General features: G+C 44.7%; 15 protein-coding genes across 23 annotated transcripts in view; 8 read left to right on the top strand and 7 right to left on the bottom strand.

The window, feature by feature from the left end:
- Positions 1-2,520, top strand: part of LOC139343071 (leucine-rich repeat LGI family member 2-like) — a 5,511-nt gene extending 2,991 nt beyond the window's left edge. Inside the window, exons 7-8 of the mRNA XM_070980475.1 lie at positions 1-110; positions 311-2,520. The exon at positions 1-110 is cut by the window's left edge and continues 55 nt beyond it. Of these exons, the coding sequence (XP_070836576.1) occupies positions 1-110; positions 311-1,146 (946 nt within the window). The 3' untranslated portion in view covers positions 1,147-2,520. The remainder of the gene's footprint in view (positions 111-310) is intronic.
- Positions 2,521-3,526: 1,006 nt separating this feature from the next.
- LOC139348198 (coiled-coil domain-containing protein 149-like) lies at positions 3,527-10,414 on the top strand. 3 transcript variants are annotated; one of them, XM_070988181.1, is made up of 13 exons: positions 3,527-3,740; positions 4,571-4,732; positions 4,844-4,882; positions 5,646-5,753; positions 5,879-5,995; positions 7,069-7,241; positions 7,347-7,419; positions 7,508-7,592; positions 7,696-7,843; positions 7,998-8,074; positions 8,185-8,220; positions 8,375-8,440; positions 8,539-10,414. In XM_070988181.1, the coding sequence occupies exons 1-13, from the start codon at positions 3,690-3,692 to the stop codon at positions 9,054-9,056; spliced, it is 1,653 nt and encodes a 550-aa protein (XP_070844282.1). In that variant the 5' UTR covers positions 3,527-3,689; the 3' UTR covers positions 9,057-10,414. The 3 variants fall into 3 exon arrangements, with proteins under 3 accessions (XP_070844282.1, XP_070844274.1, XP_070844289.1); XM_070988173.1 differs by having other exon boundaries at positions 8,524-10,414; XM_070988188.1 differs by lacking the exon at positions 8,185-8,220.
- Positions 10,415-10,777: 363 nt separating this feature from the next.
- LOC139342684 (extracellular superoxide dismutase [Cu-Zn]-like) lies at positions 10,778-13,424 on the bottom strand. The gene is made up of 2 exons (XM_070979916.1): positions 13,328-13,424; positions 10,778-12,306 (listed from the first exon to the last, which is right to left on the bottom strand). The coding sequence occupies exons 1-2, from the start codon at positions 13,339-13,341 to the stop codon at positions 11,673-11,675; spliced, it is 648 nt and encodes a 215-aa protein (XP_070836017.1). The 5' UTR covers positions 13,342-13,424; the 3' UTR covers positions 10,778-11,672.
- Positions 13,425-17,343: 3,919 nt separating this feature from the next.
- Positions 17,344-24,963, top strand: LOC139341177 (ATP-dependent RNA helicase DHX15). The gene is made up of 14 exons (XM_070977554.1): positions 17,344-17,525; positions 19,151-19,490; positions 19,606-19,799; positions 19,891-20,050; positions 20,514-20,732; positions 21,148-21,315; positions 21,441-21,527; positions 21,620-21,769; positions 21,862-21,970; positions 22,062-22,253; positions 23,347-23,469; positions 23,969-24,159; positions 24,264-24,433; positions 24,514-24,963. The coding sequence occupies exons 1-14, from the start codon at positions 17,464-17,466 to the stop codon at positions 24,629-24,631; spliced, it is 2,283 nt and encodes a 760-aa protein (XP_070833655.1). The 5' UTR covers positions 17,344-17,463; the 3' UTR covers positions 24,632-24,963.
- A 631-nt stretch (positions 24,964-25,594) lies between these two features.
- Positions 25,595-36,268, bottom strand: LOC139349880 (solute carrier family 22 member 7-like). The gene is made up of 17 exons (XM_070990923.1): positions 35,888-36,268; positions 35,693-35,796; positions 35,004-35,158; positions 34,754-34,919; positions 34,511-34,582; positions 33,816-34,030; positions 30,460-30,575; positions 30,027-30,060; positions 28,200-28,612; positions 27,983-28,086; positions 27,736-27,890; positions 27,441-27,609; positions 27,025-27,148; positions 26,528-26,637; positions 26,238-26,452; positions 25,989-26,097; positions 25,595-25,808 (listed from the first exon to the last, which is right to left on the bottom strand). Exons 1-17 carry the CDS (start codon positions 36,266-36,268, stop codon positions 25,595-25,597), a joined length of 2,856 nt encoding a protein of 951 aa, XP_070847024.1.
- A 2,294-nt stretch (positions 36,269-38,562) lies between these two features.
- Positions 38,563-46,514, bottom strand: LOC139342097 (solute carrier family 22 member 7-like). Of its 3 annotated transcripts, XM_070979013.1 has the most exons (10): positions 46,134-46,514; positions 45,795-45,898; positions 44,270-44,424; positions 44,006-44,174; positions 43,791-43,914; positions 41,117-41,226; positions 39,635-39,849; positions 39,430-39,538; positions 39,136-39,342; positions 38,563-38,850 (listed from the first exon to the last, which is right to left on the bottom strand). In XM_070979013.1, exons 1-10 carry the CDS (start codon positions 46,512-46,514, stop codon positions 38,817-38,819), a joined length of 1,608 nt encoding a protein of 535 aa, XP_070835114.1. In that variant the 3' UTR covers positions 38,563-38,816. The 3 variants fall into 3 exon arrangements, with proteins under 3 accessions (XP_070835114.1, XP_070835104.1, XP_070835123.1); XM_070979003.1 differs by having other exon boundaries at positions 39,430-39,849; XM_070979022.1 differs by lacking the exon at positions 38,563-38,850 and having other exon boundaries at positions 39,302-39,342; positions 39,455-39,849.
- A 2,083-nt stretch (positions 46,515-48,597) lies between these two features.
- Positions 48,598-59,789, top strand: synpo2b (synaptopodin 2b). Of its 3 annotated transcripts, none has more exons than XM_070983259.1 (3): positions 48,598-48,695; positions 51,757-52,493; positions 53,383-55,742. In XM_070983259.1, exons 2-3 carry the CDS (start codon positions 51,800-51,802, stop codon positions 55,740-55,742), a joined length of 3,054 nt encoding a protein of 1,017 aa, XP_070839360.1. In that variant the 5' UTR covers positions 48,598-48,695; positions 51,757-51,799. The 3 variants fall into 3 exon arrangements, with proteins under 3 accessions (XP_070839360.1, XP_070839352.1, XP_070839368.1); XM_070983251.1 differs by having other exon boundaries at positions 48,618-48,700; XM_070983267.1 differs by lacking the exons at positions 48,598-48,695; positions 51,757-52,493 and adding an exon at positions 58,894-59,789 and having other exon boundaries at positions 53,611-54,707.
- Positions 59,790-61,969: 2,180 nt separating this feature from the next.
- On the top strand, positions 61,970-65,794 carry myoz2b (myozenin 2b). Its single transcript, XM_070985536.1, has 5 exons — positions 61,970-62,061; positions 64,067-64,233; positions 64,663-64,750; positions 65,350-65,494; positions 65,569-65,794. Exons 2-5 carry the CDS (start codon positions 64,075-64,077, stop codon positions 65,792-65,794), a joined length of 618 nt encoding a protein of 205 aa, XP_070841637.1. The 5' UTR covers positions 61,970-62,061; positions 64,067-64,074.
- A 4,550-nt stretch (positions 65,795-70,344) lies between these two features.
- On the top strand, positions 70,345-84,355 carry usp53b (ubiquitin specific peptidase 53b). Its single transcript, XM_070988426.1, has 16 exons — positions 70,345-70,532; positions 70,830-70,990; positions 71,774-71,866; positions 71,981-72,115; positions 72,474-72,587; positions 72,732-72,814; positions 73,925-74,030; positions 75,073-75,219; positions 75,476-75,625; positions 75,722-75,890; positions 78,443-78,565; positions 78,702-79,419; positions 79,861-79,922; positions 81,369-81,447; positions 81,573-82,399; positions 82,691-84,355. Exons 1-16 carry the CDS (start codon positions 70,439-70,441, stop codon positions 82,765-82,767), a joined length of 3,138 nt encoding a protein of 1,045 aa, XP_070844527.1. The 5' UTR covers positions 70,345-70,438; the 3' UTR covers positions 82,768-84,355.
- A 1,878-nt stretch (positions 84,356-86,233) lies between these two features.
- fabp2 (fatty acid binding protein 2, intestinal) lies at positions 86,234-88,283 on the bottom strand. Its single transcript, XM_070982025.1, has 4 exons — positions 87,978-88,283; positions 87,208-87,380; positions 86,891-86,998; positions 86,234-86,445 (listed from the first exon to the last, which is right to left on the bottom strand). Exons 1-4 carry the CDS (start codon positions 88,042-88,044, stop codon positions 86,395-86,397), a joined length of 399 nt encoding a protein of 132 aa, XP_070838126.1. The 5' UTR covers positions 88,045-88,283; the 3' UTR covers positions 86,234-86,394.
- Positions 88,284-91,817: 3,534 nt separating this feature from the next.
- On the bottom strand, positions 91,818-104,365 carry gucy1b1 (guanylate cyclase 1 soluble subunit beta 1). Its single transcript, XM_070977144.1, has 13 exons — positions 104,241-104,365; positions 103,885-103,958; positions 102,045-102,145; positions 101,790-101,908; positions 100,911-101,108; positions 99,792-100,022; positions 99,553-99,669; positions 98,779-98,912; positions 97,650-97,847; positions 95,597-95,834; positions 94,808-94,948; positions 93,234-93,388; positions 91,818-93,102 (listed from the first exon to the last, which is right to left on the bottom strand). Exons 1-13 carry the CDS (start codon positions 104,241-104,243, stop codon positions 92,955-92,957), a joined length of 1,857 nt encoding a protein of 618 aa, XP_070833245.1. The 5' UTR covers positions 104,244-104,365; the 3' UTR covers positions 91,818-92,954.
- A 941-nt stretch (positions 104,366-105,306) lies between these two features.
- On the bottom strand, positions 105,307-113,565 carry gucy1a1 (guanylate cyclase 1 soluble subunit alpha 1). Its single transcript, XM_070977131.1, has 8 exons — positions 113,146-113,565; positions 112,859-112,926; positions 112,387-112,475; positions 111,564-112,279; positions 109,613-110,098; positions 108,183-108,326; positions 106,792-106,946; positions 105,307-106,539 (listed from the first exon to the last, which is right to left on the bottom strand). The coding sequence occupies exons 1-8, from the start codon at positions 113,383-113,385 to the stop codon at positions 106,401-106,403; spliced, it is 2,037 nt and encodes a 678-aa protein (XP_070833232.1). The 5' UTR covers positions 113,386-113,565; the 3' UTR covers positions 105,307-106,400.
- A 5,680-nt stretch (positions 113,566-119,245) lies between these two features.
- On the top strand, positions 119,246-125,287 carry ufsp2 (ufm1-specific peptidase 2). Its single transcript, XM_070981065.1, has 12 exons — positions 119,246-119,370; positions 119,578-119,668; positions 120,112-120,295; positions 120,382-120,448; positions 121,175-121,329; positions 121,420-121,612; positions 121,899-122,045; positions 122,146-122,310; positions 122,415-122,539; positions 122,622-122,698; positions 123,468-123,592; positions 123,666-125,287. Exons 1-12 carry the CDS (start codon positions 119,368-119,370, stop codon positions 123,750-123,752), a joined length of 1,419 nt encoding a protein of 472 aa, XP_070837166.1. The 5' UTR covers positions 119,246-119,367; the 3' UTR covers positions 123,753-125,287.
- Positions 125,288-125,573: 286 nt separating this feature from the next.
- On the top strand, positions 125,574-131,622 carry cfap97 (cilia and flagella associated protein 97). 3 transcript variants are annotated; one of them, XM_070971529.1, is made up of 5 exons: positions 125,574-125,773; positions 126,533-127,515; positions 127,719-127,999; positions 130,154-130,316; positions 131,174-131,622. In XM_070971529.1, the coding sequence occupies exons 2-5, from the start codon at positions 126,558-126,560 to the stop codon at positions 131,293-131,295; spliced, it is 1,524 nt and encodes a 507-aa protein (XP_070827630.1). In that variant the 5' UTR covers positions 125,574-125,773; positions 126,533-126,557; the 3' UTR covers positions 131,296-131,622. The 3 variants fall into 3 exon arrangements, with proteins under 3 accessions (XP_070827630.1, XP_070827639.1, XP_070827648.1); XM_070971538.1 differs by having other exon boundaries at positions 125,578-125,773; positions 131,177-131,622; XM_070971547.1 differs by having other exon boundaries at positions 125,635-125,773; positions 130,154-130,320; positions 131,193-131,383.
- A 374-nt stretch (positions 131,623-131,996) lies between these two features.
- On the bottom strand, positions 131,997-134,209 carry slc25a4 (solute carrier family 25 member 4). The gene is made up of 4 exons (XM_070978573.1): positions 134,011-134,209; positions 132,866-133,352; positions 132,634-132,774; positions 131,997-132,521 (listed from the first exon to the last, which is right to left on the bottom strand). Exons 1-4 carry the CDS (start codon positions 134,119-134,121, stop codon positions 132,364-132,366), a joined length of 897 nt encoding a protein of 298 aa, XP_070834674.1. The 5' UTR covers positions 134,122-134,209; the 3' UTR covers positions 131,997-132,363.
- Positions 134,210-136,541: the final 2,332 nt, after the last annotated feature.

Here is a 136,541-nt window from a genome sequence, read left to right as displayed (position 1 = left end):
CTTCAAGGAGGACATATACGTGGCGATGGCCGCCCCCAACTCCAACAGCTGTGTGGTCATGGAGTGGGACCACATTGAAATGAACTTCAGGAAGTTTGATAATATAACAGGTCTGAAGTCTTTTTCTGTGTTTTCTTAGAGTCAGAAGACTTCATGAAAAGACTAAAACCAACAAACACATGCAGCTTATTTCCTTTGTCGAGTGTCATCGCCCTTGTCTAATCTAAGAAAACTAAACATAATGAAATGATTATCAGAGTCACTTCATGATGATCTGAAATGTGATTTTGTGTGTTCTTCATCCTCACAGGGAAGTCTGTTGTGGGCTGCAGGTCCGTTCTGATCGAAAACCACGTCCTGATAATCGTCACTCAGCTCTTCGGTGGCTCCCATATTTACAAGTTTGACGATCAGCAGAACAAGTTCACAAAGTTTCAAACCATCGAGGTGTTCAACATCTCCAAGCCGAACGACATCGAGGTCTTCCAGATGGACGGCGATTGGTACTTTGTGATCGTGGACAGCTCCAAGGCAGGTTTGTCCACTCTGTACAAGTGGACCGACCAACCGGACCGCAATGAAACCGGTTTCTACTCCTACCAGTTTCTCCACGAGTGGTTCCGCGATACAGATGCTGAGTTCGTGGAGGTGGACGGGAAGTCCTACCTCATCCTGGCCAGCCGCTCTCAGGCGCCTGTCATGTACCTGTGGAATAAGAGCAGCCTGAAGTTCCTCCTTCACGGCGAAATCCCCCATGTGGACGACGTGGTGGCCGTCAAAGCGTTCCGGGAGGAGAACGAGCTGTATCTGGCCATGACCTGCTACATCGGCGACTCCAAAGTCCTGAAGTGGGCCAATAAGCAGTTCTCTGAGGTGCAGGCGCTGCCCTCTCGAGGAGCCATGATCCTGCAGCCTTTCACCTTCACAGACAGGCACTACCTCGCTCTTGGCAGCGATTACTCCTTCACACAGATCTACCTCTGGGATGTGGAGACCAAAACGTTTCACAAGTTCAAGGACATTTACGTGCAGTCGCCTCGCTCCTTCACAGCCGTGACCACCGACCGGAGGAACTTCATCTTCTCCTCCAGCTTCAAGGGCAAATCGATGGTTTTTGAGCATATTATTGTAGATTTAAGCTTATAAATGCCTCGCAAATTAATGACTAGTCAAGTATGAGCTGGTCACTCAGATCACTTTTGCCTGTGTGCTACAAAGGAGTCTCAGATGCTGTTCATCGCCCTTATGCAACTAGATTTATCTTTCTTGGTTTGAGACAAACTTCTTTGGCAAGTTTCTGCAACTTATATGCATTTCTAGCAATTATGGAGGATTAACGATAGACTGAAGCTAAAACACTGGCAACAGCATGAAGATAATACTAGATGTTATCATGAAAAAAAGGTTTTGGCTTTGATTGTAATTTTGTCACCACTGGCCGAGCTGAAGGTTGTCCATTCTGGCCACCGTAGACCGCAGCCTGGGTTAAAATATAAATACCAGTACATATGATTCCTGATGATGCGCCTGCGGCTGTGCATGACATTTGTAGAACCACGGTGAACGCTGAAGGTGTCACGATGCTCCAAAATAAACTGCTTTGGTTCAGATCAGGTGCGTAGGTAAAAGGCCACACCTGAAGGCGGCGTGGCTGGAAGTTGTTCGAGGGTGTTTCAATGGGCTGCACACAGAGTGACAAAGAGGGAGCTCAAACCCTTCTGACTTTCACTGTGGAGACGAGGTTGTCAGTTGTAGGTCTGGCTAAGGTGTGTGTGTGTGTTTTGGGGGTTGGTTTCAGACGATGAGTGGCGTCACTGCTGCAAGCAAAACATCTAAAGTTTCCGTAAATGCTCTGAAATGGGAAACGATTTGTTTTGAGACAGCTGACTTTTCTTTTTCTGAATCCTCATCGCAGTAACTGTCACGCCCGATGATTTAAATGTGCATGAAACAGAAGTTTTCTTCAAACTCTTTTCACAGCAGAATGTATTAACCTGACATTATGAGCTTAAAGCTAACTCCTAAGTTGCTCCTGTATGAGCAGAGTGCCTGATTAGTGGCAGAACAAAACATAATTTACTCCTGATCCCTATGCAAAATGTGTAACACTGAATGTTCTTCTGAATTACAATCACAAGGTCGACTGTGTGCTGCTGTGTGACCTGAAATAACACACACATTAAAACACATGCTCTGTTCTTCACTGATCTTTTGATATTTTTCATGTGTTGTACAGATTTCATGATTCAGTCTGTTAAATCTTTTTCACACACACAGAAACAGCATGATGTGCAGATAAACAGCTAAAAGTCACAGAATGCTAACAACGACTAGCTTTAGCAATATCATTATCATTACCGTCTGTCTGTTCTAATGTCCCACCTAACAGTGATGTGTAAATATCTTTTTCACTGTATTACCTGAAACGACTAACAGCTGATCTTTTACAAACAGGCCTCATCGACGACCTTCAGTCTGCTGTAAGAAAGAGTTTGTGTGAAAAGCATTAAAGGACATTTAACCACACGTTTGTGTCCCTCTGTTTTTCTCTCCGTCCATTCTTGGCAGGTGCACAGACTGTGAAACGTGGCCGTGAAGCAAAGTGCCTCAGACAGCATGTTTGAAACTGGTTGTGCTCCAGGATTCAGCGTCTGAGGCAGCGTTTTCCTGCAGCTGCAGCAGCAGACGTAATTATAAGCTCTGAAAGGCCTGCTGTCCTGTGTGCCTGTTAGAGACCATGATTATGTCTAAACCACACGTCCACTGTGCAGGCGAGACTCACAGAGCATCATCATCATCATCATCATCATCATCATCATCGTCATCATCAGTGTGTGTGTGTGTGTGTGTCTGGTGCAGACAGAATTAATGGATTGTGCGAAAATGAATGTCAGGAAACATCTGAATGTTACAGCCTCTTGTGTAAACTATGAGACAAACCAGACAAACAAATTGTGTGTGAGAGGACGCACGGTGAACCACATGATGCAGGAAAACGCTGCTGTTTACCGAAGGGTCAAACAAATAGATCGACTTCCCAAACCTCCGGCCCATCACATTTATTGTTTTCAAAGCTGTTCATTCAGAGGAAATTAAATGGAAAATAAAACTAAGATGAACTCATTTTAACTGCTGTTTGTCTGAGCATTGCTGCAGATTAAAGCAGCCAACAGGATGTAAAGTAGTTCAAATGAGCTGAAACACTGACAGGGACACTTTGCTGCTCCAGGAGGAGTTTTAATACTTCAAGAACAGGTAATACATGCATACTTTTACTGCTGCGTTTATAAAGTAAAGAATCTGAAAACTTGTGTCCACCTGTGATTAAATTGTCTTATCCTTCTCTTTTTCATGGTAATACTAATAATTTCAGGTTATTTTACAAACGGTTAAGGTCACTTGTTGACCTTGGAAACAGTTTGTTGTATTTATTCATATTATATGTTGTTTTTAACAAATCGAGCTTCCGCGCAGAGAGTTGTCCCTTTGACGAGGGTCCCCAAACGCGTCGTAACGCTCTGACGTCAGGGCGGCCGGAAGTGATGCAGATTGTGCGCCTCAGTCGACTAATCCGTGTTAATGATGCAAAATGTCAGTGGATGTGATCTCCAGAGCCAACGCGGAGACGTTGCTGTGAAACTGACCCTGCGTTGGTCTTTTTAAGCTGTTTTCTGTCTTTTTGGACAGACATGGACTCTTCCCGGAGGAGCGAGAGCGACTGGCAGGGGCTCGTGAACGAGGTGAGACCGAGAGGAGGTGAAGAGGAGAGCATCACCTCTGCCTCCTCCTCTGAGGCTGAGCAGAGACCTGCTGTCACGGATCACACTCTGTGGCTTAAAGTGTTTATGGGATGCGGATCAGGAAGTAGATTTCCTCTGTTTTTCCTCGTGAGATCAACATGCAGCGCACCGCCGCAGGTGTCCTCTGCTTCATGATGCTGCTCATTGTCTCCATCTGCGTGTCCTCAAATATTACTGTGTGTTTCAGCAGCAGTCTGTATTTACTACTGCAAGCTGCAGAGGTTTGTGGTAAAAACTCAAATTTAAAGTCATTCTTCCACCAGAATGACTCTAAAAGAAAAAAGAAAGAAGTGAAGGTCTCAAATGATTCATCGATTAGTGGATCAAAAGAAAACTCATTGACACCGGCCCTGATAATTGATCATTTCATTAATTTAAGGAGCAAAACAGGCAAAGGTTCACTTTGTTTCAGCTTCTCAAAGTGAGGATCTGCTGTTTTTTCACTGTGTTGGTCGTTTTTTTTCTGTCTTCAACATTTTAAAAGCTGAGAAATGAATCAAAAACGTGATTTACAGATTAATCAGTAATGAAAATCTTCAGTAGCCGTAGTCACACACAGGAAACATGATAAATATGAGCTTCAGAAGAAGGTCTAACGTGGTGACTGTGGCTTCAGTTTTTCTCCATGTCGGCCACGTTCAGCTTTGTTTTCTTTTATGTTAAAATAACTGGATGTTTCTGATGCTTCCTGTCAGCGTCAGACAGTATTCCCACAGCGGTGCCTTTAACTTTTCATCTCTGTCTGATCAAACGTTCATTCCTGCCTGCAGTTCCTGATCTGTAAGCGGAAGCTGGAGAGTAAGAAGGAAGCTCTCCTCATTCTGTCCAAAGAGCTGGACACCTGCCAGCAGGAGAGGGACCAGTTCAAGCTGATGGCCAACCAGCTCCGCGAGCGCCACCAGGGCCTCAAGAAGAAGTACAGAGAGCTCATTGTAAGCCACCCGAGCGTCCGGCGGGCAGCGGCGAGGACAGTAACACCTCAAACTGTCCACGTTACATTCAGGAGATGTTGCATTCAATGACTGTCTGTTTCTGTCTGACAGGATGGAGATCCCTCTCTGCCCCCGGAGAAAAGGAACCAAGTGAGTGGATTTTAGCCTGCAGATGGCAGACTTAGACTTCTTTAATGTCCATCAAACTTAACATAAAATGAAAATTTGTCTTTGACAGTGGCATAAAAACACACACATCACAGACAACACTATGCAAAATAAATCGATATAAATAGGAATATACAGGTAAAAACTATGAAATCAGTCCAGTTTGCTAAGTAATCCTAAGTCATCCTGTCTAACAAGAGTTCATCCTGTGCTTTTATAATACATTAGAAAGATTTGAGGTAAGACAAGATAAGATAAGATAAGATAAGATAAGATAAGATAAGATAAGATAAGATAAGATAATACTTTATTAACCCCCTGTAGGGGAAATTAGGTTGTTACAGGCAGCAGCAAAAGTTTCAGGAACATAAACCGAGACGTGAAAGGGAATAATATCTATCATCAACTACACGCACATGCACACGCGCACGCACACGCACACACACACACACACACACACACACACACACACACACACACACACACACACACACACACACACGCACACACACACACATATATATACACACACTCTGTATGTGGGGGGTTCACATGGTTTAAGTAGTGTTTTTCAGTATTGCACATTAGATAAAAAGATATGTAACAGAGTATAAAGAATAATAAGAGTATAAAGAAAAATATGACAATGCACAAAAAGACAAAAAGATAAGTATGTGATATTGAAGAAAACATGGAGTATTGCACAAGAGTTAAACAGCTGAACTCACCTGTGTGTCCTGCTCAGGTGAATCTAGCCCAGCTGCTCATAGACTCCAGAGAAAGAAGCAGCCAACTTGCTGAGGAGGTGAAGGAGCTGAAGCAGCGACTGATGGAGGCTCAGGGTGACAACAAGGTGAGGTCATAATCTGTCCTGTGTCTTTTTATTCCTGAAAGCGTCTCCAACACCTGCCGCTTATCAACCGGTTTATCTGATTTAAAGTTCAAGAAATGATTTGATTGGCTCTCTCTGTCCGGCAGCTTCTGCGAATGACCATCACCAAACAGAGGCTGGGAGACGAGGAGGTCGGCGCTCGACACTTTCCCGCACACGAGCGAGAGGATCTGGTCAAACAGCTGGAGAGAGCTGGAGAACAGGTGAGAGCAGGAGATCAGGTTAGACCATGAGATCAGGTGAGAGCAGGAGAACAGGTGAGAGCTGGAGAACAGGTGAGAGCACGAGAAAAGGTGAGAGCTGGAGAACAGGTGAGAACAGGATAACAGGTGAGAGCAGGAGAACAGGTGAGAGCAGAAGAACAGGTGAGAACAGGATAACAGGTGAGAGCACAAGAAAAGGTGAGAGCAGGAGAACAGGTGAGAGCTGGAGAACAGGTGAGAGCAGGTGAGAGCAGGAGAACAGGTGAGAGCTGGAGAACAGGTGAGAGCAGGAGAACAGGTGAGAACAGGAGAACAGGTGAGAGCACAAGAAAATGTGAGAGCAGGAGAACAGGTGAGAGCTGGAGAGCAGGTGAGAGCTGGAGAACAGGTGAGAGCAGGAGAACAGGTGAGAACAGGAGAACAGGTGAGAGCACAAGAAAATGTGAGAGCAGGAGAACAGGTGAGAGCTGGAGAGCAGGTGAGACAGGAGAACAGGTGAGAGCAGGAGAACAGGTGAGAGCGTGAGAGCAGAAGAACAGGTGAGAACAGGAGAACAAGTGAGAGCTGGAGAACAGGTGAGAGCAGGAGAACAGGTGAGAACAGGTGAGAGCAGGAGAACAGGTGAGAACAGGTGAGAGCTGGAGACAGGTGAGAGCAGGAGAACAGGTGAGAGCAGGAGAACAGGTGAGAGCGTGAGAGCAGAAGAACAGGTGAGAACAGGAGAACAGGTGAGAGCTGGAGAACAGGTGAGAGCAGGAGAACAGGTGAGAACAGGTGAGAGCTGGAGAACAGGTGAGAGCGTGAGAGCAGAAGAACAGGTGAGAACAGGAGAACAGGTGAGAGCAGGAGAACAGGTGAGAGCAGGAGAACAGGTGAGAACAGGATAACAGGTGAGAGCAGGAGAACAGGTGAGAGCAGGAGAACAGGTGAGAGCAGGATAACAGGTGAGATAAGGAGATCAGGTGATAACAGGTGAGAGCTGGAGAACAGGTGAGAAAGTGGGGAACGTGCTTCAGGTATCAGAAGTGAAATGACAGTAAAAAATAATGAAGGTAAATGTTTCGTGTCTGTAGAACGACGTCCTGCAGCACAGCGTGAAGTCGCTCACAGACGAGCTTCAGGACGTCCGGGCCGAGCGAGACGTCTTCCAGCAGAAGGCTCATCGCCTCAACGTGGAAATGAACCACATCGTGGGAAACGACGACGTTCGCGTCCTAGACATCGACGCCCTCTGCATGGAGAACAGGTGGCCGCACTTCAAAGATCAGAACGTGGTGGTTTTCAGATTTACCTGAGTCATACCTGCGAAGGTGAGCCGACTGATGATCTACGGTCAATCGTCTGTTTTCAGGTATTTGCATCAGCGCTTCAGTCAGCTGCAGGAAGAAGTCGGCTTACTGAAAACAAACCTGCTGAAGTACAAGGTATCTGGTTTCTGTCCACACGTCTGTCCACCAGCCCATGAAAACTCTCAGTGTGGATAAAGAGACTAATGTCCTTGGCTGCTTTCAGAGCGCTCTGGAGTGCAGGAAGAACTCCAAGATCTGCGGGAAGGCCACCAGCAGCGCCCTGACGGGGGTGCTGTCCGCCAAGCAAGGTCAGGGGGAAAACTTCAGTCTGTGATGAAGGCAGAGGATGTGCAGAAACCCTTAATCTGAGGGTGTGTGTGTCTGTGTGTGTGTGTGTGCGTGCGCGTGCAGTGAAGGAGCTGCTGCTGTCGGAGGAGAACGGCTGCAGTTTGCCGGTGACTCCTCAGTCCATCTCAGACCTCAAGTCTTTGGCCACAGCTCTGCTGGAAACCATCCACGAGAAGAACATGGTGATTCAGCACCAACGGCAGATCAACAAGTACTCCACCTCACACTTCACTGTGTGTGTGTGTGTGTGTGTGTGTGTGTGTGTGTGTGTGTGGGTGTGGGTGTGTGGGTGCGTTTGTGCATGCGCGCGTGTGTACGCTCCTATCATCATCTTCTGGACAGAACAGGCTGTTTGGTGTTTGCAGGATTCTGGGCGGTCGCGTGGCAGAGCTGGAGAAGAAGCTGAAGACGCTGGAGGTGTCTGGACTGTGGAGTCTTCCAGGTGAACAGAAGCTCGCTGATTGGCTGAAGCTTTTTGCTCTCCAGATGTTCACAGTGATTTACCTTCCTGACCTTCTCTTCTTCTGTCCCTTTGCTTCCTGCCGCCTGGAGGCCTGACTTACAATGTGTCTCTGGGACTGTATGGAAGTATGTTCCCCTCGTCACCTCCCTGACCTTTGAACTTCATCACTCCTCATCACTCCTCAGATTTACTCATTTCTCTCCGGTCTGGCGGCTTTAAGTCGACACGTTTCTGCTGCTTTTCTGAAGGTTTGTTCTGGTTCATGTTTTGTCTCCACAGGAGGGAAAGACGCCATCATCCTGCAGACTCAGCAGCAGGAGTCGGCACAGTCTGCTGGACAGGAAGGTGGGTTTCCATCCTCTTGTTGTGCCGTGGAAACAGATTCATGAAGCTGAGCTAACGTAGCTAACGTGGCTAACGTCTGTCAGCGCCCATCCTTACAGGTGATGAAGTTGATCAGCAGAGCTCCAGAGAAGTCCCAAACCAAGCGAGTGGACCGCCAGCTGCGTCCGGCGGTCCAGACGAACTTCAGGAGGAGGAGGAGGAGGAGGAGTGGGAGCCGTCCGGCGAGGAGACGTTCCAGCAGAGCTCCTCGCTCCAGTCAGCTGAGGAGGAGCCGGACACATCAGGCGGCGGTGGTTCACAGATCACCATCGATTTAAGGGCTTTAACGAATCACCAGTCAGAAGAGGAGGAGCGTCTCAGTGATTCGTCTCCCACAGAGCCGGACATGAGTGGACAGCAGCTGACAGACGTCTCACAGCAAACTGCAGAGGACGAGTCAGGTGGACGCTCTGAACGGCTCGAAGCTGCTGAGACGGAGTTTATTATAACAGAGGAGAACATCAGCATTGCTACGTCCACCGCCGCTGCTGAGGAGGACCAGGAGGAGGACGTCCAGTCCAACCAGGAGACGCAGCTGTCGGCTGAGACAGATGTTTGTGTCTGTCAGGAAATCTAATGACAGCAGAGACTGATGCATTTCTATCACAACGCTGCTTCATTCATTATCATCCAGCAGGACAGTCACACAGAGGACAGTCACCCAGCGGACAGTCACCCAGAGGACAGTCACACAGTTCTGGCCAAAATCTCTAAGTCCAAGAAACACAACAACACTCGACATGAAGGATTTCCTCCTGAAGAGTGACTCCACACACAGAAACATCTGAAAGGTCAAACGCTGATCATCAAACTTCTGCTTTCAGTTGGTCTCATCACATGGACAAAAGTGTGTGGATGCCAGAACACAGCACCCGTGAATGTGAAGGTTAAACTCTGCTGCGAGTGTCACTCAGATGCCTGCGAGGGTCGCTGAGACGTCTGTGAGGGTCGCTGAGACGTCTGTGAGGGTCACTGAGACGTCTGTGAGGGTCGGTCAGACGTCTGCGAGGGTCGCTCAGGCTCCTCCAAAACAAACTGAGGAAGAAAACTGTGGATCTGTTTTGTGCATGTTGCCATGTGGAAACAGGAAGTGACTCTTGTTGCACTGTGGGCAGTTAAACACTGTGTATGCCAGAGGTGGAAAAGCAGTCATTAAAAAAACAGCGGGGGGGGGGGGGGTGCAAGGAATGAGGTGATGTCACGTTTTCCGTCTTTCATCAGAAACTTTCAGTCTTCCGCCATTTTGTCCAGATTCAGCCTCTCAGTCCGAGCTTGAAGCTCCTCAAACAGAGCGTGAGAATGATGTTTGTGCTGTTTGCTGCAACGTCAGACGTCTTCCAGGTGGACTCAGGCTGAAGGACAGAGCACAGCTGCTGCTGTCAGTCGAGCGTGAGGACAAAGACGCTGCTCAGACGCGTTCTCTTATTCTACCTCTGTTCACGCTTTGAAGCAACCAGCCACACCTGACTGCACTGATCACCTCACCGACACACGGGCATCAGCTGACGTGAACACATGAGCAGGTTCAAGTGTTCACAGACTTTTATCATCCTGCTGTTCTGCTGCCATGTTCTGTCCACGTCCTCACAGAGTTTTTATGCTGAGTCACAGTATTATCACAGATATATGAAGCCTGCATGACTGTACGTTACTGATTGCAAACGATTGTTCGTTCTTTTTCGATGCTTTTATTCAATTCCTTGAAGCAAACAAATATTTGATGAATGACAAATATCTGAGAGCTTCGTTAAGAATACTTTTACAGGAGTAATCTGTAACTGGAGTACCAGCACCGACGTCTTCATCGTGTTTTTGTGCTAAAACATCAGAACTCACCAGATAGAATCACATAGAGCTGTGTGTGTGTGTTGAACATGTGTATGGATTTATGGATTAATGGATTTATTTCTGCAAAATAAATGATTTTCAAGACTGCTTTGTTGTGACTGTCGGTGTCTAACGTGAGCTGGATCGCGTCCATCAGGAGCTTCGAACTGTCTGTAAGCTAAATGCTAACGGATGGATTCCTGCATCAATGAGGTGAAGATGTGAGCTGAGCGTTTGCTTAATGTGTCAGCAAACAGGGTCAACAAGGAATTCATTTGCACAGCTCTACGTAGAAATACTACAAAGCTTGATGCTGTTTTTGAGGAAGATGAGTGATGATTTATCTGTGGTTCATTTATCACGCAGCATGAACACAACTGGAAGAGAGTTTCCTGCTGGACTTGATGAAAAATGGTGAAAAAAATATCTTGTTTAAAACAGAATTAGGAACACATTCAGATGAAGCACAAGGAGAGGAGTCAAACGTCTTTATTTGCATGTTTGACAACAGGAATCCGTCCTCAGGCCCTCCAAGTTGACAGATTCAGAAAGACACAGGAGGAGCGAGCTACGCTAATCAGGAGACATTTAAAAAGAAAGAGTCACATTTTCTTCTGAATCGTCCTTTTTCCGATGAATGAAGAATATTTTTCAAATTAAAATGTTCAAATTGCAGAACTGGTTTGGGGCTCAGACAATGGCGGAGTGAACGGCTGGTTTCTGTCTTGTTATTTGTGCAGTGACAGTGCAAACGTGCTAAAGCAAACAGGCGTAACGTTTACCATGTAAATCATCCCAGTCTAGCCTGTTAGCATGCTAACATTTGTTAATTGGCACCAGCAGAGCCTGAAGGCAATGTCACTTATGCAAGTAGAAATTCAAATTTTGACCTGGTGGTGGCACTAGAGGAACAGCCAGAGAGTCACCCTGCACAAACCCTTAATGTCAGCTCCAAACTTTGTGCCTGTCCATCCAGGAGGTGGCGAACGGGCCGATCAGCCCAGCGTTTAGCGCGGCTGAAACATACCTACAGTAATCCATCCATCCATCCATTATCTATACCGCCTATCCCTTTCGGGGTTGCGGGGGGCTGGAGCCTATCCCAGCTACAATGGGCGAGAGGCGGGGTACACCCTGAACCAGTCGCCAGCCGATTGCAGGGCTACCTACAGTAATATCTACTTTATTATCTTTTATTCTTAAGTTTCTGCTGCATTTCAAAAGCCACAGTTGAATGTTGGGAGAATGAAGATGTGACTGAATCAGTGATTTCTCTAGAAAAATCTATATCTTTCAGGAAGATGTAATGAATGAATATAAGGGAAAATCTGTCAGCTGAGCCACAGTAAACTCCAGCGCTGACACACTAATTACCCCTGAACCACCTGTTGAACTGCTTGTATTGCGTGTTCCAGAGATCAGGGGTGGAAAGGCCGATGATGCAGCAGCCGAGCCTCCCCCCAGCGTTTCCGTTCAGCAGGCTCCCAGCGTCTCCACCGAGCCCCAGGTCATCCATCTTTTCATGGACCACCACGGCTCTTCCAATCGCAGACACCGCTCCAAACAGCGTGGCCTCGGTTTCTATCAGGGCGTTGATTTTCCCCTGCTGGGACTCGAAGTTCCCAAAGTCTCCAGGGTGGTTGGGGTGATCTTCATTGTAAGGATTGTAGTGGCCACCGGTGGATTCACACCCTTTGCTCAGGTCTCCGAACTGATGGATGTGCACCGCTCTGGGCTGCGGATCAGCGCTTACTGGGAAGCCACTGATCCGAAGAAGCACTTGGAGCTTCCCCTGAGGGTAATCCTGCTTGAACAGCACCTGACCGTAGACTCTGGGCATACCCGCAGCCAGCTGGGTGTTGGGTCTCATTCTGCAGGCTGCATACAGGGTGCTATTGTACAGAGAGACCTCCGGTGGAGCCAACGTGCCACTATTAGCTGAGACACATTGTTGACAGCCTGCCAGCAGAACCAGCAGAGCTCCCAACATACCCATTGACCTGAAAGACAGGAAAACGATCAGGACGAGGCCTCACGTGTGTTTTCATTTCAGTGAAAACAGCAACAGCACAGCATAAAATAAATCACTACAGGTAAAAGTCCTGCTTTTCTTAATGCAGATTACTGCCAGAAAAATGCAGTTAAGTATCAAAAAAGTACTTCTTATGCAGAATAACTCCTTTCAGGGTGTTATTATGGGATTACTTCAAGTAATCATCAACATGTAAGAAGTATTTGGTAAGAACAGTTGGTATGAACAGTTGGATTAGATGGTGGAGCTGAGGGATTTAATCTGTCCAGATTCTCCTAATTTACATCATCATTTATTCTGTGAGATCTTAATCTGAAAGTAGAGCTGTAAAGAGTATTACAGTTTGTGACGCAGCAGAAAAACAAAGTATTTCCATTGAATACACAAGTATTAGAATAGTTTAATAATGCCTGAGTGGTCACGTGCAGCTGCTCCCGTTGTCCAACAGCGATAAAGCAGACAAAGGAATGAGAAATGTCTAGAGCATATGTTAAAAATATATTTAAAAAATGTGTGAAAATACGTACGCTATTCAATGCAAAGCAGTCGTGAATCATAAACATTATGAAATATGTAAATGAGCATGTGTAAGCTGATCTGTCTGTTGTGCAACATCAGGTCAAATAAACTGACAGTAAATGCACTCAGAGACTCTCCTCCACAGTAAACGTTGCTGAGTAAAAAGTACAATATTTCCCTGAAGTAAAAGTACAGTAGCGCAAACGTTCAGTACTGTGAGCTGGGAAGAGACCACAGCTCCCAGTGCTCTTCATCCTGACCACCAGCCTCCCTCCACACGCGCCCTGAGCTGAATGCGCACGAGCTCACAGCGCCTGTCCGGGGTCCCTGATCTGACTCTGGGCCTCGTGAGGGGCGCAGGCTGCTCCGTCAGCACGCAGATGTGTCGCAGTGTTTCTGCCGCACATGAGCTTCAGTAAAGAGCGCAAACACAAACATCAGGTTCCGCTAAAGGAGCTAAGCGCACTCACCCGTGAAGACGCATGATGGGCAGAGACAGACTCAGGATCGACGTGTGCTCGTCTGACGGCTGGAGATGCAGTGTTTCATAAAGTCACTCAGTGGGCGTCGTTGTCTGAGGGTGGAGCTGAAGTCCTCAGAGACACACGGACCATGTCAGCGTGTCCTCACGCTTCAGGACGCGTTTAAGATGCTGAGAACTTTTCATGACTGAGCAGCTGAGTTTGTGTTTTCAGCTCGTGCTGCTCAACAAGCGCGATTTTCTTTCTCTTTTTCTTTTTTTTTTAAATAAGCCTAAAATCTTGCAGAATTGCAGATTTTCTGTTATGAATCGCCTGCAGACAGAAACTCCCCCTTCGTCTCCTTAAGTAACCACCATCGACTCAGCGTTACTTAACAAGCTCATGTTTACACTCTGTTATTCATATTTTAACGTTCGCTCATGTCCTTAACATCTGTGCAAACATCTTGTGCAGTATTACATATTTTTACTGTGTTATGTATTTTTCATTGTGCAATAGTACAAAAAAACAACTGTATTTTATTATTCATATCTGACTCATGTACATTCTTCTCAAGGCAATAGTATTTATACTCTTGTATATATTTTACATACATATAGTTGATTTTATTGCGTGTCCTTTTTGTCTTTTTTGTTCTTTTTATGTCGCTCTTTTATTATTTGCTGTCTGTGATAACTTAATTTCCCTGGTGTGGGATCAAAAAGTTTTATCTTACTTCCAGTGTCTGGACAAGTCAAGTAGCAGTATCCTACTACGCTGTAAAAAAAAAAGAAAAAGTAAAACATAAAATAGTTTACTAAATGTACATTATGAAGACCCTTATAGAACTTTTATTGATCATGTTATTTATATGCTCATTACAGTTTTTAAAGTAACAGTGATTTGCATGTAAACGTGAGGGAGGAAGTGCAGTTTTTCCCTCTGAAATGTATAATAGCTTAACTTTTAAATACTTCAGTAAAGTTTAGATCAGGATAGAATAAATAAGCTGCTGGATAAACTTTGCGGCACTGATCAGAATCAGAATCAGAAAAAGCTTTATTGACAAGTATGATTTTTCACATACGAGGAATTTGCTTTGGTGAGGTTGGTGCGTGACACATCTACTAAAAAAAGCTATTAAAGAAAGAGTAAAAAATATAGCAATATATTTATATTGCAATAATTTTTTTTAAACTTTTTTTTATATTTAAATATGTATATATCCACAGGTCTGTTTTTTTCAGGAGCAAAGTCTGTTTTTCTGAACCACAGTCTGTTTTTTCAGAAAGAAATCCAAGCAGAGCGTTAATGTGACGCATAAAGGTTATGGCAATGTCAGTGAGACCAGTAGAGGCAGAGGTGAAGTGTGAAGAGTGTCGGGGGCTTTCTTGATGAGGGAGCTGATGTTCGGCTCCCACTTGATGTCCTGGGAGATGATAATTCCCAGGAAGCAGAAAGACTTGAGTAGGAGACGTGTTTCCTCAGCTTCACGCACTGTTTCCTGTCCAACAAGAAGTCTGTAATCCACCTGCAGGTGGAGTCAGGTACGCTCAGCTGGGAGAGCTTCTCCTGAAGCAGAGATGGGATGATGGTATTAAAGGCAGAACTGAAGTCCACAAACAGGATCCTGGCGTAGGTTCCTGCAGAGTCCAGGTGCTGGAGGATGAGGTGGAGGGCCAAGTTGGCTGCATTGTCTGTTACGGAAAACATCTTGTTTTGTTCAACACTCTGGTACACAAAAACATCTTGTCACTGTGATAGAAGACCTGACTCTTAGCCCTGAGTCATAAATATCAGGTCTCCAGAGACAATCAGTAGTGATAAACAAGATGCCCATGGCACCTCTCCTCCGTATTTATGACGTATGTAATATTATCCTCACGCCTGACGACAACACACATACACACATATAGATTACTTATCACATGGTTAGAGGCTAGTACTTGAAGATGTCTAGAATGTCCTGAACTGATTAATGTACTGGGCTGGTCAATCCCAACTCCTTAAATATGAACCATTGTCTGACAATGGTGCTCATTCTGGCTGAGATCCTGAGGGAGCTCTGTCAGTCTGAGACCAGCGCTGCATTGCTTTACCTGTGACCTACAATAAATACTTTGACTGTGAACTGAAGACTTCTCCGGACCGTTCTTGAGCTTCCAATAAAGAACCGAGCTTCAAAGCTAACAGACTCCACAGTGTCAATGGTGGAGTCACAGAGGGTGATGGGGGCAGGTGAGGCTGAGTTCTTCCTGTACTCCATTACCATCACCACTGTCTTTGAGCTCTAGGTTGTTCTGGTTGCACCAGGTCACCAGCTGGTCAACCTCCCACCTGTAGGCGGACTCTTCACCATCAGAGATGAGTCCGATGAGGGTGGTGTCGTCCGCAAACTTCAGGAGCTTGACAGACTGATGACTGGAGGTGCAGCTGTTCGTGTACAGGGAGATGAGCAGCGGAGAAAGAACGCAGCCCTGAGGGGATCTGGTGCTGATGGTCCAGCTTCATGCACTATTTCCTGTCCGACAGGAAGTCTGTAATCCACCTGCAGATGGAGTCAGGCACGCTCAGCTGGGAGAGCTTCTCCTGAAGCAGAGTTGGGATGATGGTATTAAAGGCAGAACTGAAGTCCACAAACAGGATCCTGGCATAGGTTCCTGCAGAGTCCAGGTGCTGGAGGATGAAGTGGAGGGCCAGGTTGACTGCATCGTCTACAGACCTGTTGGCTCTGTAGGCAAACTGCAGGGGGTCCAGGAGAGGGTCGGTGATGTCTTTGAGGTGTCAGAGCACAAAGCGCTCAAAGGACTTCATGACCACAGAGGTCCGGGCGACGGGTCTGAAATCGTTAAGTCCTGTGGTCCTTGGCTTCTTGGGAACTGGGATGATGGTTGAAGACTGGAAGCAGGCTGGCACGTGACATGTCTCCAGTGAGGTGTTAAAAATGTCTGTGAACACTGGAGATAGCTGATCAGCCCAGTGCTTCAAGGAGGATGGGAAGACAGAATCCGGTCCAGCTGCTTTCCGGGGGTTCTGTCCCCTGAAAAGGGGGGGAGTCCTTTAAGGTGGGCATTGGTGGAGGTGACTGGAGCTGGAGCTGTTGGGAGGTATCGTGAGGGATGGTTGCTGGACTGTCCCTTTGTCTTTCAAAGCGGCAGTAGAAGTCGTTCAGGTCGTTGGCTAGGCGTCGGTCGTTGATGAAGTGGGGGGCTTCAGGCTTGTAGTTGGTGATCTGCCTGAGCCCTTTCCAGACAGACACAGAGTCGTTAGCTGAGAACTGGTGTTGGAGCTTCTCAGAGTACAGTCTGCTTTCAGTGACGATGTGGTCCAATGTTGCCTGTTTTCTGACAAAATCACTCCTTAAAAGAGGAAATAGTATTTTTTCCTCACATAGTTTGGGTTTTATGTGGATATCCCTCATGGTAGAGAGGCACTGAGGGACAGATCCGTCCCTGTGTTGCGCCCATCTGTGCTATGAGGGGGTCCAGGGCAAAAATGAGTTGCCTGGCCTTTCCTCCCACCCCCTCTGCAATTTGGGAAGTATGTTACTAAAAATAAAACATATAAAAACATATCTGACATGTGGAAAGTGTGTCCAATTCATTCTGTATTGTAAGCCTACATGCTGTGATGATTTGTGAGTATATTTACAAAAAATTGTTAAAGAAAACCAAGAAATATGGTCTACAAATACTAAAATATTTGAACTGGCTGATGAGTTTTCACGTGTTTAAGTTTGTTAACAGGGCCTGAAAAAAGAGAACAATGGATGATGTAAGTATAGAATTACATAGTTTTGTCAGTGATTTAGGAATTGTACCATGGACATGAAGGTTAGAAAAGTGCATTGTAAAATGATTTAATTGGTTCTCTCTTTTTTTGGAAATGTACTCTAGATCTTCATTGATTCATGTAAGCACAAAACTGAAGTAAAGAAGGTCTTTGCTCAGGTGGTAATCCAGCCGTGCCTGCGGGTGGAAGCTCCAGTTCACCCTCCAGGCCAGCAGGCGGCGCTGATGTGATTCGCACAGCCGCTGTAAAAGACATTCGAAAGGAGGAAAAGGAACCTGGACACCAAGTTAGTTCCATATTGCCCGGTAGAATTGTGGTGGCGTTTATACATTAAAGTTACATTTTTCCTCAAGATGTCCAAAAGACACCGTCTGGATTTGGGTGATGACTACGCCAGTAAGAAGCGATCTGAAGGGTAGGTGAAGGTCCGGAGTGAACATCTCTGCTGTAACCAGTTGGATAGCCTGCAAGCTAACTGTTAGCTGATGCTAGTTAATTTGGCTAATAGCCACCATGGATGCATAACAAGAACTGAAAATTCATAACCTGAGTTTGTTAATGTTGTGGTTCTAGTCGTAGCCACAGCTCTGGGGTGACGCCTCAATGATCCTGTGATACATGACCGTAAATGTTTGGCGCTGAGCCACATTGTGCTGATAACCTCATGTAGCTCTTAAGGACGACTCTGGCTAACCAACGGAGGATGTAGCTACGTTAACATAACGTTAGCCTCACCTCTGAGGCACGTGTGTGTGTGTGTGTGTGTGTGTGTGTGTGTGTGTGTGTGTGTGTGTGTGTGTGTGTGTGTGTGTGTGTGTGTGTGTGTGTGTGTGTGTGTGTGTGTGTAATGTTAACTTAGCCAGATGCTAACAACCTTTGCTTGCTAGCTAAAGATGATTTAGCTGATTGGACTGATTTAGTTTTTAAAATAACGACCTGCTGTTTGAATGTTGAGCTCCCATCAAACCTTGTTGTTTCCATCGCGCTCACCTAAACTTTGAGGGCTCCTGTTAACTCACCTCTTCATGCCGAGCTGTTGTTAACTCACCTCTTCATGCTGGGTTGTCGTATTAGGCTGCATTAACTTATCTGTAGCTAGCTGCGGTTCATCAGTTGACAGCTGAGTGCTCATTTTAGCCAGTGTTAGCGTCGCAGACATGTCAGTGTCTGTTTGTGTTGGTCAGTCGGTGTCAGTCAGTCTACAGTACTTAAGTACTTTTTATGGCAGTTGGATTCTCTGGCATTTACTAATTTTTCAGAATCTGTACAAATGTACATAAACATAGTTGTTTTTTCTATTCTGTATCTTGTTTACTTCTATATTTTTATTTTGACCTCTTTATGCCAATGTGCCTGCTTTTTGTAACTTGCTGACTGTAACGACTACATTTCCGTTGTGGGATCAATAAAGTCCTATCTTATCTTATCTTATCTTATCTTATCTTATCTTATCTTACAAACAAACGTGTCAGTGCATCCCAGTCACAGATTTAAGGGTTCCTTTTATTTATTTATTTTAATTCTGTATTTTTTTTTAGAAAGAAAAACTCTGTAGGTTGATTCATTGATGCTGGGATTTTTCAGAACTGTGAAATATCAGTAGCAGATTTCTTCAAAATCTATTGTCAGTGGGCCAAAGTGGATATAAGGGCAATTTAATACACTGTTTATGCCATTTAAGACTCACTATGGTTATTAGTTTTAAACAGAGTTCACATCAACATCCAAGTCTTAGAACAGCACATCTCTGACAAGTTGCTGCTTCATGATATGAATCAAACAAACAAACATGGACGCTTCACTTTAGCATCATCTGTCATTCAACCTAATTCAACCCAAACTGAATGAATAGTTTACTATGTTTTCGTTGCACAGTGTATTTAACCTTCACAAGATAAATTCTGCTGTCTTCAGTTGTCTCGAAAACGCTTGAAAGACATATCCACTGATGCTGTGAGACTGAAAACACAAAACACCTTCACAGTGAATTCTGTTACGTTGGAAACATTGACGTGTGATGCTCTGCTCTGATGCTGACAGGAGAGACCGGGACCGTGACAGAGACCGCGAGGACCGTTCCAGGGACAGGGACCGAGATCGGGACCGGGACAGGGACCGAGACCGGGACAGAGACCCGAAGCCCTCCAGTGCCTCCAACAGCACGGTGCCCATGCCGTGCATGCCGGCCATCAAGCAGATGGCCATGCACCAGCAGATCAACCCGTTCACCAACCTGCCGCACACGCCGCGCTACTACGAGATCCTGAAGAAGAGGTTACAGCTTCCAGTGTGGGAGTACAAGGAAAACTTCAGCGAAATCATCACGCGCCACCAGAGCTTTGTCCTTGTGGGAGAGACTGGTTCTGGAAAGACAACACAGGTGTGAAATGCAGTCAGTCAGCTGGTCTCTTCTGAGCTGCACTCAGTACCATCATGTTCACTGTGCTTAAAATCTCTGAATCTGATCTAACTGCAACCTTTGCTTCAATGTCCAGATCCCACAGTGGTGCGTGGACATGGTGCGGGGCCTGCCTGGTCCGAAGCGGGCGGTCGCCTGTACTCAGCCCCGCAGAGTGGCAGCTATGAGTGTGGCTCAAAGGGTGGCAGACGAAATGGACGTCATGCTTGGGCAGGAAGTCGGCTACTCCATCCGATTCGAGGACTGCAGCTCTGCTAAGACTATACTCAAGTAAGTGATTGAGGTCTGCTAATGCACAGTGACTCCTTTTTATAGGCCCAGAGCGTCTCGAAGCAACTAAGCACGTCTGCAATTTCTTTAGATACATGACAGATGGTATGTTACTAAGAGAGGCCATGAACGACCCGCTGCTGGAGCGCTACGGTGTGATCATTCTGGATGAGGCCCACGAGCGAACTCTGGCCACAGACATCCTGATGGGAGTGCTCAAGGAGGTGGTGCGTCAAAGACCGGATCTGAAGGTACTGCTTCGTTTTGTGATAACAGTGATGGATTATTAGCTTGCTTCTGTCGTGGCGTAGAGAATATTTAAGGCCATTAAAGACTTTATCTTTGTTCAGAAAACACACAGATGCTGAGTCCAAACATCTGGAGCAGTGGTTTTTCCTCCATGGGATGTCACTGCATGTTTTTCTTCTGGCCATTAGCAGCTGATTATTATTCATATTGAACTTGTGAAACAGATTGTGGTAGTTTAAACAGACTGACACAGAAAATGCCTGTAAGCACGACTTTGTCAGAGCAGAGGACTTTAGAAACATCATTCCGATCAGTAAATGTCCTTAAAATATCTGCCAAAGCTGTTTTATTTATTGATCTGAGTAAAAGCCATCTGGAGCTGGAGCTCATCTCAAAATAGCTGAGTTTTGGTGTTCAAACAGAACAAATCTGAGCTGGAGAAACACGTTTTTCCTTCACGTACAGGTGATCGTCATGAGCGCCACGCTAGATGCCGGTAAGTTCCAGGTTTACTTCGACAACTGTCCTCTGCTGACCATCCCTGGACGCACGCACCCTGTGGAGATTTTCTACACCCCCGAGCCAGAGCGGGACTACCTGGAGGCGGCGATACGCACTGTCATCCAGATTCACATGTGTGAGGAGGATGAAGGTGACTGCCTTCTCTTTCTCACAGGTCAGGAGGTAAGAGTCAGTGATGGATGGATGACGGCTGATGATGAAGATTTGGGTTTTCTGTCCGTTTGTGCTGAAAAACATTTGAAGCTTCAGATTCAGCAAACACAGCGACATCTGCTGGTGTGTAAACTTACAGCAGCGACTCAAGACGAGGCCTCAGCACACCTCACTGATGTGAACCGTTTTAGTCTTCAGTCAAAGACGCCTGCATGTTCTTAAGTCTGAATTCTTTTGTTCAGAGTGCTGCTGCTTAACATTTAGATATTACTGTGAAATGTGTCCTAAAAGCCGAGATTATTATTGCTGACGCAGTGCTAATGCACCTTGTAGGCATCGCTTAGTGTCACTGCGAGCTGAAGTTTTTAAACTTCATGTTTAATGTTTCACGATCACAGAAGTGAAATCTTTTTCTCTCCCTCAGGAAATTGATGAGGCCTGCAAGCGGATCAAGCGAGAGGTCGATGACCTCGGACCTGAAGTCGGAGACATCAAAATCATTCCACTGTATTCCACGTTGCCGCCACAGCAGCAGCAAAGGATCTTTGAGCCTCCCCCTCCAAGAAAGCCCAATGGAGCAATAGGAAGAAAGGTCTGTTCAGCAGAACAGAACTGATTGTTTTGTTGTGTTTAAATGAAGCATCTGATCAGTGGATAGCTCCACACCATGAGTCCATTTGTTGCTGGATATCTGACAGCCTGCTGCTTCCTCCTCAGGTTGTGGTTTCGACAAACATCGCTGAGACCTCCCTGACGATCGACGGGGTGGTGTTTGTCATCGATCCTGGATTTGCAAAGCAAAAGGTGGGAAAAGCTCCACTCGTAGAGTTTTTATTGCATTTAATCTTGTGTGTAATACAGCAATGACTTAAACACGCTCTCAACTGTGCGTCCAGGTTTACAATCCTCGCATCAGAGTCGAGTCTTTGCTCGTCACGGCCATCAGCAAAGCGTCCGCCCAGCAGAGGGCGGGCCGAGCCGGCAGGACACGTCCAGGGAAGTGTTTCCGCCTCTACACTGAGAAGGCCTACAAAACAGAGATGCAGGTGAGTGCAAACAGTTTGACTTTCACTTCAGCCTCTTCTGAGAATGAATGTCTTGGTTTTTTGTTGATTACTGACACTGGAATCACCTCCAGGATAACACATACCCTGAGATTCTCCGATCCAACCTGGGATCTGTTGTGCTGCAGCTGAAGAAGCTGGGTATCGATGACCTTGTGCACTTTGACTTCATGGATCCACCAGGTGAGTTCGCCTTTAGGCTGATCGAGCGGTCGAACAGTAATCTCCACAGGTGCAGGTGTCTGACCTGTCCGCCTGTGTCCTCCCTCTGCAGCTCCAGAGACGCTGATGAGGGCCCTGGAGCTGCTGAATTACCTGGCAGCTCTGAACGATGACGGCGACCTGACAGAGCTGGGCTCCATGATGGCAGAGTTCCCTCTGGACCCCCAGCTGGCTAAGATGGTCATTGCCAGCTGCGAGTTTAACTGCTCTAACGAGATCCTTTCCATTACTGCCATGCTGTCAGGTAATGCCCAGGACTGGGCTGACCTCTTCCTTGCCTTCTGTGGGCCAAGTCTGTGGGGTATAAACACACTTGTACTCACTGGTGGAACTGGGACCAAAGAGTCCGCCGAGCCAATGGCCATTAACATGTTTCTGACCTGAATTCTGGTGTTTTTGTGTAAATCTGTGCAGATTGTCCACCAAGCTTTTACAGATACCAAGTTAACATCTGAACCGTAGTTACATCCAGATGTTTGAGTGTTTCTCTCTGTGAGGCGCAGACCAGAGCAGAAATGTAGATTAAGATGTAAAAAACTCAACGTGCTGTTTTATTCTTTAAACCTTTCGGTCGATCTTTACCTTCATCACGTGGATCAGAGGCTGTTCAGGGAACAAAGCGTTTAGTTCTTTCCTGTGGAAACCTAGTGCAGGGAGTTTAATATATGCACTGTATCATTATGTTATCGTATTGAGCGACATAATCTGCATGTCATTACTTCATAGTCACACAGCCCCGACATGACCTCACCCGTCACCCTGAAAACGTCAATAATCCACAGATGTGGTTTTGGTTGGATGGACACTGAAGCGGCTTCGCTTCAGTGTGAAAGCTTCAGTTTTAGGTTTAAACTTCAGGCCGTGGTGTGTTCTGTGTTCTGAGCCTCAGGTGGATAGGGCAGGCACCACTTAAACTTCACATTCATCACATTTATCAGTTTTGTGTTCACTGAAAGAAGACATTGTGGATTCTGAGGACGCTCTTCATCTCTTGTATTTTAACGACATGCTCTCGTAAAGGCTCAGCCACCATGTGTCAGTACCAAACATCTTGCAAAGTTCAAACATTTCTGGTGTCCCTAACACTTTGTAGTTGTGTGAAAACTCTTGTTTTACAGATGTGGTTAAATGACCCCCCTCTCTACGAGCTAATAGCCATTACAGTTGGGAATGACCCTGAGAAAAGACTGCAGCCCCCTTTGATAGAGCTTGTGGTCCTGCCCTGTCCCAGCGCAGTGTCGAGTGCCCTAGCATCATAGGCTTTGCTCCATTTTTCTCTGAATGTTTGACTCATCCCTATGGGCGGCTTTGTTGGGGCCCATACCAACCTTGTTTAGTCCCGCAGTGTTTTGTCCGCCCCACGGAGGCTAAGAAGGCAGCAGACGAGTCCAAGATGAGGTTTGCTCACATCGACGGAGACCACTTGACGCTGCTCAACGTCTATCACGCCTTCAAACAAAGTGAGTATCCGTCTGAAAGGTCCTCTAGACACTCGTTTAAGTTTTTAGGTCCGGTCACGGCGACCAGTCGAGTCAGAGCGACAGAAATGTTCCTCCTTCAGCAGATGAGAGTCTGCTGGTGTCAAACTGTGCACATTCATCATTCTGCAGGGCAGAGCTCAGATATGCAATGAGCAGTTTATTTCGACCAGAGGGGCCTTAAAGTTCTGCTCCATCCCTCCTCATCATCATGCTGCAGCATGAAATGCTGTCATCCTGGATGCTCCAGTGTTCACAAGCTAGATGCTAATTTAGTGTATCTGTAGTTCACTGCAGGCAGGCAGAGTATAAAGGTTTATATAAGTATAAAGTCATAGTATAAAAGTTTATATTAGAGTGAAGCTGGAGGCTGTAAAACCAAAACTTGTGTTTGCTCATTTGGTTGTTAATTGTCTTTGGCTTTGTCATGATGACGATGATGATTCCATCTGAATCCTTGTTTTTCCTTTTTTTTTCTCAGACCACGAGTCGAACCAGTGGTGCTATGACAACTTTGTCAACTACCGTTCGCTGATGTCTGCTGACAACGTACGGCAGCAGCTGTCCAGGATCATGGACCGCTTCAACCTGCCCCGCCGGAGCACCGAGTTCACCAGCAGAGATTACTACATCAACATCCGCCGAGCGCTCTGCACCGGCTTCTTCATGCAGGTGAGCGCAGGAGTAAATGTTTGACTAGTCCTCTGGTCAGGCTGCAATCCAACACTGTGCACGAACCCCCTCTGTACACTCACAGTGTTTTTATTCTCCTCCAGGTGGCTCATTTGGAGCGCACGGGTCATTACCTCACAGTCAAAGACAACCAAGTGGTCCAGCTGCACCCATCCACAGTCCTGGACCACAAGCCCGAGTGGGTCCTCTACAACGAATTTGTCCTCACCACCAAAAACTACATCCGCACTTGCACAGACATCAAACCAGAGTGGTACGTGAGCAGAGACCTCAAACTCCATCCGCAGCTGATCTCCTGACAGACGTGTTCACGCTCTTCTTCTTGTGTTTCAGGCTGGTGAAGATTGCACCCCAGTACTATGAAATGAGTAACTTCCCACAATGTGAAGCTAAACGACAGCTGGAGCGAATCATTGCCAAACTCGAGAGCAAGGAGTATTCCCAGTACTGAACAACGGCCAAGAAGTGTCCTGGAAAACAACTGCGTACTATAGTTTTAGATCTTTCTGTATCTTAATGTTTCACATTTGGCATTTTTGATTTTTATATTTTGTTTCCTTTTTGTTTGTTTTTTTTTCTTTTTTCCCATCAATGTTAATTCTGTGACTAAGTGTTATGTCAGATGAAATATCAGCAGTAAATATTAGACCCGGCTATAAGGATTTTTAAAGGAATATCAGAAACATGTCATTTAGATGTGGTTGACTTTCCTTTAGGGGATTGCTGAGTCAGAAAAAACCATTTGTGCTTGCTTTGTTTCTTTAATAAAGGAGCTTTGACTTACGTTCTGTGTACATATTAATTAGTAAAGCCTGTTATTGCAAAAGCAGCTTGGTCCCAGGTGGAGTTTCTTGGCTTTTGTGTTTTTCAGATTTAAAATGTGTCTGCTCGGTAAAATATGGAAATAACTTTTGAAAAGAGGCTGTTTTGTGATAAATCATTATTCATACCTCAGTTTAAATATGAACAATATGAACTGTGTTGTGTGAAAAACATATAAAACGCTGCCTGTGGAGTATTCAGGAAACATAATCAGGCCCAAAGCACTTTATTTTATCACAATTATACAAGTTTGAACTGGTTCCCAGCCTGCAGGTCAGGACCAACAAGAAGGATCATGAGATAAAAACTGACTAGTTTCAGAGATCAAAAATAAAAGAAAACATCAGTGTCAAGCTTGTAAGTTGACATAAGAGCGATAAAGGATCAGGAGCTAATCAGCTTTCTTAGGTTTGTCATTTACTATCAATAATTTTGCCTAATTTAAAGACCAATGTGTTCAATCTCCAAGAAAACTTTTCTTCATATCTCTTTAAAAATCATTCGACCAACCAATATTTAACCCGATTTAATAGTCCTGCACTAAATAAAGAAATATAGGAACCGAGCTGAACATGCTGTGATGGCAGCGACTTCACTGCCGCTGCTCTTCAATGTCCTCGATGGTCTCTGGCAAACACCGGGCGCGAGTCTCCGGCAGCGTTCTTGCCACTATCACCCCGAGTACAGCTGCAAAGCACAGGACCAGCTGAGGAAGGTCCTTCCAAACCTCATCCAGTAAGAGGATCAGAGGGGCCACGGCTACGCCGAGGCGAGCCATGAAGGAGTTGTAGCCCATTCCGTTCTGTCTGAGGAAAAACAGTCATAGATGGAGCTCTTAGCCTAGCCAGCTTCAGTGCTCTGAAGGAAGATTTTATCACTTTTTGGTAGAAAAAGGCGTCTTTGTTGAATGTCCTGCTTTGTATGTGCTGTGTGTTACGAAGACAACAGATAGAGAAGATGGAGAAAGGGAAGGTTTGGTCAGTTACCTCACTACAGTGGGATAGAGCTCAGAGCTGTAGAGCACCAGAGTTGCAAATGATGCTGAAGAAAAGCCTTTACCAACGATGGCTACCACTGTCCTGGCAACAGACGTATCTGAAAACAGGACACCAGTAACTGAGGTTTTAATTGTTTTAGCTTTTAACGTTGAAAATGCCACAATTTCTTGTATATTCCTGTGTATACAGACCATAATGTCTGTTAGCTTAGATGCCTGAACGGGAATGAGCGCTTACCTTTAGGTATGACGATGTTGATTGCAAGACAGACGGCAGCCATCAGCAGAGTTCCCACCTCGGTGGGTCGTCTGCCAACCCTATCCAGTAAGAAGTAAACTGACAATTTGGCCGGCACCTCAATGACAGCGTAGGTAAATTGAGTGAGATAGAGATTGAGGCCAAAGCCACTGATGTTGAAGCTGATGCCATAAAATGTAGTTGCTATACAAAACCTGGGGAAGAGAGACTCATTAAATCAAAGTGAAGGCGAGATTCATCTGGAGTACAGTGGCATTAAGACTACAGACCACAGTAAGCCGGTGCGCAGGGCCAGTTTCCTCATTCTGGGAGTTCGAATCAGGTCGAGGTAGGAATAGGCCCGATCTCTTTTCTCAGTCACAACGATGGTCGATAGCGTCTGAAAGAATTATTCTTTATGCTTTTTGTAGCTAGCTGTCAGTTTTTGTTGGTAGTCTTGACTTAAAGGTCTGGTGTGGAGGATTCAGGGGGATCTGTCGGCAGCGGAGGAATATGGTATTCTGTTTTCGTGAGTGTAATCACCTGTTGTGCTTTCTTAGCTTAGAACGAGCTCTTCATATCTTAATAAGAAGCAGGCCGTGGTTCTACAGTAGCTCAGAATAAGCAAACCAAACACCGACTCCAGAGTCAACCTTTAGCATTTTTACGTTGCAGTGAAGGATCACCGCAGGTCCTCCCACATACGAAGGTGAGGGGAGGGATGTTCAGGCTGCAGTCACTAAATCCTTCACACTGGTCCTTACACAATCATCTGGACTATGCTGACCTCTGTTTTCAAGGCCTCAGTTGACTCCTCTGTTCGGTTCATCTTGGCACATTTCTTCAGATACATCTGAGCTTGCATCAGCTTCCCGTTGGCAATGAGCCACCTTGCCGACTCTGGCATCCACCTGATTTTGAAGACACTGATTTTACTACATAATACATGGTAATGAATTCCATTGCATGTTAATGTTAAAAACAAATGCAGTGAATAGTGCAGTATATACCTAACCCATGTATCTAACCATAGTTGAGTACAGGCACGGCACAGACGGACATTTGATCTTAGACCTACGTTAATTTTTTGGGAGATTAACCTTTGGTACTTGAAACATTGTCTATTGAATAACATTAAAAATTTAAGCAGTCTGTCAAAACACAGCACCTTTAAATAAGGATTTGCTGTTGGATTAACTATACCTCCAGGAGATGATGGCCAAGATTAGAGGTGAGGTGACGCTAATGATTAGCAACCGCCAGTCAGTCACAAAGTAAGCAATGGCTGCATATATTGCGTTCCCAAATGTCCAGGATAAGCTGTCGATCACTCCCACCAGTTTCCTGTGCTCGATGTCCACCCACTCCAAACCTGCAAACAGCAAACACCTCATGATTCGGCATCAAGCTTCAGAGATCTTCGTCTGGTCTGACGTGAGCACAGCATGATATTGGATATGCTTAACAGTTTACGACAGGAATTAAAATGTGTAATTACTGAGGACCGTTGAGACAATGACGATGCCAGTGATACAAAACCCAGTGAAAAACCTCAGCACCGCGAACATCACATAGGTTGTAGAAAAAGCACTTGCCAAAGCAAAAACCATTCCAGACACATACGACGCCAGCAGCATGATCCTTCGGCCAAACCTGAGGAGAGCCAGAGAGTCTCCAAGTGTTAATTTGACTGGAACACTCTGAAATCAAAGCTAGCAGAAGAGTAAGAAACCACGCTTCAGTACCTGTCACTCAGGCTTCCAAAGGACATGGCTCCAAACATCACTCCAACAAAGAAAATGGTGGCAGTTGCTTTGTTTTTCCCTCTCTTGTCACACACCAGGTCCCACTGATACAAAGACAGAAACAGGACGATTGTTCTTTTAGGACACGAGTGGCTTTGCCTTCAAATGTGTTCAAGTCCACTCTGATGTCTTACAATTGAAAAGAAACCTAGTTCACCTGCGAGGTTATCGTAGACTTGAACGTGGTGTTGTCGTAGACCCATCCCGTCCGACACGGCACGGTCAGAAGTTCAGCAGTGCTGGAGGAGTTGAGCAGCAGATGGTACTGAGGCTCTGCAAACATCTGGCAGGAGTTTGGAGTCCCATCCTCCTGCTCTGGAATACTGACAGCAAGCCTCTGCGCCTCGGTTAGATTCCTGAAAACACCTCCATCGTCCAGAGAGCTGACGTCGCAGTGGTGAGAGGGGACGGCCGCGATGAAGTTGTTCAGCATGAAGTGGCAGGGCATCGTGAAGCGGCCAATGAAGCTGATTACAATGATCATTATCTGAAATCTTCCAAATCCATTAATATCAGCCAGAATGTTCTCGAACTTCATTGTGTGAAACTGAAAATAATCCTCTCTCCTCACTCACCGCAAAGAAACAGACAGCAAACCCAACTCTGAAACCTGGACAAGACAACCTTTGGTATTTCATTGGCTACTGAATTACATCGGAAATTGGTGAATATTTTACCGACTTAACCACTAAAACAACTTTTGTCTATATGAGTGTGAAGCAGGAGGAATGTGTGGTTAAAAGCAGGGTCCTCTGTACTGTATGTGAAACGAGTCATAGTTTTATTGCATTTCATTGAAAAAGTCTCTTTATTGCAACACAAAAAGTAGCCAAAATTCAGTGGTGGTGAAATGTATGTGATCACATTTGTTTTTTAAATGGTTCATTGTAAATATATGTACAGGTTTTGCTTAGGTGAGATAGACGTAGGTGGTTACAGTTTTGGTATTTAAACATGTTATAATCAATGATATTGTCATATCATGTCTGATAGAAGTTTTAGTCAGAAAACTTTTCTGGGTCATTTAGTGAATATATCATCCAGAGAAGAGCCAGATGTGGGTACGAGCTTTATTTTAGCATTTGAGATGAGATGTTTAGGTTCGTCTCGAGGTAACTGTGTGCATTCTGTCGGCTTTAGAAGTGGGAGTTTCATTTGTTTATACCACAAAATGCCAGTAAGCCTCCTCATTCTGGGGGTTTTCACAAGGTCCAAATAGATGATAGTTTTGCTTTGGACACAATCTGAAGGATGAAAAGAAAAACGTTTGTTAGTTTATGGCGCTAGACAGAATATCAATAACTAACGGAAAATCAGTGGCAGGTCTGAAACGACCAATAATTTTACTGGTTTGTGCTAAACGCTGTATTTGAGCTGCACTGACAGCTGCAAGCTCACATAAGTTTGATGCCAGTGTGGCTCTAAATATATACTCACAGACCCTCTACATTTAAGAGATTGTTAATGCGAATTATTTGGACATTTAAAAACAACCTCAGTATGAGCGTTCACCCGTACAATGAATGTGAATAGAACGGGTTGTATTGTTCTGTCTCATATGAATTACAGATCTTTTTATCTCTTCACTCATTCATTTGGTTTGAACAGACAAACCTGTACTACTTTCAAAGGACCAAGGTGATTGAGGTGACTCCAGGGATGGCAAAACCAGTGAGGAACCTTGTGACGGCAAACATGGCAAAATGACACGAGAAAGCACTCGTGAGTCCAAAGATGGTGGCAAACATGGAGGAGAGCAGAAGTGGCCTTTTCCTGCCATACCTTCGAGACAGATGATCACAGGTTAACACTTTGATGAATATGTCAGACACTTTTTACATGTTCCAAAGACGTTGTGACAACACCCGAATAAACTTTTATGCTGTAAGCTGTCATGTTCTCTGACGTTTGAGATTTTATGTATAACATGATAACAACAAAGATTATGACTGGAATAGAACCAAGTTAGCTCAAGTTAGCTAACCGTTGACCAGCTGACAGTCGAGTATGAACTCTGCCTGAGGTGACAGATTTCATTTCATGTTAGAGCCTTAAGAACTGTGAAACCTGGCTGATGATCGGCTGCAGCGTGGAGGCTAATGTAAGCTAAAAACACAAAGGTCATTATCATACTTAAAGAAACATATTATTTTAAATAGGTGCTGTTTAAAAAGAAGTGTAAAATAAAGTAGATGAACAACAAATAGAAGCGTGATTGATTGAAGGCATGAACACCTGTCACTAAGATAACCAAAGACAGGTGCTCCAAGCATGACCCCCATGAGGAAGATAGCAGCTCTGTTCACTCTTCTCTTATCACAAACCAGATCCCACTGTGAGGAAACACAAATGAATAAAGAATAACGTCAGATTGACTCCAGCTTCATTCCTCGTAGACATAAACCGATGAATCTCACCTCTGTGGCCAGAGTGGACTTGAAGGTGGTGTTATCGTACATCCAGCCGCTCTGACACGGCACTGTGGGAAGCTCAGTGATGTTGGACGAGTTGAGCAGCAGATGATACTGAGGCTCTGAAACATCTCACAGGAGTTTGGAGGAAAAAGGAAAAAAAAGAAAGAAAGAAAGAAAGAAAGAAAGAAAGAAAGAAAGAAAGAAAGAAAGAAAGAAAATGGTGTCGGAAAGCAGAAAAGTGGAAATTATAACTCTGCCGCAGACTTTCTCAGATTCAATTACAAAACATATGATGAATAAATGTGGTTAAATGTCTATTGCCTTGACTGTTTTGTGATTTATTACTGACCTGGAAAGCCCCATAACGCGTTTCTTTAATGTTTGCAATGCCAGAGATGTTAAAACTTGTAGTGCTAGCTTGGATCTTTGGTTTGTTTGAATTTACTTCCAATTAGTCAGTCAAGAGGCAACGTCAAGTTCCTTGGTTTCTGATTGGTTGGGGGCGGGATTGTAGCGTCAGAGCCAGGGCAAGGGTGGGTGAGACCACGGTGTTTGTCAAGGCTTGATCGTCTCTCTCAGTGAGGAAGGAAACAGTACACTGATATTTAGCTCGACAGTATTTGGTCTCTGGACTTAAATAAGAGCTACAGTGGAGTTATTTGGCACAGATAGTCTCTGTCGCTGCTTTTATGAGTTGAATGAAGTGTATTAAAATTGTCAGAGTTGGCGTGAGCATTCAGCTAACGTCAAGCTAACAGCTAAGCTAACATCGAGCTAGCAGGAGGCAGTCTTGGACGTCATTAGCATGGCGGCTAACCACCATCTTACATCCATTTTGAACTGTATTAACGGCAGTGCTAGCCGTTAGCCAGCACTCAAGAGGAGATACGAGACGTGAGGAAACCAGGTGGCGCACTGGGTGACCGGGTGAGGCGCATTTGTATCTCTGGCGATGAGGGATGAAAGACCGCGTTTTCTTCATGTCAGGGCCAGGACGTCTGTAACGTGAGGAGGCGCTGCCTGGAGACTTCAGCTAAGAGGTAAAACGGACATCAGAGGGTGATTAGCCCACTCAGCGGCCACATTTGGCGGCAGACGTCTGTGGCTAAGCGCGCACCATCAACTATGAGGCTTGAAACGGGGGTTGATTAAAAGTATTTATGTCGACATTTTAATTTTGTTTATTAAAGCGTGGGCCCACAAATATTGTATGTGTATTGTTCAGGTTCTTTACAGTGGTACTGGAAGCCAGCACAGTTCGGATGTAAATTATTTAGAAAACTATAATTCAAACTGTGCGATATATTGTCCATCCTGTCATCAGCACATATTAAGAGCAGCTGATGTGCAGCTCCAGTTCGGAGCACTGACAGGAGAACTAACCAAACGTCCATGTTTTCAATGACGAGGGAAAGCTGAGTGCTTGTAGGAGGACCGTGCAATGATGGAGGAAAGATCCCCACAGAAAGGTTCAGGACCTTCTCTCTGTGACTACTGAGCCCCCCTGCTGCCCACGATAGCCTTAGTATCATAACACTGAACAATCCTTCAGCATCTCCTCTTCACACACGGTTGCTAAATGCTCTTGATGAACTCTGGCAGTCGGGTGAACCACGACAGTTTGATATCTCGCTGTGCTTTTCCTTCTGTTTATTACACATTAAATCCCACTCATGTAATTAAAGAGGAAAAGTCGCCTGCCAGCCTTGAGGCGGCTGACACTTCTGGATAGGCCCACTGCATTTTCCAGAGGGCTCAACAGCACAATCTCAAATCTTCTCCTCTTCATATAATCCCATTTTTCTCCTTCCTCATCTTATAAAAACTGATTAAATCAGTCTGTCTCCTGGATTTTAGTGTCAGTTTCTGCCCCCTCAGTTTATTTCAATAAAGAAGCATCCTGCCTTTCCTTAAGTGCAACATGAAAATCAATCATGACCCAGTGGAAAAGTAAAATATTTGAACACATTTATTGAAAAAGGTTATACAAGCTGTGCATATTTAAGAAACACTTGTTTTATTACTTACAACCCCCCAAAACGGGCTGGACTCTGTGTGAAACATCAATAAATCCAGAATCTGTGTTCACTGACAGCAGTTTTCTGAAGTGTTTCTGCGTCCATTTGTTCATCTCCTTCATCCAATCATGTGTTCACAAAGTGGTGAACCTCGCTGTGAGCGACTGAGCCTTTCAGGGTGCCCCTTTCATACCCAATCATGATCCTCTCACCTGTTACCAATGAGCCTGTTTACCTGTGGAATGTTCCAAGAAGGTGTTTTTGGAGCGTTCCACATCTTTCCCAGTCTGTGAAACGTGTCGCTGCATCAGATTCACAATAAGCAGATATTTACAGAAATCAGTGAAGCTGATGAGGAAAATCATTCAATATATTGAGTTTGTGCCGTTTTCAGTTGAGTTTATGTCAAATTATCAAATGACCACGTTCTGTTTTATTGATGTTTCACACAGCGTCCCAGCTTGGGCATTGGTGCCGTCTGGGCCTTTTGGTTGCAATGACAAAAACAAAATTTTATCTCAGAGTTTTCTCCTCAGGTGTGGAGATTGATCTTCTTCTGAAACACACAAGACAATTCATTTTATAACATAACTTTAATTTACATAATGTGTTTGAATGATTGGATGCAATCCAGATTAAAAGCCAGTACTACCTTTTCTGTTCCACGTCCTCAATTGTCTCTGGCAGACGGACATTTCGTGTCTCAGGAAGAAAGGACGCTGTCAGGCCTGCAGTAAGAGCTACCAGGGCAAAAATAGCTCTCGGGAAATGGTCCCACACTTCCTCAAGAAGCATGATGAGCGGGGATATTGACACGCCGATACGGGCAACCAAGGAGCAGAACCCCAATCCATTTTGCCTGTGGGACAGAAATACAGCTAATGTGTAACATTCAGGAGCAACCCGTGTGCTCATGCATGAGGGCCCGATCACTTATCCAGACGTCTCTGTGATCTTGCTTCTTGGAAAGGACCTGTGGACATATATAATGTGCATCATATGATCTCTGTATTAGATGGTTTACTGACCTCATTACTGTGGGGTAAAGCTCAGTTGTGTAGAGAAACAGAGTTGTAAAAGCTGCCTCTGCAAACATTTTGCCCAAAGCTCCCACAGCCGTCTGGAGTGGCCCCATATCTGAAAAGAAAAAGCAGTGAAAAGACAATTTAATCCCAACATGTGATATATTTGAAGCCACTATGTGTAGATTTAGGCTACACTCACAACTTTGTCACCCCCCAGTGGTAGCTTTTAGGTATTCACCCTTAGAAAATGAAAAGGTTTTCCTCTCACTATAAGCTTACTGTTTCCGAGACGCACACACTCGAATTAATCATTTACCTGTAGGGATGAATATGTTGCAGAGGATGCACAGTCCAGTCAGAACAAGTGTCCCAGACTGAGTCAGCCTGCGGCCAATTTTGTCTAAGGTCACCAACATGCAGGCTTTCGCAGGAATTTCAATCGCCCCGTAGATGAACTGTGTGACATAAATGTTCACTCCGAATCCTGACACATTCAAGCTGATTCCATAATACGTAAAGGCCACTCCGCTCCTAGAAGCACAAAATGAGCGGATTGAAAATACTGCTTTTTGATTGGCTGGCAGCTGTCAGGGTAGCTGAAGAGATTTCTCTTTCAGGACACTCTGAGGAGCAGCAGTGTTCAAACTGTTGCCACCTTTTTAAAGTCTGCTGCTCCTCGGCTGAGTGAGTGATGTTTGTGCAGATCACACATTTCTTTCTTTTCTCAGCCCTTTAGTGGGAAAATCAAAGAAATATATCTACCACACAGTGGCAGTCAGAAAAGCCAGTCTCCTCATTCTGGGGGTCCTCACGAGGTCCAAATAGGAATATTTCCTGTTTTCATCTTCTACAAGTATTACTTTGGACAAAACCTGGACAGCAAAAAGGAAACTGTGGTCAGAGTGGAAGTGGGTGTCAGTTTCTCTCTAGAAATGAGCAGGTTACTTGAAGTTTTGTACCTCAGGCTTTAGGTCAGCCATGAACTGCTCTCTTCCGTTGACTTTTGCGCACCTGCTTAGGTAAAAATGAGCTCTCTTCACCTTCCCGTTACTTATCAGCCATCTGGCAGAGTCAGGGAGCCACCTGTAATTTTATATTTCTCTTGAGTCACACTAGACGTCATACATAATGAAAATAAGGATCTTAAAACGCAGTCAGGCTGTTGGTTTAATGAATGACAGAAACTCAGAGGTATACGGCTTCACGTTTTATGGCTGAAAAACAGGAAACTGAACCATTCATTCTCCTCACCACCAGGTGATAATGGCCAGGAACATTGGCGAGGTGACTGCAGCGGTCAAGGACCTCCAGTCATTCAGAAAATAGGCGATGAGAGGCAGCAGAGCAGCAAAAACACTCCAGTCCATGCTGATTAAAACACCCACTGTAGTGCGATGCTTAATGTCCACCCATTCAATACCTGCAAAGAGCAATGAGAATAAATCAAATCTGTCAAACACACTTTCCGTCACTGAGATTTATTTTTAAAAAAGACATGACTCACCCAGTACTATGGTGATTATACTTATTCCAGACATTCCCACTCCAGTAAAGAACCTCATCACTGCAAACATTGTGAAATTATATGAGAAAGCACTCGTAAATCCAAAGACAGAGACCATCACGTAGGACACCAGGAGTGTTGTTTTCCTGCCAAACCTGGGAGACGAAATAATTCTGTGTAAATCTATAGAATAGGTCTCATAAAAACATGTAATTTTGTAAAATATCCTGATCGGTATTTGTTAAGAAGAACGTGTAACAACATTATCATATATTAGAATATGGAATAATACGTTCCTTCTTATATGGTGTCTGCACTGTGTGAAATGAAAAGCGGTCTATACAGCACACATTCAATTATTAACTTCAGACTTTCTAAATAACAAATACTAGATTTACTTCTTTCTTAGGTGCATCTGCACACTGCAGCAGACTGCAGAAATGAAGCTGTTCTGTCCATAAACACAAATCTGCATTTTCAAGCTCACCTCATCATGGCCCCCATCAGGGCCCCTCATGTCAGACAATGGTCAAACAGACCTGATGCAAACTGACATTATAGCGACAATAATTATAGTTTAGCGAAAACGATTTTCCCAGTAGAAGTTTGATTATTAAAAAAACTGTTGTGTAATTTAACCACCCAGAGGTGGATATGTGTCTGATTTTGAGAGTGAAAGGCATGAACACCTGTCACTAAGATAGCCAAAGACTGCCGCTCCAAGCATGACCCCCATGAAGAAGATAGTGGCCGTGGCTCTGTTCACTCTCCTCTTATCACAAACCAGATCCCACTGTGAGGAAACACAAATGAATAAAGGAAAAATGTCAGATTGACTCCAGCTTCATTCCTCGTAGACATAGATAGACGTAGAGGAATCTCACCTCTGTGGCCAAAGTGGACTTGAAGGTGGTGTTATCGTACTTCCAGCCGCTCTGACACGGCACTGCGGGAAGCTCAGTGATGTTGGACGAGTTGAGCAGCAGATGATACTGAGGCTCTGCAAACATCTCACAGGAGCTTGGAGTCCCATCCTCCTGCACTGGAATGCCAACAATAAGCCTCTCAGCCTGGGATAAATTCCCAAAGACGCCTCCATCATCCAGAGAGCTGACGTCGCAGTGGTGAGAGGGAATATCCGCAATGAAATTATTCAGCAGGAACTGAAAAGGCAGAGTCATACGAGGAATTACCAGCAAGAGGATCGTCATCAGCTGGAATCTCCCAAAGCCATTCAGCTCTGCCAGCACATTGTCAAACTTCATGTTAAAAATAAATGCTGCAACGCTTCCAGTCTGGAGTGAAGCTCAAGGAGAAACAAAATATGAGGAAGCACACGAGGTGTCAGTTTGGCACGCTGTGAGATGCTTTTGGTCAATGGTCAGATGAGAGAATGGGCGCACGTGTGGTGCTGCAAAGCAGTTTCTGTTCCCTCAGCTCTTTCGAAGTAGTCTGACAAGTAACATATTTTCAGAATAAATCATTTCCTAATGCATAGCGTCACGGCCTCCACCTCTGCCTTGCCGCCTCTCTGTGTGAACGAATGTGGATTAGGCCAGTTCCCCATCCTGCCAGCCTTACCCTCCAGCCTGCCCTCCCTGGCTTGTACTTCATCCCTTTCCCCCTCCAATAAATATCCTTTTTTCATTTAAATCCAGTCTCCTGCACCTGCTGTCTCTCACAAACAGGCAGCCACCAAGACACCATAATACCATAAAACAAAATGACAAGTGGACTCAAGAGTTCCTTAATACAAAGCAACAGATTAAATGATGACATCTCATCATAACATCCTCATCACTGATCCTTTCATGAAGCTCACATTCATGTTCACACACGACTGTTAGATGGACTGTCGTTAAACAGTTCAGTTGACTTTACTACCATTACAGTAAACATTGTTAAGAACTTGTCTTGGTGAGCTCGTAGTGCAGGACAGACAATATTCAACACTGCTGTTACATAAACGTGAAAGATCAGCTAAACACATTGTAAACATGCAGTTTTCATTTGTCAAATACTCAAACAACTACAAAATTCATGACCATCAGCCTCACCTGTACTTTAGCATGCTAACATGCTAAACCGAGAACATGGTACATGTATGTTAGCACCACCATTGTTAGCATTTAGCTCAGCACGCCTCAGTGCAGCCTCACGGAGCATCTGTAGACTCTTAGTTTACATTTAAGAGTGGGTTTAAAACTTTCCTTTTTGATAAATCTTATAGTTAGGGCGGCTCAGGCTTGCTTTGGACCAGCCCTTAGTTATCCAGCTATAGGATTAGACTGTCAGGGGACTTGTAAAGATACACCAAGCTCCTCTGTCCTTCTCTCCTTCTCCATCCTCACACTTTCATGCCCTACCAAGGCATTTTACGAACTTAGCTTCCTCCCCGGAGTCTTTGTGCTTTGTCGTCTCACAGGTTCCTGTGGATAGTGGCTGAACCTGGATTGTGGATTACAGCTATTTCTCCTATCATGGTCCTGCCTTACATCCACTGCAACTGCTGTTACTATTAGTCATACTTCTATTATTATTACATCCATAGTGTTCTATTACATGCATATACTATCTGTTCCCAATACGTACATATATCACGTAAAGTGTCCTGAGACAACTTGTGTTGTGATGTCGGGTCAGGCAGGGCCTTTTTGTGTGAAGTTTGCATGTTCTTCCCGTGCATGCGTGGGTTCTCTCCGGGCACTCCGGCTTCCTCCCACAGACCAAAAATCATGCTCATTAGGTTAATTGGTGACTCTAAATTGTCCTTAGGTATGAGTGTGAGTGTGAATGGTTGTCTGTGTTGCCCTGCGATCGACTGGCGACCGGTTCAGGGTGTACCCCGCCTCTCGCCTGTCAACAGCTGGGATAGGCTTCAGCCCCCCCGCAACCCCCGAAAAGGGATAGTCGGGTAGAGATTGGTTGGATGCTTTGGGGTCTGAACATTCAGCAACGACTTTGGGACCTCTGAGTCTTCTTCAAGCAAAAACATTGATGTTGTGCTCATCTGGGCAGAAAATTGCAAGTTTGCAATATTAAGCCTTTTTCATTTGCAGTTTAACGATCTCCTTTTTGTGAATAATATCCACGTGAACACATGTCAGCGTTCATTAATCTGGTTATTCACTCTGAACAGACATTTCACTTATGTGTTATTCTTGAGTTACTGTATTTCAAAGATCATAAGCAGGCAAACCCGACCCCTCCACCCATCTGTTATCTGTATGTGTTCATCATTGGCAGGTTGCTTGTCTAGTATGGGTCTGAAGTGGTAATGAAGTGTGCTATGTCACCTGTGGCATGGCAGACTTAAACAAGCATGTCACCATAAAAATGTCTGACTCCAGTAGTCGTTTTTTCATTTAGTGCAACTTTATTTCCAACTACGAGTTTATTCTAAATCAAGTCGAATCAAAATAACTTTATTTATCCATCAGTGTCAGTAGGGGTAGGTTTACCATATAAGGGGTAGGTTTACCATAAGCTTTGGCTTCTTATCTATCCTTTTCGTTTGTATGTATGACACTCATGCGAAATAAAACTCAACTCAAGTGCAACACAACACATAACCGGACAGACAGCAAAGAGTTTACAGTTTGTCCTCTTCTGTTGTCCTGCTGTCTTCTGTGTGATTCAGGATCCAGACAGCACTCCTCTGAATATGTTAAATAGTGACAGACTGTTCAATTTTTCATCGGGGTTTTAACAAATGTTGAAAAAAAGCTCATTTTCAATTCTTGATACTTGATAAATTGTGTGACAAAGATACTGCGAGCAGGCTGTCGGTCTTGTTATCAGTTGGTATGATTTTTATTGAGTCTCCTTCCTCCTGGCTGACTGCACCCTGCGACACAGACACAGCTCCGGTTAGTCATTCCACCATGCCTGGATTACTGCGCTCCAGAAAGAACAAGAACAACAATTCACAGGCAAATGACAAATTGACACAGGCAAATGATTGAAACATGTAAATTATTTAGTAAACGTGGAGTAAACGTATAATCTATTCAATTTTGATTGGCCATAATTCACTTGCCTTTGCAGGTTGACTGAATTATTCTTTAGCAGTGACATTCTCTGAGGTGACTAAATATTGATTCACCTGTAATTTAACATGTTTAATCTCTACCTTGGTTTCTCAACATCCTCGATGAACTCTGTCAGTCTGGCATTCAACGTTTCAGGCAGGAGCGAAGCCACTAAACCAGATCCGACAGCCGCGGTGCAGTAAATGACCGCGGGGAGGAGATGCCACACGTCCTCCAATAGCATGATGAGCGGAGACACGGAGACACCCAGCCGAGCCAAACACGAGGTGTAGCCTAAACCGTTCTGTCTGAAAAATCAAAGCGCTGAGGTTAATGGTCCCAATACATGATCACCGTTTGCAGTCAAACCTGGAGCATAACTCTTATGTACTAACCGCACAACTGTAGGATAGAGCTCACTGGTGTAGAGGCCCATGATGGTGAATGATGCTTCAGACAGAGCTTTCCCAAAGACCCCCACAACAGTACGAATGAGCCACTTATCTGATGGAACGAGTTTAGAGATTTGATTGAGAGAACTTGGACATGTTGACCAAAAACCTGAAAATGCATTCAAATTAAAAAATAAACTGAAATAACCTTGTGAAATAAAAATGTTGATGAAGAGACAAAGACCAGTTAACAGCAAGGCTCCCACCTCACCAGGCCGTCTCCCAATTTTGTCCAGGCAAACATACACACCAATCTTCATTGGCATTTCGATGGATGCAAATATGATCTGCGTGAGGTATGGGTTTAATCCAAACCCAGTGATATTCAGACTTATCCCATAATATGTAAATGCCACTCCATACCTACAAAATGGAACAAAGTGTTGAAACTGGTTTTGCTGGTACTTATATATATATATATATATATATATATATATATATATATATATATATATATATATATATTAGTGCTGTCAGGCGATTAAAAAAATTAATCTAATTAATTACAGGATTTGTAATTAATTAATCTAATTAATTGCATTTTAATCTCATATCTGCTAAAGGTCCCCAAATAAAGAATTTGAATTCTAGGACATTACAATTCACTGACATTCACATTACAGCTGGTGAATTCTTTTCAACTCGTCGGTAGCTGGAAATTAGAGTCAGATGACGCTATCTGAAACGCCTTTTAGGCCCTCGTCTTCCACGATTGAAATCGGCCTGCAATCAGCAGCAACCCACTTTGCGACTGAGTTTGTCAGTTTTTCTGTAGTGGCTTTGCTCATTCGTTTTCCTAACTCAGCAAGTGTGGGTTGGCGGAGTGAGCTCACGGTAGCACTAGCGGCACTAGCAGCAACTACATGTTTAGCGTTTAAATGATAATTAAAAACCTTGCCGTTCAAAGGTCCAAGTAGGCTTGCCTCGCTCTCCGGTGTCGCATCCACGTCTGTTGTCACCCTGCTTTTGACTAGTAGCGCAGGTAGGATGCAGCCTACGGGTCACTCAAAGGGCCAAATTTAAAATGCTTGCGCATTGAGTTGCCACTCATGATTAATTGTGTTAATTTTTATAGCGTGTTAATTTGCAGCGTAATTAATTAATCTAATTAACGCGTTAAACTGACAGCCCTTTTATTTATATATATATATATATATATATATATATATATATATATATATATATTACTGATATTATTGCACATCAGCTATCTAACAGTAGTTTGCTTAATGTCATTCACTTAAACATTTTGGGAAATACCTTGTTTTTTGCTTTCTTTCTTAGAGTTACAGGAGAAGAGCCAGGTTATGCTTAGCATTACTGCTGGAAACAAGGGGAAACAGCTGGCTTGGTCCTGCCACAAGTTAAAAATTCATCTTCCAGCACATCTAAAGCTCACTTATTAACACGCCATATCAAACAAACTATGAGGTAAAAGCAACCATTTGTAGTGTTGGAGGGAGGTGAGGTGCTGGCAGGCATGTTTTTGACCTTTGGGCAGAGTCGGGCCGGCTGGTTCCTCTTCTTCCAGCCTTTGTATGACCGCGAGCTAATTGCCTTGTGGCTCTACAGTCTTGAGATTCTTCGCATATGACTGAGAGAGAAAGCATCTCATGAACTTGACACTCACCATACTATCCCTGAGCATACAGCGATTTTCCTAATATTGGGGGTCTTGAAAAGATCTATGACAGTGTACTTCTTATTGACAGTTTCGGCTTGTGCAGGTCCCAGTAAAGCCTGTGAGAAAGCAGGGCAGAAGACAAACTGTTCATTCACAACACGTCTACACTGGACAGCAGCTTCTCTTTATATCACTGTCAGATTGAAGCTATCTCACGGTGTTTTATGAGCTGGGCCACAATTCATCCGCACCTCATTCAATTCTCCAATAAAAACCCAGCAAACCTTTTCCTCCTCCTTCATATTCATATTCTGAACCCCACTCCCACCCGTTCTCCCATCCTGTTGCTTCCTCTTTCCACCTGGGGTCCTGAGAGGGTCCATCATTCCTGGGTGCTGTGGTGGATTCTCTACTAAAGCTTCCCCACAGTGCAAGAATTAAGTTGCAGAACTTAAATCGAATGGAAAGCTTTGCACACAGGCATTTTGTAACCCACCTTAAAATGTGACAGAAAAAAAATAGTTAATCAATATACATAAAAATGTTAACTCAGTTAAAAAAGTTACATTTGATTCACCAAGAGTTAAAATCTGATGATAAAAATTAGATTTTAAAGTTCATTTGTTTGAAATATGTACATTTAATCCATTGCAAGTCAGTTAAAATGGTCAGAAAGCTCCCTTAGTGGAAATAATTAAAAGTATGGCTGTTAAAAATGATTATGTTCCTTCACTTTTGAGAGATTTGCTGCCTTTTGTTTTTAATCAAAAATGCGCACGGCACATTGCCGCAGACGAGAGACGAAGATGAGAAAAGCCTAGAAATTAACTGACAAAATACTTTGGAAAGAGCTTATTGAAGACCTGAAAAGGAATACCAACCGGGGTCCTACGCACAAGGATTGTATTGAAGTTAGCCAGAATGTTTTTTGGTGAGTTTTCACTTGTTTCATGGTAAAAGTTTACATAACATGTACGCGTGTCGATGCTAGCAAAGAGCTAATGTTGAAGCATGCGGAGGAGATGGTAACTCTGTTTAGCGGTTAATGTGTTTTTTGCTTATTAAGGGGACCAAATTTGAACAATTACATGTTGTGTTAGTGAAATAGTTTCACCGCATTTAAAATGTTTTATTCTGTTTAAAGGACAGTGTTTTTAAGATTGAAAATGCTGCTCTGTAACCACATTTTCTTGGATGTTAACTTGCAAATTTGTAGTCGTATTTCACGTCGATAGGATAATTTATCCCATTTATGACCTGTCGTGCAGGTCAGGTTTTTTTTTGCTCTTGCTGAATTGGTTGGAGACTTTCTGTTCCATGGTGTGTGGGGAGACAACGCACACACGATGTGGGACACAAGATGGCGAGCCAGACCCGTGGACCGTCGCCGTTTCTCAATACCAAGTACGTCAAGTTCGACTTACAAACTTGGCAGTTCGGACTTAGCAAGTTCGACTTGGGAGTACAGCCTCTCCAGGACGGGAGAACGCAGGACCCTCATTCTGTAATTGGGACAGCAGCGTACTTGATGACGTTAGCAGGACGACACATCTCTGAAAACTTTGGAGCAAATTTTAAACTATGCGCTATCGTGATGAATCGACAGATTTTAATTTTTAACATCCACTTTGTCACATAAAATAATCTTAAAACCACATTCCGTACTACTAAAACAGCAGTATTTCGAAACTTGTAACTTATAGTTGTGAGTCCTCTCCTCCGCCACTGTTGCTACGAAATGCATTCTGGGATACGTGGTTGCCCCAAGTCCGCACAAGTCGCCATCCGATGCATCCTCGATAAAATGGGAGGGGCAAGAACACATCCGGGTATTTGACTGTACTTGTCGAGATGCGGACTTTGAATTGGAACAGTATTTGGACTCAGAGTGATGACGTACACAAGAACACAAGTACAGAGAAGAACGCATATTGAGAAACGGCCCGTGATTCCAGTGGCGAGAACTCATCTTCATTGTGTCAGTGAAGCCATCCGCTGATGCATTCAGGCTGTTGGTAAAGTCGCTGCCTTATTGGTAGAAGTGTCGGACCTTTTGTTCCCTTTATTCAAACTGAACTGAGTTGGAGTAAACGTGAGAAGTGAAGCATTACATGTTCATATTAAGTTTGATCGTGATCATCAGTGTTATGGATAAGAAATGATTGTGTTGCAATTCGTTTTCATCTGGGAAATTGTGAATTTATTTCTTAGCTGTGAAGGGTAAAAAAACAGAGTTAACTCAGGAATATAACTGAATTCAAAGCAGGTAGAAAACTGTAACCTAAAAACAAGATATCAACTATTAGACCGGTCTAAAATAACAAAAAGAGTCTAATACTAAAAGAAAGAGCCTAAAAAGGGTAAAAGAGTGAAATTTTTTTTTTTTTTTTAAATACTTTCATTTTCCATTTTTATCTGCAGAGTTTTGAACAGCTGTTATAATTGATTATTGTTTTTGTCTTAAATTTGTCTCTAATTCAGTAAAGTGCCAGCTTTGTGTATTTAAATTACAAGGTATCTGGTCTAATTTTTGTGTTGTTTCCCCACTCCTTCAGAACCTAGAACTGTATCAGTGATACAAGTGCTACAATTTTCCTTCAGAAACTAAACCATCCAGTGCATCATGTTGATAGTGTTGTCTGTGCTAGTGAACTGTCGCTCAGGATGAGCTGAACTGTACCCTCGGGGTGATGGTGACCATGCACTTGGCTCTGTTGTTCATCTCGGCACATTTCATGATGTAATGGTGGGCAGCATCTGCCTTTCCGTTGGCCAGGAGCCACCTCGCAGACTCTGGAAGCCACCTGAAGCAACAAACACAGAGCGTTCAGTGTCTTATCGATTCCTCACAGAACTCAGCTTTGTTTTTGAGTTTAAAACGAGAAGCTTCAACACCTCCAAGTAATGATGGCCAGTATGAGGGGTGAGGTGACTGCCAGAACCAGCATCCTCCACTCATTAACATAGTATGCAATTCCAACCAGAATCCAGTTTCCAACTGTCCAGTCCAGGCTTATAATTACACCAGCGAAGGTTCTGTGTTTGATGCCGACCCATTCGATATCTGGAGAAACAGCAGCACAGTCTCCATAAAACCAAAGATGATGCACATTTTCCTCATGTCAGAGCTCAGCATTATCACAGCGTCAGTATACTTACTTAGAACATGAGCGATGATACTTATTCCTGCGAGCGAAAACCCCACAAAAAACCTCATGATGACAAACATTATATATGATGTAGACAATGTACTGAAGACTGCAAACGTCAAGGACGACAAGTAAGACACCATGAGCAGCGGCCGTCGACCAAACCTGGTCACAAGAAGAGAAGGTTACAAACAATGACTGCGTTCGTAAAGACTCAGATAGGTCTGGCACATTTATTTTCAATTCACAGGAAGGGAAACATTTTGCAAACATGTTCTAATTTCTCTTAAATTGTTTCTGTTTTTAAAGGGTTTCTTTCGCTTCTTTATTTGATCATGCATCTCAAAGTGTCACCAGCAGCATTATTGGTGTGGATATGAATGAGTAAATGCTGCATGTGCTGTAAAGAGTGAGGAGCTCTATGAATCAGTGGCGTAGCTAGGATTTTTCAACGGGGTGGACTTTTGCAGTGTGGGACACTATTTTTTACAGTTTTTTATTCCAATATAGGCAGTGGGCCTACAGCAATTATTCCAAAATTAAATACCACTGTGATTTCATCTCAGACGATTAATTTATTATAAAGATTATACTTTATTAATCCCCAGGGGGAATTTAAGGCACAACATTTTTAAGACACGATTTTAACATCGAACACAAAGACTTGTCAAATAGCTAGTCAAGACCATGGAGAAGAGAACCATATAAAGTAGCCTGGGCTAAATATGAGCAAAAACACGTACGCCAGACTAACGTTGTAGGTGATTGCTAGCACTTTGTAAACATGTAACAACAACAAGAAACACAGTCAGACAGCCTGAACCCAAAACATGGATTCTGAAGGTACTACTCAAAATAACAAAACATAACAGAACAACTTTTGACCAGGAAGGTTATTGAGCTCAACAAACATTTCAAGGATGTTCAATTTAGTGCGTGTGTGGCTGAGTGTGAGTGCAGTGTGTGTGTGTGTGTGTGTGTGTGTGTGTGTGTGTGTGTGTGTGTGTGTGTGTGTGTGTGTGTGTGTGTGTGTGTGTGTGAGAGAGAGAGAAAGAGAGATGAACTCGGAGCTAAATCCGTCCTGATGGCCACTGAATTGGGAAGAAAGCGGGAGGATGGGAGAGAGAGAGAGCATGTGCATGAGGTTGTGGTGAGCGTTACCATGACTCTCAGCAGCTTGTTGACACCCCAGAAAATGTCCAGCGGACAGCTGTCCATCCCCTCTACCATGAACGCAAACTCATTCCCTAATGCAACCTTCCTTTCAAGTTAATGCCGGGCACTTCTGATAGGGTGGACCAGCTGTCAATCATACTGGCACTGGCCCACATTGGCCCTTATGTGGCTACGCCTCTGCTATGAATGTCAGTCCATTTACATACATTCATTCCTACTATACTTTTTGTCTTATGAGGAACCCGCTGTACTGCAATTTAAGCAAGTTAGGCCTGTAACATATCTCTTCTGACATCTTATCTGACATGTTGCACAGATTGAGTGACATATAAAGGACATACAGTCATGAACAATCTTACCTGTCACTGAGAAACCCAAATATAGGGGCACCCACCATGACACCAATGAAGAAAACGGTGACTGTCGCTTTATTCATCCCTTTTCTGCTGCACACCAGATCCCACTGCAGAAACCATCCAAAGTAGTAAAAATTCATTCTGCAGAATGTTGAAATTTGGTCATATTTTTCTTGTCAGTTTCAAAACATTTTGATCACAAAAGATTTTACGAACATGATGATGAGAAATACGTCTTTTGCATACACGACCTGTTCTGTAAAATACAGATGTTCTTAACGTCTCGGAGGAACACGTTTGGTAACACAAAATAATCTCCTCACATTCATTGAAGACACTTACCTCTGTTACCAAAGTCGATTTAAATGTGCTGTTGTCGTACACCCATCCGTTCTGACACTGAACAGTGACTGCATCCTCGCTGCTGTTTGAGCCGGACAGATGTTGATACTGTGGCTTTGAAAACATTCGACAGGAGCTCGGAGTCCCGTCCTGCTCTGCCGGAATACCAACAGCCAGTTTCTGATCCGCAGTTAAATTCCTAAAGACGATGCCATCATCCAGAGCAGTGACGTTACAGTGGTGAGTGGGAACAGCTGCCATGAAGTTATTCAGCAGGAAGTGACAGGGCAGAGTAATTCGAGAAATCGTCAGCATGAAGATGAGCATGATTTGGAATTTTCCAAATCCATTTATTTCTGAAAGTATGCTGTCAAACTTCATTTTGCTGTCCCACAGCCGGCAGGAAGCTAAGTGTTGTAGCAGTGAAGTGGAGTTTGGTGACAGACACATTTACTCACACCGTGTTAATTATTGCCCACAAAAAAAAAAATGTTTTTCAGGATTTCATTGCACCCAATTACTGCAATTATTCAGTCTGTGAGCAGACGAGGTGGAAACCTTGTGTATGACTGAACTGTGCACAGCAGTGTGTTATACTGTGCTCACATTATTCCACTGAAAGTCTGAAATGTGAATTCCTGGATTTTAAACATGCATCTGCAGTGTTCTGTACAGGTCATATTTGTTATTTAAGTGAACTGAAGAAGCAGGTCACATGACATGGTTATGCTGCATCTGGGTCCAAACATGTTTCAAGAATACTTTCCACTCATGTGAAGGTGTTTGATTGGTTGTTTAACTCCAGTGTTTCCTCTGAGTCTTCTGTCAGAGTGATTCTGCCATCTGCATGCATGTGCTGCACTGTGATGCACCATTACGCTGTGACACATTAGCAAGGTATAGACTGGTTATTGATTTCTCATGAAGTGTGTGTGTGTGTGTGTGTGTGTTTGTGCTGGGAGATACTGGAAGGGCCCAACGGTGCATGGACGTCATCCTACTTCACCCTTATCCCACTTGCGGTAAGCCTTAGGAGGTGAGGCCTATACCAAACAGACAGTTAGTTATGTTCTGTAACTCTGGGTTCTATGAGTGTTGGCGCAGCCCTCGAAGCTGTCCTTTAACTAGCTGAAGAAAAGGCTGTTTTTGTTGTCCATTGTCTGATCTGAAATCTGCTGCTGACACTACAAGTCTGGTGGTTTGATATTTTCTACTCATGATGCAGCTTTTTTTTTTTTTTTTTTGCCTCTACAACACAAATCTGTGGCTGGAGGCATCATAGAGGCAAACGCCAAAGGTCAGCTTCTTTGTGACATCATCATGTTGGACAGATATCACTGTGACCTGTAATTGTAACAGTGAGTTGGTGATTCTGGTTTAGAAATGTAATCAACAACCACAGTTACTCAGTGTTTCGCATTAAACAACAAAGGTAAAAATGAAAAAGTGTGTTAGATTTGCCTGTTGCCGATATTTCATGTTTGCTGGATTAGATTTTTGTATGTTCACGTAAGAGAAAGGCGTTTGTGGTCAAAACTGTGCCTGAAGTCTGAGTTGCTTCATTCGAATTATATTTTTCCATTTTCAAGTAAATGACCGTCCTGAGGTTTGTCCAGGATCACAGTCATGATTCTGCTCTATCACATCAAACCAAACAAAAAACGATTTTTAACAGCTAAAAATTTAATTATGGCAGCCTCCTTTGCATACAGTTACCTTTGCACTGAGGAGGTCAATGCATTCATTCAGCTGGATCTTCACATCTGTATGGACTGTGGGAAGCTTATATGCTCAGCACGACATTAAGCCTTAAAGACTGAACTTGGCTCAAAGGTTTTAGTAAAACAGACCACAAATCTAAATAGTTTCAGCTGAAAATCAGGAATGAATGTGAACGTCAGTGTCTGTACTGTAGTTTTAGATGACTAGTTTCTCCTTCCCTATATTACCTCTGCAAACCATGGTTTTAAAGTCAGATTGAGTTCCATGTACGGGCATCCTGTCAAAGCCCACCGCAGCCTGACCTCATCTATTTACTGTACAACAGCTTTCTAATGAGCGATTTTACTGTGAATTTCATTAGCTCTACTTCTTACTTTGAAAACAATGAGCAAATGATTATTACAGCAACTTACACATGTAGTGGTTGAAAAACAACACGCATCTGTTGAGTTTTCAGTTTGTTCATTTCTCTATTGATTTAGTCAGGAAGTGAAATTATCATCAAAAGCATAAAACCTGCATTGACACCAAGACAAAGGCACATTTCATCACTAAAATATCTTTGAAGTTTTCTCAGAACATGCTGCAGCTGCATGATGCTAACTGAGCTGTGTCTGACGGGGGCTGGAATACTTCTTCTTCTCCCTCTTTAAAAACAGTAGCATGCATGAATGAGCAAGCTGGAGGGTGACCTGAACATCTGCAACCCATAACGAGCGCTCACACTCTCTTTTCCATGGCTGTGACTGACGCCAGCAGGATGTAAAGTCTCCAAAGCTGGATATCCACTCATGAGGCTCTTTTTGAACAAATCTCTTGCTTCAGGGATTTTTACTGCTGGTAGTGTAAGTAGCTCCTTTCTCCCTTGATCCTTCTTCGGCCTCTTCAGAGTGGGTTTTTATATCAGTAAAGATAAGTCATATTTCTTAGTTTTGTTCATGGTGAATGATATGAATTTGATTTAGTGGGGATTTCTCAAAGTCTGCCTGCTGTTGGCTCTGATGGATGCCTCCACCAACAGTAGAAAAAGGACTGGGTGAAGTTTCAGTATCATCAGTAACATTCATTAGTAACATCTTTGAGTGTTTTCCTCTTTTGAGCTTTTGGTTTCCTCCTGTATGAGCAACTATGAAACAACAGCAGCATCTCTCTAATAGTTCACCGGTTTAATCATAAAAAAAATAGTTCTGCTTGAATATGGATTGCAGCATCTGTCTGGGTTTACATGGACTTCAGCTGTTTGTTCTGTTGTAAAACTCCGGGCTGCTTTAAAACAGGTGCATGTTTCTCATTAGCTGGTTGAGGTAAAACAGTCTAATTATGTAATAACATGGAAACATCTAATCCGCTGGAGCTCAGTCCTCGCGGGGGTCATCCCCCAGACCAAGAGGTCACTCGTTTGTCAAGGATGCTGACTCCCTGTTTCCATGGCAATGAGTCAACATACTGAAGTTACTGCCATACTAGGAAACAGAAGCTCCTGTAGCGCCAAAGTAAGGCTTGATGGTGGCTGAATGTTAAAATGAAGTGGAACCAAGTGTGAAGAGAAGTGTGGGCATGGAACCAGGGGTCCAGGAGTCTGTGTGTTTTAGTAATCTGGGAGCTGCCTGAGTCATGAGGCCTTTGTGTAGTACTATAGTCAAAATGCAACAAAAACCATGTCGGGTAGTGCAACTTATGTGAGGCTTCAACAACCTTCCAGCTGTGAGTCCAGTAGTGTCGGGCCACGTGAAGCCATGCCAGATGCTGCAAGTCAAACGTTCATGAACTGTGTGTGTGCAGTGTTACAGACTAGTCAGCCAATATTTAATCTGGGAGATGTATGTATATAATGAGTAAGCCCAGGTTCTAAACTCAGTCTGTGACTCTGAAACTCAATGATTGACCTCATGAAACAATAACTGTCCTTTGTCTGTCCTGTATTGCAAAACTACACTGTCCACTCCTATAGAGCTTCTGTGATCAATAAAAGAAAATTAACCTTTCATTTGATTAAAAGTCACATCATTCAGAGGGGCGTGAAAACTGAAAAAGGTTTTCTGTCGTTGAATTTTGTGTTGACACAAATTAACTGACTGGACTCATTTCAACTGGTCTACATTTGTGATATACAGATGTACCCAGGTGTGAAATACCATAAATCAATGATCCAGTCGTTTTGGACTAAAGATGGCGATGTCACTCTTCCCACTTGACCGCTGTTTTTTCCAGTCCTGTTCAGATCGCTGTGACATTTAGGTGGATATTCACTGATCCACCCCCTGACCTTTACATCATAGACTTGAATTTGTTGTCCACATTCAAGCTTCCATTGGGAAAAACTCTTGATTTTAATGACCAAAGTGTCTTCCTCTAGCACCACCCAGGGGACAAACCTCCACCCTTTTCATCCAACTATTAAAATCATCAGTTTGTTCTGTCCAGTATGGTGACTTTGCAACAACTACAGGCCACTTGCATGATATGCTGCATATTTCCCTGAGTGGTTTAGTTCAATTATATTAGTATTAAAGACACTGATAGTGGACAAGGTCCATGGAGTCGTTGGTTGCTTATTTCCTCAACAAACAACTCATTCAGTCACTTGATTTTGTAGTGGTTATGGTTAGGGTAAGGCTCCAGGAAATGAATGTAAGTCTATGTAATGTCCCCACAAGTGATAGAAACACAACGTGTGTGTGTGTGTGTGTGTGTGTGTGTGTGTGTGTGTGTGTGTGTGTGTGTGTGTGTGTGTGTGTGTGTGTGTGTGTGTGTGTGTGTCTGTTTGTGTATGTGTGTTTGTGTTTGCAGTGTTGCAAACATCTCATCTGTTTACTAAATGGCTGAAATGAAGAAGTAAGTTATAAACACTTTGAAAAGAGAAGTTATTAAGTTTAAAACTACATCTTTTTTCAAATCTAGCAGGAGGTGAATTTATTTACGTATACTTATGTTGGTCTACAGTGTTATGGCACCACCTTGTGGTGGATGTAGGTAATGACGTGTTTCAGAGTAGAAAGGCTCATGGTGGCAGTAAAATCTACATGTTCTGGGTTCCCTGCTGTTTTCCAGACTCCTTGAACGTCCTTTGTTCTGAACCCTGGTCTTTAGATTTAACACTGTGTCAGCACTAACACGTCAATATTGCATTTTACAGTTTCCTATGAAGCTATGATGGCATAATTTTCTGTTCATATCCATATTCTAACCTTAAAACAGCTGGATTTCATGTCAGTTTTTGCTAAAATGATTCACTGGATGGAAAAACAGCTGTTTTGTATTGGATCATTTAATAAAAATCCTTTTCTATTAGTGATTTTGACGCCAGAGTACTTAGGGAGCCATTTGATTAACCGTTGATTTAATTTAACTTGGGTAACAAAACAAACACTGTCTTTGAGTGAGGGATTGGAGTATTTGTACTATGTATAAAACAAATAGTCTCACAGATTTTGTTCTTAAATGGAAATGCTGACAGCCTTTGCAGTGCTGATATTTGTTGCAGTGTTAGCCGAGAACAGAGGAGGGAAAGAAACCTCACTGTATAAACAGGAGTTCGGAAAACAGCCACCCAATTGTTTTGCTTATGCTCTTGGATGTGAATACTGTTCTCCCCTTGATATTACATACCATTCCATTTAGAGCGATGGCAGCACTGATGCAACTGCCAAAGCAAAGCTGCACTTCCTATTGGGGATAGGAAGAACTTAGACAATTACATGGTAGTTAGAAATATTAAAAAGTGTACCAATGCAGCAATATCTTGATCTGAACAATGAAAACTTGAATGAAAAGGACTTGTAGTCATAATTGAGAGGTGTTTATGTAGATATGTGCTGAAATGTCAAATAATGTTATAATCCAACATTAAAGGGTGAAAGGGCTCTTTGGCCTGAAGCTGTTCATCTTTGTCTCAATGAAGGTATTATTGGGGACATCCAGGACACTGTGAAACAGCGTTAGAGATGGAACCAGAAGCCGAAGATCAAGACAACAATGATAACTTGGTCCCTTGGTCAGGTTCAGATGGTTCCCAGGAACTGTGTGTCTCTGAGTCCTTGGCAGAGTCCTACTATGAAGATGAGGCCAGTGATACAGAGTATCCCTTAGACCCTCAGCCTGCTCATATCCCAAAGTCTGACCTCACGTCCCCAGAACGCCACCAATCACAAGATTGGGAATCTGCAGGTGAACAACAGTCCGTGCCTGAATTTAGTGGAAGTGAAGAGGATGTTTCATACCAAGAAGAGGAGGACATCTACCTGAGTGAATCAAGAGAGTCCATTCCAGAATCTCCTCACATCCAACCCTCACCAACATCATTGTCTCCACACCCACAGCGGCCTGAATCTGAGCCTCAAGCTGGACAGATATCAAGGCCTCGTTCCCAGTCATCTTCTTCCTCTCTTGGCTGTGCTGCTGATATGACCCTGGCCTTGACCCTGACCACAGAACAACCCCTGGGAGCCAGTAATAGCCAGGGCCCAGGCACTGGGAACAGGAGGGTTGAATCCTCAGAGGAAGGAGGGAGTAGTGAAGCACCTCCTGCTTCTGTCTTCTTTGGAATTTCAGGCGAGGGTGCTGAGCAGGCAGAGAAGTGGAACTCTGAGTCTGACACAGATCTGTGCAGACCGGACAGTCACAGGGCAAGGCACACACGTAAGTACCTATCTTCTACCCTCACTTGTTTCTGTGGATGTATGAAGCTAGGAGTGCAAACTGTACAGCATGGAGTAAATGTTTTTTCTAAATTCAAAGTATTCAGGATTTATTCATAGATCAGACAGTATTTGTGTGCTTTAAATGCAGCCTGAAGCATGAATGAACTTTCATAATAACTTTAAATTACACTTTCTGCCAGTAATCATTAGAGGTGTTATTTGACTTAATAAAACTTGGTAAAAACTTGTGCAAAGCAGAATGGATGCTGGTTATTTTCATGCTGCAACGTGGGGTCTGTTTGACGTGGACTTAGAGGGAGAATTCCCATGACTTTAATAGTCAGTGCAGGATAAGAATAAATTATGACCATATGATGAGGCTGGCAGAAACAAATTTGACAGACACCAGCATGTGTCACCCTGGCCTGTTACCCGATACCTTTTCCAATCGTAAGACTTGACTGTAATGGAAAGTGAGCTGATCACTTTTCTTCCCACATGAACCCCCCGAAGTTAGCTGTAAGTAAATATGATGCTTTTATTAGTGTGCTTGCTTCAGCAGGGGCAACTCCAACAGTCCTCTTACTTGTTTTTTGGGTTCTTGGTTCAGATAATATTAATAATAATATAATGATGGTTGGTTTCATCTGCAAACTCAGATCAAAGTACTTTATCCAACAAACCCCTCAAATGTTAAGCAAATGTAATTGCACATCTCTCCATAGTCAGTTGACTGATCACTGATTACTTAAACACTGTAGTATCATAAATTTCCACTGACAAAATACCAGAATAATCATATTTGCTTACTGTTAAATTGCAGACTTGTTTATTTTCATCTCCCTCACCACCCTCCCTCTCTCTCTCTCTCTCTTCCTTATTCTCAGGGCTCAGTCACATCGAGAGCCAATCAGAAAGACAGGTCAAGGAGAACAAATCTAAATGTAAGCGAATTGCTCGGCTTCTAACAGATGCACCCAACCCTCAAAATAAGGGGGCCTTGCTCTTTAAGAAACGCCGCCAGAGGGTCAAGAAGTATACTCTTGTGAGTTACGGGACTGGTGATAACGAGCCTGACTGCGAAGACCAAATAGAAACTGAAGAAGTCAGATCAGCTGGGTATAATTTTGTGGCAACAAGTGAATCAGAGTTAGAGGAGGAGTACTCTATTTGTCGCCAGCAGCATAATTTGAGTCTTAATTGGGGAAGTGTTCGAGAAATGGAAGCGCTACCAGAAACAAAAGGGAAGGGCGTTTTGATGTTCGCTCAACGCCGCCAACGGATGGATGAAATCGTGTCAGAGCGTGAAGAGCTGAGGAGTAAAGCAATACCTGTGGAGACATTAACAGAAAGTTCAGAGGCACAGAATGTTTATGACACTAAGGAAATGTATGTGCATACTGATCAGGCTAACTACATGGATGTAAATCTTAAACAGCATGTAGAATACCAAGAAAATATCGAACACATGAACCACCTATCCAACATGTCAAGACCCTTGGTGCCAAACAGAACTGCAAAGCCTTTCCAAGGATTTCAAGATGGCACGGCAGCTGCTGTCATGCCTGTTGGCGTCACTCCAGTGACAAAGAAGCATGAGCCGAGATTCAGAGTACCTGTGCTTATTAATACTAACCCAGAGGTTTGGTCCCCAACTGGAGACATCATAGCCTCAAGAGACGAGCGAATATCCGTGCCAGCAATCAAGACCGTCATCCTACCAGAGTCCAAACGGAAAGTCTCTAACAAAGAGCCATCCATGCAGGCGCAAAATCTTTGCCTTCAAAGCAAAGGGGAAAGGAGGTCTTACATTGAGTCAGAGGAGGACTGTTTTAGTCTCGGTGCTGAAGCTTGCAACTTCATGCAACCCAGAACAATAAAACTCAAGAATCCCCCTCCAGTTGCCCCAAAACCTACCATCAACCCAACCTGCCCACCTTGGATGAGAAGGAGCCCCTCTGGTGAGCCCTATATTCCACCAAGAAGTCCGGTTTCACAACCCTCTCACAGTCCTGTGGGGCCTCGTAGTCAGCATTACTTAGAGCAGCAAGATTGGGCTCAGCCTCAACAGATGGCCAACCATTGGGCACCAGATCAAACTCAGGCAACACTTCAAACACATGCCAATGCCTGGGCTCCAGTCAACTCCTCTTCTCAGCTTCATCTTCAGCCAACCACAAATAGCTGGAGTCAACAGCCACCACGATCCCCTGTGAGTATACCTGCCTGCAGTCCTACTTACAGCCCACATTACCCGCCCTCATCACCAAGGAATAGGTCAGAGAGTGCTCCACACTCAGTTGCCTCTTGCCCTCCACAAGCAGGAAAGTCATACATCCACGCATCAAAAGCATCACAGGCTTCTCCAAAGGGCCGAGTCTCAGACAGAGGTACTAATCGAGCTGGTGATGGTCCAACTATGGCGGGAAAAGGTGCAGAGTTGTTTGCCAAAAGACAGTCCCGCATGGAGAAGTTTGTTGTTGATGCTGAAACAGTGCAAGCTAACAAAACAAGATCCTCATCCCCAGTCTCATCCCTCCCTGGCCATTGGAGGTATTCTTCCAATGTTCGTGCCCCTCCTCCTTTATCATACAATCCCCTACTTGCTCCTTTCTACCCTCCATCAGCAACCAAACAACCCCCATCCACAAGCCCCAAAATCAAGCCAAAGACCAAAGAGAAACCTAAAGCAGCCCCAAAGCAACTCAACACCTTAGATATTATGAAACATCAGCCCTATCATTTGGACTCATCATTGTTCAAGTATGATGCAGTCCCTGAGGCCAAAAGCCCCAACCCCAAACCAACTCCAGTGTCAAAGTTTGAGGTTACCAAAAGCCTTAAACTTAGATCTGCCCCTTCTCATTCTACTTATAATGCCTCTGGGCTGGCTGTTCAAAGTGAGGCAGAAGTCCCTGCTAAGTCTCCTGTATCGGTAAGTTCCCAAAATTCTTCTGCCCGCCAAAACACAGGATCAGCTGAGCCTCTTGCAACTGACAAGCACTTGGATGAAAAGCACACTGTCACACCTGCAGCTCATCACATAACCAACGAGCAAGCACCAAGCGCCCGACCTGCAAGCACATCCTCCCAACAGTCATCTATTGGTGACAGCATAGCTTCAGCTTATTCTCCTGCATCTCTTATTGCTAGGGGCGCACGTCAAATGGCACCTTGGCCAAAATTTTCCGCTAAGAAGCCAGTGGTGACAGGCGCACATTGGAGGCCTGTTGCCATGCTTCATTAGGTCTAATACTTTGTATGGTCATGCTTCGGTGTAATAAACACTGAGATGATAGAACAAGATTACATCTGCAACTCGGTAGCATCGGAAATCTCTTCCTTGAGAGGTGGTAATATAGAGACTTTTGCACTGTTTGAATGTAGGACACATCCCAAATCATTTACAGTGTGCAGCTATGAGGATATATTTAGCTGGCAATGAAAGGAACGCAAGAGAAGGCGGTTGAATTTACAGCAAAGCTAGATTTAAAATTTTAACTCAGTGGAATATAAAGTAAAATAAACATCTTAGCACATCACATCATCTTCCTCAAACCTGGGAGGTGAATGTGTGCTTGAAAAAGGAAATGTGAGACTACAAGATGTTGAGTGACTCTCAGGAAGTGCTGTTACATGTGCAGTAATGTGTGCAGAGAGCCTTCAGCCGAGGTCTCTCCTTTGTTTTTCTTCAGTTATTTTTTTGTAAGAAATAAGATTAAATGCATGACATTGATTTTTGTCAGTTACCATTATGCCAAAAACTACACACATTAAGATTTATGAATATGTTGATTTGATAAATTAAGATTTGAGTTTAAGACATACAGACGTAACAGTAACTCCCTTTAACAATCGTTTTAATCATTTCGTGTCTGGGGACAAACTGTCGATGCACTTCTGTTTTTGGATGCATACAATTTGCATTTCCTTCAGTCTCATTCCAAATGTTTAAGGCATCACAACAGCTAAAGGCATTAACGCTCGTTGTGATCATTAACTCCTGATGACTTTAAGTGTTTTTTATGTGGATTTATTCAGTCATGGCCAGTTGTTTAACTGTCAGTAAAGTCGTCTGATGTTCTGTATCCTCATCCTTGATGTCAAACATGAGCAAGTTATCACAGAGATTTGATTATTCCAGCATTGATTCACATTACCAGTCTCAACTCGAAATGAAAACAGGAAACAGTTGTCTTGATTGTCTTCATGTCTCTGTCTTTCAAACATATCACTGTTTATTGCACTTCTTGTACTCAGCACAATCATGCTATTAAATTTCTCTTTCCTTCTTCTGTGTGTCGTGAGCTTCTCTTTTCCTGAACTGCTGCTGATGTTTCACCCACATTTCCTCCTTTATTCTCTCACTGCCTCACACGTTCACATGGAATCTATTCACACTTCACCTTCAGCAAGTTTAACTGTGCTAAACTGTTGAACACTGGTGTAAACTGCTGAAGGTTGACACTGTCACTGATCAGAATGACTTTATGTTTCAGCTTGACTGCATCATCTTTGCTTGTCTTCTCAGCGTTTCCATCAGTCCACCTTCAGCTCTGAACACATGAAAAGTTTGGAACTATGATCTTGGCCTTCAAAAGATTTTGACGGTGCTGATAGTCTCCTGAAAGGAAATCAACCCTGAAGCAGAATTTACATTTATATATACTTTCGTCAGTATCACAGTAAAAACTATGTCCGTTGTTATACTTTGGCTCAGTAGTTCCTATAGCCCATTCGTGAATCACTCAAGGTGAACGATCCCCTTAAACACAACACCATGACCCTGAGTGACAGATATTTTAGCATGGTGTCGTCTTTGCTGCAGAAAGTTTCTTCATTTCAGTACTGGCTCATGTTATGCTCCTCATTTAGACGACATGGTTGAAAAGAAATGTAACATTAGATTACATGACTTCCTCAGGACTGAACTGTTCTTGTGTTGTTGTTGAGTATAACTTTCAACTGGATTTAAGAGGATTTATTGGCAGAAATTGAATATAAAAGTTATACATATGTCCACCATATTGCACTGCCATGTTTCTATAGTAGCCCAGAGGGGACAACCCAAACACTGGCTCTAGAGTTTTGTGGGCACCGCAGGTTATCCGACATGCTTGGACAGGAGGGGCATTTGGCGTGTTGCAATCTGGAATGTCACCACTAGATGGCACTAAATCCCCCACACTGGTCCTTTAAAGCAGTTTCCAGGCCTGCTCTTGTCCCTCAGTGTTGAACTTGAAACTTGGTTGCTTTGACTGATTTAAACCAAGAGGAACAACCAACACGAACACAACACATGAATGTTTGTATCATACTTTAGCTGCTAAAGGCTGCTGAGTAGATGAGCTAATAATTAGCCTGAATGGCAGAAAAGAAAACCTTTGCTTAGTTGGTGTCCCTGAATAGTTTAGGTTGCAACAGTAATGGCTACACAGGCTGAGATCATTTTTCAAATACAATTCAAATATTAAAGAATTACACTTATTTGGCTGATTGGAGGTTTTGTCAGTGTGGAACAAATGAAACCTTTAAAACTTTTAAAATGTTCTGTTTCAGGGTGGATTTCCCCTTTAAGCACATGAATCAAAGACGGGTTGGCACAGACATTGTTCCAAGCAAAGTTTCATCATGTTTTAAATGTCTTTAACGCAGTAAAAAAGTCACCGTACTTGTTCCAAGTTTCTTGAACCAACAGCAGGTAAGTTATTAAATATTCACTTATTTTAAATATTTGTTAATGTCTCAAATGCTGCTTCAAGACATTTACATTAGATCCTCTCCAGATGCTTACATCACTCAAACCTGTTTGAATTCAGGGTTTGCAGTGTGTAGTTCAGAGGGATGTTGGCCACACAGTGACAAAAAAGTAGAAGATTAAGATGCAAAATAATCGATTTATTCCATGTGCAAAAGGATCAAAGGACCATCATTAGCCAAGCGTCTGGAGACATGAGGAGGCTGTCAGACAGCAGTGACCATCAGGAGGCAGGAGGTCGAGTCAGATGGTATTTTTATAGCCCAAAATCACAAATCACACTTTACTTCAGGGACTTGAGGTCAGAGGCTGACGACGGTCCTTTTATCAAAACGTTCACTCTTTTGCCACATTTTTTCACTCTGTCACTTTTTGCACATGGAACAAATTCATTCTTTTCCATCCAACATGCTTCTCCTTTTCTGTCACTGTGTGGGCATTTTGGGACAAGAAAGTGGAAATTTATTTTAGCAAAATGCTGAATAATTTGTTCGCACCCATTTGTTCTCTAAAGTTTGTCATTTGATTTTAAACATGAACTAGAACATTATTATTGGTCCAGACTACCATGAAGCCAGAGGGTGGCAGCAAAGTCTGCACAGCCGTCACAATGCTCTGCTAACATGTGCTTTTCTTTCAGGGATTTGGCAGAAATCGCTCCCTGAGTCTGCCCAAGCGCCTCAGTTCAGTGCCTTCTCCAGGTCTTCTGTCGCCTGTGAGCACACCTGGAATCCACTCACCATTTCTGCCCACGCAGAGGCAAACGTCCTTTCAAGAAAAGGTCTACAAGCCACTGTCGCCATGGGAGGCGGCATCCAGAAGCCCCATCGGTTCAGTGGATGAGGCCTTCGTGTTTCATGGCCTCTCGTCATCTGTCGCCTCCAACGTCAAAGCTGCAGGACGCTGCAGATCTCTGCCAGAGCCTCCAGAGGAATGGAAGCGCAGGGTCTCTCTGGATTCTGCACCTGTCACTTTGGGCCATTACCATGCAGCCCCAGCTTTTCAGGCGCCGTCCATGAGCAGGACATTTTCACCTGAGAAGCCAACCTTCTACGGGCCTCCCTTCAGACCCGCCCAGCCCCTGAAGCTCCCCAGCAGGGCCGGCGTCGGATATGTGGGTCAAGGCTCTGGTCCACAGTATTCTCCCTTACATAGTGCAGTCCAGAGGAGCTAAGACCACTAAGAGGAGGCCAGACATACACCAGATAAAGAGAAATGTAGATTTCTATTAGCAGAAATGACGCACGGTGTAGGAGATCATGAAGTCTGTTGAACATGAAAGACAAAAAGGTTCATTTTCACCCAGAGGCAGAATGAGTGTGAAGTGTCTGAGACTGAGGATTATTTTAGACAACTTATTTTATCTTAAACTGTTAATGGAAGGCACAAAAAGTCACTATCCACACTTGGTTATTTGGTTTGAAGGGCACGACATCCTCCGTTATCTGCTGTGCTGTGTCTCGCTGAGCATGATGGGAGTTTTTATGTATGTGACAGCGTGATCATGTCAGAGTAGTTATGTTGTAGTTTGTTTGTGTGTTTTCCAGATTGATTTAGGACAGAAGTGGACCACTGTAGTCATGAAAGGTGTGATGGGAGCTGAAGTGATGAAGGAAACGTGGCAGGTCGTTTCAGAGTTTCACTGAAAACGTTTGACATTTTGAAGTAGTTGGTTCTGAATACGTGTTTGCTGAAAAACTTCGAGAAGTCTCTGTGTGACTCTCAGTGTCTTTGCTGTAGCTTTACACTCACTGTGTCTTTGTGATCACTTCCAGATGTTTTAATCTGGCTTCTCTCACCGTTGCTGCAGCACGAGTGTTGCATCGTAACATTGAGCTCATTTTGATGTGACGGTACGGTTTGAAGCTTTTCTTTGCTGTGTGTCAGGAGGAATAAAGAAACCACAGACACTTTGGATCACACTGTGTGGAGTTGCCTCTGCTGCTGATGAAGCCGTGTTTCTTTCCTATCAAGCCAAATGTTTGAAGCGTTTTGTTTGGTGATTTGTAAAATGACGTTTTTTTTGCACCTTTGAAACACAAACTGAAAAATTAAAAGACATGAAAAGGCTTTCAGGCTTCAAAGTGTTTTTTTTTGTGCCTTTGATTCTGTGATTGATTCCACTGATTTCATGCCGTAACTCAAAAAACATCAGTTTTAGTGCAGATGAACTTGATTTTGAGTCAGTCTATGATTTTGAGTTATATTTATTATTTATTCAAACATAATGTGGCATCTGTTAAACGACCAGGAACTTTCATTTTGTGTTGGTTTTGGCGGCCCCTGTGGACAGAAGCGGTAGTGTTTGTGCTGCCTGCTGTCTGAAAGATCTTAATCTGGCTCACGAACATTTGTTTTGGAAGAGAGAAAGAAAGAAATCTTATTTTTAATACTGTTTTTCTTTTTTTAAACAGCTGTTTGCAGGATGCACAGCGATGAGGTGAAGATAGATAACAGCACAAAGTCATCTAAACCTTTTATAAACCTGAGTTTAGGTTAGTTAGTTTAGGTTTAGGACAGCAGATTTGGCTCCTTGGTGATTTATTCCTTCATGATAATGATAAACATATGATGTGAGATATATCAGCCGGCTGAACAATAATAACATAACATAAATTCATCATAAGTGCGGCATGTATTTCATACTAAAATGGACATATTACATACCCGTCATGGAGGAAAAAGGCCAATTCAGGGTTCATATCTGAGTCTTTCAAATCCTGTAACTCATGTCATTTGTTGATTGACTGACCAAGGTCGACCGGTCCTTTCGGCCGCACTCTGTCACCGACTCTTTTAGCTTTTTTTGTTCTTCAGTCGATTATTTTCCTTCTCTCTTTGCTGATTCTCACCTGCTGTCCACCATTACCACAAAATACCATGTCAAAAACAACTTTCTGAGGGAAAAGTCTCCTCCTGCTGCTTTTTATCTGGCTAACGGAGGCTAACAGAGTTCTTCCGGTGTGCGTCCCGTCAGCCGTTGGTGTGGTTTTGAAGGGGAATGGGGCCGACCCCGGGACATGAATTAAGAATAACTGCACAGAAATAGCCAATCTTCTTGCTGATGGTCTGGTTTGGTGTAGGTTGGACGGAGGCATCAGTATTAAACTTAGACATTTCATAAGCACCTAAAAACTCCTCGCAGCTGCTTTAATGTTATGTAAAAATACCAGTTGATGCTGGTTGAAAACGACTTTGTATAACAAAGTGTAAATATTACCTCAGGAGAATCTCGTGTGTCAGTGTTTTTTACGACAGATTAAATGTTCAGTATGTCTGAAGTGTGATTGGCTGCCAGGGAAATGACCTTGATGTCGCTTCATAAAGTCTTTTTGGCTGACCGCTGTCTCTGGGATGAGACCGCGCTCCCCTTAAACGCCCCCCACTTGCCTGCATGTCATGATCCAAAGTCAGTAATGGCACCTAATGAGAGGAACAGCTCAGCAGCACCGATGACCCCCCCCCCACCCCACCCCCCCGACTTTGAGGACTGGACAGAAGGAAGGGAATCTGTCTCTGGAGGGGAGTCCTTGTCTCAGAGAACACCCGTGGACGTGAGTGCTGCCCCCCCTGTTAGGTCCTTGCCCTGTGGCGTTTGAGAGGAGTTTTGAGTGTTTGGCAGGTTAAATTTAGCCTATTGATGTAAGCTGCATTCCATTGACAACAGACACAGGGACACACTCGCAGTCTGGCTTTAGTGTCCGGCAGTGTGAAGATCAGGGAAGATCAAACTACCGACTGCAGGTTGACCCCTGAGCCTCCGGGTCTCCTCTTCAAGGATACAGGTTGCAAAGCAGGGACACTGCAGGTACGGACGAGCCTCGTCAGGGTGTGTTCTGTGAATGTTTGCTTTACTTAAGTTATAGCTAAGTTAGGCAAGAACAAACGAGAAAGTGTGATGAAATAAACTGGCTGCATCTTTTTTTATTTTCTATAAATTACAGGAGTTATTTTCTTCTTATAGACAGATTATCAGATTTATTTTTTGTCTTTAGATTTTTAGCGCTTTGCTTTAGTTTGCATGGAAATCATTTTAAATTTGCCACAAATATCTGCAAAGTCAGCAAATGGTTATTTTAAAGAAGGATATTTAAAGGCGTAGCATCCAGCATCGTGTTCTGCTTTTATCAACAAAGCTAAATGTGTTTGTTGTCACTGTGTATGTAAAACAGTTATTCGGGACACTTTGTCTTTGTGCTGATGGACTCTCGTCGTGTCCAGCAGCAAATACAAACTTAGAACTCAATCTTCACCCTTGACCTTCACACGGATGATTTATCCTCTGACAGCATTAAAGGGAGGTGCTGCCAACGTTAGCTCAAAAATTGATCCGGCGACGAGGGCAGATTTAAGAAGAACTGCTGTGTCGTACCAGTGGAAGTACAGTGGGGCTTTAGGATTATGTAATCCATTGTAATTTGGTAAATGTAACCTCTGCGCAGATTACTGTAACATGACAAACACTGATATGTCCAAACATCTTCAGATACCAACGGATGACGACAGAGAATGAGAGACTTTACACACACACACACTAAGAACTGAGGGTGAGATTATGTAAGAGAAGAAATGAGCATCATTAAGCTGTTATCTACACAAGTATCATGTCTTATTGTTATTATTATTATTATCATTATCATTATCATTATTATTATTATCTCCTCATCACATCTCATTAGTGTCTATTTATATTGACGATAATACAACAGATTTAGAGGTTTTTGCTGTGACAGCTGATGAAAGACAACCTTAGACTTAATCTGTCACTGATGTTTGGGGTGGGGGTTGGGGGTGGGCACAGTTTTATGACTTGGGCAGAACAACTACATCCTGTGTCCTGTATGTGTTCCAGTACTCCTGAGTTGTGCCAACCTTGCCAAAGCCTCAATGTCACAGTTCTGTTCAATGCCAGCTGAGGAGAGGAAGAGGTGTGCAGCAGCTATTTGCCGAGAGGTCCACGGTACCGACGGTACGACGTTAGAGCGGACAAACAGAGAAATATCCACTCTGATCTGGGTTCAGAATGTCAGGGCTGCTCTCCAGCACCATAAATAAGCTAATGGGAGGATTTACTACCTATGGTGGCAAATCCTTTGTCGTTGTCCTTTTCAAAAGTCTATTTCTGGAGAGGGGAGGGAAGCTGAGGGCCAACTGTGTGGCTGTTTGTTATGTGAGGGTCCGTGACAGCTGGGGTACATTCCGTCGGTGGTGGAGGATGAGGAAGCATTGTGGACATCCAAAACTAACTCTCGAGTAAAACGATAACTCGTTTTCCATGACGGGGATTAAAAAGTGGAATAATATGAATTTTGTGACACCTTTGATGTCGTTCACGGACGTTCACTTAAATCTGTTCAGCTGACAAAATGATAGGAGGGACGTTTCTGGATGGATATTTATATTCTGCACCAGCTCTAAAACCAGGGCTGGATTAACCCGCTAGGGGGCCCCTGGTCTGCCTCACCCCTTACCACAGTTAGGTTGTGATAACTTGATAATACGCAGTTTGTTCAAGAATATGCAGCACATAAACAAAATATCACCCTGGGCGAAGTTAAAATGCCTCAGCGTTTCAGGAAATGTTGTGTTTTTGTTGCTCACTGCCAAACAAGTTTGCACTTAATCCAAGAACCCTGACTGTCACCCTGGAGCTTTCGGGCCCTCAGAGAGAGATGCCAACCTTTTCCCTTTGTTGGTAACACAATAACATCAGTGATAGATGAGACTTTGGTTACAAAGCGACTGATTGGCACAAGCATGTGTTTCAGTTTCTGTCACATCAACCAACTTTTCCTCCTCGTTTCTGCTGACAGGGGCCGTGATGGATCTGGGAAAGAAGCTCAGCACTCCCAAAGACATTATGTTGGAGGAGTTATCGCTGCTTTCCAACAGAGGGTCCCGGCTGTTCAAAATGCGCCAGAGGAGATCTGACAAATACACCTTTGAAAGTATCCAGAATGAGGCGAACGCACAGCTCAGTGTAAGTCAGCCGACGTGCCTTCAGTCACTTCCAGTGTTTGAGTACCAGGACCTGCTGAACGCCGGTGCATCGCGTCGACCGGCGCCATCTGGAGCTCTGGCATCGGGGGCGTCTGCATGGAAATTTGTAAAAGTGTCTGTCTGCTTCTCTTCAAACACATTTATCAGGAAGTATGCTCTCGAAAAAAAGTGTTACAACACATGGACGATAGCAGAGACATGTGCCTCGTGCCTTTTCCGTCTCCCAGCCAAATCCACTGAGGAGCTGCTGTCTCCTTATCAGTGCCTGCTCTGTGTGTGTGTGTGTGTGTGTGTGTGTGTGTGTGTGTGTGTGTGTGTGTGTGTGTGTGTGTGTGTGTAAACTTCATGTTCTGTCTCTCAGCTGAGAACCAAAACTCAACACATTCCTGCGTCTTTTTCTGTTTCGTAGAACGACATTTTAACGGAGAACACACACAGCGTGGAAATTAAAGTGGATCCACCAGCCAATGGAAATGCTGCTAATCAAGGACATCCAGGTAATTATGCTGGAGCATCAGTGTTTGCACCATCAGGCAGGATTTAAAGAGTAAAAATAACTGTGCTGCCTTATTGAAAATCGTCATTTCTTCTTCTTCGCTGTCACAGTGTTTGAGACGCAGCACACAGAGTGAATGAATGTGTCACTCTGTCATAACAATAACTGGTGTCACACAGCTCGTCTGGTTTTATGGCGACCAGTTTGAAGGCCCGACGCCGTGTGTGCATCCATGATGAATTCTGCAACTTGAGCAGCTTTAAATGCTTCATTTTATTCTATTTTCATAGCCAGCAGAGCCCTGTGCTTATTCTAAAAGGCTCCGGCAGGGCGTCATCCCGTGTCGACACTTTATATGATGAGTGCATACTTCAACTATGTGCTATTTTAAGGCCTCAGATCGCAGTGATGGACGTCTCCGTCTGTCTGTGGGAGTGTTCTCTAAGCTCCACCCATAATCCCATCCACTCTAAAACTTTGGCCTCCCGAAATAAAAAAATAAAGCAGGCTTAAGAAAACCGCTGAGCATTATCCCGGAACTGCAAACCAAACTGTCAGCACGCTCACAAAGTGACCCCTCGTGTTTGTTTGCTCCTTCAGACTCGACCGCCGAGATGGCCAAGTCCTACCACTCCCCCTGGGAGCAGGCGATCCTCAGCGACCCCGACCTCGCCGAAACCCTCAAACTGAGGATGCCGGCGCCAGACCCCCGGCCAGATCTTCCAGAGTACAAATGCTTTAACCGGTGAGGAAGCGGTGAGCGTGTTTCAGTGAATCAGTACGTCAAAGAGCGCCGTTCACACTCAGTGTCCGTTACAGGGTGGCCACTCCTTTTGGTGGCTTTGACAAAGCTCCCAGAGCGATCACGTTCAAGCTGCCTGAGGTGGACCTGAACCCGCCCACTTACCCAGAGCTGCAGGATCCGGGTTTAAAGCGGCCCACCTTCAACAGGACGGCCCAGGGGTGGATATCTGAGGGCACCCACCTGATCCTCCCCACCATCACCCTGGAACCCATCAAAGTCCCGGAGTCTGACGACCTGTAGACGCTCGCCTGAACCCAGTCTGCCAACGTGATGCTGGCCGTAGCAAACAGTCCATCAGCAGCACATCAGCAGTCATCAGTCAGAGTCCTAACCAATGTTTTTCTTCCCAGCGGACCCAGAGTGTCTCGTGACTGGTGTGTTCGGTGTTCACCTTCAGAAGCTGCAGAACATCATGTAAATAGCAAAGTGAACGAGCTGCACAGAAGAAGTCCAAGAGGTCCACTGAAGCCAAACTGTCACTTTTATAAATGCTCAAATGAATCGATGGATATGTGATGTAAATAAAGAAGGAAACGTATTTATTGACGTACACAACTGGAGCATGCAGCAGCTTATATTTGGTTACTATTGGTAAGCAAACTGTCAGTAATATAAAGAATTATATGACAGAAAGATAAGATGATGACACTCTTTGTTCTCCTTTATCATTGTGTAGAAAAATCTCATTCAAAGAAAATCCCCACAAACAAACATTAACGTTTCAGTGAATCTAAAATTTAACACTAAAAGATCAATAAATCGAGTTTCATTTACAGATCATAAAAACTGATTTATCTCTGACTGTTCACACTGCAGCTAACAGACGGTTCAGTCCCATCGAGGCGGAAGGACGACGGAGGAACCTGAACTTTGACCTACGGCAACACGAAAAGGCGACAAATGCAGAAAACCCAGAAAACAAACACACACAGATTAATGTAACACGGAAAAAGTCAAACTTGACTCGTTTTGAGTGGAATGAGATGAAAGAGAAACGTTTATTCTGTTTTGTTTGTGGTCACAGATCAGCTGTGAAGTACTACAGACATAATACTGCATATCAAGTATCTGTGAGTGGTATTTGGTTTTGAGCTCACTGATTCAACTCTAGTGCATTTTACCTCTAATACAGTTTAAGGTACTGCCTTCTTATACACACTCACACACACACTGTTTAACATCCACCTTCTGATTTACAAACTCGGCCTTTCAGACAGCTGAGAAACATCTGGAAGGATTGATTTCAAGACACAACATCATGATCTTTTCTCCCAAACCTCAGCCATCCAAAAATCTGCATGAAGAACCGTCTGTTGTGTAATTATTACAGGAGCTCTTCATCCTGGGTTCTTCTTTCTGTCCCACTGGTGAAGCCGAACAGAGGACAAACAGCCTGTAGATCATATAAAGGCCATAACGTAAGCTGGTGACAACAGAAATAACTGAACTAAACAACTATGTGAACTCTACCTGCCCTCATCCTCACCAACCCTGGTGGTAACTCGTGGATATTTATAGCTGCTGAAAGTCTATTAAAGTCCCTTTTGGAGAAACGGCTGAACTACAACAACCTGCAACCAAGAAAGAACAAAACAGACACGCACACGAAAGAAATCGACTCCAAAAATAACCCAAAGAAGAGAGTCTGACAGCTCGTCCGAGCACAGCGACGTTCACAGGGAGAGATGTGAAGAATTATTTTAGAAATAACACCAAAAGCCTTCATGTGTCTCAGGGGACGAGTCAGAGCTGCTGGAGCGGAGACAGGAAGGATTTATACACTCATCCAAACGCTAAACGTCGTCTTTATATACGGCCCAACATAGCAGGAGCTGCATGTGTGAACATAATGCTGTGAAACGCCCTGCAGCCTCTTTAACATCCCAACAGATTTTAATGTTGGACTCAGCAGCAGAGAGGACTAACAGCTCACCAAGAGTGAGTTCACACTGATTTCACAGGCTGCTCGGCGTGCTGTGTGACTCTCACACATCCTCACACATCCTCTGTCTGTCTCACACACACACACACACACACACACACACACACACACACACACACACACACACACACACACGTGCATGTGCAGCATTGTAAATATTGTGCCAGGATCCTACCGTATGTGCACACTACATTTAAAGAAAATGAGGAAAGCAGCAGCTGAAGAATGCTTGGCATGAGGGTGATAAGATAAGATAAGATAAGATAAGATAAGATAAGATAAGATAAGGAGAATAAAGGAGATGTAGAAAAAGAGCAAATAGACAATAAAATGAACCCAAAACGGGATCCGACACATTTAAGCTCTTTAAAAACCAGACGTGTGTGGACGTGAGGCGATGCAGGCGCTCAGCGCTGCGTCACTCTCCTCATCCTGGATTTATAAAATCAATGTGAGGACATAACTCAGATTTCTGGCTGTGCTGCATTAAGATATTTGCTCCAACATCACAGAAAACTTTGTTCTATTTTGGACACTCGGGACATGTGAGACAAAAAACAGAAACAGGAAGCGAGAGGCACCAATTGGAGGCTTGGTTTGTGCTGACTGAGGCTGTGCAGCCTCCTCGTCAGACCTGCTCGGCTCTGCAGGCTTTTCCCCTCCAGCTCCTCCATCTGCCCGATTTCTGTCCTGTTCGCAGCTCAGACACGAACGTCGATGCAGAATATTTGTTTTGCTGTGTGATGTAAATGAAAGCTCAGTGCTCCATGTTATTCACGCCGGTGTTAGAAATGATGAGAGAGGATGAGAGCATGACTCCCTCTGAATCCAGCGGGGTCAATGGCTTATTTACACATTTGGTATTTCACCAAATCCAAATTTAAACCGTATCTGCTCTGTTGTTTGACATTTGGGCTCAGGAAAACAAAAAGCAGGCAGGGTTCAGTCCCCACAGTGCTGCATGATTATGAAACCAGTGCAGTCATGTGATGTCTTCTCTCATCATCATCATGACAAGTTGGAAGTCTGACCTTCCGCCAGCACAGTTTGCCGTGCAGGCACTGAAGACTGCGCTCAGCAGCAGTGCACTTGAGGCTACGCTAGGGGCGGAGTTTGACCTCTCAAGTCTCAAAACATCACTAATCCGCGTCGGGCATTCTGGCACAGGCCACCGCTGGCCCCGTTTGTGCAGGAAAGAGACGAATTTTCAGCGAAATAACGCTGTCCCGTCCGGGCGTGTGTGGCATCCTGCAGAGGCTCGGGGCGGCCGCCTGCGTGCGTGTCGGCGGACCGGCAGAGTGCTGCACTATGACAGATAGAGCGTCCGGACGTGTCTGCAGTCATTTCTAGGCTGTTTGATCGGCCGGATTCGGGGAGAAGTGCTGGATCTGCGCGCTGACAGCTGGACCGCCTGCGCCTTCACCGGAGGCGAGCTTCTCTTTAAGGTGAGTCGCTCAGCGCTTGTTTTCGATGCCTGAACGCAAGTTGCGGCATATTTGCGCCGCCGCGGCCGCCTGAGCGCCGCGGAGGCTGCCGCAGCACCGGCGGCGTGTCTCCGCGGGGGGAGCGCGCTCGTCGCGGCTGTCGTCGCGTTTTTCAGCGCAGGGAAACACGGGGCGGTCATGAAATCCAGGTCTGTGCTGGTTTCTGGCTCCTGTTTGAACCCTGCTGCAGACACGGGCTCGTGCGGACCGTGCAGGCCCGTCCAGGCATCACATGGTGTCGGAGAGGCTGGTGCAGAAACCCATGTGGCCGCTGACACCAAATGAAGGCTTTAAATATGAATTCAGAAGACATTTTGTGACCTAAAACGACTTTGGAGTGAATTTAAAGGCCCGTTGAGTCATTCTGTGGATTTATTAATCACAGGTACATTTACTAATGAGCCTCTAACAAAATGAAATGTTCCACATCCCTGGAAAAGTTTGACATCCTGTTGAAAAGACATCGTTTTGTGTCTTTGTCATCTGATCATAATTGGACATATTGATTGACTCTGTGGACGTAAACATGGCAATGAGTGAACTGAGTGGGGGTCTAATGTGGGACCCTGGCAGGAGGATCAGCCTTCAGCTCTGCGTCCATTGTTCTGGTCCTGGACTGAGCCTCTGGGACCAAAGACAGCAGCTCAGAGCTGAGTGGGACAAATGAGACGAGCTGCTGCTCAGGCTGATGGTCAGAAACCTGTTTATGATGAAGACTCCAACCATGGTCCAGAGCAGAGAGACACATTATTCAGGAGAAGACCAATGTCTTCGAACTGATTGTCTTTTTGTCCACTGCCTTATGTCAACTTAACCCTGCACGCTGTGAATTTCACTGTATTATATTATTTTGTTTATTGCCTTATCGGTCTTTGTATATTGTTTATTTTCTGTATTTGCACATCTGAACTTTATTGTTCAGTCTCTTTTTTTTGTCTTTTTGTCCTCGTTGAGCTGTGTGTCCTCTTTTTAAAGCAGAATCTACATCTGTATTTTAATGTCTTTTCTGTAAACGGTGCATCAGCAATGAAGCGATGTGACGTAGAAATGGACTCAGATCTGTTGGCCTGCACGTCACGAGTTTGATCAGAGTTCAGTGTTTTCAGACTCTGAGTGGATCAGCTCGTCCTGTAAACTGTGTAAAAGCCTGAAACAGCTGAGATGTTGTTGAATGTTCTTGAATCAGCTGATTCAAAGTCCACATCTTTTCACATGTGTTTAGTTTGATGAGGAAAAGCTTTGCAGGTTTTGCGTTTGCATGTGTTTCTCAGAATGAATTATCTCCTGCTCGGTCGAGCTCGCCGCCCTGTGGAACATTTCGGGTTTACCTCTCGTCTTCCGTCCGTCCGTCCTCAGATCCGTCCAGTTGCTGTTCGATGTCCAGCAGCGCATGGCTGAGGCTGCCCTGCGGCTGATCCTGACCATGCCTTCGACCCACCGCTCCGGAGGCGCGTGGGGATGAAATGGACGGAGCCCATGGCCAGACCGACGCACCAGCTCCCACCTCCCAGCATGTCCAGCCGCAGCAAGTCTCCCCCCAACTCTGGAGAAGGTAGACGGCGTGATTCATGTGGCGCCAAACCAAATCAGTCATTTGGATTAGTGATGTAATGAGAGCAGGATGAACTCAGTTTTCATGCAGTGTTGTTCAGTACACCATGCAGTGATAATCACATTCTGAATCAGTATAGAAACGTAGATTTTAAATGAAAATGCAGTGAGATTTACAGGAGGGGGGACATCTTTCTGTTGAAATGACTGTGAAACATACTCTGATCTGTCGCTCTGAACGCTCGGGGTGTAAACTGCTTGCTGACACGCGGTCAGAACTGGAGGCTCTGTGTATCAGTTGCAGGCTCTAACTCCATGGCCTGGGTGAAGATGTTTAAGAAACCCGGAGGAGGCCTGAAGAAATCCTACCAGCCTGGAAGCATGCTGTCTCTGGCGCTCACCAAAGGCCTGCTGAACGAGCCCGGCCAAAACAGCTGCTTCCTGAACAGCGCCGTCCAGGTGAGAGCCGAAAAACACCAAATATGTCCCTGTGCTCGAACGAACAACAGTTCCCCTCCTCATTCTTTAACCGTAAAGCTGAGTAAAGACATTTCTGACCACTAGAGAGCAGAAATAGACCCTGATGTACCGCTGGGGATGAGGGCAGCAGCCCAAAGGCTCAACTAAGAAGATAAATCTCAGTGTAATGTCTGCTTTGTCCTGCCGTCAGACAGGCCTTCCTGGAAACTCTGCCGCCAGACTCCTTTAAGAAAACAGTCGTTTTAGCTCGCTGAACGCAGGAGCTGCTGCTCTGCCTGTCAGGGCGGCAGGAGGCCAGCAGCTCCTGAGTCCTGCGAGCTAAAACGACTGTTTTCTTAAAGGAGTCTGGTGCCTTCAGTGAGAGCGGCCTCAGTTCAAAGAGGCCGTCCGACAGGAAGGGACAGAGCTGTGCAGACGTTCTAAATACAGCATAATGGTGCTTTTTTTAGGTGGAGGAATGATCACGATGGTTGATTAAAAGATGTTTTCAGACTAATTTTGTCTTTTTAGAGCATGCCATGCGAGTTGCCGAGCTTATACGCAGATCTGATTGGCTGAGAGTCAGACGCTCACATGGACAAACCAAAAGAAAGCTGAAAATGAGAAAGAGCTGTGCAGAGTGTTCAGCAAAGCTTTAATTCAGTGTTAATGTCCAAACACTTGTTTCTTCGATGTGTCTCTTCATTTTAAAATCAGCGAAATGAAGCTGCTTCCCGTCCAGGTCGGCGTTTTTGGTGAATGTGCGTTGTTCGACCTTCGCAGGTGCTTTGGCAGCTCGACATTTTCAGGAGAAGTTTGAGGCAGCTCTCAGGTCACTTCTGTCTCGGCGATGGCTGCATTTTCTGCGCTTTGAAGGTTCGTGTGACACTTAAAGCTCGACCTGCCGACGCTTTCGGCAGCCGTGATGGTCACGTGTGATACAGTAACTGTCCGTCTGGTGACGAAGACCTCGTTGTTTTTCTTCCTCAGAGTATTTTCAGCCAGTTCCAGCAGAGCAGAGAGCGAGTGCTGCCCTCCGACAGCCTGCGAAACGCTCTGGCTGAAACCTTTAAGGACGAGCAGCGCTTCCAGCTCGGCCTCATGGACGATGCCGCCGAGTGCTTCGTACGTCCACACCGAACGTCCACAGTCTGTCCACAGCTATGATGGACTGTCCTGGCTTTGACACATCACCTGCTTTAAGCATCCTGTTAGGACTGAGTGGACTGATTTGTCTTTTGTCTCGTCCGGATCAGAAAAAACTTAATTTGTGCAGCTGTTCATGTTTTTTTATGTAACTCATGGTGCTTTATATATTTTAAATTCAAATGGAATATTTTTAGCTGTGGTGTGACGGCACAGACGTTAATGATTCATGAGAGAAATCTGTATTTTGCAGGTTTATTCTTCAGTTTTCTGCTCTTTGAATGTGTTTTCATGTATTCACTGTCGTCTGCGTCTGCTCTTGTTTGTCGTGCGTCAGGAAAACATCCTGGAGCGGATTCATCTGCACATCGTTTCAGACGCCGCGACCGACGCTTGTTCATCCAAGTCCTGCATCACCCACCAGAAGTTTGCAATGATGCTTTACGAGCAGGTAACTCCACCTGTGTGCTCAGCCATGCTGGAGACTGCAGCGCTGTTGTCCTCATGTGAAGTGTGTCAGAGCGATGACAGGAAAGAGTTGATGCGTGGACGCAGACGTCTGCACAGGAAACTAAATGCAGCTCTTCTTCTGCAGTTTGTGTGTCGCTGCTGCGGAGCGTCTTCGGACCCTCACCCGTTCACAGAGCTCGTACATTATGTCTCAACCACCGCTTTATGGTGAGTGCTTGATTTCCTGCCATGGCTTTAAAAACGGGATCCAAAAATCAGGCCAGAGTGCTAATCCTGATTTAAATGTCAAAGTATTAAATAAGGTTACTAGAAAATTATTTGATTGCAATGTTTTTCAATCTCCTTCCTGTCCTTTAGCAGCCGCAGCTCCAGTCTCTGAAATCTATAAATATTGATTTATTAACATTTTGTTTTCAGCGTTTCTGTCGAGCTACAAACCATACGAGCGCTCAGAGTCTGAAACGTGACGAAGGAAGCAGATCTTTTTGGTTCCTAATCAACAGAACAACATAAAAAAACGTGTCTGTGGTGAAAATGTCGAATCACACGTCACCATCAGTGACTGCTGGATCTTATGGATTTAATTCAGTTGCCTCCTAAACACCCAGTGGATCTTCATCATCATCAGTCTCCATTTAAACATCTTGATGATGCTGAATTCTTGTTCAGTCAAACTCTTCTCATGATTTGAAGATAAACTCTGAGCCCTCGTTTCTGTCCACGCGTGCTCGCTTCACTTCTGTGGATAATCTGCACACTGTGAAAAGTAGCAGGAACACCTTCATTCGTTTTTACGCACAGCTCTGCGCTTTGAACTGAGCTGAATGTTAGAAATATTGTTAAATGTTGAATTTGTACCAAATCTACATATTAAATAACATTAGTAAAAAGGGTTTGATGTGAACTCAGAGGCCTGTGACATCAGGTTTACCTGCAGGATAAACTGAGCTCAATACGACAACACAAATCTTGATTGTCACTGTCAGTAATATATTAATTTAACTGTATGTTTATTATTGAGATTTTACTTGTTTTCAGTTAATATGAAAAATAGAAACTCGTCACTTCAATGTAATCCAGTACAAAACCACCACAACCACCACCTTTTTCATAAACATATAATGGAATTGGGGTTGGGTTGCATTAAATTGAGCAGCTGTTCATCCTGATTTAAAACATTTCGTATTGATGAAACAGTTCATGTCTGCGATCACGTTCTGCATCAAACGCACAAGGCTGTGCTGATGGAATACGTCGTGAAATAGAGAATAAGAGTCCAACCCTCTGCGATGCTCACGGCCTGTGTTTGACTCTCAGCCAACAGGTCGATCGCATGCTGGGGAAGAACGAGCGGCTCAGGTCGGACATGTTTGGAGAACTGCTGCAGGCGGCAAACAACACAGGTGACCTCCGGAGCTGCCCGGTACGTCATTTACCGTCACTGTCCGCTTCAATGTGAGGTTTTTTCTCAAAAATGAGACGTTTCTGGCTCAGTTCTCTCCTCCATCCTGCCGTTTTGTCCGAACATCAGTGACTTCAGCCTGATTCTGATTGGCTACGCTCAGATTTGAATGAATAATTCAGCTGAACGGTCGGTTTTTCCCGTGAAACGGACAGAAAGCGGACTCCCGCTCTGTGCTGTGACTCTGCCTGAAGGAGACGGTGGCAGACTAGTGTGAGGATATAAATAGCAGTGAGGGCATGTCCACTGTTGTCCCCTCATCTGGATTTGCTGGTACTGTCTTCCTCTTCGGTGTGCTTCGCTTTGGTAAAGCTGAGAGCTCCGTTCCCTTCGCCGGGCTCCAGGATGTGCAGATCATACACGCCGCCCGGCTCCTCTGCACCTGTGCTCATTAAGATGGGACGAAACGTGACGGCAGAGCTTTCTGCTCTGTATTTATTTCTCAGACTGAAAAGAAAAGATTTTGTCTCTTTGTACTCAGCAGGGAGTCCGGCCGGTGTTTAGTCGACCATAGCAGAGGAAAAATTACCCAACGCCACCAAAACGCACCTTCCAGCAGCAACACAGTCGTGTTTTTAACACATTTATCAAGTTAAATACGAAACACATTCAGATTTTTATCATGTGGGGTTTACTGTTTGTAAAGCTCATTGTAATATTGGAAAAGGCTGCATGAATAAACTTTATTAACATTATTATAGCTAACAAACGCATCAGAGTTTGACGGGTTTTCATCCAGTTGTTTACTGAGAGAGAAATGCTAAGCTAGCTGCTCATTGAAGTGTCTCCTGTTCTGTTACTGCACATGTCAAACACAGACGCTCAGTTTGCAGATAAAACTCTCTCTGAGTTGTTGTAAAGTTCTGAAATCCTCATTTGTTCCTAAAATACACACGCAGTCCCTTAAAAAACAAAACAGCAGAAGCTAACGTCATGCAGTCTAACGTCATGCTGTCTAACGTCATGCAGTCTGACGATCGTCATGGAGCTTCATGTTTTGCAGAGCGACTGTGGTCAGAGTATCAAGATCCGCCGAGTCCTCATGAACTGTCCGGAGATCGTCACCATCGGCTTCGTTTGGGACGCTGAGCAGTCTGACCTCACGGACGATGTCATTCGCTCTCTCGGCCCACGCCTGAACCTCTGTGGGGTAAGAGCTGCGGCGAGCCTCGCAAACACAAACGTGTTTTCGCCTTTCTGTAGAGACGACCGGAGCGTTACAATGAGACGCCCTGACGCTCACTGAGCGCTGCAGCACGGCGCCAAACATCCTCTTGTCCCAGCCTTTCTGCCGTGTGGCTGGCATCACATTCAGATTCACGGGTAGATCTTATTTTGGTAGGATTTAGCTTCTGCCAAAGAGCAACATGTGCAGATCAAACTCGTCTCGCTTTGCTCTCTTCCAGCTTTTCAACCGTGTCACTGATGAAAACGCCAAACGCAGCGAGCTGCATCTGGTGGGGATGATCTGCTTTTCCAGTAAACATTACTCGGCCTTCGCCTATCACACCAAATCTTCAAAATGGATGTTTTTCGATGATGCTACTGTAAAGGAGGTTAGGATCTCTGACATTAATCCGCCTGATCCCTGCTCCAAGTCTGCTACCTGCTTCTGTGCTTCATGCTCTCACGTCGCTCTTTGCTTTCTGCAGATCGGATCCAAATGGAAAGATGTTGCCTCCAAATGCATCAGGGGACATTTTCAGCCTCTTCTCTTGTTTTACACCAATCCTGAAGGATCTCCAGTGTCCAATGAGGACGCACCGAGACAAACCACCATGTGTCCTCGGTACAAAGCCCAGGTGAACGGTGACGCGGCAGGTAAGGCGACCTGCCAGTGTGCGTGTGTGTGTGTGTGTCATGCCTTCAGAAGACGAGCAGAAACTGTGTGATCATCAGTCACATCGTATTTTTACCTCATGTTTGTTTGCTCATTTATTTTGGAGGTAATGCCCGTTTTCATTAAAGCTTTTGTCAGGTGCAAAAGTCTCGTGTCTCCACCTGCAGACACACGTTACCTCAGTAATCGAGCAGCGAGTATTAAACCTGCAGTGAGCCGAGTGGAAGCAGCAGCCTTCAGCTGAACGTGCTCAGAAACCACACACGGGATTATGATGATGACCTGATCCAGGTTACCTCAAATGACCAACAAAATAGTTATCATGCAGCTGCTGAAAACATTTGAGGTGCATCGAACGTGTGCTTTACTTCACTGTCTCAGTATTTGAAACACTCGAGTAAACTTCAGCACAAACAGGATCAGACTTTGTGACTGTAACGCAAACTGTGTCAAAAGTGGGACTTAAAATCAGGACAGTCTTTGTTTAATGGACACAATGTGTTCATGTGAAAGCGTTGAAGTTAGTCTTGTACGCACGAGTCACATGGGCCAACTGACTGAAGGATGTATGAGCAGAGGGAGAAGAGAAACACCAGCAGAGTGCAGTGATGTTCAGATCCTTTCCACCTTCATTCAGTCTGCTCAGGTACAAACTGATAAACTGCTTATTGTGAATCTGATGCAGCGACACGTTTCCCAGGCTGGGAAAGATGCTCCAAAAACACCTGTTTGGATCATTCCACAGGTAAACAGGCTCATTGGTAACAGGTGAGAGGATCATGATTGGGTATGAAAGGGGCATCCTGGAAAGACTCAGTCGATCACAGAGGATGGAGCGAGGGTCACCACTTTGTCAACACATGACTGGATGAAGGATGTCAGTTTGTCTGTAGGTGGCTGCGTTCAGCGTCCGGACCTTGTTTTTTGGGTTGCGTGCGGTGAGTTCAGGTGTGGAGGTTAGTTGACAGCAGAACTGAAGACGATGTTTCAGGAAGCTGCAGCGTCGTGTGTTTGCTAATAACGATCAGTCACGATGGGATCAGATCAGTTTCAGTCTGTCGAACATTTAATTTCCTTCAACAGTGACTGGAAGTATCACTGAAATAAACCCTGAACAATGACATTACGTCCAGCAGCAGCGATTCCTCTCTGCGAATTACAGTTGTGGTGTGCGTTGGGATTGCGAGAGCGCCGTTAAACCGCCGGCACAAAGATTGTCCTGCCCTGTGTGCTGGCTTGAACTTGACGTGAGGATGATGCCTCTGTTGCACGCAGATTACCACCCACGCCTCCCTCCCTAATCCCTGCTCCTGTGGCCAAGCGCTCTCATGCTCCTGCTCCACAGTTCTCACTCCTCCCCTCGACATTTCCGACGTTTGCCTCCATTAATTTATCTGCCTGGGTTTTTTTTGGCCGTGGCGCCTCGCCTGCTCTGATGGACTGTTTTGCTTTAGACTGGCGCTCAGACACTTTGTCTGGCATGAGACTGGACTCTTGTTTTTGTGAAAATATGTGTAAGTAATTGATTTTTTTTCATTTATCATATGTACTCTGTGCATTACTTCCTGGTATCTGTTTTGTTTACTGGCTTGCAGTACTTAGTGGTACAAAGACAGCTGCCCTGCAGTGTGATACTGCGTTACTAAGCCCGACAGTCTCGGTCTAACTGATGAAGTGTGCGTTAGTTAATTACTTGGCAGTTGTGTAAGGTGCTTTTCTTCTAAATCTAGTATCTGTTTCAGTGGAACTACTTAAATGTCAGCATTAGGCTACATGAACAGATATGGAAACCCATAATACTCCAGCTCACTGACGCCGCTCTGACATCCAGCATGCGGCGGGTTCCTGTGTTTTACTGCAGACCTTCACAGAAACACTGAACACCTTCCTGAAGTCTGATGCTAACTGAATAAAACAGAGCTGAGAGGTGGATGTGGGCGACGGTGCAGCTGTTGGCTGATTGTGTGGATTTGCAGGCAGATGTCGGCGGTTCGCGGCGGCTCTGGTTCTCACAGTGACCTGCTTGCTTCAGAGGCAAAGAAACACAGCGCGGGGCTGGCAAACGTGGCAGCTGTAGTTTATTTTAACATTGCTGATGACGTGCTGGCTTCAGCTCATTGGTCAGATTTCTTTTTGTTTAGTTTGGTCTCCTGTTCTGTTGGCAGCAGAGTCAGAAATGACCCGCCTGGGCAGCTTTCATTGTCAGAGAGCTGAAAAAAGCTCTGGTCTACAACACGGCGTGACTCTGTGAGCGATGCAGGACTATCACACACGCTCTAACAGCTCAGGTCGACCTCGTTTGAATGACAGGCTGCACCTGCTGAAATGTCCTGACGCAACCGTCACGTCACACCCGAACTGTCTGTCCATACCCACTAAAGGCAGAATAACAATTATCTACTGTTAGCCTCACTGATGGCAGCAGTCAGAGGAGCTTAAAGGAGAGCCAGACAATAAATCACGAGTTTAAAGAGCAATTTTCTACATTGCAGAGCAGCCACTCATCTGCCATTTCAATATCTGTGTTCCTCAGTGAAACTTCCCCTTGGCAGCCCCAACAAGTTCCAGGAGCCTTTCATGGAGAACCTGCAGAGGCCGAGCGAAGCGTCCAAAAAGGATCGAGGGCATCGGAAAACGGACCCATCACAACACAAAGGTAGAGCACCGTGTCTGCGTCGCAGCCACAAACCAAGCCCTGATAACACAGAGACCTGCAGGGAAGGCCGGTGGAGGAAACCTCTGTGTGTCATGTTTAAGTGGTTCTGCTGACGATCCGTGTTCTCTCTCTGCAGAGATGACTCATGCAAGATCTTCATCTCCAGAGAACGGGCTGAGGCCTCCCGCAGACCAGAAGTCAAAGACTTATCCACGCACCGACAGGTCGTCAGCCCACTCCAGCAGAGGGTCTCAGGAGCCACGTGGACAGTCCTTTGGTACGCAGGGTGGGGGGCACAGCCGGAGGAACAACATGTCCCCCACTCGCTACGACCCGGAGAGCTGCCAGGAGCAGTGGGAAAAGGGCGGGGGCGAAGGGAGCCGCAATAAAGCCAAGTCCACCTGGAGACCCATTCGGGAGGTGTTAAACGTGGACACAGTGCTGAACGAACTGGAGCAGCGCCGTCAACAGCAACACGACAGCCCGCGACACAGCAAGCCGTCATTCCAGGAGAGAGCGCACGGCGAGCAAAGTCGGGAGCGCGAATACTTACGAACCAGAGAAGAACGCAAGCAGAAGTGCTTGATGACGATTTACGAGGACGAGCAGAGACACGAGACGGAGAGCCACAGCTCCGTGGAGTCTGAGAGCAGGGCCAATCAGCAGAGGGGCGGCAGGCTCAAGGGAGGCCCCAAGACGCTGCTGCGCAGCGACACCTGGACCATTCAGAGGACGGAGTCCGGCTACGAGAGCAGCGACAGACTCAGCAGTGGCTCCACCAATCCAGACTCACCGGGCGTCGACGGCTTCGCTGTTAAAGACCAGAGGTCGACCCCCGAGGCTCAGCTGCAGAGGTAAGACACAACTCCACGGTCCATGGTCCAGTTTTTCTGAACTTCACATGAAATACGGAAGCATACACCAATAATCCATCGATGTCAGAGGTGTTACTGCTTATTAAATCAGGACGTATTAGTAGCTTCTTACAGCTGTAAATCGTCATTAATGCACAACATTAATTTAAATGTGACTGAAAGAAGACGGAAGCCAGCAGCTGCTGCTCGCATGAAGGGTTTCTACACACCCTCGTATATTTATCAGATTCAGATATCAAATTCAACCAAAGTCTTTCAAACCATCAAACTTTTAACAGCAAATGGCACAAATCAGATTTATTTTTCCCATGATGCTTTGCTTTGTTTACCCAGTGCGTCAAAAGAACATCAACGTCAGTTTGATTGTTTGTTTGTTTGTTTGAAAACAAGCTTGGACTCACTGTGGTCTTTTATTTTCAGTCAGCTGCACCAAAAAGGAGGCGAAGCCAAATCAAGCATCTCGTCTTCGCCACCACACAACGGTAAGTTTCAACATTTTAAAGTTTCTGCTGGAAAAGAATGAAATAAATGTTGGTGGAATAATCTGAAAGAGCTGTTTGATTTATGAGTCTTTATAGTGTAAGAAGTTTAGTGCATTTCACGTATAAAAACCTGACGCAACAAGTCCACATCAAGGCCACTTCAGACACACAAAACACCTCACAGCTGATCTGAGACTCCAGGGAAAAGATTTACAGAGAAGAAGAAGAAGAATGTGGTCCCCCAGAGGATCGGATGTGTAGATATGTACACTGTCGAGTGTTGATCTCATCTTTAAGAGCAGAAGAGATTTTTACCTTTTGCTTCATGTAAGGTGCTGTCAGAGGGCCGACCTTTCCAAAGGATGACGCCTTTCTTTCTTTCTTTCTTTCTTTCTTTCTTTCTTTCTTTCTTTCTTTCTTTCTTTCTTTCTTTCTTTCTTTCTTTCTGTTTGTCTTTCTGTATTTCTGTCAGTGTAACTGTTGTGTAAACGGTGTGGGAGTGGTCTCTGATAACGTGGGTGTAATTGAAGATTGATTAGTGACTGATTGGTGCGTTTCTGAGCTCGGGCTGGTTTCTTTAACCTCTTCACCCGGTCAACCACGCACAGACATTAATCTGACGATAATCCCACAAAGCTCATTGGGAAAGCACAGCTGGACACGGCTGCTGGCATTGTCATGAATATCTGTGTTTCACGCAGGACTTCGGCTCTTTATGGAGGCTTCGTGCGCCTCTGCTCAGTGTTTCCACCCGACAGTGAAGCTCGTATCCTTGCATGGACCTCTGCAGGGCGGAAAGAAAGAATGACACATCTATTTTTAAGAGGGAAGGAATTCAGCAGCAGGCTGCCTCTTGTGGAGGAAACGTGCAGACTGGCTCATCCAGCTGTGAGGCCGTCCAGTGAGACGAGCGCTCTGCTGCCCCCTGCTGTCCTGAGGACATGAGCTTCAGTCACCCGCACATGATTCTGTCTGCGCTTCGTCTCGACTTTTCATTGATTTGGCTTTGTCGTACGCGTGTTCATCCGTACCTGGTTCATAATTACAGAAGAAGATTAGAGGCTAAGTGGAAAAAAAGTCTTGAGCTCCGAAGTTAATCTCAGAATTCAGAGAAAAATAAATCTGAATTATGAGATTAAAGTCTAAAACCTGCGATTCAGCAGAATTCTGACTTGATTCTCAGGATTCTGCTTTCAGCTCACGAACCTCAGCGCTCTAATCGTCTTCCTGCTTCCACTTCTTTTGATGCCAAATGTTTTCTTGTTTGTCGTATTCTTGATTTTTATCTTCTGACATCGTTTAGAAGATTTCCAGGTTCTAATTTTATCAGAAGATAAAAATCTGTGACCTTTTGACTGCTGTTTGTATTTTTAGGTTTTCCTTTTTTTTTTGCAGCGCATCGTTTCCGTCTCTATCTTTTCATCATCTTTGTTTTATGTTTTATAGGTAAACATCAACCCAAACCTCAGGGAAAGAACCATGACCAAGTTTCACATTCACATCTAAAGTGCAGTCCAAGTTCGAGGTAGAGGCCTAAACTGGAAATCACCTGTAACTTGTTCTAATTTGTACATATAAGGACTCATAAATGGGATTCCCGTCATACTTAATGATGTTGTCCACGTTCTCTGTAACGCTTCTGTCTTGTAGACGGAAATCAAAGTACAGCTCGTCTAGTAGCTCCAGAAAAGCAGAGAGGGACGGCGCCGGCTCAGACAGCAGGCAGGGCGAGCAGCCGGAGCTCTCGACCTGCAGAGGGCTCGGTGGAGAAGGTTCAGCTCTGAGGCTCATCACCAAAACCAGCAGCTCAGAGTGGAACAGCTCCGACGACCTCGCTCTGTCTGAGCCCGAAGAAAGAGAAAACGCCTACCGCTCCAGCAGCAGCGATGCCGCCGCCTCAGAGGCCCCGTGTCCTCACGTGACCGCGCCGTACCACCCTCCAGGCGCCGTGACCGCAGAGCCACCGCAACCCAACAGCCAGCGTCAGCCGGGCGCGGCGGGGTCGCCCCACCTTCGACCCGCCCAGCGGATCCCCCCGCACCAGGGCGAAACGAGCCACGCCACGTTCCGTCCGAGGATGCTTCAAGAACCCTTTCCGTCAAGTCCTCGTCTTTCGTCCGCATCCTACGTCAGTCCTCACAGGAAGCCGGACATGTCGGGCCTCAGAACCTTCTCAGACGCGAGCTCCAAGTCGGGTTCCGACCCAGAGAGAAGCACGCCGTCGTCGTGCGACAGCGAGGAAAGACTGAGCGGATGCAGAGTGGAACAGGCAGCTCAAGAGGTTTCCCTGACGACGTACTTCAACGTGGACAACTGCATGACGGAAACGTACCGTCTCAAGTACCACAACCAGAGGCCTCTCGTCCTCTCTGCCACGGCGCCGCGGGCCGTGGTGGTGACTGAGCGCAGAGACGCCAGCCACATAAACCCCACCGACACATACTCACAAGACGTGCCAAAAGCCAGACCTGAAACAAGTAAGCCCCCCCCAGCACGCCCACACACCGGCACGGAGGGCTGAGCGTAGACGGCAGCGCTGCAGGTGCTTCAGCCGAGCTCCGCCTCAGCGCAGTGAAGCTCGCTGAGCTGTCGGGAGTCAATGCGCTGCTAAACAGAAGCCATTATGTCAGCACATAGATCAACAACAGTAGAAAAGTACACATTCAGACAGACAACATGACAGTATCACTGTGTTTTCTTTGATGTCGTGTAAATGTAAACACAAAAAACATCATTAAAACGAGATTTTTCTATTTGTTTCTTTGCAGGCCATAATAGCAATAAACCCACTGCAAAATGGAACCCAGTGACAGCCAAAGGACTGGATGAGCGAGGGTTTTTATGAGTGCCGCTCGGTGACGTTTGTTTACATGGACGACAGCAGAGTTCTGACTGGATGCCAAAGAGTTTACAGAATGAAGCCTGTCCTGAAGCCTGATTTCTCCGACTGAGCGGAATATATTTATGCAAGCTCGTCACTTAAGTAAAAGCTTTTTCTAAACGCTGTCTCGTGCTGTTTGACGGATTAGAAACCATCACACCGACTGTCCCGTCTTCCGCCGTCCCGCAGTGTTGCTGCAAACAGATTTGGTTTTCTCCAAAATCTGGACTGTTTTCAGTTTGCACAAAGAGTTTTATTATTCTTTTTATCACCTTATGTCAAGTTTTTTTTTTTCTTTTTAATCCGCAGTCGTTCTGCTGAAGTGTCACAGGAGTTAGAACATGCTGAAAGGAGAAGGCAGGAAGTTGAGACGAGCCACAGTCAGACTGGTCCCACTGTGGTCTGTGCAGGAACTACGAAGACAAAAGCAGGACAGAACGCAGGCCGCTGACATGAAGGGATGAATTAAAGGTACCTTATGAGATCATGATGTCACACCGAAATAAACCACTGAAGGTACTTCCTGTCAGAGGAGTAACACCCGGCAGCTCACTGACTTTATGCACATTGAGGGCTTTAGGTCACCAGGGAGCAGGTGTTGCAACACTTCCGTATATTCAGTTACTGATTTCTTTCTCATTTTTCACTTATTTTACGACATTTATGTGACTGAACGGCTGAGGCCCCTGTCCCCCCTGCTGGCCCCCTCGCTGGCTGTACAAACCTGTTGATAAAGATTTGTGTTAATCCACAAAAAACCACTTGATTTTCACAGAGAATCAGAGTTCATGCGGTGTGGGTGTGCGTGCCCGCTCTGGTCAGGTGTTGTGGGCGGGGGCATGTTGTCGGGGGGGGGGGGGCCTCAGCCCGTTCAGAGGGTCGTTTTATGCTGTTCGACCGCGTCGCCTCGTGTGTTCCACCTTGGATCGTGCTGGTTCTTGTAATCCTTTTTTGTAATTCACAGTGATGTCAAATTGTATTTTTTCAGTCTTCCTTTTAAAGTAGACAGATTTCAACAGGTCTGTATTTGCAGGTATTTTCATAACGATGCCAATATAATGAATATAATTAATGCCTATCTGATACTGACCGTACAACAATTATTCTTGTTCATAGGACTGATGTTCTGAAACCTGCATGTGGCCTTTACAAAGTCTTACTAGCTGTGTGTGCAGCATCAGCATGAGCATGATGATACTGGACCGTGAGTCCAAAAACAGAAACTCTATTGGATTTTACCTAAATGTCATAAATCAGTTCATTAAATAGCCGTTTGTATCTACAGTTGATTTGGAAACTTTTTTAACACGTGAATGTTGACGTACTTTTCATGATGCATCCAGTGTAAATATCGACAAACGATGCAAACGAAAACAGCCGACTGTCCGAGACAGACTATGCATTCACTAAAATTACTTTCTGATCACTTTAAAAGCAGACTTTGGTGTTTTTAAGGTTTCTATTCTGTTCGTCCGACATTCCCGAGGGCGCCTGAAAGCCACAGCGTCCACGTCGTTTTTCTTTTGTGCTCACTAGAAGCCGAGTCTGCTCCTGAACGTCCTGCCGCTCGTACGTGTCCTCCGCCTCGGTCACCTTCGTCCGGACTTTTCAGCGCACACGTTTAGCCACTGAGTTCGTGCGTTTGTGCGTGTGTTGTGTTTAGAGGTTCATGTAATCGCACCTAAACCCGTAACTCGAGCATCTGCTTGCATCTGTCATGGTTTATTTATTGACACTGTTTGAAGTGAAGAAGAGGAAGGCGTGCAGTGAAACTGAGCGATGAAGAAGTTCTTTAATGAGCAGTCTGATGTTCCAGATCAGGATGCCTTTACACGTGTTGATTGTGCTGTTGTCATTAGAAATTTTCTACTTTATTTTAAACTGTTGGGTTCGATGAAGCCTGGTTGGAGTTTAAGCAGATTATCTTCATGTTGCCTCAGCTGCAAAGTGTTTTGTTTTTTTTCTGGTGTCGTATGTGATTGACAGCTCCATCGTTTATTGACAGTATTTGCCCTCCTCTTTCCTTTCTTCGTGGTTAAAAACTCTGTTGTTTTCACACACGTTGTGTTTTCCATTCTGAACTTTGTGTCTTCAGTTGTATCAAGAGTGCCTTCTGACATGTTCAGTGTTTCCTGAGAGAGAAACCTCAGCGGAGGTGAGCGCATGCGAAACGATGAAGATGCAATGCTAACAGTGACACACCTGATGACACGCCTGTGTGTGTGTGTGTGTGTGTGTGCGTGTGTGTGTGTGTGTGGGGGAGTGTGGGAGTGGCAGGGGGAGGGACTTGGATCAGACCCGCTGGCAGCAAAGCGAGCGCCTCAGGCTGCATCCAGCTATGATTGGCCCGTGCTTCTCAGAGCAGGTGTGTCCCACCTGGGCAGCAAAGCTTGAGTCTGAAAGAACCTTAATGTCTAATACCTAAAATATTTAAGTGAGCACAGTTTGACACCAAAAGGCTGTTTTCACATCCGTCTGCTCAAAGTGGAAACTTCCTCTGAGCTCACTGAAAATTTGGTTTTCAGAGGCCACACGGCGAGACCACGAGCGCGAAATGTTCAACTCCCCCCCCCTTGTGTCCAACAGTTAAACTTTGGAAATGAAGAATAATTACTCAGAATCTAGAAATTTAAATGAGGGGGAAGATGTCATTTTTGGGATTTATGGTGGAAAAAACACATCAGACAAATAATAACTCACAATGGGGGAATGGGGGGGGGGTGTCTTTGGTCATTGCAGTGGTCATTATATGTGCATGCACGCCTGTGTGTGTGTGTGTGTGTGTGTGTGTGTGTGTGTGTGTGTGTGTGTGTGTGTGTGTGTGTGTGTGTGTGTGTGTGTGTGTGTGTGTGTGTGTGTGTGTGTGTGTGTGTGTGTGTGTGTTTGAGCTGTGCGATATGTTTGGTTTTCCTCCTGCATCCTGATCTGAGGCCTGCTTGGTCTTTTCATCCGGTGTCACACGAGGTCACGTTTGGCATTGCATCGGTCCACAGCTTTTCTCCTGTGCTAAATATACGAGGGGACGGAACCTAATTTGACTGTATTACATCAACACTGAGAACAAAAGGAAAGTTTCCACATCACGTCGCTGGTTTCTCTGACGGCTCCTGCTGACGGCCGGACGTGTCGGCCTCGCTCGGACCTGCGCGGTCCGGCTGGGCCTGACGTTGTTGACCTGAGTTGTTGGTGCTTCAGTGAATGCTTCATGACTTATGTAAGAACAGATCAATTTAAAGAAACATACAATCTGTCTACACTTTATATTTTTGTAGATAATATATATTTATTTTTATTCATTGTTGAATAAAGTTTAAATTATTGTATCACTCTTAAATTAGTCACTTCACTGTGTTTTTTTTAACTTCGCACAAACTGACCGCGATCACATCGATCAGCAGAAAACAAAGAAACAGAAGTTTCAGAACGGCTTTATTACTGCAAATATTCAAATCCATTCATAGACTGTGCAGGCGTCAAGTCGAGCCCATTTCAAAGGTTATACAGGTTTAAGTGGCTGATAATTCAACACAATACTGTTTGAAATTCCGGAGGTAAAACATGTCACTTTGAAGCTCTGGTGGTCCGGCCGGTCTAAGACCTCTTGAAGATCCTCTTTGCGTCCACGCCTTCGTAGCTGTAGCTCTGTTAGCGAAAGATGGCGTCAGATAGTTAATATATAAACATCAAAGTTATGCAGTCACAATTACAGTTTGTCATTTGGCAGACGCTTTTATCCAAAGACATGAGATTTTCCGTTATTACACGTTAAGAAAACCCAGACGTTTTACACCAGAGGGACTGTTAAAGACACAGTGATCATCTGATCATATCACCCGATCTCAATGACAAACAATGACTTCACTTCCAATATCAAAGGTCTCGCTTATCAACAAGGGTCAGATTCAGGTGAAAGGTATCACTGTGTTTGCTCAAAGCAATTACATCCAATTACACCTAGTACAGTAAAATCTGCACTAGATTACTAGATTATGCATGAGACGAATGAATGTCACCGCTGGAATATCACAGAAGCAGCTCAGAATAAGTTGTTTCTCAGCTAAATCTCATCTGACGACCTCCGCCGTACCTGTACGAGCTCATCTCCCTGGATGATTCTGGTGGTTGTCAGGTTCTTTCCGTTGTCCTTCCTGGTGAAAACGCCCTTCATCATGTCCCCCTCCAGCTCCCATGCACCCTGCAGAGCAAAGCATCAAGCTGACTTGTTGAAATCAGGCTTAGTGCAGCAAAGAGAGGTCGATCCTCCAAGTGTGCATGCTTTTCTTAGGTAACCAATGAATTCTTTCAGCTCACAGGTTCAAAGTCTAAAGTGGCTGAAAGCATTCCTGCACGGGTCAGTTGGAGTCATCAGAGGGTGTGACAGGAGAAAAGGTGACCTCTGCTTACCGACACGTCTGTTCCATCTGCAAGGCTGTAGTCGAATTTGACCCCCAGGGTGAAGTCTATTTCCAGGGTGCGGAAGGTGCTGCTCTCCTTCACGTGAAACTTGTCTCCAGTCTGTTCGATGGTTATCTTGAGGTTGTCGTGAGTGGCCAGCTTCCGCTTCACCACGTTAACTCCTGTCAACAGACACACGTGGAACATGTTGAACAATCACAGGAAGTTTGTCAGGACTTAATCACTTTTCATGCTCAGGTCGTTCCGTTGTTTGTGCACTGCAGAGGGTGAGTAGATGCAAAAGTCAAAGCACAAACACGTCCTGTAGGTCATGATGTGTTTCAGGAGAGACCTTCGCTCCAGTTTCTGGTTCAGTCTCCCATTTAAGTTTAAGATTTAAGACTTATACCTTCAATTATTACTTATATTTTCAAATTATAACTTAGGTTATGATTGCACACTGATAAAATAGTTTATTATTTTATATTTATCATATTTAATCAAATAAAACATCTGCATGACTACCAGTTTGCTAAATACCTGATTTATTGACTTATTCTGACTTAGAAACAACCATCCACATTAAATATGACACTCTGACTTGCTGCACTTCGTCTGGTCATTATATCATATATATATATATATCATTATATATTGTCGTCTCATTGCAGAGAGCAGGCATCATAATGACAGACACTTTGTACCAATGCATCAATTCCACATAATCCAGAAAATGCTCACAGCCTGCAGCCTTTCATCAGATATTTGTCATCACTCACCCATATGTTCCATGAATTTCTCATAGTTTTCGCTGCTATCGACTTTCCAGGTGCCGTTGAACGTCATGGTGGCTGTGAGGGTGAGCTGGACGACTCTGAAACGAGGAGTGTCCCACTCAGAGTCTGCCTCTCCTTTTAAACCGCTCTCACTCTCTTATCTCGCCATCTATCTGAACGCTGATGTGGCCGTTTAAAGCTCACACAAAGCTCCACAGCCAATTGGGCAATGCTGGACGGAGCTGTGCCGCACGATAAACCTGCTTTATGACACTGTCCACTATAATATTTGGGTGTCAGAATGGTTGATGTCCTCTCAGAGCTGTATTTCTGTTTACAATGGGCGTCGGTCATAACTACACAGGTGTTTAAACACATCAGTGGTCCTCAGCCGCAGGAAGCAGTGAGCATGCAGAAGAAAAAGAAGCTAAATTAAATATATTTTTCAGCTTAAACTGAAACATGATTGTGTTTTTAATGTCGCTGTGACTCAAGCTGGGACACTAAATAAATAAATAAGTAAATAAAATACGCAGACCTGTTGAAGCACATGTCAGTACACCTGTGGCTCTGCTTTAAATGTGTCTCTAATGTCATCTAGTGCTCATTTTACTGTAATAAGTGTAATTAGATGTAATCGCTTTGAGCAAACATGGCGTCAATCGGTCGGCTTGATAAGGCCTCTGCAGTGATACCTTCGACCTGGATCTGACCATTGTTGATAAGCGAGACCTTTGATATTGGAAGTGAAGTCATTGTCACTGAGATGATGCGATCAGATGATCGTTGCGTCTTTTATGGTCCCTCTGGTGTAAAACGTGTGTGTTTTTGAGTTTTAAAGAATATTCTTAACGTATAATAATGGAAACATTTACTGTGAGCAGAGTTTGACACCTTTCATCTGCTGAAGGTGGAAACTTTCTCTGCGCTCACCGAAAAGTCCATTTTAATTCTTTTTAATCTAAAAATCTGTTTTTATATCTGTATTTAAGGTTGATGTGGGACAACAGATTGATGTAGAGACAGTTTACTGCCTGTAAACTGTTAGAAATGTTAGTATTCCTCCTGAACCGGCAGAAAGAAAAAGTATTTCCTCAATGTTTTTGCCAGTCTCACAAAGGGGTGAATAAAACATGCACGACATGTCAGTGCTCCTCCTTGTCACTTTCATCTCATTTAGCTTTTCCTGACCTTTACCCCACCCTCAGTGAATCTGCTTCTTATCACAAAAAGACAATTCTACGACGCCTGCAGCAATGAGACCAACAGGTGAGCTCCAGCCCGACTTCATTAAACCCTGCTGAAGCTAATCTTTAACGCAATTATGTCTGACAGTGTTATCTCCGTGTCGCAGTGACAGCTGTAACAGAACATGCACATCAATAAGGTGGCGTTTGAAAGGAGGGCCGGCATGTCAACACAGTGACTTTCAGTCAGTGCTGAAGTCAGAAAGACTGTCACACTGTGTGAATCCAACATTTGGCAAACCATGAAGGTTTCTTTGTGAGGGATTTGGGGTTAAAGGAAGGTGACAGCAGGCTGAGATCAGTCTATGTTAATGAATGAATACAGAAGGAGTCACAGACAAGCCTCTGGGTTTATTTGTAAATGACTGTGAACACATACATTTTCCACTGTGGACAAAACCGATACCATTGTGTATAAATGTAAAACAAATCCACATACGGAGCCATCTGATTGTCTACAGATAATTCTCTGTTTAAAAGGTGTTTGTGAATCGGGCCACATCAGAGGAGTATGAAAAATCCCACACACACCCCCGTTCAGTGAAGCTCACACATAACAAGCGGTCTGTGCTGCAGCTTCAACAGCCTTCAATTGACTTTTATTTCCATTTCATACCTTTTTTAAATGTCTGTTTTCTTCTGCTTGTTGTGTTTAACCTCTTTTTATTCTGCTGCTGTCACAACTGATTTCCCCAACGTGCAATAAAAGTCTTATCTTCGTCATTTTTATTACAATTACGCATTTTCTTACAAAAAGAAATATTTGTATCAGAAACACATTTGTGAACCTTGAACTTTTCTCTGTGGATTTGTTTTACACTCATTTATGGGGGACCTCCCTCATTACCAACACTGAGGGGCTCCTGAAGGAGGCCCTGACCCGCTGAGATGCTCTGCCGCCATCAGATCACACTCATTTGTTTCAGGATGTTTCATATTTTGTTGCGTGAGTTGAAAGACTGATTTTAAGATGTTTTTGAGTACTTTAAAGCACTGGGTAAAATCTAGTTAATTTTTATTTACTAACCTGCTGACTTCACCTGGGTGTGAAACACACCTTCCTGAAAAAAATCAGCATAGTTCCCAATAAAACTGGAAAATAAAGGTTAATCATAAACCACAAAGTCTATGATTATGCAGTTTTTCGTCTTTTGCCAGCGGGCTGAGAAACACTAGCTCCCACCAGGAAGGCCTTTTTTCCAGTTTCCACTCATGACAGGAATCACCGGTGGAAACAATGACACTAATCATGGTTCAATCCCTTTAAAACCCAGCAGATCACCAGCGTGTGAAGACGGACCAGGTGTTTGTAAATTGTACCTAAACGGGCCGCAGCCATCAATAAACCCGCTGGCTAACTTGTTAGCAAACAGTCAAACTTCCGGTCGACACGTCAGACAGACATGGAGCCACCTTCTGCGTCAGGCCACCTGATCAAGGTGAGTCCATCTAACGTTTCTTTAACTTCTGCTTGTCTCATTAGTTTGTTCTTCAGCCACTTGCTGACTTCACTCTGGGCCATTTGGTGCTAAGCACCTAGTTGGCCTCAGTTTCTGCCTCTCATGTATTTCTTATAAACGTAGCCGGCCGCCATCTTTGTTTTGATTCGGAAACAGAGGCGCAACTTCAGAAACTGGTTACAAGTAATTTTTTAATCATACAGCAGACGGAACATTTGTACACATGGACAGAACAGTCTGAAATAATTTTAAATGACCGGCAGGGTCAATGAACTTTGAGAGAAACTGCTATTTATGAAGCTAAGCGAGAGGTACAATCCGCTGCTAGCTAGTTATGCCTGTAGCTAAGCGGGAGGTACAACCTGCGGCTAATTATGCTAGTCATGCTAGTTTGCCTCTTGTGCGCTAAACTCCAGTTCAGCCTCTCGCGCTGTTACTCACCCTTTCCCCCGCGTGCGCTTCCTGCTTCCTGTCCAATTTCCAGTCAGCTGTTGTCAGTTTGGAGCCATAATGTCCTCCTTCAGAAGCTGAGAGAGTTTGTCTGTCTGTAAAATCATAACTGAGCAGAAAGAGGCGCAAAAAGTTGAAATGAATGAAATAGAGGTAAAAAGCTTAGTGTTTTAGTTTTCATGAGGTTCAGTACAGGAGAAAAAGGCTCAAACTGACTCATATTGATGAGATTATGGGGACAGCAGACAAGAGGACAGTATGTTTCCACTTTAAATCCACAAACTGATCGAGAACAAACAGAAGAAATGAACAAAAAAATTGAAATATTCAACCAAAATTGAGGGGGGAAATCATCCATAAGACACATTAAACAGCATATCATCTCACATAACTAATACAAGTTTTCACCCACTTTGTTGTAACTGTGAATTTGAAGTGATTAATGTCAAAATGAGAAACATTCAGCTTCAGTGGGATTGAAAGCAGCAGTCAGAAACACGCAGACATGAGACGTTTGAGGCCTGACTGTCATCCTCTGACTGACCACCAGAGAGCGCTCTTCACAAAAGAATCTCCAGTGTGATCCCAGAGAGACACTGAAGAGCTGATGTCCAACATGAAGACATGCATTGTCTGTTCATCACTGAGGTCTTTGTACTTCTGTACAAAAGAAATATGAAGCAACATTTCTCAAACTGTTTTATTAGTTACACAAACACTGTTGAAGTGAGACAATCATGTCTTTGAAGCAGAGACGCTTCATTTGTGTCTCACACAGGACGCTGCCTGAAGGACACAATGTGAGGAAAACTGGACAAACATTTAATAATAATCTGTGAAATGAATCAAACACATACAGCACACAGTTTAACTTAGAAGCATGAACAGTTTTATCCATAATTGAGTTTATTTTGTTTTTTCTCAACGTATATTTTGTTTTCTAAAGGTCATAATCACATTTTGAAAAAAGAATAAATATCATAATAAGTAATGTTAATAATAAATATGTACCGATGGATCCTTAGGAATACTTAAGTGTGTGTATCTAAAAAAGTGAATGTGTGATCAGTAGAGGTGAAATAAATGTTAGTGCTCATGTTAAATGATCTATTTTAATTATTAAGCAGATACACGATGATGCAGCTTTACTAATAACTCGTATCATGTGTGACTGAACATGAATTATAATATACACATGAAGCTGGTGAACACAGAGATAGAAATCTATATAAATACAACAGCTATAATCTCTAAATCCAGATTTCTTTGAACAGGCTGATGCCAGTGTCACACATCCAGTGTCGAAATGAACAAACGTCACATCGAATGAGAAAAAAATGTTCGTTCAAGCAGAAATGTGCTGATCTCAAAGCTGTGCTGCCATTTTTTACTTCACTCGTGGGTCAAATGTTTCATTTTAAATCAAATTTTTGTCACGATGAAAATAACAAAGGTTAAAATACATTTTACTCCTGTAAAGGAAATGAAATAAGCTATTTGGGACGATGAAGACTTTAAATTCTCAAAACAAAGTTGCTGACAAAATCAGCAAATTAACGGATATTTTATCAAAACCTATCGTTGGATTTATGTACAACGACGACAACGACATGAGAATATTCTGTCCAAAACTGTATCAAACGTGAACGCACCATAAACTGCATCACTAACCTCGATTATTAATGAAATACTTAAATACTTTATTGTGTCTACGCTAAAAAAATAGAATGAGGTCATGACAGAGACGAGCAGGAGGAGCGATGCTCCGGATTCAAACTCTGATCTGAGCGGTCGGTCCGCTGACGTCTCCGCGTGTTCGACGGTTAAGCTTTAGCCACGGTGGACTCTGCGTCCGTCGGCTTCCTGGACAGGAACCACACCTTCATCGGTTCCTTCTTTCCCTTCATGGTGACGGGGCCCCGATACTCCAGATTAAACTGAGGGTCGGCGTTCTCAGCAGACTGCAAACACCTGGAACACAACGCCAACGCACATCAACAGACAAACACGTCACACCTGCTGCTCTGAGCTTTCAATCCTTCAATCTCTGACGTCTCTGCGACCTACAGGTGACAGTGAAAGGGGGAGGGGCTTCTGCTTACCTGTACGTATACTCTGAGACGTTTATTTTCCCCTTTTCACCTGTAGTCTCAGTCCGACTCGTGAGGTTGACCGTGTTTCCAAAAAGACAGTATCTGGGCATCCTCTGACCGATCACCCCGGTCACCACTTCTCCAGTGTGGATCCCGATTGTGATCTGGAAGGAGAGTGAACGAGTGAACAAACGGGCCAAAGATTTCCCCGTTTCATGTCCAACATGAGTAAATATTTATTGATGTTCACAGCTCTAATGAGGAGATCTCTGCAGTAACGTCATTGCCTCAGTATTCAGATCGACCCGAGCAGCTGTTTAAAGACGGTCCAGCTGATGCTCCATCAGTCTGCTGGCAGCTTCAGCAGAAGGAGCATTACTCGGTGGGCGGATATGAGCTGAACTCTGCCAGAAAGCACTAAATTAGATATATTTTTTTTTTAGATTTGTAATAAAGGAGCGACTCCAGAGCGGCTCAGTCAACATGCAGACTGATACTACAGCTGAACTCGTGGGCACTTCGCTGCTTGTTGTCTTCAGAGCTTGAAGACGCTCAGAGTGTCGGAGACAAATGAGAATCTATTTTTAGACGCGGGATCGTGAGACGATGGGAGTCTGTTTCTGCGGCTGAACCGGACTCTTCTTCTGCTGCCACGTCCCAAAATAAACAGCCTTTTGTTAAGCAGACGGCGTTTTTCCAAAGTTAAGTCTCTGCGGTCATCGATACAATAACATCTCCAGCACTCGCTTAAACAAAAGTCTGCTGTTTTTCATCCAACTTTTCACCACTCATGACCTCAGCCTGCAAATATGATGCTCAGATTATTCTGAAATCAGCCAATGAGTCCCTGAGCACCAACGCTGCTCCAATCAGTGAGCAGGATTCAGGTTTGATACATTTAATTATGTGATAACAACATCTGAATAATCTGCCAAAATAACAGACGCTCTGCTAAAAAAAACCTCCAAAATAATTAAATATATGAAGAAAAATAGAAACACTGCTAGCTGGCACACACACACACACACACACACACTCACACACACAAACCATCTGCCTAATTAAGAATATCACTGAGATTTTTGTGCCCAAATTACGTCAGTTTAAGACTTTTTATTGTAGAATTATTAAACTGAGAAATCTTTAATGCTTCAACACACTGCAATCACGTTGCATTAAAAAGCTTTTTTTAAGCTAATGTTTTATTCATTTTCTGTCACTTTGCCAAATTCCCAAAGCGCTGCAGAGTTTACACTCGGGCGGAGGCGGCTGCAGACAACCGTGAGCGACCTCCACGATGAGCTCCTCCTCTCACACTGTCCTCGCCACGTCCGACCAATCAAAGCACGGTACAGCAGCGGTAGCGGTACCGTTAGCTCCAACCAAAGCTTAAACGTACTGCGATTGGCTGATTTAACACCTCCACCTCTAATGCCTCCATGTGCACTGTTTTCCATGCAGCTGCACACCAACAAAGAAGAGCTCACCCTGCTGTCGATGTGAAGTTTTGACTTTGATCGTACAGAATTTGATCGAAGCGTAAAACCAGGAAATGCTTGAGAAGCGTCAGAATCTCGTCACACCTGCACGGGCTCGTCATCCACTTTGACCTGTCCGGCGATCTCCAGCATGTCCAGAGCAAGGTGGCAGATGGACTTGGCGTGGTGCGTGCACGGCTCCGGCAGGCCGCTCACCGTCATGTATTTATCGCCCACCGTCTCCACCTGCGTGAAGACAAACGTTCTGTCACTCTTCACGTGAATTATACCGCGACCTGTTTCTCTTTATTTAGATCTGCACTGTGCAGGACTCGTGTATGTTTTTTTTGAATGCACAGCCAGAAATAAACTGAAACACCCTGAAATAAACACTTAAACACTTACATCAGCTCTGAGGCATCCAGGGCCCCTCTGAGCCCGGCTAAAACCCCGGGACCACCTAGCCATTCAAACCCCTAGAGTAAATATTACTTCTTTTGGTGACCCAGTGCCTGAAGCCGATCCCCTGGAAGTGCCGAGGTCTGTTTGACTTCTTAAAGTGCATTCTTGTCTGAAAGCCGGAGTGTAAATCAGCCGCACGAGGCCCATAAAGTGCTGCAGAAACTCTGTAAAACTAGACTGTTTACAAGTCTGCACTCCTCTTCTTATGGTGAAAAACTCAAGTCAACTGATATAAATACTCCCTTGCTGACGTGTATGAGCATGATTGTGTAACATTAATCACCACAGGTGCAACACAGCCGTTAAAACTAGTGAAATTCTTGGTTTTAGGTTGTTGACTTCATGGCTCTGCTGTACTAATCTTTCTGTTTTATTCCTTAACTGAGATAAATGCACACAAACGTATGAAACGCTGACGTTCCTGCTTCCGACCTTGTATACATAAGGGTTGTTCCGGGAGTCCGTCAGGATGTCAAAGCGCGTGTAAACATCATTGAGCAGGTTGACAATCTTGATGGCGCCCTCGGCCGAGGCGTGCTTGCTGCAGAAGGCGTTGAATCCCACGATGCCGCTGAAGAGGATGGTCACGTTGTCGTAGCGTTTGGCGGGGACCGGCCGCTTGTGCCGCAGCTCGTTGGCGACGGACGGCGGCAGAACGGAGTAGAGCAACCTAGAAGGAAGAGGAGACAAGAGGAGTCTGAGCTGGAGCGTCTTTACGGCAGCAGAGCGACCGGCCGTCCTTTGATCAACACTTTATCTGCTCGCCCACCATCTTTTGGCCGTTTCGCTATGTGAGCTGATGGGAGGGTGGTGTTTCTATGGTAACCAGTTAGATCATGGCTGCCTGTTCGAAGCAAAACACTTCCCATGATGCATCACAATTTCAGGACACATGATATATACAGAGAGGAGTGTTTATCTGACCTCTTTTAGAGCCTGGATGGCATTAACGTGTGTTTCCATGAGCAGGAAACAGAGTCATGAAGCTGCTCGAGGGCAGCTAGCATGCACCAGCGGCTCTCTTAAATATTTAGAGAGGAGCCGTGAATTCAATCAATGCTGGGAGCCCGAGGCACTCTGAGGGAAGAGGATGGCAGAATAATAATACAGAGATCCAGCGGCGGAGTGAGAGTCTTAATAAAGGCCACGCTCCACCTCCGAGCTCCCCTCTAGCTGTCACCTACTGCTGTGCCAAATTACTATGACAGGCCCCTTTCTGAAGGCAGACTCAGGAATAACTGTCTTCATCATAACGGGGGTCGAAAAGGAGCTGAGGGCCAACGATTAGCTCGGCTTTAACAATAGATTGTGACCCTCGGTGGTCCGGCTGTCGTGCAGCCTCTGAGACCTGTTATCGTCTTGCTGGATTCTCTGTGTTTCCTGTCTCAGCTCCGTCCTTAAAAGGGAATGTTTGAAGAGACTCTTATCTCACTGAAAGATGGACAAATGAACAGGAACAACAACAGCAGTGATGTGATGCACAACCTACAGACGCTGATGTCACTCTGACTGAAGTACACAATATTTCTCAATAACTCGAGGGAAAAGTTTGGATGTGAGTGGCAAAGCTGACTTATAGCTTTGACATTTCTCTCATCTTTGCTTCTTACTTAGTAAAAGTAGGTAGTTTAACCTCATCAGGCCTCTGAAAATGTTCAAATGAAACCATTTTAGGAGGTAAAAATCATTGTTAGTTGGAACTGCTCACATTGAAATATCACAAGCCAAAGAGCTGCAAACGGCTGGCTCAGAGGCTCACTGTGAACAAACCCTGCATGTTCATCGTGTAAATGCTGCAGTTTGAGTGGAGTTTAAGTAGAAAAGTGTGTTTGTAATTCTTACTTTGCTCAGGTTGCATCAAATAGACATCTACCGTTTCCTAAAAGCTGCTTTGGACGGGTCAGCAGCATCACGGTGGACATTATGATGAACATCGTCACCTCGGACAGCTCTTTGCTTTGGCACCTTAGTTACTCTACATGGACAGACAGACAGACAGAGAGACAGACAGACACTCGCTGAGGAGCAACGCTGTACTCAACCATCAGGCAAGAAACACCTGAAGGGACTTAAGTGGACCTGTTAAGAAAGGCAGTTTCCTCTCTCTCTCTCTCTCTACCTTCTGTATACTTCAGCAGCGTTTCCTTGTTGCTCTTTTTTTTTTTTATTTGTCATCTCTCTGACCCAAACAGCTGATCTGTGGTCAGTGTAGGAACACAGAAGGTCTACTGCAGAGGAAACGTAGTACCAAAGCAAAGCTGCCAGATGGCGAGGTGAAGTGCTGAACATGTTCTAAATTTAGCGTCCACTTGAAGTGATGTTGATGTTTTCAGGTGGAGGAAACACATTAAGCTGCTGAGCCCGTCCACCGCAGGGCGTTTCTGTGTCTCTGTGCTGAATGCTGACCACCTTCTCCCATTGTGAGCTTATTTCTCATTAAAGATGAAGCTACACCTGATTTCTAAATCCAGACCAACTGTCCAACCTGTCTGTCTTCTTCTTCTCATCCTCCAGGGCCCGCAGTGTGTGCTGCAGACGATCCGTCAAGATTTCCAGCTCCTGGGTCAGTTTGTACTCCTCACGAAACTGCTCGCCCAGCAGCACCAGGTCACGCGTGGCGTCGTGCAGCGGGATGTCGCTCAGGTACAGTCCCCTTCGCGTCAGGTCGTCCAGGTTCATGACACTGGAGAAACAGAGGACAAAACGGGGAGACGCTCACTGGTGATTTGTGTCTGTGGGTACAAGCAAAAGACGTTTTCTCTGTCTAATGTCAGGAATCAGCCTAAATTAAAGAGGACATGGAGGACGAGCTGTCAGCGATGAGGTCATCACTGTCCTTTCAGGGCTGCTGTCTTTAGGTAAATGTCCCTCCAGGGGTTCAGTTATTTCCTGCCAGGCAGCCTTTAGTGAGAACACTGATCTCGTCCTCTGCCGAGTGTCTCATCTACGAGGACGAGGTCTCTTGAACCCTGCTCCCTTGCGTCCGATGTCTCACGCTGGTTATTGAAGGGCTGCAGAGGCTAATGGAGGTCACAGCAGAAGGAGCAGGGCAGTAATTACAGTTCAGGTTTCTCTGCTTCGCTTTTATTTTCTCCTTTTTCTCCCACATTTTTATTCCTGACAGCAGAAAAGCAGCTGATTACGTGATTATTTGACTATGTAACTGTGTGAAATACACACTTATTGTTCTTATTATGAACTGCAGTGACAACATGAACATGAACAGAATATTTTAAATACTCAAATATATACTGTTAAAGGTGGAGGCTGTTTTTCGTATCAACAAACCCCTTTAAAAATCCCATAAAAGGGCTTTTAAAGGGGAACTACTTTAAGACATAAACATCAGTTTTCTTGGATTTCACAGGATAAAAAACACCTCAATGAGGCACAACTATGTGTGTCACGTCTCTTTAATCAGATCAACATGAAAACTGTCCTACTGTAAATACTCGTATCACATATTAATCCGCAGCTGAAAATAGTTCCCCACACTTGCACCATTTGACACCTTGAAACGTTGACTTGCAGGACTTAAATCTGCGCCTGAAGTCGGTGTGTTTCCACTGAGCAGGTACAGACGGTGTGTGTTCTGGTGCTTCCTGTGTCTTTACCTGGGTGAGCAAAGGAAAAGGATGTTCTCCGCCTCTGGCAAGTAAATCATCTGTCCTTTCAGTCTGAGACAGCTGATCTCCACCCCCGTCAGCTCGTCCTCGTTCTCCACGGTCTCCACATTCAGCAGGCCCTCCTGTCGGGATTACATCACTGCGATGAATATTTCATGACATGTTCCAGTTCGGCTCACGCTTTATTTTCAAATCTGCATGTTTTCGGTCGCATTGCTTTTATCATCCAGGCCTGAATCAGGATGGAGAGAATTAAATCATTTTTCTATCGGCCTCTTCACAGCGAGAATAATCTACTTTAATGCACGTTTAAGGAACTGCAGCTGTTCACCACCTCAGCATCGACTGCCTCATGAGTCCACACAGTCCAGATGTTCTATTGAGACTCAACGTTTCCCTCCAGAGCTCCTCAAAGCTCCAAAAACGCCTTCGTCTGTCTAGTAAAAGTGTCTTCTTCAGGACGTTTAGACTCTTTGCTCTGTGCATAAACTGCAGTATTAAAAGCTGCAATCTATCAGCTTAATTGATCCATGTAATTGATTGATCGCGCTCTGTGATCTCTGCACATCAACTGTTTCATCCTTGTTAAGTGTTGGAATGAAACCCACGCTGTCAAAACGTTATGCAGCTGCTAAAAATGTCAGTGAGCTCATGAATATTAATGCATAAGACTATAAAAAACAATCCGTCTTTTGATCATTCAGTGTGATTTAGTGCTTCTTTGCCTCCTGGAACAAACACTACGTCACATGCTGCGTCTACCTTGCTTCGCAGGACGAAGACGGTGTTGATGTGGGAGAGGATGCCGTGAAAGCTGAAGTCGATGTGAGGCCGGACCAGAGAGAAGACCGAGGGGAGGATGCAGGTACCGGGCTGGAGCTGGGGGTGAAATGAGATGAGCACACCTCCGTTACATCGAATTAAAGGTGATCGCTTCTTCACTGAAACACACAACATGCTGACGTCATGCAGTTCGAGCTGCTCGTAAACAGACTGTGCACCTGAGGCAGGACGCGATAGATGGCGTTCCCGCACTGCGTGAGCATCAGGTCTTTGTCAAACATGAGGTGGAACGGGAAGGCCTTGCAGAACGTGTACGGGCTGATCCGGGTCTCCTGCGTGCCGTTTTCCTCGAAACCGTCCAGGTCCTCGTAGAACGCCTCCTCCTCCGAGTCCTTCTCCTCGATCAGGAACTTGATGTGGTCGCACTCCTCGTTCTTCGGCTGGATCATCTGCATCAGATCAACTTAAATAATTGACTCCATATTGATGTTGTTGATGCAGAACTGACATAATTAAGAAGAAATGTAGTTTAACTTGGACAGATTGTGGCTTTTGGTTAAAGTCAAAAAATGTTTTAATTGAATATTTCACCCACACAATCAGTCGTTAATATGGTCCAATTAACAGCATCGCTGACCTCAGGTCTGTTATTCTAGACTGAAGACTGTAGGATGACATTACTCAGTGGGTCTATGGACATAAGGTATGCTGACGTCAAGCTGCCGTCTCTGCACCCTGTTGCCACAGCAACAGTGGCTAATATTTCAGAAATTGGGTGTCACATTTGGAGCGTCTGCCATTTTCTGTTCTTTCATTACACACAACTGCTGAAAAATATGATCCTGTCTGCACGATGAGATTAGGTTTGAGAGGAAGCGTCGCTCGCTCATGAAGAGAAGACGAGGACGACCAGCAGGTCCTGCTGCGGATTATGGGATGGGCTGCACGCGAACACACAAATAAAAGTGCCAAAGACGTTTTATGATTTCGTACGACTTCAGACAAAATCTGATTAACTCGGCCGAATAAATGAGCCTCAGTGCAGTCGATTTAAATCCAGCCTCAGTTTGACAGAGTCAAACTAAAACAGACTCCGAGCTGGAGCTCTAAAAATATCCTGTGACTCACAGACGTCAGGCTGAGCTGCAGCTCTGCTCGCGCTTTATTTTGGAACTTTCTGTTGTTTAATCTTCATGTTAGAACCTCAATTATGCTCTCAGACATATTTTGACTCAAACATTAGAATAAATCTGAGAGGAAAAACGTAAAGTTCACTTCATTCAGCGTCACGAGCAGAGCGCCGTTCGAGCTGTGGGGGCCAAAGCAGCGAGGCAGACCTTCATCTCGATCTCTGTGCCGTGGATCTGCTGGGCGACCGTTTTAATGATGCCGATCACGATGTCCTGCAGGCCTTCTCTCTCCGAGTAGTAGTGAAGAATCAGATTGTTCCCCTTCTCGGCGTCGGTGCAGCGGAACGAGGGCGCCCTCATCCCGGGATAGATGGTCCCCAGGTGGTCATGCAGGGCATCCAGATTCTGAAAATGTAGATTAAAGATGAAATCAGATGAAGTCCTCCAGCGTCACATTCCACAAACCCTGGATCCTACAATTCCCATAATGCAACACAACAGCGTCTTTCATTAGACCCTCCCAGCCCAGTACAGCTCATGTATGTCAAACTTCAAAAATTCAGCCTCAGGCCCAAAGTGAGATGACCCTGATGACATCACTGTGACATCAGCAGGGGGAGTTATTGGCTCATCACACCTCAACCTCAACGGACTCAGTGAAGACGTCCGGATGGGGACCAATCACAGCCCGCGAGACCGAAGGAGGCCGGTTTGACCGGAGCAGCGGGAAGTCGAACCAGGACGTTTCATTGAGTTTTATTTTCAGTTAGCTTGGCTCTTTAGCTCATTAGGTAAAAGAGACGTAAACGAGAAAAACTCGAATTCTGACAGTTGAACTTTTCTGTTCAATTCTTACAATAGGTGTAAGAATAATTTCCTTTCTTGACATTTTGAGTTTGTTTATTTATTGAACTAAAGGAGCTAAGAGAGCTTGTTAGCACGCAACTGTTCCTTCTACACATTCTGTTGATAATGAATTAATAATTTCAGCCGTATTTTACACACTGAACCTTTGAACGGAGCAGTTTCACAAATCATTCGAGTCAGTTTTCCATGTCTGCTGCAGAGAAAGAGGAGAGCACTTACCTGCAGGAACTCACGAACATTCGACCCTAACACTCGCAGTATGGTGTCGTATCCCGACTCTTGGCAAAACTCAAAAAACATCTTCCCAAAAAGCTGCAAGATGTCTCCAGCGTCGATCTCTGAAACACAGGAAGGAGCTCATCAGCACTTCAGTTTGTCATACAAATACTCACGAGGCTACCTTTTTTTAATCACACTCCACGTGTAGCATCGTTTTTATTCCAGTATTAAAAGACAAAACACGGCGTCACTTACTGAGAACTTTACTTGCAGCAGCGACCAAATCGTATGTTTTGGCATCTTCGTATATGATTCTGACCAGGAACTGACCCTCGATGTCGAGCTGAGCCTCCCTCCTGAACACAAAGACAAGACATCGCTCATGAGCTGCAGCACAAGTCAGCAGTCACAGACTTGGTTTTCCTGGAACTGCTTTTCTGTCGCAGCTTAAATCACTGAAGGACTTCTGTTTACAGGAAAGACCAGAGTCGAGTCCACCGTGGCCAGCCGGCGACCATCGGCTTCATTTACATTACAGTCACCTTAAAATCAGGGTTTTTTTTTTTTAAGTGGTCGTGTGGTTTGAACAGATCGTCATCAGGTTTAGATTGAAGCAGGTCTTCAGAGGGACTTTGCTATTTATACATTTAACAATCCACTTTACGCACAAGAGTCAGAAAACTAATGAGGCTCTGATTACGACCACGGTTTCACTAACAAAACAGAAATGATTTACAGGCCTGTAAACCGCTGTTTTATCAGAGCAGCTGGAAAAACACACGGAGCCTCGAAATTAAAAGTTCATTTTTAAATGATTCAGCTCATCGACGTCTGCATGCAGATCAGACGACGAACTGAGCGACGGATGACGAGACAAGCTGCAGAACGAGCGGTCTGACGCCCGGCAGCTGCTGGGTTTCTGGTTCCAGGCGGGTCAAGCCGCGGCCAGCTGAGACTGAATAAACCGAGGCCGAGCCAAACGTTTCAACATGCTGGAGAAAGGACATGTCCACGTTACACTGAGGACTGAGGCTGGTCCTGCTGGACTGCAGTCTCCCAATCATACAAAAACCACATCAGTTTGCAGGGCGCGGATAAAATAACAGCCTGAATGGGTAAATCTGGTGATGTCCTACAATCTGAAGGAGGAGCCGGAGCTACCGCTGAGGACCCTGAGGTCACGTCCTCCGTCCAACAAATTAAGAATAAATAAAAGGATTCCTGATGTTCCCGAAGGACTTGAGTCCCTGGCAGTCTGCAGAGTCCACATCCAGTGAAAACCATGTGAATGTGGTTTTCAGCTCAGTTGAAGGATTAAGTGTCGCTTCATGGGCTCATGAAGTTCACATTTTTCCTATAATAAATAAATTAATGTGAAAGACACAGTTTGACGTGGACTGACGGAAACTGCAGAGACTCACAGCTGAAAATGGGCTGAAGTGAAAGTTACTCAAAGTTACCACAAGGAAACTGTCACAGAGAAAAAAAACTTAAAAAACACTATATTCAGTATTTCTAATACCTTCACCACGGCCCTGTTTTGAGGTACTTGTACTTCGAGTACTTCTATTGTACTTTGTTCTTTCACACTGCAGCAGGAAAAAAAAAAAAACATTTTACCTCAGGACATTTATTTGACTTTACAGACGAGTTCAAATAACAAAAAAATCACGATTTTATAAAATATGATGGTTTGATTTGGACAGAAAAAGTCCCAAAAATATTTAATGACACAGAAACATGAATGAGTTACTCAAACATTAGTACTGCTGATGATAACACAGGGACCAGGCTTTTGCATAATGAGTATTTTTACTATGGATACTTGTAGGACCACTTTGTGCGTACTTTTAGTTAAAGGAACTAAATACTTGTTTTAAGATGCAGCTGAATTAGCAGCATTAAACAAATGTCTGTTATTGGAGTTTGACTGAAAGTGACGATGATGATGGTTTGAAGTGAGGTTAGTCTGAGACTCAGGGGGTGAAGGTGAGTCAGTGCAGTGAAAGGACATGTCTGTCCCTGCGGGATGGACAGTCCAGAGGTCTGCTGGACACAGTCTCCCCTCTGGTAAACACCTGATCCACACACTCACTTGATGTCTTCCCAAACTTCCGGGCCGTAATTCCTCAAAACGAGCAGCTCCAAGGCGTGATTCACGAAGCCGTACTGTGATGGAGAAACACGGACAACGTCAACATTCACGTCACGGGCACAGACGAACACACCTGGAGGACAGCGTTACGTGTTTTTAAAGGACACATTAAAGCGTAAGACACTGAGCGTTGACTGCACTTCCTGTTCACCTGTCATACCGTTAGCTTCATGCAAACACACTCTTGTATAACGGCGACACAGCGGTCTGACATGTCAAACCAAACACGTCATGTCGCGCGACAAACGGCCTGTTTTACCTGCTTTAAAACGCACAGAAAACCATCGTGAACTCACCATGATGACAGCTGCTGCGTTTTTCCTGATTTTTAAGCAAAATGCGTTAAACCCGAGACAACATTCATCGTTGGGTACAGATGCTGACTGGCTCTGCGTCCATTCCCCCTTTTTTTCCTCAGCTGGTGACTGACAGCGACTCTGACCAATAGCAGAGCAGGACGCGTTCTACGCAAAACAGCTTTGACCAATGGGAAGGCAGCTGCGTTGTTCAACGATGCTGTGAGCTTGAGATCAGCGCAGACAGATGAGCGGGTTTAAACTCATATTCACAATTAATATTATCATATATATGTAATATAAATATAATATAATCTAAATACATATATATAAATGTCCATCAAGATAATAAGAAATGTTCACAAGCTCAAGAAAAAGCAGCTGTTCTAAAATGTAATTTTTATGGCAAACAAACCTTAAAATATGTTTTATCATCATTTGTACTTTAGTAAAAGAAATGTCACAGTGTGAAAGAGCTTTTATAAAAATAAGAGTCCTGCTTTCAGAATTTTATGAAATTAAAACTCAGAAGTATCAGAAAAATGTGCTTTAAATATCAAAAGTAAAAGTACTAAATTTGCATGATGACTCCTTTCAGAGGGGAATATTAATATATGTAGGCCTATTACTGCATTACTATCATTGATGCTTTAACATGTAAAGAGCATTTTAATGTTGTTATCATCAACAACTTTATGAGCTTTATGGGTTGTTTAATAGCTGAGAATCAGTCAGAGCCTATTTAACAAGATGTTTTTAATGCAGACTTTTAATCTGCAAGCTAATAATTGACTATAGCTGACAGATAATTTAAATTAGAGGATTAAAAAATATAAAATGTAATAGTAAATATAAAACATTTTGCTCTGAAATGTAATGTAGAAATGCAAAGGTTAAAGTGCCTTATAATTGAAATTACACATTAAAGTACATAGGTTATTAATTCAATTATCTTCCTTCATTGCATATCGTGTGTGTGTGTGTGTGTGTGTGTGTGTGTGTGTGTGTGTGTGTGTGTATATAAACTAATACTCTATATTACAGAATACGATGCTGTAGAGTCACTGAAGTCTGTTAATGTCAATATTTATTGCGCTTTGATTACATTAATGATTAAAGCACATCATTATGAGTGAGAAGAACATTCATTGTATTCTTGTTGTGTCGTGCTTTATAGGAAAAGAGTGCAATGAGACCATTGGGGAGGGGGGGAGTAAAAAATACATGTACATCAAATGCAGTCTTGGAATGCTTGATGTCTAATAAATGGAAGTCTAAGTTACACCTCATTACAAATACATACAGAGCTGGAACCACAATCCTCTGGAAGAAATTAACGACATTTAAATTCATACTGAACCACATCAACAAAAAAGACAAAGTAAATATAAGTAGAAGTAATCAGTTTGAAGCTGTAACGTCAGTGATGCTGCCCGTCATCGTTCCCATAAGGCACCCGAATCTGCTCTCCTAAAGCTTTCAGTGATTTGCTTCAGCTTTTCCAAATTGTCTATTCTGAACCACAAAGTTTATTCAGTTTGACGTTGATCTCTGCTGCCACACCAGCAGGTGCTTCAGCAGTTACCTCGTCCGGACAGGTGTGAGCGGACCAGTCGGATATTTACAGGAAACAATCTTGATCAAATGAACCACAAAATCACACCGAGGATCAACACCCAAAACGTTTTTCTGCATTATATCGACTTCAAGGTGATGAATCTAAGTCTCTTCACAGCAAACCAGAAGCAGCTACTGACTTGTTTTGAAAAATGGCCACATTGAGTGACTGTTTTACACGTTTTGTGCCTCTTAAATGTTAAAATGAACAACAGTCTTTCATTGACAGTACACACACGGATCTGTGAGAGAGAGACGCTTTAGGTTTCATACAAATCTGCAGAGATGACTCATTCTGGAAGAAAAAAACACAGGAAGCGAGTGTTTCCTTCACTACGGTCGTACAAATGGATGATTATATGGAGACGAGACTCGTGTTTGACAGCTCGGTAATTAAGCAGCTGTGAGAGTTTGACTGATCTGCAATATCATCAATATCTAAACAGGCCAAAGCAAAATAAGCAAGGTGTTCACACTGTGGTCGCCGGATATGTTTATGTTTCGTCATGTCTGACGGTTTTTGGGCTCCGCAGCAGCTGGACTTCACTTCAGAGGCAGTTTTGAAGTTTTGGAGGAGGCCTCCAAAAAGTAACAAACACCAGGGATGTCCTCTGGGAAGTTGGCCGGAAGCTCCTGTCGGCTCCTGGGAACGAAGACAAACTCTGGACGATCCTTCAGCAATCTGGGACAAAGAGCGCGCAAATAAAGCATGAATCTAAAAATAATGTGGCAAATTATTTGACAGAAGAGGAAACACAGCGCTCCTCCAGAAGTTAGGTTTCCTGTCGGCGTCTGGAGCTGAAAGATACGGCTGTCAGATTAAAAGCTGACACTGTGGATTTAAGCTGGATGTCATTTACACGTCTTTGTACCTTTCAGTCAAAAAAATGTTTTAAAGGGTTTTTTACAGCCTGGACCGGCCGTGTTACCTCACCTGTGGGTTGTCGGGCTGATGTTGATTTTTCCTGGTTGGCTGCAGGATTCAAACTTGTTGGCCAGTGTGACATTGTTCCCAAAAAGACAATAACGTGGCATCTTCACCCCGACGACGCCGGCCAGAACTGACCCGGTGTGGAGGCCGATACGCATCTGGAGAGAAAAGCAACAGCCAACAGGATTCAGGCTTCTGTCGTCTTCTACATCAACAGTATGGTTGGGGAGTATGAAAGGCGTCCGCTCCACTTTTTAACCGTGCATGATTGTAGTACCTGCATGTATGTTTTGGCTGGCTGATTTCAGTGGCCTTTCACAGATGTATCGCTATCGGCAGCGGCCCCGAAAATTGAGTCAAGCCCTACACCACAGCTCCTGTTCTTGCTCAGGAATCTGCAAATCATTTATTCTGTTGAACATAATAACACTAATATCTTTAAAGGATGACCCCGGTGATGTCACTGGGTCGTGAGACAATCCCACATAGAAACCGTTCTATTGCTGTAGATCCCTGCTAACGCTGCAAAGTAGCAGCAGTAATGCTATCTGTCAGGAGTGGAGGCAGAGCAGCCAGAGGATATCAAAGAGAAAAACAACAAATGTTCTCTCCAGAAAATATGACCCAGTTTCACCCAAATCACTAAACAAAGCTCTGAAGTTGTGTTTTTGTACAGAAATCAGTGAGAAAAAAGCAGAACACTCTCCACTAACAGCGTCCTTCTCTTTAAAATTCAGAAAGTGTTTCATTGGATGCAAAGAGAGTACTTGTCGGATGTAGGAGTCATCATGTATCATTTCACAAACTAAAATACCATTAATAATATGTACTGACCGACTTTATTTGCCATTGTTGGGCCTTTAAAGGTACCCTGTGCTGTGTTTGACCACTAGGAGTGCTCTTGAGTAATGGCTGCTCATTTTGTTTGTATCATGCATTTAGATGACGACGTGTACGTGCACAAGCAAACTTTTGTTTTTCTGCTGTTACACTCATCAACAGATGGTGGCGGTAATGTGCATGTACATACCATCTCTCGTACGTTTATTAGTACATATCATGTTTATTAGTATACACGATGATATTTAGTCAAATACCAAAACCCAACACACCAAACTCTTTGATGGCTGGACGTTTGCAGCAAATAGAAAAATTCTCGATGTCTTTGACATCATTTTGTAAACATTGCCCAGTAATTTGCCTTCTTTTATGTTTACTTTGATCAGTTCTTGTTAAATGACGCTGAAGCACCTGTCAGTTTTAAACCTCTGCGTCGATTAGGGATCGTTTCTTTACACTAATTCTATTCAGTTTTGAACTTCATGAAAGCGGCCGTCTGAAAACATCATCAAGATAAATAACGAGTGTCACACTGAGCATTACCTGACCCTCACCTGTATCGGTTCTCCGGTTGGCGTCATAACATCGTCTGAAAGCTCCATCATCTTTAAGGCCATGAGTGCTATTTGGACAGCGTGAGTCTCGCTCTCCTTGTGTAAGCCACCAGCGACACAGTACGCATCCCCGATGGTCTCCACCTGAATGGGATGATCGTTGGAATGATTACGAAGCCGGCAGCTGAACAGAAGAAAGAAAGAACATCTACACAGCATCGAACCTGAAGGATTAAACTTTATTAAAAATGTCAGTAAAGACAGTAAATCTTGAGAAAAATGACGAATGCGAAGTGGACGTTCATCAAAAACTCGATCCCCATTATGTTAAAAAAGTCTTCTTCCTCTTCTTCATCTTCTGGTCTGTTCGTGTAAATGTGGACCGGAGAGCACTCAGCAGCGACGTGGCAGAGACAAAGTGAAACTATTTTTAGGCTCATGCATGTGGAGTGGAAACAGGGTCCTGAAGGAACCTCTGACTTCCTCGTGTTTTACGAGGTATTTGTCAAACGTGCTGCGCTCTCTGTTATGCTTCTGTGACACTTTGATTACATTATGAAACCTCCCTGAAGATCAGGAGCAAACACTCGGGTCGCTGCTTCGGCCGCAGCTTCAGTCTGGCTTTTCAGCGTGTCGGATTATTTTGTTAGAAATGTGAAATAATTATTTATCAGACAGAACATCTGTTTTTTAATCTCTGAGCCATTGCATTTTATATTTTTGAATTCTTAACATTTTGATGTATGTTTCTGTTTCCCAAAAAACGTTTAATTAAAAGGCAGATTTAGGCTTTTTACTGAGCTACAGGCAGAGCTGAGGTCAGAGGCCTTTATAATATTTCTTGCGCTTTGTGGAATTTTGAGGCTGATTCTGATATTTTTCTAAGATAAGCAGCCAAATATATCAGAATATCAGACAATAAACTATATCCCTTAAAAGACATATTGTGTTCTCCTCCACAGTCACATGTCGGGCAGTGCGGAGACGCTTCTGGAAGATTATTTTGGGAGATGAAATTTACAGGAAATATAATTCCACAGTTAAATGAATCAATTAGATCTTAACTCTTCTGGCTGCAGGGCCTTAAAGAACTTGATAAGAGCTGACTGTCAGTATATATATTATTTGCAGTGGTGAAAATTCAGCTTCAATGTCGAATAATGCCTAAAAATACTGTCACTTCTTCTTCAATTGCATTTAAACTGCTGGGATATTAAACCTGACTCGGTGTCATTCACTTTGTCACAAACAGTTCATGGTTGGTTTATATTTGAGCATTTTGGGACGATACTGTGTGAGAGCAACTGTCTAACGTTGCCTCCTTCAGCAGTCGCTAAAGCTAAAAAAGACTCATTAAAGCAGATTTGATCATCAGCTCCAGCAAATCAAAGCAATGCCAACAAACACGCTCCTGCGGTCCATTAACTTACCTTATAAACATCAAGCTCTCCACAGTGGTGGTCGAACCTGGTGTACAGCTCATTGAGCATGGTGATCACCTGCATCGGGGTGCAGCGCGAGCAAACGGCCGTGAAGCCCACGATGTCGGAGAAGAGCATCGTAACGCGCTCGAACTTCTTGGCCTGGACCGTCTGGCCCTGCCACAGCTGCTGCGCCACGGTGCCCGGGAAGATGGAGAACAGGAGGTCCACCGTCTTCTTCTTCTCCTCCTCCAGCGCCTGGTGAGCGTGCTCCAGGGCTGCCTTGGCCTTCCCCAGCCGCTTCTTCAGCCCGTCCTGGGCTTTGGCCTGCTCACCAACCAGCACCACGTCCCGCAGCGCGTTATGAACGGGGATGTCTGACAGGTAGAGGCCGCGGCCTGTTAGCTCCTCCAGCTTGTCCACACACGGTGAGCCCAAGAACAAGATGACGTTGGACTCGGAAACATAGATCATCTGACCTTTAAGGTCCATGAGCTGAAAGGAAAAAACAGATGATGATGCAAAATTCATTTTGGTGGACTTTGGTAAACTTGGTGGAATCGTAGCTAAACAGCCTCGTAGCTCAATGACTTGTTTTCAAAGGACTGATTAGGATTACGGTGTAGGCTACATCCTGGAGCAGAGGTCTCCCATTAGTCTCTTTAAGTAAACATTTCCCACAGCCAAACATGGAAAAATACATTTTTTTCTCTTAGTGGTGTCTGTGCATCAGGAAATATACAGTTCATAAACTCCCTCAGCACATACAGACATTTAGAGTCTTAATGGAAACGAAACAAATTTGTGCCTCTTGTGAAATTTCTGTCAGACCATCACACAAAAGACAGGAGCTTCATTTACATTCCAGTGGAGCAGAAACTGGAAAAAACAGAAAATCCAACCCAGAAACATGTTAGCTGTTTGAAGGACTGCCACGACATTCTGTTCAGATGTTCACGGTCCCCAGAGGACGAAAACTACACATGCTGCTATAAGGTTTGACAGTTTCTGAGACGTCTCGACAGCTGTTGGACAGGTTACCATGAAAGCTGGTCATCTTTAGATGATCTCAAGACTTTTCCTCCAGCACCAACATGAGGTCAAACTGTTTATTTGTCCAGAACTTCAGTTTCTGACCTTCAGCTTCAACTGCAATTAGTTTGAAAATATTAGAATACTGAGACCTTGACCTCAGATAGTTAACATGCTGAACATCATGTTAAGAAATGCAAACGCACTAAACTGAAATACTGACTTTAATGCTAAATAACACACGAGCAATCAAAACCGTAGTTACTTCTCATGTAATCACTGGAAGTCTGTAAGGATTATTAAAACCAGCGGCTCTGTAGCAGCACATACCTCGTTATTCACTTCCCAATGACTGCTTAAGATTAACATTACTGCAGCGTCACAAGCACCTGTCTCCCTCGTGGGTTGGTATGAAATACAACTGCTGGAGTATTTTGAAATGTGTGACATAATTAATGCTGAACGTGCTGCTTCTGTTGACACTTCAGTCACGTCTGTGCGGCGTGGATTCGTCAGCTGAATAATACATCATAAAGCCCAGACAGAAAGAGGCTTACTGCTGTTTGAACACAGCTCTGTGGCCTCTAACCGCAAAGCTCCTACTGGAACACTGAAGTTACAGTAAGTAGAAGCATCTCTGACTGAAAATCAATGGTCATGCGACCAATCGTGGTGCCCCCTCACGTAAACAGCACGAGCACGGCTGTGCCTTTGATGGATGAAATGGTTTGACATTTGCTTCTGATCTCTGCTGGGGGTTTAATGTTGATCTCTACCTAAGGCCAAGTCCACTGCTCCTAAACAGCCTGATTTTTTTCTTTCTCTAATTTACTGGATTTAAAGTCAAGATGTGACTGGAAGACCTTTTCCGCCTCGTTAGTCAGTCACGTCACCTTTCAGGTTGCGTCTGGCGGAGATGTCGACGTACCTTCCCTGTGGTTTCTGCGCTGGAGACTCCATGATGCTTGATCCGAATGATAAACTGTGTGTTCAGCATGGTCAGAATACCTTGAAAGGTGCATCTGATCTGAGGAGAGACAATAGAGAAGTGTTCCTGGAAGGCAGCGGACCGCCTCAGTCCGTCCTTCCTGGTCAGTCTCTTCCTGAGCCCGTGTCCTATTTGTACCAGAACCAAGTCCTGGTCCAGGATCAGGTGGAACGGGAAGATGGTGGAGAACAGAGAGGTAGGAAGGGTCCCGGCTGAGGTGGCCCGCAGCGGACTGGGGCTCAGACTTTTAGCATCCTTGACTACAACTGTGTACAGAAGACTGGGCTGCGGGCTGGACTGCAAGATGGTGTCTTTAGCACCGGGGGGGTCCATCAGCACATCCACAGTGGTGTGATACAGCAGGCGGGCAGCAGCTCTGATGACTCCAGGGAAAAAGAGCTCAGTGGTCGGGCGGGGGTTGAAGAAATAGACAGTAAGCAGACCCAGGTCCTTGTCTAAGCACAGAACCGAAGGTTCGTTTACACAATCCTCTCTGTCCGGGTGCAGCGTGCTGCTCTGTTTCAACAAGACATTGAAGCTGTTGAGGAAGTCGTGGAGCGCTCCCCCCACCACCCTCAAAATGTGTCCGTCCTCCTCATAACACATGTTGAAGAGCTCCTCGCCCAGAGCTATTCTCAGGGCTTCCATCTGGGTTGCTGTCGGGCACATGATGGGAAACAGGTGAAGACGTGAAGTCCACAGTGAACATTTCTTTTAATAGAACTCAAACGTTTCATCATCGGAGCGGCAGGTTGGACTTTACCTGTTTTGGTTGAGTAAACGTTCATCATTTCCACTAAATGCTCCGGCTCAGCGCTGCAACTCTGACTGTCTGCACAGCAAATTATTGGACTGGAAAAACAACAAATATCAAAGTCAGACACGTGAAATGCAGCTCAGCGGATAATATTTCAGTCCAGTCACTGAAATAACTTTTCATCATCAGTTAATCTGCCAAATATTCTCTGAATTAATTGATGCACGTTATTTCCCATCAGACTGTGGTGATTCTGAGAAAAGCGTGGAGGACGGTTTCTGTGCACCTCCAGCATCCTGCAGCCTGCATGTTGTCGGTGTGGTGGTGAGAGTACAGCAGCCAAATGAGGCTGCAGCATCTGGAACCATCACTACTATCAGAAATACATGCTTTGGTGGCAGCAAAGGCCTGATAGGAGGGTGCTGCGGTCGTTACTGATGTCTTGGTGGCAGCTGTATTCAGAAAGAAGCAGCCTTACCCTCCGGAGCCCCTGCTGAGGTCTGACGGTGTCATCATTCGTTGCAGGGCAGCATGCAGCCTTTGAAACTGTGTGACAAAGTGTGGAGCCAGTTAAAGGTCGTCGTCTGGAGACACCTGACAGCAGCTTTAATCACAGGAGCGCTCACTAATTAAAAATATGATCAGGATTACCTCAAATCAGGCGTGTGTCCGTGCGCGGCTGCAGCTTCTCCCAAACATCAGAAATGCATGGGAACAGTCTGGAGCAGCTGCATGAGGTGAATATTAATCATGTGTTTAACTCACCTCGGGACATGCCAGCTTTCGGATGCTCTCCCCCAGCGTGTGCAGGTTAACTTTGGCTCTGCTCGTCCTCTGCTGAGGCAGATCCTCGCCCGCTTTTCCGTGCACGTCCTCAGAAATCGGCGGTGAATCCGCAGCGTCAGTTGAGCGCTCCTCAAAGTCTGCGCGCTCGTGATGTTTGGCGCTGCTGGAGAACGGACACTCTCCAGATATCTTCAGCTCCTTCAGCTTCGCGCAGAACATCTTCCCCTCCTGTGGCTCTCCTCTCTGTCTAATTTCGGGGGGGAGTCGGTCCTGGTCGAGCGGCCGCGGTCTCCAGGAGACATTCCATCATCCGTCGTGCTCATCCAGGACGCGCAGATTCAAATGCTCGGCACCAAGAGCCACAGACCACATACAATATTCATTGAGAGGCGCACGGGCGAATGGTGGCGGGGACCCATCGCTGCCAAAAGCCAATGAGAGGCTGGAGACAGAAAGAGCAGCGGGCCAATCCGTACGCACGAGGGGCTGCTGGAGCTCAACAACCTATCAGCAAGGAGACGTTATTTCCAGGCGACTCCTCATGCGATGCACTTTTATTCAGAGCAGCCTTTGGACCCGGACCCATCGTGTCAAACTGCCCCCGTTTATTCACAGAGGACTTAAGTGTGTGTGTGTGTGTGTGTGTGTGTGTGTGTGTGTGTGTGTGTGTGTGTGTGTGTGTGTGTGTGATTCTACCATTATGTTCTCTAATATACAGTCTGCTTCATCACACAGACAAACATTCACACCTGTTCACACCTACACATGACAACTTCCTGCAGTATTAGTGTTGTTAATTAACACATGAATACCCTCATTCACAAAATCCATCTGCCATTCATCTTCATCATTTTTGTAGGGCTGCAAACTGTCCATCATCTTCAGAGTCAGTTAATTAATTAGCCGAGCATTTCTGGATGAATGTTCGATCAATAAAATGTCAGACAAAAGTTCCCAGACATAATTCAGATCACTTGTTTTGTCTTCCACACCCAAAGACATTAGAGTTAATGTCGTAGAAACTAAAAAAAAAAAAAAAAAAGCAGTAAATCCTCACGCGTGATGACAGAAACAGCTTTTTGAATCATTTTTCCATTGACTGTGACTGAATGAGGGCTGTCAGGCTGTTTACAGCGGTGTTTGATGAGTGTTTCTGGATGTATGAAGCACTTTGTGGCTCCAGAGGAAGCTGTGCGCAAACCTGATGAATTGCCTCGAGTGATGTCACTTGAGTCAGCATCTGTGGGGTCTGAAGTGAAGAAGTTTGAAAATGAGACGTTGTGGAGTTGGACAGACCTCTGGAGCTGCTGGAGGCCAATGAGGGGAGGCTACGTCAGCTGCGGCTAGCACGACGCTGTCCTGCATCCACTGTGAGTCTGCACATAGACCTGCCTGGACTGCTGGTGGCTCTGATGCATTGTGGGGAAAGCAGCTCTCATGTTTTTGACAAAGGAGGGAATAAAAAAGATGACATTTCTGGTTCTGCTGCATCGATTTTGATCTTTTTTCAACTGTGAGTCTGACATTATCACAGCAGTGCAAAGCTAAACTGCTGCTCTTCAACTAAAGAATCAATTATCAGAGTTGTTAGCGATAGATTTTCTGATGGCTGATCGATCGATTGACTGTTGCTTTGGCTCCTACGCCTGCGGGTGCCGGATGGCCTCCTTTGTGTGATGTACTGGATTTATGAACAGTGTGCTTTTATTCCTCCATGCTGCGCCTCGTGTGTGCTGCATGTCCTCTGTGTTTGGTGTGATCGTTAACACCGTACACCTGTCACATGCTGCATGTGGTCCACATCATCTCATCTGTGCTTCACTTTGCTTCGCGCTGCTGCAAACTCTGAAGCGTGCGTCTTATTCTGACTGCATCAATGTTCTGCTGCTTCCTGCTGCTCTGCACAGTTTGTCTTAAGGATGATGTATGTTTGTGTTTCTTAACCCGTCACCTCATCGCTTTGAGAACATCCTGCAAGAAACCTCAATTGAAAAATAGCTTTCCAGCTTATTCTGGCACATTTACAGAAACATCAATTACTGGGCTTTCTGCCTATAAATAAATGAGATAAAGTGACATTCACTACAGTATTTTCCGTGCTAACATGTTTTGAAATGTCACAAAAACACAGTGTGAGCTGAAGTGCAACGTGAAATGAATCAGGTTTGTTTTATTTAAGACTGCTCAGGAAATGGTTCAGTGATAATTACACATGCTGAGTGATCATTTATAAAACTTCAGTCAGAAATAGATTTCATTGCTCATGATGAGGCTGCAGCGCTGCTCGATGGCCTTGTTTGGTCCTAAAAGAGCATTTTCATTGTCTAACATAGTAAATCCATTTCAGAGCTTAAATTATGCACAGCTCTGGACGAGCAGGCTGCTTAGACTGGCTGTCTTTCAAGAACAAGGCCCAGGATGCTGCTACCACAGGACAACAAAGAGTTTATAGGTTAGAGGATCCTTTCATTGGGCCCAGCGTGGCCGCCGTCAGCGCAGGTCGAGTAACTGTTGCTTCATCTGTGAGAGGAAATAGTGGAAGTTTTAAAATGTGCAGGACATTTTATCTGTGACACTTTCATATGATATAATGAGGGTGTGGTCCTTAAACCTCAGTGGAAGGCGAACTCCAAAAGTCTGGAGTTTCCTGTTTATATATGTTGTACATAACTTTTCATTTTATTAAACTGAGTAGATACACAACTCGTGTGAATCACACACATGCAAAACTGTCTTTGCAACATGTGATGATAATGACATGAAGAGAGGCATGAAAATGTTCTGCACAAAGCTGTTTGAAGAGTGAAATGAATGATAACCGGATGAATATCACAGAAATAAAACAACAAATTCTCCTTGAGTTCAGATGCAGGTTCGATCACATGGCTCTAGCTGGTTTACCTGAACAAACAGGTGTTTGGGGTTAGACATTCATCCATCACCTGAACTGATTCACCTCTCCGCCGTCACAGTGCGACACAAACACACACTCACACCAGTGTTAAAGAAAGCTGCTGTAACAGCTTTGGCCACAATCCATAAAAAGCTTTATCATTGAATTTATTCTTCAACAAATCACAACGAACAAACATATTGAACCATAACAGACGACTCCTGCAGGTCATCTGTGTTCTGAGCAGAACCTCAGCTTCAGGTGACTCGACCTGTTTGGATCTCATCATCAAACTCCTGTCAAACAGTCGGCCTTCAAGGGCTCTTAAATATCTCACGCTCTTGTTCTTAAAGGTGAGTTAACGAGGACGTTTTCTTTTTACGAGCACGTTTCCCGAAAAGTACAAGATGATGAAGATTACTTTGTTTTTGCTCGTTTGTGGAAATTTGACTGAGACTCTGAAGTCACCGCAGGACACAGTGTCAAAACGCAGTCAGTCCTTTTCGTTCTCTGCGACAGGAAAACATTTCCTCTTGCACACAGACCGCCGTGTGGACTTGAAGCGGATCTTAGAGGCTGTCCTCGGGTCTGAGGCGCCCATCTGCCACCACAGAGGAGACAGCTGTTGTTTCCGTCTCTCACCGGGACCCAGAGGACACGTTGCCCACTGCGCTGACATGAACAAACCTCTTTGTCATGATTATCTACGACATGGACCTTCTGACCTTACGTTTGTCTCGTTGTATTTTCTCAGAGGTGAAGAGGAGAGATGATGGACAGACGGTGGATTCTGAAGCATCTGTCTCCAAAATGAGGAGCACAGAGTTTCAGAACAAGCAGGGATGCAGAAAACGGTTGAATCATTTCTCACCCTCCCTGTGACAGAGAAGGATGCCACATGTAGGGGACAGACAGACTCAGTGAAGTGTCTCTGTTAGAGGTTTGAATGTCAAGATGTGGGAGAGGAAGAGGCAGCTGTCATCCAGGGCTGAGGAAGCAAGAAAAGGTCCTGAATGAACGATAAAAAGTGAAGAGGAAGTGAGTAAAAGAAAGAGAAGAAAGTCTGACAGCTTCTCTGTGGAACCAGACGATCGAAAGTGGATGTACTCAAGTACAGTAAAAGTACCTCCAAACTGTACTTGAGTACAGTACATGAGTAAATGTGCATACCCACTAATGTTGAGCAGTTTTTCTTCTCTGTGTCTTCAGATCATCATCAGTGATGGAGACAGACTGAAGACCCCGAGCTCATGTCTCAGTAAGAGTCTGCTGGTGTGAACCGGTGGTCAACTTCTGTCCAGAGGAAAAAGACGAGTTTGTTGCTTCGACATATTTCCACTTTTCTTTGTCATGACGGCTCTTAGATCCAACCATCTGTCATTTCCTCTCAGATATTACACAACCAAACGAATCCGAGTGTAAACTTTGCTTGTGTCCTCATAATGAATGTGCATCGTGTCTGCATATATTCAGTTCTTGTACACACACTTCCAGTGATCCTAATGCTGTGTTTATGATACACAGAGAGATAGCCAGTCTCTTCACAAATCAAGCCCGGCACAGTAAATCCACAGAGCAGCCATGACGTCAGGCAGACGGCAACATTCAGGCACATAAAGACCTTTAACAGGCGCTTCCAGTAAATCTGCTCTGGCAGCGTTGCATTCACGCACTCCGGTGGATCTGCGCCATCAGACACCAGCACCTCAGACAAACTCATGTTTCCTTCCCCACATTTTCCAAATAAGTTATTTCCAGCAATGTTATTCGAGTGAAGGCACAACTCAGAGCAGCTGCTTCCTCTGTGCGTTCAGAGGCGCGAACGGTCGAAGCCAGACGTGAACGCTGGGCCTGTTCAGGGCTCTGCTGCGTTTAGACGATGCATGAGGAAAACCCTTTCAGCTCCTTTTCCCAGTGATCCCAACAGACCCGCGAAGATTTTATCCAGAAGCAACGTCAGATGAAAACATGAGTGACCTAAAAGTGACATAATGTTCAACTCTGCTTACGGGCAGGAGCCTTATTTGACTTTGCAGTGGTGAAATAGAATCGTTAATAAATCTTGTTAATAAGTTTCATCCTTTCATTTATGGACATTCATGTATTTCACTTGTAATGCCCTTTGTTTGGTGCGAAGCAGTTAATTATTTACTGCTATCTGATTGTCTACAAATGCAGCCTTTGATCAGCTGATTTTATTTTTTCTGTTGTTGAGGTTTTGGTGGTGATGCGTTCTACAAGAGATGATTGTTAGAAAGCTCCCACTTCTCTGTGCATAACAGGGCACACACAGTACCTCTAACTGTGTGTGTGCGCTCACCCTGCCTGGCCAAGCATGCAGGGCTGCCATGTAAGAGCTGGAGGCAAACAAGCACCAAGAAACGGGTTTCTACGCTTTAACATATATTAATGATGATTCTTTACACTCTCTCTGCATCCTTCATCCCTGTAAGGAAAGTAGATCTAAAATACAAGTGAAAAGCTGAATAAAAAGGTAGAGATACAACAGTGCTGAAGCATGTTTTCAAGTGTTGCATAAGACGGGTGACACGGCCACTGATGCTGGAATAATTAGATATAGTATGCATCACTCAACCCTCGTAAAGCACAACCAGCATCAGGGACAGTCGTAACACTGCAGACAGCACCACTACAGGAGAGTTTAGAGGACGTTGAACAGCACTAAGCAGCATGACTGACTGCACAGTATAGTTGATGTTATAAGTATTATTTTGCTCCAAATGTAGGCCTTAACCTATTCCCACATTCAACTGCTCAGCAGTCTGGCACTGTTTCTTAAAGATCACATTACGGTATAAAATCATCACAAAACAGAAGCAAGAAGTGACCAAAAAAAATTGCCTGTCCTTTCAATTATGATTTTTTAATATAATTATCTGTGTACATATATGTTGATCTTGACAGTGCTGTATGTCTATAGACCTACAGTTTGATGAACCGGTGAAGGTTTAATAGATAAAGAGAAAGAAAATATTTTTTACACAGAAATATTTAATTTTTCACTATTTTTGAAACAGTGAACACTGTCACCTCCTCAGACGTCATCTCATGGGATCTGACACAAACCACAAAGATCTGGAACCAGATGCTACACTCACCGTGTTATCCCGTAAAGTGTTTCAATTACGAGTTACCGTGAATGCAACATGAGTGGGCGGGGTCAGCGTGGTCCAATAGAACGCCGCAGCCAGAGACACGTTCAATATTTCCTACAACAGACATGTCAGCCTGCTGAGTTCAGAGAATAGCAGTTTAGTGGTTTTGATATCACCGCGCTGACCTCCACGATGGTGAGTTCACACTTTAATGACCGTTCATGTCTTTTTCTGTTCGGCTTTGTGTTACAGTCTGTTCGCTGTCAGCTAACAGGTTAGCATCCTGCTAGCTGACAGCGGCCCCTCAGGTCTAAGAAGACCACGACATGTTTGTCTGTTGACGCCGTAAACTCTGTCACCTGCTCGTAATTCAGGCTAATCACTTCTTCTGTGTTATTTCAGGTTGTTGCAGACTCTCAGTCCTCCGACACAGGGACTGTCCTTCGTCTTAGAGGACCGCTGGACTTCAAATGTCTACTGGACAGCACGGATGGTGCGTTCACGGACCTTTCAGTCCAATAAGTTTAGTGTAGCGGTTTGAAGCCACCCAGAGGTTTAATGGGCTCCCAGCATAAAACCTCATTTAGTACCTAGATGCACACATACAGTACATGTAAATGTAAACTGCTCCTCAGAACGTAAAAATGTAAAAAGTATTCAGAGGTGTCTAAGGCCCGACGTCCTCATGGTGCTTTAATTTAAATTTAATGTAATTTGGGAGTAGCAGATTTAGCTGCTCTACCTGCAGCCAAGTGCAGAGCAGAGATGTTAATCAAAGTAAAGGTAAGATTCTGCTTATTAGATAAAGATGAATTAATGAATCAGTGCAACGTCACATAAGAGGATGTGCACAGGTGTTTTAAAACTGGCTAACAGGTGAAATGATGTGACGTACCTGTGCTGAAGCACTGATACTGTCTGCCCGTCTTCTCTCAGCGCTGCTCGTGCACAGACTCATCTCCAGCACATTTGAGACGCTTCGCTCTCAGGTGAAATCTGAATCGTGTGTCCTGATGGTCTGTGACAGTCCTGTTATCATCTGGCCAAACGGAGGCGTCCATGTGACGCCTGAAGAAATATCTCCGGACACAAAGTGTGAAGATATACATCAGTGGATTCAGTGAGTTTCCGTTTTAACAGTGTTTGTTACAGGAGGTCCTCAGCTTTGCTTTTCTTTGTTTGACTGATTTTTTTTATTTATTTCAGGACAGATGAACAAGAGAGTGTCGGCAAGAGGTCAGCAAAGAAGAAAGGCAGAAAGAGCGCAGCAGCGGTGTGTATGAGGCGGTCTGACAGTGACGTTTATGCATAATAATCGGTTTTATTCTCATCATGTGAACCAGGAAGTTTCTTGCATTGTAGATGTAACCTTAGTCGGACTGCAACAGCACATTGACGCTTTGTTACAGGTGACCAGCGGTCCAACACCTGGAGATAAATTCAGTTTTGTCTGTACAGAAAATGAATCAGAGCAGAGAATTTGTTGCATTGAGGTTCTGGTTTGTGGACTCAGCTCATCTTTGCTCCACTGCTCTGCTCATCACCCCAGATGGGACTCGAACCCACAATCCCTGGCTTAGGAGGCCACTGGGGCTGTGCAGGCTGGGGTGGGGTGGGGGGGGCTCTGTACAGCAGTGCTGGGACTGTTGTTCTGTTTCAGCTCGTGTTGTTTAGACGGAGCTTTGTGTGATTTGACGTCCGGGGATTGTGAAAGTGTTCAGTGGCTGATGTTGTTGTAGCCTCACTGCAGGTTAAGCGTTTAGTCCAAAGATATTAAATGTATCATCAGAGAAGAAAAACAGCAAATAGTCATGTGTGAGAAGCTAGAATCAGTGATATCTTTAGTGTTTAAAGATAAATTCATTATGAAGACAGGTGCAGATTAAATTCGATTCATCGATTAATCGTCGGACTGTCACAGCTGTGAGCTGAAGGACATTCATCTGTCCCTCTTTGTCTTGATGGTGTCTGTGTGTGCTTGAACGTAAACTCACTTCAGAGCGTCATTAACCTTCGACTGATGATGGAGACGACAACGACCGGCCCCGCCTCGGCCCCGATCCTCTGCAGAACGGTGCAGAAGTCCCACTTCCTGTCCACAGCTCTTCCTGTGGACTGTGTCGTCCGTGTCACCTGCAATGACACGATCAAAGAGTATGTCTCACCTGAGAAACACTCGATTTTACATCACTGACCAAACTCGACTGATCAGCTCTCCACACTCTCTCCGCTCTGGCGTTGCAGTGCCTTTGAGCGCCTGTTGGAGGCGCTGACTCACCAGCTGCATGAGATGGAGAAAGTGACCCTGCAGCACATGAAGGGCACCACGCTGCTGCTACCTGAACCGTTCCACTTCCTCCTCCCAGAGCCGGCAGGGCTGGTGACTGTGGTTTACCCAGCCGGGGTGCCCGACAGCCAGCTGGAGGCTCAGCGTCAGGTGAGACCCACGGTGCTTTCAAGTCCTGCACAAACAGGCAGGAATCATGAGGCTCCGCTGACACTACACTTACTCTGCTGTAATCTTAGCTTAGCATGAAGCATACAGATGAACACTAGTGGATCCAACTCATGGTACCTTTATGAAACACCAGATCAAAGCGGAGCTGTGACTTTGTTTGACACCTGGTTTAGACAATAGTGTGAAGGGGGTCAGGCCTGTCGTCCTGACTGCTGGACCTGAACGTGATTTTACATTTCATTCCACACTAAATCTCTCTACGCAGGAACTGCATCAGCGGTTTGAGCTGCCACACGATTGGCCCTGTTTTAAAAGAGCTAACGCTTACCACTTTCCCAATGAGCCCTACAAAGACGGCTACCTCCGGAACCCTCACCTGGTCCTCACACACCCCACCCTGGACAACGGAAAGGTAATCACCAAGTTCAGCTCTCACTCTGTCCCCTCTGTTGCAGATGGACACTGAGACGTCCTCTGCAAGAACTAATGACCCTGATTTGTTTTTTGTCGAGGCGTATCTGGTCCGGGGGATCTACAGCTATCACCATTACATGCAGGACCACGTGGATGACAACGGCTGGGGCTGTGCTTATCGCTCCCTGCAGACCATCTGCTCCTGGTTCCAGCAGCAAGGCTTCACAGAGCGGCCGGTGCCCACCCACAAGGAGATCCAGCAGGTAGAGGGCGGGCCCTCTGAACACATGATGCACCTCATAACTCATACACATAATACGCTCGAAGTGTCCAAATGGCTGCTTTTAATGGGCTCCGTCCTCTCCAGGCTTTGGTGGACGTTGGAGACAAACAGGTGTCCTTTGTGGGGTCGCGGCAGTGGATCGGATCCATCGAGGTTCAGGCTGTTCTGAACCAGCTGCTCGAGGTCACTTCCAAGATCATGTTTGTGAGGTGAGCTGTGCGACGCCTGGGGCAGCAGCTCGTCTGATGATGTTCGTCTTATTTGGATTTGTCTGATATTTGTCCTCTTCAGTCAAGGTTCAGAGTTGGCGTCCAAAGGCAGAGAACTGGCCAACCACTTCCTGACTGAAGGGACTCCCATCATGATCGGTGAGCTGGAGCTATTTCAGAAGTATTTCTAAACTCTGTCAGAAGTATTTGGGCATTTGAAGCACAACAACTGTGTTATTTTCACAAATGTCACTTAAACCAATTACAAAACAACATTATAACCGATCATGTGACTCATGTTCGCACAGTCAAAACAGAAACCACTGAAGTACACATTCAAGGTACTTTATGCAACTTTATACTGTACTTCTGCTCCACTGCATCTGACAGCTTTAATTACTACTACTTTTCTGTACCTTGAAAAGCTCGTATCTCCAGATGTGCTGATGTTGAATGTTTGTGCTGAACTAAAGGATGAAGAGTTCCTTCATGTCTGGAGAAACTTCTTCTGTTCTTCAGCTCAAATAACTCTTTAGAAAGCCTCTTGGATCAGCTGAAAATGCATCGTCACAAAGCTGAAAACAGGCTCATCAGACTTTTTGGAGATACGTGGTTCTCACAGGACGGCCACATGATGATCTTCTAGAATCTGATGCACTGCTGTAGATTAAAGCAGCCGACAGGATGTAAAGTAGTTCAATGAGCTCCAGCTGAAACATCCACAGCAGTAAAAACACATGAATGCAGCAGGTTGATTGGTAACAGGTGAGAGGATCATGATTGGGTATGAAAGGGGCATCCTGGAAAGGCTCAGTCGTTCATAGAGGATGGAGCGAGATTCACCACTTTGTGAACACATGACTGGACCACCTGCCGTCTGTCCCTACTTGGACTCAAAGCGTCTTTCCATGTGGCTGCTGTGTTGCAGGGGGCGGAGTCTTAGCTCACACTATCCTCGGCGTGTCGTGGAGCGAGACCAGCGGGCAGATCCGTTACCTCATCCTCGATCCACATTACACCGGAGCGGAGGACTTACGGGTCATCACAGACAAGGTGGGTCTCGTGTCCGTCCGTCAGGTAGACGTCTTCACGTGCTGCCGTCTGACCTGCGTGTTGTCTCTTTCAGGGCTGGTGTGGCTGGAAAGGACCGGACTTTTGGGATCAAACTGCGTATTATAATCTGTGTCTGCCTCAGAGGCCGAAGACCATCTGAGCTGAGTCATTTCTGGTCTGAGCTTAAATTCACGTTTTGATCGAGTCTCATGTAAACCTCATGTAAAACTAACCCCCCCCCCCCCCCCCCCCCAGTGAAGCAAAGCTGGATGACATGAACGCCTGATTTCACTCTTCATTAAACTGAACAGTCTTTTACTGTCCTCAACTTTCTTTTGTTCTTCATTCAGGTGTGTGAAAGTTACAGACGAGACCTGAAACAGTTGGTCGATTAACAGATTAGTCATCTGCAACTATTTTGATTATCTTTTTATCATTTTGGCCATTTTTTACATAAAATGTGAAATATTCTCTGATTGTAGTCGCTCAGATTAGGAGGTCTTGTTTGATAAAGACTGTCGGGCAGATTAAACAAGGGATGTGAAGACTTCTCCTGGGACTTTGGAACGTTTTAAAGGGCCTTTTGCACTATTTTTTAACATTTTATGGACAGTAAAATAACATCTTTGGAGTCCTTTCACAGATAACACAGAGTCCAAACATGGGCAAACTGGATGAAAGTCTGTTTGTCGTGAGCTCTGCATTGACTGATTATTGTTTTGTATGAATTTGTAAGCAGAGCAGAGAAATCTGCACTTATTCTGTTTTTTTCTGCTGGTGAATAAACTTTTGCTGTGGACCCCTTAGAAACATTGGAAGGACCTCTGGGTGTCCATTATTGGACAACAGTGGCTGAGTTTCACAGTCAGTCCGTTGTCAGAGTCAGACGAAGCTTTTCTCACCAGTCAGCAAAATAAAATCTGAATTTTTTAAAGAATCTTTGGAGCTCAGACAGCAGAAATGTATTGTCCACGGGCTGACGTGTCCCCCCCATCTCCACCCGTCCTGCTTTGGCATGTAAATGCTATGACAGTGACCAGACACAGGTTCATATTATAGATTCACCCTGGTCCCATTGTCCCGGCACGTTGGCATTTCATTGGTGTGTGTCACTTCTAGGTCTAACAACGTCATTAAGAGAGAACCCGTGACAAATCGCAGTGTCAGGGGACGCGCTTCGGATAATAGCCTTTCTTGTTAATGGGTATGCACTAGGGGGAGCAGTTACTTTGGTACAATGGACCCCCAAATAAAAACGACATGACCTCCTGTTTGTTCCTCCAGCAGGCCTCCTTCTGTCTGCGTTAAAGGAGTTTAAACCTTCGACGGAAAGAGACTGCTCATCTGGGTTCTCGGTAAACTAAAAGCTAATGTTCTGTTTGTGAAATTAACTTCAGTTTTACACAGTTTAGAACAGAAAATCAGGATTATGTGCACATTCAAAATGAGTTCAAGTACATTTAACCTAACACAGCAGAATGCACTTCATTTCATTTAATATACACAGACTCAATATTACACATTTGATTCTTAAAAATAATATAATTCCATGTTTCAGCTGTATTTCTTCAGTGGATTTGTGCAGTTTGAGTTTTATTTTTCATTTTTTATTTATCTGTTTTGGTTTAAGTACTTCAGAATTCAAAGAGATGAAAAATAGTTTATGGTCATTAAATTGAACACAGCTCTGAGGCTCTTTTCTCGTGTTTATTCTCGTGTTTTTGATGACTAATATTTCCATTAAGGCCTCTGTTATGAGACGTTACTGCAGCCCAGCTGGTCATTATTATATATTTTATTGTATTTTTAAATGAAAATCTTCACTGACAGTTTGATTGTATGTTCTGCTCCAGAGGTCTTTTTGTTTCAATTGATTTTTTTAATTAACTTTCTACTTTTTTCCTTCAGTCATAAAACTAATCCGATTTAGTCGACGCTTGGCGCACGAGACGCTGCACAGCTCTGCAGCGCGGCAACCGTTGACAGGAAGTGACGTTGCATAGTTACCAGGCACTATGTCGCTCTCACAGAAGTTTGCTGTAGCCCGCTAACGTCGAAATCGTTTAAAATGATGGTTTACGTTGGATTTGTTCGTCTTCTGAACGGAATGCAGCCTCTGTAGAGACTCACAGGCCGCCGTACTTCTGCTGAGTCACTGCTCGTCGTGTTAGCCTTCGCCAGGTAAGAAATACGTTTCCATACAGCTAAAGTTAGCTAACGCAAACGTACAGTCAAACTAAGCTAAGCTAGCATCTTCATCTGGCTACCGAGCATGTAGCTTTAAAGCATGTTTTGCCTTCAGGTTTATAGATCAGGTGTGTTGGCTGTGCGTCACTGTAGCTGGATTTAAACTACACACGTTAAATTTAATTATTGAGTACTTTACATAACATACCTGGAAAAACATACTAGTGTGTTTACAGGTTTTAGCTCCTTAAATACAAATCGTAGTACAATATAATTTAACGTTTCAGCTGAGCATAATCAAATGCATCTTACAGAGTTTTAGATTTTCAGATGAATATTTTCCCTTAGCTGTTGGTTTCCATGTCTGTCTTTATGATTTGTAAGTCAGTTAGCATCAAGTCTGAATCAGTTTTTGACTGTTAGATTATTATTGTGGTTCAGCTTCATGTCTCGATAACGTCACAAAGATGAACCCAGACCTGATTTTCAGTCTGGTCGGGTTACACAACTGGATCAAGTGTTAAGAGGGTTTAAACTTATTTCCATTTTGTGTGGAACTGAATGAAATCCAGTGGATCGGTTTAGTGGAAGAAAACAGTTTATTCATTCTAAGACACGTCTGCCTGTTTTGATAAACTGTTACCTGTGATGTCAGTGTACATCATTTGTAGTGAAGAAAATTACATGACAAACATCTGCACAGCTTGTTAGTCTTTAAATGATCTAACATCTCCGTGTTTTACTGCCCTGTAGGCTCGGTGTGCTGGGAGAGACGGCCATGTTCAATCACAGCGATCTAGAAGGTGAAGTGGATCACTCGTTTTTCGACAGTGACTGCAATGAGAGCAGCATCGGCAGAGATGGAGGGAAAAAGATGGAGAAAGGCTTGAAGGGGGAAAGAGAGAGCCCCCCAGCACCTGAGAGGCTGTGTGCAAAACGGACTGAAAATATAAACATTGGTCGGTCCCCAAGGACTGATGGGAACAAAAAAGACCTGAAGCCAGTGGAGAGCAACAACAACAGCGTCCGTCGGCCAGAGAGAGGGAAGAGCGGGGCATCCAGCATGTCATGTGCTGCCTGCACTTCAGATACAGTCATTAGTAACAGTAGCGATGGTGAGGAAGATTCTAATTTGTTCTCTAAAAGGCCCAATGGAACATTAATGGCTTTGCTGGCTGAGGCCAGAGAGGCAGATGATCAGAATGTGTACAGTCAGAGTCCAGATGAGTCTGAGGAAGAAGCATCGGCGTCCAGTGCCAAACACTTTGGCTCAAAGGGGAGAAATAAACGTAAAAAACGGATACGAAGTCGGCACGGCCGAAGTCCGTCCCCCACCTCAACTGAAGCCAGCGTGGACGCAGACTCAGAGAGCTCCTGCAGCAGCACCAACAGGAGAAGGAGTTTAGACTCCCCCACCCCTCTCAGGCCCAGCAAGTCTTCTTTATCCCCTGCAGCGAGAAGGATCCGAGGGGGCTCAGCAGGATCTGAGGATGTGCCTGCCAGCCGTACAGAGGAGTCCGACGATACGGTGACAGATGTGAGCCCCCTCTCCTCTGCTGACTCCAGCCCTCTCCAGTCATCAGGCCTGAACCACAGAGAGGCTGAAGAGGGGAGCCTGAAAGAGCAGCAGCCGCAGGAGGTGGAGGAGGAGGAGGAGGAGGAGGAGGAGGGTGTGCCCTCCAGTGGCCTGACCAACACACATCAAGCTGAGGACTCAGATCAGGATGTGGATGAGTGTGAGTCTGCTGGTGCCTCTCTGCTCGGTTATGTTTGCTGTGATCTTTGTTTTATACCTCTGGTGACCTTAATGTGGTGCTTTTCACATGTTTTAGTGTTTAAGCAAACAAACCCACCAAGAACCATTTCAATATTCCATAAAACGCAGTGATCCCCCTTTAAAAGGCAGATTGAACATAGAAGTGTCCTTCTCACCAATCAGGCTCTCTCAGCTCAGACAGTCAGCTGGGGGGTAAACTGGTCTTCCGCTGCCCCGGAGGGAGAAACAGGAAGAACTACTCATTCACCAACGATCAGGTCCGATCCATAGACCGCGAGAACCAGCGACTCCTTCAGGAGCTTTCACGCCTTTCTCCAGGGCCCAGACCAGGAAGCACAGCGGGGAAGAAGACGCGTGCAGCCAGTAACTCACCTCTCGTTCGCCTCTCTCACAGCGCCCTCAACAGGCAGCGGGAACAGCAGCGCATTGAGAGGGAGAACCTGGTGAGCTGATCAATACCGATTTCAGTATAGATGCTCTACATGAGTATGATTATAGAAAATGTTGTTGATCTAATTCTCTGCATTGTTCCTGTCTGTCTGTATTCACCAAAGGGGCAAATAATCACATATCTTTGCTGGTGAATTTTAAAAACTGAAGGGTTTGTACAAAGTTTTGAAAGTTTGGAAAGTGCTGAACTTTAACTTATTGTTTTCAAGGTTAGTAATAATTCAAATACGCTCCTTTAAAAATGCTTAATTGTCAACGTGATCTGGTGTTTCACCCACGCGATCACTGACATAAACCTTTGATATTTGAAATGAAGTCATCTCATTGTCAGATTTGTTTGTTGTCTCCTGGTACAGAAATTAGAAAGCATTAAAGAATCCTGATCAAAACCATCAGAATTCATTTGATCAGATGGTAAAACAAACTTGCTGCGTATTCTTGAATGTAGTTTTCTTTGTGAGTTAAGTGCAGGTTAAGTAGCTTCAAGTCGTCAGTCATAAATGTCACAGCTGTGATTGTTTGCAGTTATTATGCTAGCAGACTTTTGCTTCTTGAAGCGTTCATTTCTTTGAGGAGACTAGTTAGAGAGCTACTAGTTAGCGGGTGTCAGACTCGGAGTTCCGCCCCTGAAAGCAGACACGGATGGACTTGGACGGACGGCAGCAGGTGGCGGCTTGCAGCAGCACCACAGAGTGACATTAGAAGACATTGAGCCTCTTCGTCCTGACAGTAACTGCTTCACCGCTTTGAGGCAGAGACACGGGCGAGGAGAGCAGCTGAGTTTAAGCATGATTCAGGAAGTGATAACTGGCAGCCAGCAGAGACTCATTGTCTCCTCTGATTGGCGTTGTCTTCGCTGATGATGTCTCATATGTTTGTCATTATTGCTGATCAGAGATGTTGGATTAGTCCTGGCTGTTTTTGTGAGGGAGTGTGCTGCAGTCATTTTAAGGACAGCTCGTCTTCTCTCCTCAGTCCATCTCTCAGGGGTGCTTTTCTGTGCCCTCTCTATTCTTAGAGTGAAGTAACTGAATCTGCCGTGTGATCAGTGTGTACCCCCCCCCCCCCCCCCCCCCCCCCCCCACACACACACACACACACACATCACACATGGGAGACACCCCGTTTGTCCTGCACCAGCAGATGTAGTTCTGTGTGTTTCAAGATTGTTCAATCACAAACGAAATGTTGTTTTCCTGTCAGAGGCGGGATGCTGATATAGATTCTGTTTGAGATCTCAAACTGGTTCATCTGCTGGGGGTGCAGCAGGTGGCCGGTGTGACGGCAGAAAGAGGCCGTGCTGCCTTTTCGTGGCCTCTGGACGACTTGTGAACTCTTGACTGTTGAGCTTTTTGCTCGTTGTCTGGCTTCATGTGCAGTTTTTAGCTCACTGCACAGCATGCACGTGGGAGTGCGACTGCATCGTGACATTCAGCCACTTGCCTACGTTGTGATGCAGTTTGGTTGTTTGCATTGAAGCTCCAGATATTTGTTTCATTTTCAGTTGGTGTTTGGGAAGAATGAGAACTATTTGAGCTTGATTTCTGTCAAAGAACAGTAAAATACAGTATGCGACTCCATGACTCAAATACTGGAAAGAACTTCATCGGTCACATAAAAGTCCTGCAGCCACTGCATTTGAGGGTTTTATGGCTGATTTCTGGCTGAACACTCAGAGGTACTGAAGACTTTAAGAGTACATAAAATTCTGATCCCCCAAAAGTTTGGATGCTAGGTAGATTTTAAATAAACGAAAATAAAATGCTCCAAAAACACCTGTTTGGATCATTCCACAGGTAAACAGGCTCATTGGTAACAGGTGAGAGGATTGTCATTGGGTGTGAAAGGGGCATCCTGGAAAGGCTGTCAGTGAACACCGTTTGGTTGTTTTTATTTATGTTTGACAGCGTCTCTCCTTGTTCACAGTCAGGGTTGTGTTCTGTGAACGATCCTGGAGAAGCTGTCCATCGCTCAAAAATGATAGATCGCTTACCCAAGACAGCTTTGGACACTGACTTCATATACCTGTCAACACCTCTCACGCTGACATCCTGAGAAAATGTTCTGATATCTCTCACAGTGTCGTGTTTACAGTAGGTTTTTTTTTCATTACCTGCCAGTTGAAAAATGTCACTGTGTTCTTTCAGGCTTTCCTGAAGAGGTTGGAGTCGGTCAGGCCAACGCCTGGCTTGAAGCGTGCAGACCAGCTGGCAGACTACCAGCGACAAGTCGGGTACCTGGGAGCTCCTTTGTACCCCGTCTGTGTGTCTACTGTGAAGAAAGGCAGGTCTGCCAGTAAGACGCCGTCAGGTGGGTAACGTACACCTGCATGTTTTAGTCATTTCTATCCACTGAACAGCGTGAGAACGTGGCTCAGACAAACGTCTTAGAAGACTTAAAACACCAAGCAGGGGCCTTCTCGGTCATATATTCCTAATGTGTGACGAAAACGAGCTTCAGATTCTCGCTGTGAGAAACCTTCAGAGGTCGCTGCAGAGCATTAACACACCTCTGCACCAAAACCTCGCCGAGCGCTTTCAATCCACACGAGCAGGAGTGTGTGCGTCTGTTTGTGCCGTGATCTGGTTTGATGATGGAAAACAAAGAGGATCAGCACGTGGCGGCGCCGCGACGCCCCTCACGTTTATCACGCGTCTGACCTGCTGCCGTCAGATGGCTGCAGATTTAATTAACAGAAGAAGACTTTCAGACCGTAGACAGCTGCTGTGGATGACGCACGCTGGTAAGAATCACCCATTCATCAGTGGTCACATTAACAGCTTTTATCTGTGTGTTTAAATGAATGGACTTCCTGCAGAGTTTAGATTTTTATTGGTTATATTTTTCAACATTATTTAATGATTGCTGTCAAACTGTATAAGCCTTCTGTCTTTGCTTGGTTCAAGAGTAAAACTTTGAATCATTTGCTCGCCGTAGAAGTCGTTGCTTTACCGTCTCTGATAAACGCCGTCATGCTTGTGTCTGCTCACCTGTACTCTACCTGTCTGCCTTGGCCTGTTATGGCTGAAATGTTTAGATATTAAATGGAAGGTGTTCTGTCCTCACGATGGACATTTGGATTAAAAGTTAAAAGGTGTTTAGGTTTCTGATCTCACTATGAGAAGGTAGATGTGTCATCAGAAGATAACCCTCTGTTGTCACACCAGCAGGTCCCAGGTCAGTCAGCTCTGCCCACCACAGCTCCAGAGCAGTTTCCTCCACCGACTCCAGCAGCACACCTGTACCCAGGTCCAAAAAACCGAGCGCAGCCCGGCCGGCCTGGTGCTGAGGACGCCGCTGCTCTCACGTCTCTGATCGCTTTCCTTCAGTGGCGTCTCTTCATACCCGTTCATCGTGTCGTCATGCTCATCAGTTATTAAGAAGATGCACTTTTTTTTCCACTCTGTGACACTGAAATACAGCAGACGATGCTCAGAGCTGTTTTTTAAGTGTTTGAGTAGTTCAAGCCTCGCTTTGAAAACTGCAGTAACTCCTCACACCAGTCGGCCGGCACGCTGCAGCGGCACCATGACATGCAAAGGAGAATTACGTTTTAAAGCAATGATAAATGTTATTTTATATCCTGTTTGAAATAAAGAAAGCTGCTTGTTCCACCAGTCAGCTGTGTGCTGTTTTACAACTTTAAATGGAGTTAAATGGTGAACAGAACATCTTGCTCTGACTCTCCTAAAACACATAAAGGCCTTTGGAGCTCACGCCACAGTTCATAAACACAGTGGTTGTATCTGAAATGATTATGAGTATTTTGTGTCTTTTTAAAAGGCTCTGTGGCCTCAGGGTTGATTCTTACCACAGGTCAAAGTCAGGGTGCAGGGTCATTTTGCTGAAACCCTAATTATCGTATTTTAATTGTTGTTCCAGGCTCTTGTTGTTGTGACTCACTGGGACTCTTTAATCTAATGGAGCCAAAGTCAAAGTACCTGCTGTGAAAAGGCCTGTTTAGCTACACAAGAGGGAGAAGCATCAATCAGACTAAAATCTTTATTCTTAATAAAATGACGTGTGAGGTGGGACACGTGGGTCAGAGTGGTCACAGCAGAACAACACAAGGGCCTCAGCAACCGCATTCCAAACTAACATGAGGAGTACGTGACAGGAAGTGACCTCATCCCTTACATCATCACATCTCCACTGACACTGGCTCCACTCTGTCACGCTGAAAGACTGCCCCCTGAGTGATGGGATATATACAGATCAGAGGGGGGGTAACCCGGGTCAGGTGTACCTGCGCCACCTGTGCCAGGCGTAATTCACCACAAGCTGTTATCACTCTCACAACAATTAAGACTTAGACAATGTGAAGGGTCTCCTGAGGGAGGGGGGATGACAAAGTTTATTATGTGAACTTCTTGATCTCGTCGTACAGCACCAACACGAAGGCGCCCCCCATGCCTCTGATCACGTTGGACCAGGCACCCTTGAAGAAGGCTTTTGCTCCCTCGTCCTTGAGGATCTTCCTCCAGCAGTCCATTGTGCCCTTGTACATGATGTCAGCTGTGGACATGGAGACGGATGGTGATGCGTAATGTCTTTGACTGCATGCCTAAAATGCGTAATTGTGTCAAACAAATCAAATCCGTCACCACAGGAGCGGAGTGACGCTCACCTCCTTTGCGTCCAGACTGCATCATCATACGACGTCTGACGGTGTCGAAGGGGTAAGAGATGATACCGGATATGGCGGTCACAGTCTGGGCGATCATCCAGGTAACGACGATGTGCGTGTTCTTGGGGTCTGGCAGCATACCTGTATGAGGGAGGAGTCAAGTCACGTGAAAACAAACACTTGGACGTTAAAAACAGTCTTAAAAAGAGTCAGATGAGCCTGACGTGCGCACCTTTAGCTGTGTCGAAGCATCCGAAGTATGCCGCTCTGTAGATGACGATACCCTGCACCGACACGCTGAATCCCAGGTAAAGTCCCCTGATGCCGTCGCTTTTGAAGATCTTGGTGAGGCAGTTTCCCAGACCGGTGAACTCTCTCTCAGCTGCGCCCTTACCGATGTCGGCAGCGAGTCTTGTCCTGGCGAAGTCGAGAGGATAGACGAAGCAGAGCGAAGTCCCGCCAGCGGCGCCGCCAGATGCCAGATTACCCGCGAAGTAACGCCAGAACTGTGTTTTCTGATCCACGCCGCCGAGGAAGAGCTGCTTGTACTTGTCTTTGAAGGCGAAGTTGAGGGCTTGGGTGGGGAAGTAACGGATCACGTTGGCCAGGTTACCTCTCCAGAAGGAGATAATACCCTGTTCCTTTGGGATCCTGACCACGCAGTCGATGATGCCCTTGTACTGAGTCTCTGCGGTGATCTGTTTGCTGGCATGCTGGACCTACAAGACCCGAAGACAATCCAAGCTCATTTGACTCGGTGCGTTATCCCAAAATGTACTTCATTCTGTAATAAAACGTCTGCGTAAAAGGACTTTGTCCCAGCATTGATTGTGTCGTATTTCAATTATAAAAACTTCCTGTGTTTAATATTTTTAGTGTCTCATGGTGTCGGGCCATCATTGCTGTGTGAGGCTGTGCGCCCAGCAGTCTACACGCGCACTCCTGTCACTTGAGAATCAGCCGTGGATTAGATTACGTTCTTCAAGTTAAATTTAGCTGTCCAATTTCACAAATATTACTGCGGGTATCTGTTGTGTTGGAGTAATAATCAACATAAGAAGCGTTCCAATAGCTCATAAACTAGTGTTATGCCTTTATGGAACACATACAGGAGGAGACCTTGTCATCACCGTCATACAGCAGCGCAGTCCAGTGCGTAAAAGCCTGTCCGCGTGACGCAGGACATCTCAGCTGCCCTTTGACATGACGCGCCAGACCACATGAACTTAAACTGCACAAACGGGCTTTTCTTCTATTAAAATCTATTCCAGAGTTACACTTTGGTTCATCTGTATCCCAACATTTACGCACAATTTTACGCACAAATCAAGAGCCACGCTGCCATGCATCGGGCATCAATTGGTTCAATTATTTTACCTGCAGCAACAGCTTGACTCTCTCAATGGGAGCGACGGCTGTTTTGGAGATGGCAGCGGCGACGCCTCCTGCCAGAAAGTCCTTCATGAAACTAATCACCCCCTCCGCCATGGCTGGATGCTTCTTGTGCAGATTTGAGACTGTCGACTGTTCCAAACCTCACCAAGGTCCTCCAGGAAACCCAATGCCCCTCCAAGTGGACGAGGACCCCCCCATCTCCCCTAATATATGGGCGCCATTCATCGCGAGAATTTTGAGTGACGGACTTGCATTTAGTCAAACAGATTAACGAGGTTGAATAAATATCCGAGGTCGAAGTTCAAGGCGTGCGCCATGTTCCTGAAGTCAAGAGTGAGCCAAGCCGGGGACGTTTAAAGGACACGTTGTGTGTAACTTAGTCGTTATTAAAAAGTAGATTTGTTTGTAGTCTGATCAAATCCTGATCTTGATCAGGTCTTTTAACCTAAACCCTGCTGCCCTCAGCCTTCTCACCCTCAACCCAAACACACTCTTGCGGGTCAGTTGAGTTTCCAGAAGCCTTAAAATGAAAAAAAAAAAAGGGTTCTGCTTGGTGTGTTTCTACTGAGATCAACTGTGGATACTTAGAGCCATCCTCCAGAGTAGAAACCATTTTAGATATTTCACACTGGCTGGAGGCGATGGCCCTGACACACAGATGTTCACACAGAAACCTGCTTTCAGGCAGAGGGGAACTTTTTCTGATAAAAGCAAAATAATTAAAGAAAACATTCACTTGAATCCACAACGTGCTGTTATTTTATTCACATTTTATTTCAGACTGCTCTTTTCCTCTCAGCTCACATTTCTGCTGCACTTTCATTTTTTGGCACCTGTTGAATCCCCGCATCAAGTCAGCGCGAGGGAGGACAACCACGAACGGAAACGAGTGTGTGTCTTTCAAAATAAAGTGCCACCACTACCAATAAAAAGGGATAACCTTTGTTGAATTGAATTTTGTTGTGAAATATTGTCCCGGAAATGTAATTCTGGCCGACTTGACGTCACAAGTGCACTGCGCGCATATCTGAGACAGAAAAGCAACACGATCCAGTGCAAACTGATCCAAAACCAGTTGGCTGAAGGGATGTTGGACATAATGTGCTTCAGCTTCAGTCCAGCAGTGCAGTTAAACTCTGAGTCACATTCATGCTGTATTGGAACTGAGAGGTTTCAGAAAAGCATCTTTACAAACAAAACACGTCTCAAAATGATAATATCATTGTCAGAAAGGGCGATTTGGAAGAAAAAATAATTTTAATGATACATCAGAGACGTCTCAAATTCAGCTCAAATGAACATTTAGATTTATTTATTTATTTATTTATTTATTTATTTATTTATTTATTTATTTATTTATTTGTCTTTCTGCAAAGAAAATAGTTTCCACCTTCCGTCCGTACACAGATACGGACAGACCAAACCCGGCAGAATACATCAAGTTTGACGTCCATACGTAAACACTTTGACGTAAATTGAATAAAAGAATTGTTTCAGGCTTCACCTCCTTGGTCTTCTGCTCAGGGCCGTGAGTACCACCTCAGGACCACTGGGCGGCGCTGCTCGACTGTTGTTTCATATCCAAAAATACACTTCAACCTGTTTCGTAACAGGATGAAATCAAACTGTAACACTCAGTGATGAAGACATCAGATCACAGGCTGTGCTCTAACTCCTGCATCAGACACCAGCTCACTGTTCTTTCCATTTATTCTGACTTTCTAGAGTTGCAGCTTGTCTTTCCACTCATATGTTTATGAAGGAGATGTGACTGGGATGAAGACTGTGCTGCTGACAGGATGAAGCACGTTCTCATGCTCCTCTTCACACAGCTGATCCACAGTGTTGTAACCTGACAGACCGCGTGTTGTTTATCTGAAACTGAGGCTGGTTGTGGTTTTACTCCCTCTCTGCTGCTGTGTTGTGCTGTGTAGAACAGCCCATAGGTGGCACTAGAGAGCTGGTTTACATTACAGACCATCAGCTAACGTCCCACCCAGAGTGCATCTGTGGCACCCAGTGGAACAGGTGCTTTTCTCAATTTACTCCACGCTCCTCTTACAACAATACAAATACCACTTTACTCGCTTCCCACTGGGACATATTCTTAAGTAGCCCCCCAGCAGCGAGGTCAGAGGTCAGCCTTGGCTGCAAGGCTGCAAACTCAGAGCTGGTTTGGGATTGAGCTCCTCGTTCACTTCAGCGCTGCAGTCAGAGGCAGATGTGTGCTGATGCAGAGGCTTGCACCTGCCGTCAGGACGGACAAAGCTGTTATTCTTCACTTTCACTGCACACACGTTGACTTCACACCTGGCCAGGTCTGTTTTTCCAGCGTCTCCCTCCTGAAGCCTCTTCACTCTGTTTAAAACCAACTGTTTTGGCCACTTTAAATTTAGATTCTTCTTAAATATCTGGATTATCATCACAGATTTTAGTTTGTATAAAGATCAGTTATCTCGTTGTTAGCAGTGATGTGGACTTCTCGTGTTATTTGAAGGGAAAAGCTTTAATTC

The sequence above is a fragment of the Chaetodon trifascialis genome, chromosome 2, assembly GCF_039877785.1.
Source record: "Chaetodon trifascialis isolate fChaTrf1 chromosome 2, fChaTrf1.hap1, whole genome shotgun sequence".
Classification (NCBI taxonomy): Eukaryota; Metazoa; Chordata; class Actinopteri; order Chaetodontiformes; family Chaetodontidae; genus Chaetodon; species Chaetodon trifascialis.
The sequence above is the reverse complement of the archived record's forward strand: the minus strand, read 5'-3'. Positions and strand labels throughout refer to the sequence as shown.

What these genes read in the sequence shown, in the direction of transcription:
- LOC139348198 (XM_070988173.1), top strand. Translation starts at nt 3,690, where the DNA reads ATGGACTCTTCCCGGAGGAGCGAGAGCGACTGGCAGGGGCTCGTGAAC. An exon ending in AGAAGTACAGAGAGCTCATT is followed by an intron (nt 4,733 to 4,843) that starts GTAAGCCACCCG and finishes TCTGTCTGACAG; the next exon opens with GATGGAGATCCCTCTCTGCC. An exon ending in ACAGTCTGCTGGACAGGAAG is followed by an intron (nt 8,441 to 8,523) that starts GTGGGTTTCCAT and finishes AACGTCTGTCAG; the next exon opens with CGCCCATCCTTACAGGTGAT.
- usp53b (XM_070988426.1), top strand. Translation starts at nt 70,439, where the DNA reads ATGAAATGGACGGAGCCCATGGCCAGACCGACGCACCAGCTCCCACCT. An exon ending in GGTGAACGGTGACGCGGCAG is followed by an intron (nt 75,891 to 78,442) that starts GTAAGGCGACCT and finishes TGTGTTCCTCAG; the next exon opens with TGAAACTTCCCCTTGGCAGC. An exon ending in AAAAGCCAGACCTGAAACAA is followed by an intron (nt 82,400 to 82,690) that starts GTAAGCCCCCCC and finishes GTTTCTTTGCAG; the next exon opens with GCCATAATAGCAATAAACCC.
- gucy1b1 (XM_070977144.1), bottom strand. An exon ending in TGGATGACGAGCCCGTGCAG is followed by an intron (nt 93,389 to 94,807) that starts GTGTGACGAGAT and finishes CTCTCCTTCCAG; the next exon opens with ATCACAATCGGGATCCACAC. An exon ending in GTCTCAGAGTATACGTACAG is followed by an intron (nt 93,103 to 93,233) that starts GTAAGCAGAAGC and finishes GTTGTGTTCCAG; the next exon opens with GTGTTTGCAGTCTGCTGAGA.
- LOC139342097 (XM_070979003.1), bottom strand. Translation starts at nt 46,514, where the DNA reads ATGAAGTTTGACAGCATACTTTCAGAAATAAATGGATTTGGAAAATTC. An exon ending in TGGTCACCATCACCCCGAGG is followed by an intron (nt 41,227 to 43,790) that starts GTACAGTTCAGC and finishes GCTTTCTCACAG; the next exon opens with GCTTTACTGGGACCTGCACA. An exon ending in CTCTATCCTACAGTTGTGCG is followed by an intron (nt 39,343 to 39,429) that starts GTTAGTACATAA and finishes TTGATTTTTCAG; the next exon opens with ACAGAACGGTTTAGGCTACA.
- fabp2 (XM_070982025.1), bottom strand. Translation starts at nt 88,044, where the DNA reads ATGACGTTCAACGGCACCTGGAAAGTCGATAGCAGCGAAAACTATGAG. An exon ending in GAAATTCATGGAACATATGG is followed by an intron (nt 87,381 to 87,977) that starts GTGAGTGATGAC and finishes GTCTGTTGACAG; the next exon opens with GAGTTAACGTGGTGAAGCGG. An exon ending in AGGGAGATGAGCTCGTACAG is followed by an intron (nt 86,446 to 86,890) that starts GTACGGCGGAGG and finishes TTTCGCTAACAG; the next exon opens with AGCTACAGCTACGAAGGCGT.
- gucy1a1 (XM_070977131.1), bottom strand. Translation starts at nt 113,385, where the DNA reads ATGTTCTGCGCGAAGCTGAAGGAGCTGAAGATATCTGGAGAGTGTCCG. An exon ending in GAGAGCTTGATGTTTATAAG is followed by an intron (nt 108,327 to 109,612) that starts GTAAGTTAATGG and finishes CATCCCATTCAG; the next exon opens with GTGGAGACCATCGGGGATGC. An exon ending in CAACCGGAGAACCGATACAG is followed by an intron (nt 106,947 to 108,182) that starts GTGAGGGTCAGG and finishes TTTTCTCTCCAG; the next exon opens with ATGCGTATCGGCCTCCACAC.
- cfap97 (XM_070971529.1), top strand. Translation starts at nt 126,558, where the DNA reads ATGTTCAATCACAGCGATCTAGAAGGTGAAGTGGATCACTCGTTTTTC. An exon ending in AGATCAGGATGTGGATGAGT is followed by an intron (nt 127,516 to 127,718) that starts GTGAGTCTGCTG and finishes CTCACCAATCAG; the next exon opens with GCTCTCTCAGCTCAGACAGT. An exon ending in GCATTGAGAGGGAGAACCTG is followed by an intron (nt 128,000 to 130,153) that starts GTGAGCTGATCA and finishes GTGTTCTTTCAG; the next exon opens with GCTTTCCTGAAGAGGTTGGA.
- ufsp2 (XM_070981065.1), top strand. An exon ending in CCACCCTGGACAACGGAAAG is followed by an intron (nt 122,046 to 122,145) that starts GTAATCACCAAG and finishes TTTTTTGTCGAG; the next exon opens with GCGTATCTGGTCCGGGGGAT. An exon ending in TACGGGTCATCACAGACAAG is followed by an intron (nt 123,593 to 123,665) that starts GTGGGTCTCGTG and finishes TGTCTCTTTCAG; the next exon opens with GGCTGGTGTGGCTGGAAAGG.
- myoz2b (XM_070985536.1), top strand. Translation starts at nt 64,075, where the DNA reads ATGGATCTGGGAAAGAAGCTCAGCACTCCCAAAGACATTATGTTGGAG. An exon ending in TGCTAATCAAGGACATCCAG is followed by an intron (nt 64,751 to 65,349) that starts GTAATTATGCTG and finishes TTGCTCCTTCAG; the next exon opens with ACTCGACCGCCGAGATGGCC. An exon ending in GAGTACAAATGCTTTAACCG is followed by an intron (nt 65,495 to 65,568) that starts GTGAGGAAGCGG and finishes TGTCCGTTACAG; the next exon opens with GGTGGCCACTCCTTTTGGTG.
- synpo2b (XM_070983259.1), top strand. Translation starts at nt 51,800, where the DNA reads ATGGAACCAGAAGCCGAAGATCAAGACAACAATGATAACTTGGTCCCT. An exon ending in TCACAGGGCAAGGCACACAC is followed by an intron (nt 52,494 to 53,382) that starts GTAAGTACCTAT and finishes CCTTATTCTCAG; the next exon opens with GGCTCAGTCACATCGAGAGC.
- LOC139341177 (XM_070977554.1), top strand. Translation starts at nt 17,464, where the DNA reads ATGTCCAAAAGACACCGTCTGGATTTGGGTGATGACTACGCCAGTAAG. An exon ending in TCTGCTAAGACTATACTCAA is followed by an intron (nt 19,800 to 19,890) that starts GTAAGTGATTGA and finishes CAATTTCTTTAG; the next exon opens with ATACATGACAGATGGTATGT. An exon ending in TCTTTCTCACAGGTCAGGAG is followed by an intron (nt 20,733 to 21,147) that starts GTAAGAGTCAGT and finishes TCTCTCCCTCAG; the next exon opens with GAAATTGATGAGGCCTGCAA.
- LOC139349880 (XM_070990923.1), bottom strand. Translation starts at nt 36,268, where the DNA reads ATGAAGTTTGACAATGTGCTGGCAGAGCTGAATGGCTTTGGGAGATTC. An exon ending in AGTCCACTTTGGCCACAGAG is followed by an intron (nt 35,797 to 35,887) that starts GTGAGATTCCTC and finishes GTTTCCTCACAG; the next exon opens with TGGGATCTGGTTTGTGATAA. An exon ending in CGACTGTCAGCTGGTCAACG is followed by an intron (nt 28,613 to 30,026) that starts GTTAGCTAACTT and finishes CTTTGCGGTGAG; the next exon opens with TGAGGAGAGAGGATTATTTT.
- slc25a4 (XM_070978573.1), bottom strand. Translation starts at nt 134,121, where the DNA reads ATGGCGGAGGGGGTGATTAGTTTCATGAAGGACTTTCTGGCAGGAGGC. An exon ending in GAGTCAAGCTGTTGCTGCAG is followed by an intron (nt 133,353 to 134,010) that starts GTAAAATAATTG and finishes CGGGTCTTGTAG; the next exon opens with GTCCAGCATGCCAGCAAACA. An exon ending in ATGCTTCGACACAGCTAAAG is followed by an intron (nt 132,775 to 132,865) that starts GTGCGCACGTCA and finishes TCCCTCATACAG; the next exon opens with GTATGCTGCCAGACCCCAAG.